Raw genomic sequence first — 144,179 nt, forward strand, 5'->3', positions numbered from 1 at the left:
CAGTTCCAACAAGGTAGTTGCAATTTTTTGAAGATATTGAGGGAGCCAGCAGATATGCTTGGGGTGCTGCAGCCCTTGCATTCCTCTATTGCTCAATTGGAAAAGCTTGTACTTTCAAATGAAGACATTTTAGTGGTTCAGCCACACTCATGCATGTAACTTTTTTTTTTCGTATATGACATAAACGTAATAGTTTAGATTGCTTTCCTAAAATTTTAAATATTTATCATATCTTAATTTATTGCAGTGCTGGTCGTATGAGCATATCATGCATATGAGGCCCATACCGCATAGTATCTCTCCAAATATGCCTAGGGCCAAAAGATGGGAGCCATAGAAGAATATTGATAACCTCCAACCTAATGAGGTTAGTATGTAATTCGATATTGATTACTTTCAAATGTATTTAAGTATTTTCTCTTATTTTTATTGACTGATTGCATATCATATAACGGGTAATATAGAATCCCTATTTCAAGCCTGATGAGGTCATTTCAAATGACAGGCATGAGGCATATCAATCTGCAATGTACATAACGACACTCACATTTGACGATATTGCCAAGCTGTACATACCAAATCGTGTACGCCAGTAATTTGGGACCAAACAGGGCATTCTTAAAAATCCCTTGGTTGTTAGAAAGAGGTCTAGCAGACAATGTGGACAACGAGATTGGTGAATTGTTAATGCAGACAAAATCCAACACTGGTTGACTCGCCATAATCGCATGATGCTTGATATTGAAGAAGATACTGACAATGGGTTGCCCTCAAAGGAGGACAAGGCCTAATACAACATAGTGTCTCATCCTATAATACGTAAAGTCGCTAACCTACCCAAAGACATATTGCAACCTCATAACCAGGAAAAAGAAGATGTGGTTCTTGCTCATGAACCACAATATATAATAAGACCTCGAGGTTATAAGGACCAGTTAATATGTTTATATTGACCTACAATTTTTTATAGTCTTGCACTTAGTTATTAGTTCCATTAAATTGTTTAAATATATTAATTATCTATCTTGTTTTTGCAAGTTAGTACAGTTCAAGCATATACAAACATGTTAGCAGATGCACTTACACTTAGACAGAAGTGGTATCTTGAAGTTTATAATCGCGTTAACAACACATTTGAAACGTTGTCTAAGTTTGTACCTGTGGATATGGATGACATCGACAGGATGGAAAATTTACTATGTCAATATAATGATGAAAGTGTACCTGACGAGGCCGGACATTATATAGTACGTGAAAGTAGTCAAGCAATAGAAGACTTAGCTCCATCCACAAAACCTGCAGTTGAGGAATGCAGACGCTATAATACACGAAAGAAACACTATCAGCTTAAGAGAAAGCGGTCAATGTAATGGGGTTTTGATGCTTGTAATGTATTGGAATACTTAATCATTATGACTGTTGTAATGTATTGGTCATTTTGACCCATCTAATTTGTTGAATGAATATTATTAAGTAGAATGTGCTTAAGTCTTTTTGCTTTCTTTTAAGTCTTTCTTGGCATGGTTCGCCTTCGTCTCAAGATCGGCGAAAGACTTTGTACTTTCGTTTAAGTCTTTTAAAATAAATTTTCATCTTTACTTATAAAATTTAATGCTTAAAAAATAGTGTAGATCGAGCAGATCTATGAAAACTTGAAAATCTTGAAAATTGACGGTTCAAAAATGCGTTATAAGATGCACTATTTAAAAAATATGAAATCCATTTTTTTCTCATGTCCATGCATCTTGATATCTAGATGATCAATTTGAGAATATGTAGACATCAAAACAACCTCTTCTAGTGTTATTTTTAAGGTAGGCTCTAATTTGATTTTTTTAGAGCCAAGGGCTCTATTCATTCTAATAATATACGTTTTTGGATGTCCAACATCCGAAAAATTGACATTTTCGGATGTTGCATATCTGAAAACGTCAGGTATTTTCGGATGTCCAACATCCAAAAATATAAAGTTTTCAGATGTGGGACATCATAAAATTATTTTGGACGTCCAACATTTGAAATATTGAAGCAAAAAAATGACATTTTGAAGCTAAAAATGTGAAACATTTTTAAGCCAAAAATGTGGGACATCCGAAAACGACATTTCGACGGAAATTACTTAAAAATAACTTAAACATTTTGAAGCAAAAAAATTACTTAAAAATAACTTAAAATAACATTCGAAAATATCAACTAGAGGGCTGATGTACAATTGTAAATGTGAAGCCAAAAATTGAACAAAGTCCATTCATCTTTTGATGTAATTACTTAAAATATTTAAGTTCCAAGGAGTCTTAAGTTTTTTTATTTTTTGAGAACACTAACTTATTGTTTAGCCCAATAGTTGTATGGCTACGAATACTTTGCATTTCTCATCTATATGCAACTTTTTCATTTTTGAATGAATCCTTTACAAATTAACATAGCCTATTTGCAATGTAAAATAGCTTTCAAAATGTCAAACTCATAATAGTTTCAGAAGGGGCTCCAAATTCTCCATTGGAAGATTTAGGACAACACAAAATTTCAATCGCAATAATACCAAGTACAACAACACAATATTGAGAATATCGAATTCACTTCATTCATTAATTCATGAAATTCATAATTTGATACAAAAACACATTATTGACAACAAGTAATTCACTTTATCGGTTCCTTGCATGTCCTCCTATTACCCATTGCGCCGCATCATTTGCACTTCAAAGGTCGGGTGATCGGCTGTTCAGTATCGGATATTCTTCGTTGCTTCTTTGGCCTTCCAAGAAGGCGTGTAGTCCTTGGTGGCAACATTATCCGGTTGAACATACCTTTCAACTCAATATCATGTGGGACAGGCCTCAAGGGAGTTTCAAAGGCCCTTTTAAAGTATTCTACTGTGAAATTAAGGGTAGTACGCAGTGGGATCCAAATGCATATGGTTAATAGTCGCAATGATATGAGCACACGGAATGCCACTGAGTTGCTATTTTCTACAACTGCACGTCCAATGCGTTAAATCGACATTATACTTCTTCCCAAAATAGTGGATCTCAAACTGCGTGTCCATGGCGGATATAACTATGTGCAAAAATCGAGCTTTCATCTTTCGTACATCGAGTAATTCTTGGGCCTTCGGTACTAGCATGCCACTCCAAGTATTACCTAACACCATCTTCTCTTCAAATCTAGTCATCAACTGTACCCTTATTTCTTCACACATTGTAATGATCAGCTTCTCTCGAGTAGATAAAATTCAAGCATCGAAAGACTCTGCAATGTTGAAGGTAAGATGACTGTATTTAGACTCTGAAAAATAGGCATCTGCCCAAAAATTGGGGGGAATATTCTTAATCCACTAATATGCTTCTGGGTCGGCACATTGTATATCAAACATGACTTTTTCAAACCCACCAATGGTCGCTCTACAGGCAGCCTTCCAAAACAGCATAAGCAATACTTTAGTATTTGCTGACCTCTTCATAAAGCCCTCAAAGTTTTCTCCCATATGTCGCATGCAGAATGATGAAAAACATGTCGGAAAGCATTTCTCTATTGCTTCTAAGAGGCTTTTCTGTCTATCTAATATAACTGTTAAGGCAGGCATATTAGAATACTCATTCTATAGCTCATTCAATATACTTAAGAACCAATACTAACTCTGGTAGTTCTCCTTTTTAACCGTTGTAAATGCTAATAGGAAGAGCCCATTATTTGCATCTAGCGCGATGACGCACAATAATATGCTTTGATATTTTCCTTCTAAGAATATCCCATCAATACCAATTAGTGGCCTGCATCTATTAACAAAACCCATAATGCATGGACGATAAGCAATAAATAATGATTTGAATCTGCCTTCATTTGTGTGGATGCGAATTTCGGTTCCCGGGTTGGTTCTTCATATCTTCTCCATGTACAGGGGGAGGTCATAGTATTGTTGTTCATGTGATCCATCTATCCTCTCTCTAGCGTCATCTTTTCCCTGTCAAACTTGCATGTAGGAAAGCCTGGCCATGTGATCACGTTGGATATCCTTTACGATGTCTTTTGCTTTAATTTTTTGTTGGTAAATAAAGTGGCCTTTAGTCTTTTTTGCCACCCAATCACTACAAGCTAGTGGCTGATGGACTCTTCCCATTGGACCACTACGTGTGTGCTCCTTAATCATAGACTTCATTTTAAAGTATGCGGTACTGCCAAATCGTAAGCACTTAACTTGCCATGTGCATCCCTCTGCCTTGCAACTTGCCCACACCCATCCTAAATCATTTTTGTCAAACTTTAGAACAAAATTACTGTGGATTGTAAGATCAATTAGATGATGCCGGCATTCATTAACATTTTCAAAAAATTACCCAACATTCCATTGAATCTCGTTGCCAACTCCTCTACATGGACTCTGTAGTGGTTCAATATCCGCCATATCACGCTCTAGTACAAGCTCAGGGTTGGGGGACCACTTGAATGTTTTGATCTTGATCAGGTAAAGCGTTACACCAACTGTTGACAAAAGATAGAGTGTAAGATGAAATAACAATTTTTGCACATATAAGATTAAAATAAAGCAATTTACAGATGAAAAAATAAATTGTAGATATACCTATTCCTTGAAGATGGGCCATTAGCAACATATTTCTGTTGTGGCTCTATTGTAGCGGCAATATATACTACAATTCTCGATGATTCCCCTCCCAACATAAAAGATACATCTATATCATTACTTACATCAATCAAATCAAGCCCACTAGATAGACTTGTGTTGTGATACATAATAGCTAATTTGTTTGGATCACACTTGGTTAGATTATAAAAATGACTTTTTAATTCTTCCTAGGAACTATTTCCAATTATAAGTGGTGACCTTCAATCTTCCCCCTTTATAAATAACACGTCTGTCATCTGCATTCGTCTTAAATGAACCCCCATATCGGAATACCAGTTGCACTCCCTCAGTAGCCATCGTCAATGCTAATGTATTAAATGAATAACAAAATTTGTGTTACCAAAATTCAATACAATAAGAAATAACAAAAATTTGGATACTTCTAACTACTTTGGGGTTCATAAAATATGAGTATTGCATAATAGATTGAAATAGTGTACTACTAAAAATGTGACTAGTAAACAATAAAAAAAAAAAAAAAAAACAAATACTCAAATAAACACAAAACAAACAACACATTTAATACAAACAAACAAGTTGAACAATATTTAGCGAAAACAAAGAATACAATATATCAACATAATACAAGCAACAAATAATTATGTAAAACAAACAACTTTATCAATATCAAACAAATTTTATTTATTAATCAATAATACACAACAAATATTAATGACAAAATATAATATCATATAAAATATCCGAAAATAAACATAAATTAATCAACAATATAAGACAAGAGTATGAACGGTACCAATCACGTCCAAATAGTAAGTCAATCTCTTTAACTTTACGGGTTACTGTATTAGGAGACAGTACAAGGGGTATGATGGGCAAAGATACTTATTAGGGAACAGTACAAGGGGTATGATGCGCGAAAGATTATGTATTTGTTAGTTTCCCCCCACTTTATAAAAAATAAAAATAAACTCTCCGCCATGAGCGGGAAAATTTAGTACAAAAATTTTTGGTTGTTGAACAACCGAATTAAACATATTTTCGGTTGTTCAACAACGGAAAATGAAAATATGAAATTTTTATCTCTCTGGCTATTTTCTGATATTCAACATCCGAAAATACCATAAATTCGGATGTTGAGCATCCGAAAGTACTAAATTGAATGTTTTAACTTGCGCCCATTTTCGGATGTTGAACATCTGAAAACCCACAAATTCGGATGTTCAACATTCGAAAAAGGGTAAAGTTGTCTTTTTTAAAAAATAGCGTATAAAAGATAAAAATCGGACACAACTGTAATAACAAAAACTATTTGGTATATCCGTAATAATGGAAAGTATATCAGATTTTTACGTAATTTTCTCTAATATTTACGTATATTTACATTATATTATATATATTTCATTATTTATAATGAGAAATGATCCTATAGGACCCTCCTCCACCCATGTGTGTAGGATCCCAAAGGATCTCCATTAAATCTATAGAAAAGTCAAGTCCCACACCCATGTGGTAATTTTTTTAGAGACCTGTGCCAACTTTAATGGTGTTCCTTTGGGGTCTTACACACATGGGTGAGAGAGGGTCTTATTGGATTATTACTCATTTATAAATATATAAATATCATATATTATAGTATATATTATATTATGAAAAATATTATATTATATTATATATTATATATATATCATATTATGTTATTAATAAAATATATTTACATTTATATTAGAGAAAATACATACATATCCGTTATACTTTACATTATTACGGATGTACCCAATAGTTTATGTTATTACATGTATGTCCGTTTTTTACCTTTTATAACGTAATGCTTTTAAAAATATGAGTTTACCCTTTTTTCGATGTTGAATAACTAAATTGGAGGGTTTTTCGGATGTTCAACATTCGAAAATAGACCGAAAGTTTAACGTTTATATTCCCATTTTTGGGTGTTGAACATCCGAATTGAAGGATTTTTCAGATGTTCAACATCCGAATTGAACGATTTTTCAGATGTTCAACATTCGAAAATAGTTTTGGATGTTGGACATCCGAAAATAGTTTTGGATGTTGGCATCCGAAAATATTATATTTTCGGATGTTCATCATCCAAAAATGATTGAGAAATTCCAGAGACTTTCTCGAAATTTAAAGTCATATTTTCGGATGTTAAACATTTGAAAATATGACATTTTCAGAAGTCCAACATCCGAAACCATTTTTACAAGGAATACAATGTATCGACATAACCCTTCAATTCAGATGTTCAATATCCGAAAATGAGATTGTGGACGTTAAACTTTTGGCCTATTTTTAAATGTTGAACATCCGAAAAACCCTCAAATTCGATTGTTCAATATTCGAAAAAGGGTAAAATCGTCTTTTTTAAAAAATTGTGTTATAAAAAATAAAAAATAGACATACATGTAATAACAGAAAGTATTTGATAAATCCGTAATAATGTAAAGTATAACAGATATTTATGTAATTTTCTCTTTATATTATTAATATATATTTGTTATGTTCCTAGAACTTCTTTTAACATTCCAAAAAGTTATCAAACGCATGTATTCAAACTTCTTAAAATTTTTCAAAAACTAACATTTCATTTACTAGAATTTTTTTTTTTTTTTTACCATATAAAAAAACTACTTTTTTTTAAAAAAATCGTTTATCTTTAAGCAAAACAAACGTGCCTTCAGACTACTCAGTGCACTAGCTTCTCCTGCAAGGTGAAAAAGCATGCAATAAAGCAACAAAGTCGAAGCAATGGTCCGATGTTTTGGACTTTGGTGGACTTGGAAGACCTTTTGGACTTTGGAGGGCGCCCAATGCCAAAGCCCGCTCCATGCGCTCCTTCCACTCGCCACTCTTGCGCACCCAAAATAGCACATCCTAAGAAACCCTTAGGCATTTAAATAATGCCAAAAATAGCCCCCTATTTGCCTCCATCCGATGTCATTTAGTAGTAAGATTCATGCCGAGAGATTGTGGTCCATGAAACCCTTTCACGTCATTCATGTAAGATCGGTATTTTGAGACTGTATGAGTTGATTTGAATTGGACCGATTCACGATTTAGATCGATAATTTAAAATCCATATCAATAGATTTTCTAAACACTGTATGATACCAAAAAGAGCGCCTCATTTGCCCTCAACCATAATTTTCGTGGCATTATTTATTACTAACACTTCATGCCTTTATGTTCTTATCGAAGTATTTCATGCACTCCCTTCATTAAAACTAATTTAGAAAAATGATTGAGATTCTAAATTTTGGGATGTGACCTTGTCAACCTCGTTGTCTACCTCGAAAACAAATATGCCAAAAGTTAATATACGAAAATTAGAAAATGTGCTTTACGAACGATTGCTTGATCCGTGACTCCGCCGACACACCTCGTAGCATGCAAGCTTAGGATATATACAATAACTTCTAGTTCATTCAAGTCATTTTAATATAAGCATTTATCCATGATCAATTATTTGATCGTCAGATCGAAACCTTTTCTCAGGATATATACATCAACTTCTAGTTCATTCAAGTCATTTTAATATGAACATTTATCCATGATCAATTATTTGATCGTCAGATCGAAACCTTACTCTTCAACTATTATCGCACTCTCAAATGGTTCAGATCAGAAAGGAAAAGTTAACTATTACCTCATCCTCAAATGATTCAGATCAGAAAGGAAAAGTTTAATATTTGAGAGAATGCAAAGAGAGGCCAAACTCGATGAAATCAATCCTGACCGTCCAGCCGAAGGTTTTCTACTGCGTCATGAGGGTGGCTTTGGAAAATAGGTAGATGTAATGGACAAACCACACATCAACGGTTTCTTAGTCTTGAAGTTCCTCGGCAGTCTGGCAACTATAAACACCAGTCTCTGCAACTTCCATTTCAGCTTCAGAAAATTTAGGACAGGATGCAAGCTTCTCAGAGTACCCCGAAAGACCCCCGCATCATTGCCAGAGAGTGAGAGAAAACCCTAATTCCACTGCTTCTTATTCTCCATTGCTGTGAATTTCGAGCATTTTCCGTTTGATTCTCCTGCATTTTGATTACTCCCTTTATCTCGAGTGGATGCCCCTTATTTTCCGTTGTTTTTGCTCCTCTTTTACTCCTCTCTATAGATTTTGTTGATTTTGATTTGGACATTTATCTGTGGTTGTTTGTTGATTACAATTTTTATGCATTTTTACTCGTGCTGTGTCAATCTTTCTCTAACCTTGAAGCCCGGGTTTGTAGGTACCAGAAGAAGCTTTGTAAGATAGCATTGGAGGAGAACACAATTGTGTACTTGGAAACTGGGTGTGGGAAGACACACATTGCAGTGCTTCTTATGTATGAACTTCGCCACTTGATTAGAAAGCCATCTAAGAGTATCTGTGTTTTTCTAGCACCCACCAATGCTCTGGTTCAGCAGGTACCTTCTGGATACTCTATTTGCTTGAATGGTTGTAGTTTGAAAGTAAAGAGAAACGGGCATTCAAACTGTTTACTTCTCCATGTGTGTATTCATTGCTAGAGGATTATATTGTCTGATACTCTTGATGAAATCGGCTTGATATTTGGTTTCACTTTTAACATCAAACACAGAAGCCGGTTGTTATGCTTAAGTTAATGATCTTTTATACAGGAAGGGTCTGTTGTGCTGGTTTAAAGCTAAGCTTTGTTAAATGGGTTTATAGAGGAATTTTTAGTGAATTGATTTAGAATGTTTTGCGGTTACTCATTGATAGATGGGATACAAGAGGTGGTTTCATGCAAAAAGTGCTTCCTTTTTTGTTCTTCTTCTTGCTTATTACTGTTATTATTTTTTGACAAAGGGGTTTCTTGCAGGAATGCCGTCACTATGACCAATGGCTGTTGCTCCATTTCGGTGGATTTTTTATATTATTTGATTTCTTTTACATATAAAGTTCCATCTGTATGGCAAGTCTGTTTTACAGTAAATTTGGGTTGTCATTCTTGAAACATAACCGGCTAATGAATGGAGTAAGATATTTGGAAGGTAAATCATATGTCGCTACTATGCAACAACAATTAGCCTTCATGAAGAACTTGGTATATCTCAATGATTGTTTAGCATTATAATATTTTTTCCTGATTTATTCCGTATGCTGCATGGGTTAGCGGGATTGTCCATTAATTGTCTCGTTTTTTGGTCATCCTGTACATGTGTGATGAAGTTGAGCAATTCTACAACTCGTTGCTCTGTCAATATACATACTGGTTATTGAACATCTTCCTTGAACTTATATTGACTTTTACATATTTTCTGCTCGAGTGTGCTGAGTTTTTTAAGAATTCTTATTGTTCAGATAAATCCCTGTCACCAGTTGATCATTTTCCTCAAATAAATATCCTTACCTTTGAATTCACATTATTTATTGTTCTAAGTTGGAAATATGAAACTGAATTTTGATTGAAAACTTTTAATTTTTAAAGCTGATCTACTTTTCTAAATCAAAGGAATACACACAACAGGTCAAGCTCAATGATCACGTAATTTTCAAAATTATTTTGAACAAAGGCATGGTTTATTGGTTTCAATTTCCTTATTTTAGTTCTTTTTGTTTTCATGAAGTTAAGCCTTAGATTGTTTTCCAATTCGTTGTGGTAGTTTGCATTCCATTTGCATTATTTCAAAGTTTATCATGTCAAAGAGCATGCTCCAAGTGAGGCTGGTTCAACATTATGAGGTTCTTGATTCATTAATTTGCATGGCGGTGTTTCGTGTAGCAAGCTGCAGTTATTGAGCACTCCACAGACTTTAAGGTTGGGAGATACTATGGAAATTATGGGAATTTTACAAGTCATCATGACTGGGAAGAAGAGATTCAAAAGTATGAGGTCAGGTTGCCTTGCTTCATTCCTTTGGTTAGCACTTTTCATGGTTTGTATTATTATGTTTGTTCAAATACACTTCTTTTTATCCTTAGTGGCCTCTTTTCCTAAATGCTTCCAAGACTGTTTTCTGGTTTTACAACTTTTTACTTGAAGCCACTGAACATTCACTCAAAGAGGGAAAACAAATTGAAGAGAAAAGAACATAACATTTGAAGCCAAACAACAGGACACACTGGACTTCTCATCTAGCTGCTAGTAGAAAAACACTTAATTGAATTTTGAAACTATTGTGTTACAGCTAATTTTTTGGATATGAAAATGCAACTTGGTGTTTCTGTTCCTAGGATTGCCAATTTGTATAATAACTTAGCATCTAGATCATAGTATAGCTTGCTTGATTATATTTCTACTTTTCATGTTTTCATAGCAAGCATGGGATGCAAACCTTCAACCTAGGGTGTCAAGATAAGAGATCCAAACTTTGAGGACATAATTAAAATATAGCTTATCACTAATTACTAATAGTTCATAGGCATTTTATGAGTTGAATTCGTTTGTTACTAATATCTAGCTTTAGGTTATCATAATAGAGATTTGTTTTTATTTCTATTGATTGGAGCAGCATACCATTATGTTTTCTATTTGAGAAAGGGTGACAATATGTGTATTTATTTAGTGTGTTCATACAAAAAACTAACGAGGAGTGAGGTATAAGGCAGCCCACATGACTGGTGCTCATGATACAAAGATCATCAAAAAGTTAAAGAGGCAACCCACGGGGTGGGCGCTCTAGATTGTGAAAGGCATCCAAGGGTATCAAAAGGTGTTTGAAGGTTGTAAGCAGCCCACATGCCGGTTGCTCTAAAATGAGTTAGGAGAAATGGGCTAGAAAAGAAGAAGAGGATAATAGATTCCATCAGAAGAGAAGAGCGATGTCTCAAAAAATGCTAGGCAGCCCTAGGTGGCTGGCCTGGCATCTAGCACCCAGCGCCTAAGGTGGTGCCCAGGACCTTGATTGCCTTAAGGTGAAAAGTTTTCAGATATATGTATATATGTGCTGTTCAAATGCACATATATACAGATATGTGTGTATTAGTCTCTAACTCTCCATACTCCTTTGTGGCATTCAGTCATCATACATACACATATAGACATAGTCACACATACTCCAGGTCTCCACTAAGAGTATAAGACTAAAATATAAAAATAAATGCTCCATTGTGGCGTGCAATCATCATACACAATTATACACAGATAGACATAATCACACAGACTCCAAGTCTCCACTAAGAGTATAAGACTAAATTTAATTCCAATGAGCAAACTTTGCAATTCTTTTTTGACTAAAAAACATTTTCAAAATCAATCAATTTGAGGTTTTTTTTTTTAGGTTTGAGTTTTTTCACTTTGGTGGTATATAGAATACCCCCAAACCACCCCTTTCACTCTATTTCGTGGGTCAAAAAGACTCAAATTGGCCTCAGGGGCCTTTTTTCTTCCTCATCAAAAGGGTGCGGCTTCTGGGCACCCACCTAGGACTGAGTGCTGGGCACTCACCTCGGCTGCCTGGGTGTGCCCCAAGGAACTGGCGCCTAGAGAGGCCGCCTAGGTCTAGGCGTGCGACCGAGGGCTCTTTGGGCTCTTAAGTGCCCGAATTGGCGTCGGACGACCTGCTTTTTGAAACACTACAGACGAGGGATAGTTTGGGCACGGAATGGGGTATGGAAAAAGAGAGAGAGAGAGAGAGAGAGAGAGAGAGAGAGAGAGAGAGAGAGAGAGAGAGAGAGAGAGTTGAATATGGGATGGAAGAGGGGGAAAAGGAAGGAGGACGAAAGAAAAGAAAGGGGTCTGAGAGATAGAAACGGAAGAACGAGATTGTTAGTGAAAGAGAGGTGTCTCTTGTTTAGCAGCCCTCCTCAATGGGCGCTTCACACTTTGTTACGATGGGTAGACAACGAGAGGAAAGCAGAAGAGGCAAAGAGAGAGAGACATAGAATAAGAGGTAGAGAGGGAAGGAGAGATTGGAAAAGAGATTAAGAAAAGGGTAGAGAGAGAAAGACTGGTACTAGTCTACTTGATGTGGTTTGTTGTGGCCCCCAGCTACTCGTTCTTTGCCAATCTATCTGCTGCCTGGTTAGTAGATGTGGTGGAAGGTCCCCATCAGTTCCTTGCAACTATAGTTCACATGGTAAAAAATAGGTAGAAGGCACTAAGGGCACATTGCCTTCAAAGATAGGTCTGTGATACCTATGAATTGTCATGAAGATTGGTTCCTAAGTAAACCCCTTGTACCACCCGGTTCCAGGTCGCCCAAAGAGCAACCACCTATGTTAAGCTTAAGCATATTCCTAAGTTTGGGAGAGTCCATGGGGTAGCAATGTTTGCCTAGGAGAAGTGAGTAGTAAGATATTCATCCAACTAGTAAGGAAGTTTGGGAGAGAAATATCCTTGAGCGCCCTATTGCTTTTAGCCCAAAAAATAGTTCCAGACTTGATGTGGTCTCCATACACTACGAAGGGAAGTACTAGATCCTTGGAAGGTGTGTCTATTCCTCTCTTTCCATACAGGCCTTATGATAGCCATCACCATGTCCCTCCATAGGAATGTTCCAACCTTGGGGCAGGGAGGGGAAAGGTAGGTTTGGAATAGTTGGGTGATGGACTTGGGGAAAGTCCATTGCCAAACAAATTCCTTAAGGAGTTTGGACCATGGACTAGAGCCAATGAAACAATGTAGAAGTAGATGGTCCAAGCTTTCTTCTTTTAACAACCACATGACATATCTATTTGCTAGTTAGATACCTCTATACTGAAGTTGATCTACCATTAGGGTTTTAGTTGGCATTGTGTGGCACTGCTATGGTCCACACTTTGTTGGAGAGTGGGGGCTTATTGATTTTGGAGGAAAGGACTTAAAAATGGAGGGTAAGGTGAAGGTTCCTGAGGTTGTTGGTGCTTCATAAATCCTATATGTTCCATTTAATGGGATAAGTTCCCCAGTTCTAGGAGCATTTCTGCCGGACTCTTCTATCCGTGTCATTAAGGGGTCTAGTGTTTGTCTCCCTAACCATAACTCTTTCCATAGACGGAGTCTTTCTCCATTCTTGGGTTTGGATATGACATGTCTTCTGAGACTTCCTTGGTGTGGACTACGCTCTTCCAGGCCTCCCGAAGCTTTAGTGGGGCATCTTGGAATCTAGCTTGAGCTCTCTTGGCCATACCTCTCAGTGATTACGTTCCTCCATAAGTGATCTTCCTTAATGGCAAATCTCCACCACCACTTCCCAAGTACGGCCAAGTTAGCATATTTTAGGCTTCTAATAACTTTTTGGGTTTGCACACGTTGCCCAATGCAATCAATGGAACTTATGTTTATCTTTTGCTCCAGACCAAAGGAACCTACGTATCCATTTTTCATGTCTCGAGGAGATGGAAGCTGGCATGTGAGACGAAGACATTTGAAAATGGGGATGTTGGATAGGGTGGCTTTAATTGGCATTATACAGCCCTCTAAGTAGAGCAAGTGACCCTTCCTTGACGCCAACCTTTGAGTGGAATCATTCTTTTATATGGTCCTATTGAGATTTCCTAGGTTTATTTAGAGTAGCAGATCCGAGTTTAGGCCACCGTGATTCCCTAACTCCCAAACAATTTGGTTCATAGACAACGGAGATAGTCAATAAGAATCCATCTGAGATCATAGAGAAAAGGCAAGTGATACTGAAGGAAGCAATAATTCTTTGCTATAGTGCATGAGTAGTTGGGTCTTAGATTGCCCTGACCCCTTTGAGGCCTCAAAGGCCACTTGAGTGACTCATTGACCAGGTCTTCTCATCTGACTTGTTGGATTTGGGAGAGGGTGGGGTTGGGCAGTTTTGTTTCAATTAAGCCAAATATATCAGGGTCGTGCATTTGAGCTAAAACTCAGAATGCTTTCTATTTATTTTGATGGCCTAAACCTTAATTTTCCAAATGGTGATCTTCATGGGGTAGTAGTTGTGGTTGGTGGAATTGTGGAGAGTCCCGCCAAAAGGGGACTACCAGTAGAGTCGAGGAGAGGTACTAGCCTGATCTTTTCACATTAATTTAGCAAGAAAGACTGACGAGTTCCCTATTGCCTTTAAACCTGTGTTTGTTATTTATGCGCAGAAATACCTACATTATCCCGAACAACGACATTCAGATCCATTGCTTGACCTTCATAGATGAAACCCATGGATCTTAACAGTTGTCAATGTTTGGTTCTCCTGTCTCCACTCTTGTAAGCTCCTTGGTGTCTGCTGAAAAGAAGGGCTATATGCCGGAGTTGATGTCCTTCTCCAGAATGTTTGGGGAAGTAGCTTTGAATGTCTACTTAATTTGGATTGATGTTGCCTTGAATTTGGGGGTGTACATTGTGAGCCTGTTGTGAATTCGGAAGGGTAGGAGAAGCAGGCAGCATGCTTTGGATAGGGTTTATGTGGGTAGGAAGAGCCCCACCTGTGAGGTGAAACGTGTTGAGAGCACACCTTAGTTTTGGTGGTTTATATTATTTTTAAATTACAATATTGTATTATCTTTCTTGTGTCTTATTTTGACTTATGTTGGATTTATAGCTACTGATGTTTCAATGTTTGTCACAGATTTTCGTGATGACCCCGGAAAGACTTCTACGTAATTTGCACCATTGTTTAATGAGGATGGAATTTATTGCACTGTTGATATTTGATGAATGTCATAATGCGCACAAGGGTCATCCATATGCACAAATCATGAAGGTCTTGTCTCTTGCTAAGTTTTTGTGTCTTTCATATTGTATTACTTATAAAATTTTGGAGCTGTTATTATTTCATATTTAATTAGTTCAATGTAGGTATTCCATAAGTTTCATATTTAGTTATTGCCATGTAGGAATTCTATAAAGCTAACACTGGGAAGAATCCCCGTATATTTGGAATGACTGCATCTCCAATCGTTGGAAAAGGTAATTGCATGAATTGCTTGTCCACTTGTTAAAATAGACAGTTCCACAAAAGTCTCATCTTATATCCAAGCACATATTACCATGAAAACCATAATGCAAAGCTAATACATTGATACATTCATTACATACCCTATTGTTTTATCTTTCTGGAAAAGAGAAACTCATACTTTGATATGGTAAGGTGGAATCCATGGGTTCTTAAATCATCCTTCTTTTGGGGAATACTTATTGGATTTAAGGGTGTATTGGATTTAAGGGTGCCTCTGTAACTTATATAGTTATTAGGGTTTTCACTCATAAGTATCATGCAAGATAGGATATCTTAAGATTAAGGAAATTTATCCCAAAAATGATGGAAAGAAAAGTTTTAACATTCCTACAGCATTTAGGCCATGTCTGCTGTAAAGTTTGTTGGTTTGGATTTGTCACACCCCAAGATTTATAAGACTGGAATCCCTGAGATGTAACAGTCTATATTTAACAAAATGAAAATTTTTTACTTCACCATTTATTGCACTAAAACAGATTTTTTTCCATTTCTAAGAGTCTGTACAAAGTCTACTCATAACTAGTATTAACATGAAGGTTTAGATATACATCTGTTGATAGGGCAAAATTTACAATAATGAATTTGAACAAAAGTCACAAAGAGAAAATTTCATCATAACTATGACTTCTTCCAAAGTTGGTCCTGTTGTGCCTTCAACTAGGGAGGTTGCAATTACCCTGAAAATTTTTTACCATAGTTTGATGAGTTTGGCTACTCAGTAAGTGATCATCATAGTCCTAAAAAATAGTCATAGTCGGAAGATGTAAGCATTTTCAAAAAGGGGGGTCTATTAGAAACAATACGAGCCAGAAAGCATTTATGGATAACAATTTCACTTTCAGAAATGCACAATTAAACATAATCCAAATGATTGAAATGCATATAAATATTTTAACAGCAATGCATAACTCAAAGGATTTCACAAAATACCATACTGGCGTCCCAAGTAGGTCACCTATATACCCCACCAGCGTCCTGGATGGGTCCAAACAATCCCTGCAGGTCCAAACATACCTCACCGGCTTCCCTGATGAGTCCAAATAGTCCCTACCGGCGTAACCAGATAAGTCCAAACAATCCATGCAGGTCCAAATATACCTCACCGACGTCTTGATGAGTCTAAATAGTCTCTAGCGGATAACCGGATAGGTCCAAACAATCACTTCAGGTCCAAACGTACCTCACTGGCGTACCGGATGAGTCCAAATAGTCCCTATCGGCGTCCCGGATAGGTCTCCACATACTTATATTATCTCAGAAACTCTTTAACATCAGAAAGCATCAACATCGTATATTCATAGTATCATTGAAATCATTAATAGGAATTCACTTGATGAAATTTAAACAATTACTTTCATTGAAATATTTGTAAGTAACCAATCAAACAATTTGGATAAAAATTGCAGAAAGGTAGCAGATCGAACAGGTATATTTGAAATGGAATCCAATAGGCAGTCGATTATCAATTTAAGAGATTTTATAGAAATCCAAGGTTAAACACATAAATATCACAATTTTATGGAATGTAATTTCATAATTAATTATTTTACAGGAATAGGTAAAACTTATAGTATCTAAAATTCATAGACAAACAAAAATACAATTAAATGCAGAAATGCATAAATCTCACACTATTGGCAGTATTATAATTAATTGCAGAAATATCAATTTTTCACATAATGATTTTACCAGAAATGACATCACTTACACATAAATTTTATAGTGTTTAAAAGTCATAATAATAGCCAGAAATTTTATTTTTAATAATTTACAATGTCTAAATTTCTAACAATAATAATTTTAACAGAAAAAAAATGATACCATATGCGCATAAAATTACGAGACAAAAATGGTGAACATACTATTTTTCAGGATAATGAGATCATTTACCTATAATATTTGGGAGGGAACTTTCAGTAAAATTCGGCTAGAGAGGAGTTCACTGCGTTCTTTAATTCACAAAGAGGGCTCAACGTTACTGAGAGGGAGGGGCTTAAGAGAGATTGTTTTTGCAGAGAGAGAATCCAACTCGTTCTCCTCTTTTTAAACACAAAAAAAAAATATTATTATAATATATTATTAACCCACCTCATACATCAGGTGTTTAGAAGTTGTTACATTAACACTTAAAGCCCACGTCCTTAGAGGACGTTGCACAAGAAACAAAAGGTGAAGGTAAAAAGAGCCAAAAAAAAAAAAATCATGGTCCCAAAGGAACAAATTATTTGTATGGACCAAAAAAGGTAAAAGGTTTTTTTTTTTTTTTTTTTTTAAGTTTAGGATTGTTACAGGATCTCTAGGAGAGAAGGGAAGGCAAGAGAGACAAATCGAGAGAAATCACGTTGGGAGTGAGAGGAAGGGAAGAGAAAGAAAGCACACGTAGAGAGACAGAGAGAGGCTAGGAGGCATGTTACTGGCTGAAAGCATGGCCTAAGGTTTGTGTGTTCTGTCCTTGTACACATAATAAGTTACAAAGGGAAACTTTGTCCTCTAGGATTTACAAAAGGACTAATCTGTCCTAAAGAATGAACCGTACATACAATGATAAAGAAAGATAAAATCCCACATGTATACAACTCTCTACAGTTCCCTGCATGTTGGTGCATATATTTCATTCATACCCGAATTGTTTATAATGGTATGCAGGTGGTCTCAACCCACTAGCTTGATAAAAATATCACCTAGATGATTATCAGTCCTTGTATATGGAGTGGATATGATTTTGGCTGCCACCTTTTTGCTATAAAATGTCAGTCAACCTGGCAGTGTTTTGTTATTTCATAGAAGTCGGGATTAGTCGCAATAGAAATAGCTGCTTGGTTGTCACAACGCATAGCTATAGATGATGTGATTTTGACTCCTGTATCACTTAGGAGCACTCGTAGCCGTAAGAGCACATGAATTGGTAATGCCATGGCTTATTATTCTACTTCTATATTGCCTTACAGAGCTACACTTTGGCTTTCACTGGGAGTGGTTTTCACTTCTCCAAGTGACCAAAATTTCCTCCCACCATGGTATAGTAGCCCATATTCAACTGATGACCTCAAGTCATCATGCCCCTTATGCCTTATGCAACACATGTGCTACAGGACAATTGGCCTAGTTAGCATCTCTATAGCTACATAAATAATAGAAGAATTGTGCCTGAATGAAATTGCCTTCCCAAGACTATTTTTGAGGTTTCGCAAAATATGTGTAACTTCCTCTAAATTGTGGAGCATGCTAAACTGGTTAACTCTTGTAATGATGAGATAATGAGCTGACGAAGCTGCCTCTGTTGCATTCCGACTTCACTCAGGACCTCGTTTGAAATTGCATCCATGATGCAGAGAACTTGCAGAAACAGTAGAAATTAGAGCACAAGTCGAAGAAACATATGGTTTCTTCTCCAAGGAACAAGGAACCAGCAAAACACATGCAAAATTTGGAGAAACCTAGGTTTCTCCCCTAACCCAGCTAGGGTTCCAAAAGTCAAGCTTGTCTTTCCCTTTCAATTATGAAATCCTGCGGCATTTCCCTCTCAAGGCCCACACACCTCTTGTATATTATAATTTGATGTTCAAATAAATTAAATGTCTATACAATAATTAAAATAACACAAAAAACCAAACTTAAAGACAAAATTTGTAATGAGAAATTTACCCCTGTAACAGTAACCCACAAATACTACCTATGAGCAGTACCTATAAAAATAACTAGTGAATAGTAAATAAAAACATAAAACAACCCTAGAATCGCTAGAGTAACCTAAAACCCTAAAAGTAAAATTAAAATATATATCCTTTGAAATTGAATAACAATTAACAATAACTATAATTTTTCCCTCCATCAATCCATCTTGATAATAGGATCAAGTGTACAAGTCAGAGGTTTAACTATTGTTTTCCTAGTTTCCTGTAAGAGATCAAGGGTTTACTTGTGTTGTGAAATGAATATCCCATGATTGGAAGTTGCAAACAATGACCTTAGGAAATATTTAAGATGCCTCAATTCCTTGATGTCAAATTCTTGGTGAATGTCTTTTTAGAGAGATATGCTATCCATACCTTCCTCTTTTATCACAATATCAGCAACATGAGTAAGGAAAATGGTAGTACCTTAAGATCTCCTCTTTACAAAAGGGGAGGAGTCTGAACAGCATCGAACCTTTCTCGTGGTGATTGCTTAAGGCCATAAAGAGTTTTTTGTACCCGACAAACTGATGCAAATTTGTACAAAAAAAACACAGATTTTGAAAAGAAACTGATTTATAGATTCAAATTTAAAGGAAGCTAGAAGCTAGCAAGTCTAGCTTCAATGGCTATGCAAAATTCACTAGGCTTCATGGGAAACTATGTTTCTAAACAATAACTCAAATCTCTCTTCTAGATTCTCTATGTAGACCCCCATTTATTAAAATTTTTTTTTACTTAAAACCCAATTCTAAAAAACTTTGCAATAAAACCCAAGAAAACCTAATTCTAATTGAAGTCCTAAATAAAACAAAATTCATAATGACATTTCTAATCAGTGTTTCAAAAAGCGCTAGGCGGCACCTAGGCGGTCAGGGGGGTCCAAGTGCCCAGAACCTGGGCGGCCCTGTAAAAAAATATACATTTGTGGGGTTCTCTCTCTAAATTGGCTCTAATGGGTTTTAGGTTTCAAATGAACCTAAAACCCACAATTTTGCCCATTTAGTATTAAAAAAAGACCCAAAAATACCCTCAAGGAGCCGCATTTCTGGCCCTGGGTGGGGTGCAGGCCCTGGGCTGCCGCCTCGGCGAGTTCAGGCGAGCGCCCAGAGATATCCGCCTAGGCGGCCGTCCAGGTGCTGGGCGGTCCACTTTTTGAAACAATGTTTCTAACCCTGATAAAATTCCATAAAGACGCTAATTACTTTTTCGAACAGCTCCTAAAAGTCCTAAAAAACTAAAAAAGCCCTAAAATCCATAAAAAACTTAAAAATTCTAATGTATACTACATCCTTTGAAGTTAAACAAACATAGAAAATACGAATGAGTTTGTCCTTCATCAAACTCCCTAGGTTGGAGAAAATTCACCCTTGAGTTTCGAAGTGGGTACATATGAATCCTTTGTTAAACCCATTGCTTTCTTCCACTTGAACATTGCACATTGATGTTGAGGCTTGATCCTGGGACTTGGTGGTTATGGGTAGTAGGGAAAAATCCTCTAAGAAAGGATCTTGATATATATATATATATATATATATATATATATATATATATATATATATATATATATATATATATATATATATATTAAAAAAAATGATACAAAATATATCAAATTTATCTATCTCGAAATTTAAGCATTAAACTTCTTTCTCACCTTTAACCTTTGTAATATTAGGAGTTCTTATCAATATGGAACACACATCGTTCATGACTTCTTCCACATAAGAATTAGAATTGCCCACGACCTCCAAGCCTAACCGTGGGAATTTGTCCACGTCTTCCACAATACATAGAGGCCACAAGGTTTTTTGTTTCACCTCAACATCTATGATTTCCTTGTTTATCTCACCATCTAGCATTTCCTCATCCTTTTCAAAATCTAATATCTCCTCACTATCCCCAGCAGAATGGGTCCCAATTTATTGAATATACCTTTGAAGGTTATTCATAAAAAATTGGCCACCTACAGTCAATCTCTTGTTTTGTTTTTTGGGGAACGACTTAGTGTAGTATTAAATAGCTTAGGGCCAGTTTGGATGTACCCAAAATTGGAATTTTTTTGATTGCAATCCAGAAATCTTGTGAAACAAACTTTGATCGTTTGGACAACTGCACGATTTTGCTAGATTTTTAGATTGAAAGAAAAAAAAATCCCGTCTCGAGGCAAAAATTACCATCCAAAAAAGTTCAAGTTAGACTTGAATTTTTTCAGATGAAAGTGCGGCCTTTTCCCTCGTCTCCTTCCGCGCCTCTTCTGTCCCTTCTCACCTCACTCTCTCTCAACCCTCTCTGCTCTCTAACTCCCTATCGTGTCTCTGCCATGCCCCTAACCTTGGCAAGAGGCTTTTCTCACTGGTTTGACTCACCAGAGGGGAAGAAGCGTCGTTGATTTTCCACACTTGTAAGCTACCTCCTCTGGTTAAGGCTCCATTGAAGAGATGGAGATTCACAGTAGGAGCAGAACAACTGGCTATGTTTTATCTCTCGTCTTCATCATCTTCATAGATTGAAGCTATGAGCTCGATTTGAAGGCAAGCAAGAGATTCTAGCCTTTGTTTCCACTCCAGTTTGTTGATGTAAGGGTGAAGATCAGAGAGAACCAGAGAGGCGAAGTGGAAGGTGATTTCTAGGGCTTAGAGTGAAGGTTTCAGAAGAGGCTCGCTCCTTCATTCAGAGAACTCTCTAGAGCAAGAAAGAGCCCATAAACGGCCAAGCTGAAGGTATTGTTCATAGGCTAAGCAATCTGACTGGTTCAACTTTAAAGGATCGACAAATTCCTCTGTAAAATTGTGATGAACAGGCAGAGAATCGCTTGCGACTGGTTTTATATGGTTTGTTGCAGAGTTCAGCTCTCGTTGCTCGGCCATCTGATTCTTCAAGTTCAATTCTACCGTGATTTTCTATTCTAGGAGAGAGAGAGAGAGAGAGAGAGAGAGAGAGAGAGAGAGAGAGAGAGAGAGAGAGAGAGAGAGAGAGAGAGAGAGATCAACAGAGAGAGATACAGAGATAGTATGGAATTATGGTCTCTGGTTCGAGAAAAGAGGGAATTTTGTTATCAGTTTGAAGAGAGAGAAACAACAGTTGGTGGAGGACAGAGAAACTCGAAGAAACGAGTGCTTATGTGTTCGACATTGAGGTGAAAATGGTGGAGTAGAATGGAAGGAGCTACCACATAGGGGTAGGTCTCTAATGATGACCAGAAGAAGGCCCTTCTCTTTCTCTTTCATCTCGCTTTCTTCTTCTTCTTCAAACTCTCTCACTTCTCCTTCTACCAAGAAAGAGCTCTGGACCCGTCTCTTGTCTTGGAAAATCCTTAGTAGGAGATGGGGTAGAGGGTTTTTTGACAATTCAATGAAATTAGACATCCAAACAGTTTATCAAGAAAATAAAATAAGACGAGAATGTTTTCCAATTGAGGTGGAAAAAACTTACATTTTTTTCGCTGTAAATATATATTTTTTTTGACATCCAAATTGGCCTGTAGTGTGATACAAAAAATATCCCTTGTAGGCGATTCACAAGCTTGGTTCCTCTGCTACACAATGGGGTAAAGAAAGAGAAAAAAGGGAAACCAAAAATGAAACTTTTTAAAAAAAGGGAAACCAAAAATGAAACTTTTGGCTATGAAATGTAGGCTGTTACATTAGACTTAAAGAAAAAGAGAAAAGAGAGGAGAGAAGAGTTGGAGAAATGAGAGAGAGAAATGAGGAAGAGATTCTAGGTTGTGAATTGTGCTTTTTGTGCCTATATGGAAGCTCTTTGTTTGCCCAAACTATAAGCTATGGTGTTGGCCTCCCTTGGAATAAGGTTGACTGAAATGTTTGAAAAACCGGATCAGTGGGGCTGATCTGCTGTTTGGAAAACTGGTCCGGATTGGTGGATTGGCGATCTGAATTGGTGTATCGGCCGGTTCGGGAAAAGGATTTGATCCCTATCTATTTGCGTCAATATTCAATGTTTTAAAATGCGGGATACGGCCGAAAGCGATGGGGGGGCCGATGCGGCTCAATGCGATCCGGATGCAGGTGCATAGTGGCGATGCGGTCAATAAATTGAAAAAACATCTAAAAAAATAGGTTAATGCATAAAAAAAAATGGAGGTGATATATAGGATAGTAGGTATTTAGTTTATTCATTAACTCCAAAAGTATTAGCTGTGGAAGATTCTGTATCCACTATCTGCTGATGGAAACTAGAAACTTGAAACTAGCTTCATAAAAAATTCAATAATCAACAACCATAAGCACAAATCTGCTATCACGAACTTTAAAGTTACAAAATACTACAAACTAAAAGTCCATGAAGATTAAAAAGTTTTAAAGTCAAGCTCAAGAAGAGTCAATACAATCTTCATCATTTCTCAAATCTTGCGGGTGAGATTCCAAATTTCAAATTTTCAAATACTAATCAGAGAAGTCATCTTGAGAGTCTTCATGTGTATTATCATCAATATCATCCTCGGTGGCCTCCATGTATTCTTCTTCCTCCGTCTCCTTTGAGTCAGCCTCCTACTTGACCTTTGGAGCTGATGTGCGACTAGACCTAGCTCTACTCCTTTGCGCTCTAGTGTTAGGTCGTTATTCTTCATTAGCCCCTGTAGCTAGCTTGACATCATGCCATGTAAGATCCTCACCCTCAAACACACACTCTAGTTGTGGGTCCGTGGTTCACTCACATGTGCAATCATTACCAACTTCATATAATTGTATAGGGTTGTGCTGCATGCACTTTTGATACTTCTCCCTAAGCCGCTTATTATACTGCACATAAACCAAATCATTCAACTTCTTATGCTCCAACCTATTTTTTTTTTTAGTATGGAGTTGTGGTAGAAAATTGAAATTAGACAAATTAGATTTTAGAAAATTACAAATTGAAATTGAAATCTAAGAAATAAGGATTAAAGAATAAGGAGTTACATGCTCAAATGCACTCTAATTGCGTTCATAACCAGATGAGTTACATGTGAGATTCATCACTGGAATAACGAGATGTTGTAAACTTGGTGCCTTGCTTCCATTTAATGCCCACCATGCAGTGTATAATATTTAGATTATAAATAAAATTAAGGGTAAACAATGGAATTATACATAAAGTCATAAACAAGTGAAGGTAGTTGTGAGCCTTTACCTGGATCTATAGTGTCCTTGTTTCGAGTGGCAATCTCTCTCCTAAAGTTTCCCAAGGCTAACTTGAACTTATTCAATTCTTGGCTCTGGATCTCACCTTGGATATCTTTGTCACGCACCAATCTCTCAAGCACATCTAAGGACCCACAATTTATTACACGATTTGACTCAATGTATGGGTGCTTGTAGTGAAGAGATGGATTTAGAAAGTAACCGGCCGAATGGAGGTGCTTATGAAGTTGGGTATCTCATCTCCTATTGATAATTCCAAGTATAGCCTTGGATTTATTTTCATCATCGTTTAAAATATTTTTTATCTCTGATCTTGCCCTAGTCATTGCCTCATCTATGTAGCTCATGGCAGGTTTCACATCACCGTCAACCAGTCAAAGCACTCTCACTAAAGGGCCAGCCACCTTCAATGAAAGAGTTATTTGATTATAAAAAGATGTATTCAAAATAATTTGTTCAACCCTTCTCCCATCTTGATGCTTTGACCATTTACTTTTATTCCATTGCTCTAAAGTAAACATAGTCCTCAAGGTACTTTTTTTGCTTGCCTAGGCTTCGAAAAATGAGAAATGATGTGGCAAATCTAGTGATACTCGGTTTCACTAATTCTCTCTTCTTTGTAGAAGTCCTCATCATGCTTAGGACTATGGTGTGATTGTAAATAAATCCAACAACAAACATAACTTTTAAAATCACCCCACTAAATAAAGATGTTGTACCCATTTTCTTTAGCATGAGATTAACACAATGAGCTGTGCAAGGAGTCTAAAACATATGCGTCCTCTTCAAAGTCAACAAATACCCAACTATAGCATAATTGATACCATTGTCCATGACAATTTGTACCACGTTTTTCTCTCCAACAAACTTTACAATCTCATCCATCAAGCCACATAAGTATATAAGATCATGTGACTTGTCTGATGCATCAACAGACTTAACAAAAAAGTACCTGTTGGACAGTTATGCAAAAAATTAATGAATGCCATTGACTTTCCATTGGACCAACCATCACACATAATAGTGACCCCATACTTCTCCCACCCTTTTATTTGAGAAATCAATTTTTTGTTAACATCAAATACAACTTCCTTCAATAAGGGCTCCCTAACCTCATGTAGTGAAAGAGGAATAAGTCCTGGGCCATATTGCCCAATTGCCTGGACAATACATGCGAAGCTATCGAGGGTTATAGTATTAAACAGAATGGCGGGCATATAAAACCACTTTACAATATACTTACGTACCGACTTCCTTTGTTCTTTCTTGTATCGATTGTCAATTGTGGTTTTTTTTTTTTCCCTCTTATGAACCACAATTTCAGGGTTAGGGGTGAAAAAAATATTCATTGGCCCCTTAGAGAGAGGTGTTTGTTTCCAACACTACCACCAATATTTATAACCCTCTCTCTTGAGATTGGAGTTGGAGTACACCTTTGCCTCATTGCAACTTCTGATATCATCATCAACATCAAATAATTGCATATCATCAAGTAATTATTTTCTTTTCATTTTTTTCTTCTCTTTTTCTTTTTGCAAGCTATCCATATATTCTCTAATCTCCCTTTTTATCTCTTTTTGCCGAAGTGTTCTTTTTGCTGAAAAATGTCACCATATAAGTATTTCTACAAAGCATATAAATCACACAATTTGGATCTTTCCGATATTTAAGTTTGGCATATTTCCAAGCCAGATCCTTATTATTAGAAGATTGAGAAGAAGACATTGCCTCAAAAAAAGTATTACTGTAGAATGAAAAAAAAGTTACCAGTTACTTGAAGCAAGTATCGATTTCTTCACGGCTCTTAAAACCCTCGATTTGTCGTCACAAGTTCGCCTCAAACTTCCTCAAATCAAACCCAAAAGTTACAAATCAAGAACCAAGTATCAACAAATGCGCAAATCCAAGAACTTCTACGAAGAAAATTTTCGCCCAAAATTTTCTTTTGATCCAATCAATCACAAAAAAGCCATGAATGTGGCTGAAAATTTTTGTTTGGGGGGTTTAATACCCCCCCAAACCCTTTTCCCCAAATTTAAATTTCAGAGGTCAAAAAGACCATTTTACCCATCCCCGAGGGGTATTGTTTTGAAAAATATTTGCGGAATTATGCAGCATGATGCGTTTTATGTGCTATGCGGCTTTGATGCAGAGAGATGCGGTGAATATATGAGCGCATCTCTCCAAACCGCATATATGGTCAATTTTGATGCGGTGCTCAATGCATAGCGCCTGATGCGGCCGCATTTTAAAACGTTGTCAATATTAAATACGTATATTGCAACATTGAACGATAAATCCATTTTCTTCTCTTTCGTCTCTAAGACGTAGAAGAAACCCATTTCCTATTTATTGGTAAGCTTTCTCCCCTTCTACTAAAGAAAAGAAGCCACTTTCTTGGTCAGTCGGTCATAAATAAGGGACCAATTTCCAAATAAAGGCGGCTGGCGTGAGGGATACGGCTTTAAAAGTTTTTTGAAAATTGTTAGAGTTTCTTAAAATATGGTTTCTTAGGTTTCTAAAATGATTGGGGTATTGCATTATGGTGTTAGCAGAGTGTATATATTTTTGGAGAGGGTGTATATATTTTAAGGGAGGGAATTTTGGGAGGGATGGAGAGAGAGAGAGAGAGATAGATGGAATATATATATATATATATATATATATATATATATATATATATATATATATATATATATATATATATATATATATATTCAGACCTTGATTTATCATCATGTTTTAAAAGAAATTTAAACAATAGCATCAACTATCCATCATCATGTTTCAAGAAATTTTGACAACCAAAATCCTCTACTTTTATGGAAATACATATATGATGATTTTAAAATGGATCCCAAATTATCAAATGCAAAAGCTTTCAAAGTATGCCATTTTCATGGGAAGTAAATCGATTTTTGCTCCCTAGCACGTGCCATCTATAAAATCTAGTGTCTATTTGTTGGTTCTTGACATATTTAATATCACTTTAATTCATTTGGGTTCCAATTGTAGCTCACACATTCAATAACAAGAAATAGTGTACACAATCAGCCACAAGAAAAAATAAAGATTATAAAAGAAGAGGATTTATTTAAGGACACGGTTTCTATGCGGCCAGCCCGCATATTGTAGAAATGCGGGCTTGGCAATAAATATATTTTTTAAATATAATTTGATCTTAATTTTAGAGAATATATAATCTTTAACATAGAGATCATGAATATGAAAACTTTTTTTGTTTGAAAACTAGAAATAATAATTATATTAAGAAAACATTTGGACCATTAGTTACACTTGTTTTTAAAAGGACCACCTATTTGCATCCATCTTTAAGATCGACACTTTATTCCTCTAGACCGCATATTGTAGAAATGCGGTCCAGCCCGCATGAAACAATTTTCCTTCATTTAAAATCATCAAGTAATACTAAAGATGAGCTTAATTTTAACTCATTTGGTTTCCAATAGTAGCTCACACAATCAATGGCATGAAATAGTGTACACAATCAGTGACGAGAAAAAATAAAGATTATAAAAGAAGAGGATTCATTTAAAATCATCAAGTTACACTAAAAATGAGCATATGCATGATAGTGGATAATTGTTCTTGCATATTTAGGGGTGGCATTGGACCCGGGCCCGGCCTAGGTCCGAGTACCAAATATTGGACCTGGAGGGTTGGGTCCGGGTCCAAATATTGGACCCGAACACTATTTGAGTTCGGGTCCTTCTAGTCCCGACCCGAATAGTGTTATTATTTAAGTAATATGTAATAAGTAATATTCTAATAGTATTTAATTAATATTTAAATAAATGTAATTATATATTTTTAGTTATAATATTTAAATAAATCATGTATATATGTAGCATAATATTTAAATATATATTTTTTTATTTTTTGTTCTGGTCCAATTGGGACCTAGACCCCACCCGACCTGTTGCCACCCCTATGCATGTTCTCTCTCTTACAAAATAAGAAAGATCCCCACATCGGGGAGTTGGGATAAATTTTGGGGAACAAGGGCCCATAAAATGGGGTCAAGTTATGGGTATTTTAAATTTGGTCGGAGGCTGCACCTATTAAGTGGGGCGGGGGAGGGACCGGCCGGTTTTGTTAGAGAACCGTCCGTTTGTCAGTAGTAACTGCCCGGTTCCCAATAGATTGAGGGACATCAGACTGGATTGGGCGATTTTGATCTGGATCGACGTTTTTTAAAACCCTGCTTAGATACGAACGATGTCCTCAACAAATAAAGTATATGTGATCTAAGTAATGAGCAAGCCTCGAAGGATGTTGAGTTTTCCTGGTCCAAGAGATGACATTGCTACTTTCTCCATGCACTAAAAGGGTTTTGATGTTATTGGTGAAGTTGATAACATGCTTTAGGCCCTCTATAATGGCTATAGTATTACTTGCTTTAGGCCCTCCATAACAGCTATAGTATCAGCTGTTGTGGAGTCTGTATGCCTTGTATAGCCTGAAAAAGACAGAATCTGACCTTCGTGGTCCTAGACACTGCCCCAATGTCCCGAGTGCCCTGTGTTTCCGAGAGAGAATCCATCAATATTTAGCTTCAAGTGCCCAGTGGAAGAGGGGCCAGCTGACCTGTGGAGGAGGGGACCTTGGACTAAATAGAAAATGTTGTTCCAATTGGAGAGGAAAAGTGAGGAAACCAAATTGCCACACATGGGCAGTCTATGAGACCAGAATATAGTGAGAGATTTGGTGCGGTCGAGGAGATAGAGAATGGTTGGCCTCAGGCTCAGAACTTTTGTACATTCCTTTCATTCCAAACAGTCCAAAGGAAGGCTAGAGTAGTCATCCTCTAAATTTTTCTGAGTGTTTTAGGGAGCGGCGGGGCAGGTTGGCCTCAAAGAGTTGCTTCACATTCTGTGGGTAGACCCATGGCAGGCCAAAGAGTTCTACAAGTTGGTCCCAAAGAGGAGAGATAACTGGGCATTGAAGAAGTATGTGGGCGGAAGTCGTCCTCACCCTGTTGGCACATAATGCACCAATTAGGTTGATTGAGACCCTCCTTTGTAGCTGGTCGGTGGTTCGGATTTTAGCATGTGCAATTAGAGGGAGACTAATTGATTTTACCAAGGAGTGGATTGGATGCCTGAAGTGGCTATAGAGATGAGAAGACGTTGACTGCCGAGAAGAGTCTGTTGTTGTAGGGCCCCATAAGAGTAGATTCTCCCCCTCTAGAGGAACAAAAAAGAGTTGAGTGAAGGTTGTAGGGCTGAGAAATCTAGAGTGTTAGTATGTGATAAACCCTTCTAAAAATTGGAGTCCACCCCACCCTGCCGCCTCTTTGGTCAGCATAATCCCTCACATGACCTGATTTGTCCAAGGCAAGAGTGAAGAGGATTGGCTGGCGGTTCAGCTAAGGTTAGGGTACCTATACACATGTCTGTCCAAAATCTTACCCTATCCCCTTGCCCTACTTTGAATCTCATCCTGGAAAGAAAGAGGGATATACTATTGGCTATGCTGGTCCATGCTCCTGATGCTCTATGCCGGGGGAATTTAGGGAACCATCCATTCCTGTCTCACCCACATACTTGCTGTAGTACAATACCTCCTTCCACAGTTGGGTATCACTTGTCACATATCTCGGGCACTTTTTCCCCAACCAGTGCGATATTTGCTTTTCTCCGCCTCCTTATTCCCCAGCCCCCAGATTTTTTTGGTGTACATAACTTGTCCCACGACACAAGGTTAAATTTATGTCGTATTTCGCATGAGAGACTCTAGCTTGTGTGCATGATATCCATAGGAGCTTGCGGGGGGCATAAGGACATGATGTGCTCTTGTATAAGGTTTTTTTGTGTCTCTAGCTCTTTGATGAAGTCTTTTTATTGCTGCCCTTGGGCATATATATTTGTCATTTTCCATGACTCACCATTCATTAATAGACCCAAGGATCATCTGGGCCTTTCATTCTTTTTCTAGTTATTGCAGTCTGAACACAGATATTTGTGCTGTGCTGTTTATGAAAGTTGGGTTAAGATATATAATAATTTATTTCCATATACTCTTGCCTAAAGTGACAATTAAAGCAAGAAAAAGAAGAAAAATATAAGTATTTCCTTGGGGATTTACTTATGTCTTTACTGTCTTATGTTAGTTGTCTTTTTTATTTTTTCCCCATCACTTTGTAAATTTATTTGTTGGCATCTGTTGCTTTGTCCAGGTGGGTCCAGTCAAACAAATTACTCTAAATCCATTAACACCCTCGAGCATTTGCTCGATGCGAAGGTGGGGGTTGAGGAGCATTACACAGCGAAAAATTTTGGCTTGGTTAATTTTCCTCAATTGGATATTTTATTGAATTTTGCTATTGTAGTCTTTGTTCATTCAACATTTTCTGCAATTAGTACAGGTACATTCTGTTGAAGACAAGGAGGAATTGGAAAGTCTCATTGCATCTCCGAATATTAAACTATACTACTATAATCCCAATGTAGATAATACTTGCAGCTCCTTTCTAACTTGTGGGCAGAAGCTTTGGCAACTTAAGGACAAGGTATATATTGGGAACAGCTTAACATTTCCTTGGATTTTCTACCTTTTGCAAGAAAGTGATCACTTGAGGGCTCTTTACTTGTATGACTGCAGTATTTATTGCTTCTGAGAGGGAATTCTGAAGAGCCCAAGGAGCTGCAGAAGAAGGCTAAATTACTTGCAAAACTCCACAAAAATCTGATGTTTTGTTTGGATGATATTGGCCTCTGGGGAGCAGCACAAGTGCGTATCTATTCAATAATTTAGGGGGAGATGTTTTCACATTATTTTAGGTTAAACTGTGTGATACTTTCAAAATGTTGTTTTCCTTGGAGATCCAAATTTCTGACATCTATATCACGGTATCATCTCTAGTTGTGGATGTGGATAAATTTGTCTTAAAACACATCGCATGCAATTACTCCAGGCATTTATATTTCCTATTTTGCATGCTTTCTTTCCGTAATTTTCTTTGCACTTGGTTTATGATTGGAATTTTCGTGTTTCTATTTGACAAGTGGACAAGTTTTTCATGAGTTAAATGGAACGACTTACAACACTTACGTCATCTAAGTATTCTCGAATATATGTTATGCTTTGAAACTAGTTATTTTCATTCATATTGCTGAGTTTGATATATACCTCTAAAATTGCTTTTTTGTGTCACTTTAAGGGCTGAAGATTTGTCCATTCAAAAATTCTGCGTAGTGTTATTAAGTGCCTAAACAAACTTCTTGAAGAGTATGCTATATAGAAGCTTGTCTTAGATGTCCCTTCTCATAATAGTTCCATAAACTAGCATCTTTTCTTGGTATGTACTTGATTAGGTTATAGTTGAAAACAAACTGTTGGGGTATGTGTCCTTTAAAGGCCTTGAGAGCATGTTAATAAAACTATTACTGCAGTGATATTGTCCTACTAGTGGGAGTGTGGTCCAGGTGGGACCAGATAGGCATATTTAGTTGTACATGTTGACTTGCCTGAGTTGCGTGATCTAGGCAAGGGAGATGAGTCCAAAAACCTTTTGCCCCTTGGCATAAGGCACAATCATGGAGACAAGGTGAACCTTTGTTGAGGCTGGAGAGATGCCCAAGGTGGTTAGTCAGGAGGTGGCCAGTCTCTTGTGTGCTGTAGGCTTGTGAAGGTAAGGGCAAAAATTCTCAACATTACGATCACACGGTATATACATATGATAGCTGTATTTATAGGAAGCAATTCATCGGGGAAATACATTTACATGTGCTGAAGAGAGGGCCCCTGCACCATTGGGATGGAGTGCACGTCTATGTGAGACATGACTTGTCCTTAGGATGAACATGTAATTCACGCATTAGATCCGTGTTCCCATTACTTATTGGCTAACTTTGATGGACCAAGGATGAGCCCCTGCCATTGAATGTGGGTCATGGGTTCCATTGGGTTAATTTAAAAATATAGCTTGTGGACCATGGGGGAGCTAGTGTAGGTGAAGTGCCTTAGTATTTTTGCATATTCCTGATCCGATGGATCTTATTCTCTTTTAATCATGTTTGTTTATGTTTTATAAAATTTGTTAGTTATAAAAATGAACTTTTAAAGAACATTACTTTTTATTTTTGCATCATAAATTTTAATAAAAATAAATGTAATTTCAGTAGTAAAAATTTACGAGTCATTTAAAAGTACTTAAGAGGGGATTAACAAATTCTTCTGGGCATTTAAAAATATTTATGACCTACGTGGGGCCCAATGACCAAGGATCCATATGTGGGGAGGTCCAGTTGATATGGGACGTAGGGCCCACTAGGGCTCCTAGGCCTACACTCCTTTCTCGATCTTTCCAATTCGATTGACCATGCAAAACTTTTTTATTTTTGGATAATGTTTGGAAGGCTAAGAAGGGTCCGTTATAAAAAAACATGTTGTGTGGGGAAAGAGATGGAATAAAGAGAGAGAGAAGAGAAAGGGGTATACATTGGGAGAGGAAATGTGAAAGCGCAAGAGGATAAATGATGATGGGTGTATATATATATATAGAGAGAGAGAGAGAAAGAGTTAGAGAGAGAGAGAGAGAGAGAGAGAGAGAGAGAGAGAGAGAGAGAGAAGGTGAGTTAAGTAGAGTTTGTGATGCCCTTTGCGGCCCCCTCTCTAGTCAAAACATTAGCTCCGAATTGGTGATCCCAAATTGGATCGATTATTTTGAGGCCTTCTAGGAGGGGATCGAGTCAGCCATTGTTGAGTCCGTCAAGCCGATGTAGGTTGAGAAAGTTAAGATGGTGGGATTTTGAAAATTTCCCAAATAAGTGCTTTGGCCTGGGTTTCCAAAGGAAGAGCTGTCGAAATTGAGCTTAAAGGTGCCCTAAATGGGTGGGAACCAAAGATTTGACCTTGGGATTCTATTAGGTCTTAACCTTATATTTTTGACCCAATTGAATTGATGTGGCTCGCCCTTTAAAATTGTCGGTGTAAAAAGATAGTCAATTCTCTTATATGATCGACAGAGAGCCTGATGCATCACACTTTTTCTTGAAAAGTTCTCTGTCCATGTGACCTAGAGTGTGGCTCGGACAAAAGCTCTTCGAAGGAAGACGATGGCAGTATGAATTGTTTCTTTTTTCTTTTTTTTGGTTTTTTTTTGTTTTGGGAGGGAGAGGGGGGGGGAGGTGGGGGGAAGGTGGAAAAGACTTGTCGGATTGTCTTTGGCGTTGCCTAATTCCATTGGAAATCTACCAACAGTTTTTTCCCATATGAAGGTTGCAAAAGTGCAATGAAGACAGAGGTTGTTGTGGATTTCCTCATCCTTGCATACAGTGCGTGGGTCAAGAAGGCTGAAACCTCATCTCTGTTGGTGCACTTGATATGACCAGCCAAGAGAAGGCTTGGACCTTTGGCGGGGTTTGGGTGGGCGACTTTTGATTGGATTCGTATGGTGGATGCGTTGGGGCTGGGGTTAAAAGCTAGGTAGAAGGAACAAACCGAGAGGTGACCTGAGTGCATTATAATCCAAATGATTTTGTATTGTCTATTTCCTTTGATGAACAAGGAGGTAAGGTCGCACATGGATGAAAGCTATTGAGTTTCTAGGTCTTTGAGCGCTCTTCTAAAGTTGGGGATCCATACTATGCATGCCTGGTAAAGTTCTAAATATCGGGCAATAATGGCTCTTGGGTTATTGGCAAATGCGAAAAAGTTTGGCCTGGAGTCTTTGAGAGCTTGGTGCCAATCTGGTGGTCGTTCTCTGAAAGAATGTTTTGACCGTTATTCATCTTGAGTCTCACATTGGACATGAGCGGATTGCGACGAACATTGATCCCTTCCCAAAAGTTGGAGGAGGCTACAATGGAAGTTCTTTTCGGAAACCATACTAGCTCGACCGTCCCATGTTTAAAGTGTATCATCTCACACCAAAGGAGGCTTGACTCCATAGTGAACCACCACCATTTTCTGAAGGGGATTGTCTACAAAGAGACCATGACATAGAGGTCACAATCATTCCCGCTCATTAGATGTCAAATTGGATGGCCTGGGTGAGTCACGATGTTCGAGAATTGTGTTTTGGAACTTTGTGTCTATTCAATGACACTTACAACCACCCATTTTGAAATTTAAGGGACAAAAATGATTGTGATCTCTATGTACAAAAGATAAATAGTCTCTTTGTAGACAATCCCTTTCCCATGTGTTTCTAAGTTGAAATTAAAGTAGAGAAGAAAGCAGTTTGGTAGGATCTAGAGAGAGAAAGAGAGGAAAGAATGTGAAGAGAGAGACAGAGATAGAGAGGTAGATGTGTGAGAGATAGAGAGGGAATGAGAGTGGCATGGAGGTCACATGTTACCCCTACCCCTCTTATAACATTAAGTAATGGGTGTGGTTTCTATAAGGTTGCAACCTTAAACAATCCAAATAAGGTGCACCTCCAAATTTTATCATAATATGTAATTTTAGTGTAAAATATTCTTAAGATTATCTCAAAATCTATTTTCATATCTAATTATAAAATTTTGAACTCCAAAAATAGTTAAAATCAAGTAGATCTATAAACATATGAAAATCTTGAAATTGGACGGTCTAGATAATGTGTTGCAAGGTGCATTGTTTCTGGGACTCAATCTTTTTTCTTTCATATTCAGACACCACGATGTTGAGATGATCAATTAGAAGGTTTTTCAACATTAAAACAACCTTTTTCGATGGATTTTTGATGTGCATCTGTGATTCTACATTTTAAGGTTGCAACCTTATATAAACTTTTTCCTTAAGCAATAACCCTAATTACAATTTATGCACAATATTGCCCATATTTAAAGACACCATACAAATAAGGACTTAACAAAAGATAAATGATAGTTCTATCCATCAAATACAATTATGCTCATTCCTTTTATTTCCAACACTTCCCCTCAAGCTTGTGCATAGATATCAATCATGCTCAGCTTGCTTGTGACATCATGTAATTTGTCCCATCCAACGGCTTTTGGTGAAGATATTTGCAAGTTGATCTTCAGACTTCACTTGAGGGGTCTGAATGATCTTGGCAGCAACCTTCTCGCTGATAAAGTGACAATCCATTTCTTTGTCCTTTTATGAAAAATAAGATTTTATGCCATATGAATAGCTGCTTTATTTTCACAATATAGAGTCATTGGAAGCTTAACTCCGACACCGAAATAAAAAGGAACACTTTTGATCCACATTACTTCACATGTACTATGAGCTATTGCTCTGTATTTTGCTTCAACACTTTATCTTGTCACCACATTTTGCTTCTTACTTTTCCAAGTAATCAGGTTTCCCAAAAGAAACGTACAATAGCCAGTTGTGGATCTTCTATTACTATTAGTTTGGCAACCAGTCCAATTGGCAGTGTAAACTGCAACATCATGATGCCCTTGATCTGAGAAAAATATCCCTTTCGTTGGTGCAGACTTGAGATATCTTAATATTTTGCACACAACAGGGGCGTGGGGTTTACCTGGTGCATGTATAAATTGGCTGTCCATGCTAACCGCATAAGAAATATTTGGTCGAGTGATTGTGAGTTATATGAGCTTGCCCACTATTCATTGATACTGATTAGGATCTTTCCTTTCTCCATGAAGTTTATGATTGACTTCTATAGGATTATCTGCAGGTCTAGATCCCAACATACTCGTTTGATGTAACAAATCCAATGCATATTTTCTCTGGGAGATGACTATCGTTTTTCTTTAATCTTGTCACTTCAATTCCCGAAAAATACTTAAGGGGGGTCCTTAATCTTTGATATCAAATACCTTGTGTAAATAAGATTTAAGATCCTCAATGCCCTTCACATTATCCCTTGTCACAACAATATCATCAACATACATGATAAGGGTAGTAATTCCAACAGTATCCTTCTTCACAAAGAGTGTATGAGCCACTTGACTCCTTTGAACTCAAATTTCAGCAATGCCTCACTGAATTTTTTAAACCATGCACTAGGAGATTGTTTGAGTCCATTTATCGCCTTTTTAACTTATAAACCTTTATTGTCTTCCCCTTAATCTAAATGGCTATATAGATTTCTTATTGGATGTTTGCATGTAAGAATGCATGCTTAATATCTAACTGATGGAGTGGCCATGATTTATTTGTAGCTAGTGAAAGAATGATTCTCATTGTGTTCAACTTGGCCACATGCGTGAAAGTCTTGGTAGTCCATGCTAGGAGTCTGGGTGAAACCTTTAGCAACCAATCTTGCTTTGTGCCTTTTAGTGGCACTATCAACTTTGTATTTTATAGCGAATATCCATCGGCATCCTACGACCTTCTTCAGGACGATTAGTGGTTTCCCATGTATTATTCCGTTCAAGTGCTCGCATCTTGTCACCCATGGAAGCTTTCCATTGAGGTTGTGAAAGTGCTTTTGTAACATTGGAAGGCATTCTACCAGAAGATAGACCAGCTATGAACACACAATGAGAGGGAGTCGGAAAATTGTAGAATATGAAGTTTCCAATTGGATGTTGAGTGCAAGAATGTGTACCCTTGCGAATGGCAATAAGTAAGTCCAAATTATGATTCTCTGAGAGGGTGAAAGAGTTACTTGGTTTCGGAACAATTTCTGATTTTGGTTCCGCATTCGAGCTATGGTTCCTTAGAACTTCGGGTTGCACCATTTCTTCCTCCTGGTGTACATCTTAAACTCCTTCTCTGAATGTGCACCATTCCTTTTAGATAAACCACTCACTTCAAATAAAGGTATTGTGGGAATACAATGCTTTAAAATGCGGGATGCGGCCAAAAGCGTTGGGGGGGCCGATGCGGCTCGATGCGGTCTGAATGTGGATGCATCGTTGCGATGCCCTCAATAAATATAAAAAATTCTAAAAAACTAAAAAATTGAAACTAGCTTCATAAAACATTCAATGATCAACTACCATAAGCATAAATCTGCAACCACAAAATTTAAAGTTACAAAATACTACAAAGTAAAAGTCCATGAAGATTAAAGAGTTTAAAAGTCAAGCTCAAGAAGAGTGAATACAATCAATCATCATTTCTCAAGTCTTGAGAGTGAGATTCTATATTTCAAATTTTTAAATACTCAGCAGAGAAGTCATCTTGAGAGTCTCCATGTGGATCATCATCAACATCATCCTCGGCGGCCACTACGTATTCTTCTTCCTCAGTCTCCTCTGAGTCAGCCTTCTCCTCCTCGACCTCTGGAGCTAATGTGCGACTAGACCCAACTCTACTCCTTTATGCTCTAGTGTTAGGCCGTTCTTCGTCATTGGTGGCTAGCTCGACATCAAGCCATGTAAGATCCTCACCGTTATACACAGCTCTAGTTGTGGATTCGTGGTCCACTCACTTATGCAATCACCATCAGCTTCATACAATTGAATAGGGTTGAGCTCCGTGCGCTTTTGGATAGAGTTGAGCTCTACAATGTCATCCTTCAAGCCACATAAGTATGTAGCATCATGTGACTTGTCTAATGCATCAACAGACTTAACAAAAAAGTACCTATTGGACAGTTAACCAAAAAAATAATGAATGCCCTCGACTTCCCATCGGACCAACCATCACACATAATAGTGGCCCCATACTTCTCCCACCATTCTCTTTATGAAATGAAAATTGTTTTGACATCAAATACATCATCCTTCAATAAAGGCTCCCTAATCTCATGTAGTGAAGGAGGAATAAGTCCTGGGCCTTATTGCCCAATTGCATGGACCATACCTGCAAAACTATTGAGGGTTATAGTATTAAAAGGAATGCCAGTCATGTAAAACCACTTGGCAATGTACTTACATATAGACTTCCTCTGTTCTTTCTTGTATTGATTTTCAATTCTGCTTTGTTTTGTTTTTTTCCTCCTCTCCCGAACCACTATGTCGGGGTTAGAGGTGAAAAAAACATCCATTGGCCCGTTAAAGAGAGGTGTTTTTTTCCAATACTACCACTAGTATCTCTCTTGAGGTTGGAGTATCCCTTTGCCTCATTGCAACTTCTGATATATCATCATCATCATCATCATTATCAAATAATTGCTTATGATCAAGTAATTATTTTCTTTTTTCAAACTAACTATCCATGTGTTCTCTAATCTCCCTTTTTATCTCTTCGGTAGCTTGTGGGTCGTACATTCCCAGAAATACCGGTTAAGTGTTTTTTTTGCCAAAAAATTCCCCCCATATAAGTATTTCCACAAAGCATATAAATCACACAATTTAGATCGTTTAGATTTTTAAGTTTGGCATATTTTCAAACCAGATCCTTATTACTAGAAGATTGGGAAGAAGACATTGCCCCAAAAGAAAAGTACTACTATAGTAGGAAAAAAAAGTTACCTGTTACTTGAAGCAAGTATTGATTTCTTCATGGCCCTTGAAACCCTCGATTTGTTGTCACAAGTTCGCCTAAACTTCCTCAAATCAACATCCAAAAGATACAAATCAACAACCAAACATCAACAAATGCACAAATCGAAGAACTTCAACAAATAAAATTTCCTCCCAATTTGTTTTTTTTTTTTGATTCAATCGATCCAATAAAAGTCTTTGATGTGGCTGAAAATTGATGTTTGGGGGCTTTAATACCCCCACAAACCCTTTCCCCTCATTTTCGAAGGGTCAAAATGACCTTATTACCCCTGCCAGAGGGGTTCAGTTTCCAAAAAAATGGCGGACATGTTATGCGGCCTGATGTGCTCGATGCGGGATGCGGTTGTGATGCGGCGTATATGCGGGCGCATCTCTCCAAACCGCATATGGGGGCATGTGCTATGCGCTGGGCAGCGCATAGCGCCTAATGCGGCCGTATTTTAAAACACTGTGGGAGTAGAAGGGGAACAGTTGATGTTCTCTCTACACGAAATTGTATCCGTATTCTCCCCCTGAAGGGAGCACTCATGACATGTAGAGGAGAAGTGTAGAACAAATTCAAAGAAAGTGACATCCATGGAGACATAACTGACCTCGGTGATAGGATCATAGCACTTTGTATCCCTTTCGGTGAGATGGATAACCCTGAAAAATACATTTGACCGCTTTAGCATCAAGCTTTTCCCTCTTTGGACCAAAGATGCAGATAATCATACACAACCAAATACCTTGGGATGTACAGGGAACATGGGTGAGTTGGGATGATCAATTTTAGTGGGAGATTTTCCCTCAAGAACACGAGAGGGCATGCGGTTTATTTAAAAGGCAGCAGCGAGAACTGCTTCAAAGCAAAAAAATTTTGGAACTTTCATTCCCAGTAAAACAGCTTGGGTGACTTCCAACAAGTGTTTGTTTTTCTCTCAGCTATACCATTCTGCTGAGGTGTCTATGGACATGTTATTTGAAACTCAATCCCTTGATCAAGAAGAGAATCTTTGAGTTTGTTTGACACATACTCAGCCCCATTGTAAGACCGCAAGACTTTCATTTGTGCATCATATTGAGTTTTGACCATTTTGTGATAGACTTGGAATTCAGTAGCAACTTTATCTTTGTGTTTCATTAGATAGACAACCATAAATGTAAAACAATCATCCACAAATGTAACAAAGAAACGAAATCGAAACGCAGATGCAATTGGTGAAGGGCCCCCATATCAGAGTGTATAAGAGAGAAAGGAACATACTCTTTTTATTGATACTAATAGGAAATGAAGTTCTGTAATGTTTTTACAACCCATAAAATGTCACATTGCGATTGAACTTGACCCGGAGACTCAAACAATTTAAGAACTGAAGAACGCAAAGTGAAATATTATGCAGGATCAAGTCGGGTGTGCCACAAATACACCCTTTCTTTATTAGCAATTGAAAATGTGGCTGGTGCAGTCAAGGCACGATCAGGAGTCTAAAAAAAAGTACTACTCTCAATTTTCATGACTATGTCCAAATGTCTTCCTCGTCATCAGTTCTTGGAATATACAATGAAAAGGGAAAAAGGTTATTCTGCAGTTTGGGGTGTTTGTGAGATTACTAATTGACAGGAGGTTACTAATATGATTGAGAGCATGCAAGGTGGATGATAAGTTAACAAAAGGAGTAACATGTATGGTTCTCTTTCCATTGATTGGAATAAGAGAACGATCTGCTATTTTAATTGATTCATGACTAGAATAAGGGATATAAGAGGAGAAAAAATCTGCCCCTACCAAGCATATGTTTAGTTGCTTAAGAATCAATAATCCAAGGGGTTTCAGAGCTATTTACAGAAATATGATGCGCTGATGCAGATATACTTGCTGCTTGAGATCCAGGAGCTCTTTAGGAATAGTCACCAACTCTTCTTGAGGTTCAAAGGAGACGGTGCCTTGCTGCCCTTGAGTAATTGGGGCAGTCATTTCACTGATTTTAACTGAATTTTCCCTTGGAAAGTTTTGCCTTGGGCATCCAACCAGATCCCAACATGTTTCCCTTGTGGTCAAGCCTTCCAACAATAGGTTCACTTTAACTTGTCGTGCACTTTAATTTGTCCTTCTCATCAGATGTGGGATTTCCACAATCACATCCACCGCCTTGATTACCACTAAAACTTGTGAATAGGGCGGATCTTTTAGTTTCACCCATAGACGCTACCATTGTCTTGCGCCTAGTTTCTTCGTGCTGAACAAGGGAAAAAATAATATCAAGTGATGGCAAAGTCTCCCACCGAAAACATTTGCCCTAATTGTTTCATACTCTCCATTAACTCCCTTTAAAAGATGGAAAATCTTCCTTTGTTCCAGTCTGTCTCTTTGCTCCTTTGCACAAAAAAAATACTGTATGGGCTGATGCTGACTTAATTCATCCCAAAGACCATGTAGATGAGCATAATAGTCTCCCAGTGATAAGTCACCTTTTTTAAAAAGCTCTAATTCATAAATCTTGCAATATTTTTCTTTTCGGAATAGGACTCAGATACAGCCTCCCACAATTCCTTAGAGGTAATGTGGTTCATAAAGGATAAACTCATATTTGCTCCATAGAAAATAATATTCAATTCATAATGGCCATATCTTCAGCCTCCCAGTCTGCATATTTAGCATCCTTCAGGTCAGGTTTTTCTACATGTCCATCAATGTATCCCAGTGTTTTCTTACAGCCAAAAATAGTTTAATCGACCTAGCCTATTCTAAATAGTTGGTTCCATCAAACTAGACTGTGGTGATTTGAGGTCTAGATGGCTCCATATTTGATGCCTGTAAGGACATTCTTTATATAGTTAATATCCAGCTACACCCTTAGATCCTAATCAGCAATTGAGATCAAGTTATACACTTCGATCTCTTCAAATAGAAGGTTTTACAGATGTGGTTACACCCTTAGATTTAATCAAACTCCTTTTTTTTCCAGAAAAGCCTAAAAAAAACAGCACTAGCAGTATTTCTTGGATTGGGGTATACAAACGTCTATCCAACATCTAGGTTTTTGAATAAATATTTGATTGAAATCCAGAATCATAAAAAAAGAACTCACCTCCATTAGCACAGTTACTGCTGGAAAAAAAAGTTAGGCTTGTAGGGCAATAATGATGTCATCTAACCAAAAAGATGATGTCAGCCGGACACAAGTTCCTATGAACCTTTTTGAAGCTCAACCCTCTCTTTTTTTTCTTTTTGCTCTGATACCATGTTGAAATGAAAGTAGAGGAGGAAACAATTTGGTAGGACCTAGAGAGAGAAAGAGAGGAAAGAAAATAAAGATGATGATAAAGGAGAGAGAGATGTGTGAGAGATAGAGATAGAGAGGGAAAGAGAGTGGCATGGAGGTCACATGTGACGTCTACCCCTTTTATAACATTATGTAATAATCCTAAACTTATGTACAATACTGCCCTTATTTAAAGACATAAGATAAAATGAGGACTAAACAAATGATAAATGGCAGTTCTGTCCATCAAATACAAAAAGCTTGTTCCTTTTATTTCCAACATTCTACCTCATCTTACAGAGTACCCCATCCAAGATTGAACAAGCGACATAATCATAAGCTTTTTTCCAATCTATTTTGAGGATGAGTTCAGATTGTTGATAGCGTGTGTACAGTGGATGGCTTCATGTGCCAAAGTTCCATCTAGGACTTGTCTATTCTCAAGAAATCCAAATCAGTGATCAAGACTTCGGAAAGGATTTTTAGGTTGAGTTTAGGATGCTAAGGGGTGGGAAGTCTTTGATTTCATCAACACCCTTGGATTTTGGGATGAGGACGATGAATGTGGTATTCATTTCCTTTCTAATGACACCTTTATGAAAGAATTTCTAAAAAGGCAACAAAACCAGGTTGGAAGGAATGGCAAAACTTGTGAAACACACCGATCGGGAAACCATCTGGACCCGGTGCTTTAGCTTTGCTAAGTTCATGGCCCTTTGAATTCTGTCAATTGCGCAAATGGTCGTGCAAGCCAGGTGGCTTTTTCAGGGGGGATGGAGAGGAAGGTCGGACATGCAGGCGTGGGCTGTATGTGCAGTGCATAGAGTTTGGAAGGAGACAATGGTTGAGGAAACTTCAAAGGATTCCTCAATTAGGCTTTGGTTCCCTCTCATGTGTAGCATTGTATTTACATTTTGCGATCATATGCAACAAAGTTATGTTTCTATCCCCACTCTGAGCCATTTAATTCTGTAAGGTGTGAGCGAGTTATTGGATACCAGAAGAATTACTTGATGGATTACCCCCAATGAGGTAAATCCAACGCCATATTCATTTGATACCAGGAACTGTCCTACCAAACCTACCTCACTACTGAATGAGTCCCAAGGAGCACGAGGAGCTCCAAAGCCTAGTATCTGAACTTCTAAAAATTACCTTATTCGAGACAGTCAAGCCCATGTGCTGTACCGCCTTATGCCAAAGAAGGATGGGTCCAGGAGGATGGTGTAGACATTAGGGCTGTAAACAAGATAACTATCATGTACAAATTTCCAATATCGAGGATAGACCATATGCTTGGCATGCTATCTAGTTCTTAAGTCTTTTCCAAAATAGAGTTAAATGGTGGGTATCATCTTATAAGGATTAGAGAAGGAGATGAGTGAAAGACAACTTTCATGACCAAGGAGGGGCTTTACAATTGGCTGGTTATGCTATTTGGACTCTCAAAAGCTCCTAGGACTTTTATGAGGTTTATGAATTGGGTATTGAAGCCATATGGTAGGAAGTTCATAGTTATCTAAGTTGACGATATTTTGGTTTATAGCAAGTCTTTTAGGACTCATGTTGAGCACTTGAGGGCTATCCTACAGCTTCAGAGGTAGAATTAACTTTACATAAACTTTAGAAACTGTGCCTCATGGTGGACAAGCTAGAATTCTTAGGTTGATCAGGCAAGGTTCAAGCTAGTACAAGTTGGGCAACCCCAAAGACCTTATCAAAGATTAGGAGTTTCCATCTGCTGGCCATATTTTACAGAAGATTCATTTAAAATTTTAGCACCATAATGACACCAATTACAAAATGTCTTTAAGGGTGGGAGCTACAGCTGGAACTCTAGGGCTGAGAGGAGTTCTCAAGATATTAATTGGAGTATTTAGAAGAACCAGTTCTAGCCTTACCGGATTCTGATAAGCTCTTTGAGTTCAATTGCGCTGCATCAAGAGTAGGTATTAGGGCTGTCATAAGCGAACAATCGCCTATTTCCTCAAAAAACTCAATGGGGCAGGACAAAATTACTCTACAATATCGAGTTCTATGCCATTGTCCAAGCTCTGCAGTTTTGGAGCCACTACTTGATTAAGAGGAGTTTATCTTGCATTCAGACCACAAAGCCTATGGCTTGTCAATGCTTAAAAGGAATTAAGTAGAAGAAATATAAAATGGAGTGTTCTTACAAATACTTTCGTACTTCAACACAGGGTGGTTTGGAAAACAAAGTAGTTGTTGCTCTAAGTAGGGGGTTTTATTTATTGAAGACCATGTTAGCTGATATCATTGGATTTTGAAGCGTTTAAAGAGCAATACAAGACGGACCGCTATTTTCGAGATATTTTTGAAAGTGTCAAACCGGAGTATGTGAAGTAATGCCTGAATTTATAATCAGCAATGGTTATCTGTTTAAAGGCCTTGAATTATGCATAACTGAAGTCATTGTGGAGTTCTTAATCGCTGAGAGCACAAAGGTGGCTTGGGAGGTCCTTTTGGCAAGAGGAAGACCATATGGTGTCAGAGAAGCATTTTGGGCCCAAGTTGCAGCAGCATTTTGGGCCCAAGTTGCAGCAGCACATCTATGAACACGTTGATAGGTGTCGCCACATGCCAAGTTTCGAAGGGACAACAGCAAAACATCGGCCTATTTACCTGCCTTCCAGTATCTGTGGCTCCTTGGGTTGATATTAGCATGTTGGCTTTACCACGGACAATATGGGATATAGATTCGGTATTTGCTGTTGTTGACTGCTTCTCCAAGCCATTTTATTGCATGCAAAAAGACCTTGGATGCCACCGACATGGCAAAACTATTCTTTTGAGAGGTGGTGAAACTTCATGGGGTCCTGAAGACTATCGCATCCAATTGGGATACAAAGTGCCTCAATCATTTTTGGGGGAATTTGTGGGGCGGCGCTTACCATCCACATACAGGTGGTCAAACAGAAGTGGTAAATCAGAGCTTGGGTAGTTTGTTGTGAAGCCTTGCATGGGACAATATTAGGCAGCAGGACTTGACCTTAGCACAAGTTGAATTTGCTTTAACAGTTGAGTGAACAGGTCCACTGGAAAGGGCCCTATTGACATCATTTTATGGGTGCGTCCCTAATTACGTTTTCGATCTCATACCCATGTTGGGACAGCCAGGTGATGCTGCTGTTGAATATGCTAAAAATCTCAAGAAAATCCAAGAACAGGTCCATCTGAAGTTGATGGAGATGACCAATAAAGTTGCTAGCGATTGGCATAGGAGATACAAGGAATGTCCAGTTGGAGATTGTGTCATGGTGGTCCTGCGGAAAGACAGCTTTCTTACTGCTAGCGATTGGTATATGAGATACAAAGAATGTCAAGCTGGAGATTGTGTCATGGTGTTCCTTCGGAAAGAATGGCTTCTTACTGGTACGTATCATAGATTGAAGAACAAGAAGTAGGTCCATACAAATTTGGAGAAAATGCGTATGGAGTTGAGCTTCCCCTAGACCTGGACATATCTCCCATCTTTAATGTTGCCGATCTTCATATTATCATGGAGTTCCTCGAATTAGAACTGCATGTTCAAATCCTGAGTAAACTGAAAGAGAAAATTGAAATCCTGATTAAAGTGAGGGAAATCAAAGCTCGAGCTGGCACTTTTTGCCAATACCTTGTCAAGTGGGTAGAGAAACCTGATTCTAAAACTCGTGGATAAATGAAGAGAAGTTCATGGAGATATATTATGAGAAAGGTCAAGCTGCAAAATTGAGAACTCGTATGGAGGCAAGTTCCTTTAAGGGTAGGAGTGATGCAAGGCCAAAAAATAAAAGTGCAGCAACTGTTATGGGCTCATTCAACTATTATGGGCTAATGAAAATGTATTAACAGCTGTAATTCCTATACATAATGGGCCTCATGAAGTAGCTGTTATGGTGTTATGAAATCATGCCCATTAAGACCTGCAACTCTTATGAATAATGGACCTCATGCCCATTAGAACCTGTAGTAACAACTATTGTAACTCCTGCTGTAATGGTTGTAATTCATTTTGCATTTTGACCTACCCATGATGTAATCCCCATAGCAATATGTATAGGGAAAAGTTTATATAAAGTTGATGCTCTAAACAATCAAATTTGAGCCTACCTCAAAAATTTCATTAGAAGAGGTTGTTTTGATGCCCAAATATCTTCAAATTGATCATCTCGACATCAAGATGCATGGACATGAGAAGAAAATGGATTTCAAGCTTTGGAAATAGTGCATTTGATAACGCATTTTTGGACCGTCAATTTTCAAGATTTCAAGTTTTAATTGATCTGTCGATCTGAACTATTTTTTAAGCTTTAAACTTTATAAATAAATATAAAAATATATTTTAAGGCTATCACAAAGATTTCCCGTATTAAAACCACATTTCTCGACACTATTTGAAGGTAGGCTCTAATTTGATTGTTTAGAGCCTAGGCTCTATATAAACCGCACCCATATGTATATAAGGGCACGCCTTTTTTTTTTTGAGGAAGTGTGTATATAGGGCACGTTGCCCTATGATTTGTAGATTGTGAAATTTACTTGTGCTTGAATATTACTCTCTATCTCTCTTTTCTCTCGCAAATATTAAAATGGTATCAGAGCAGGGCTTGAAACCCTACGAGATCCAGTACTTCTGGTAACCCTAGAATCATGATTTTTCTTCCTTCTTGGTCTTGAAGCTGTAGTGTATCAACAACCTCGTATTTCCGATAAGATCATCTCACTTTCTTTTATCAATAAGTTAGTCTTCATCCCAAACTCCTTTCTTTTTCAGCAACCACATATTTTCAACAACATCATATTTGTAGCAACCTCATATTTTCAACAATCTCACATTTCTAGCAATCTCACATTTCCAGCAATCTGACATTTCCTGCAACCTCACAATAACACCAAACTCCTTCCTTTTTCAGTAACCTCATATTTCAAGCAACCTTACATTTCTAGCAACCTCATGTTTGAAACTAAGGAATTAGTACCTCAAAAAAAAAAAAAAAGCTACTTAGAATTGTCTCAATCTGCCAAAATGTTCATAGGAAGCTGGAGGAAATCGGGTTATATCACTGGAAAAGTGAGAGAGCCTCCCACAAACGATCCATCCCATGATGAATGGAAATGTGAGAACCTGATAGTAATGGCATGACTCTTTAATTCCATGTAGTTAAGTATCAGCGGGGGCTGCTGTTTCTTAAGGCTGCAAAGGATATATGGGAGGCAGTAGCCAAGACATACTCATGATATGGCTCAGATTTACCACTTGCATCATGAAATAGCGAATAGAAGAGTACTTTGGGATGCTAAGGCATAAATGGGAAGAACTAGACCACTATCAGCCTATTAATCCCACATTTGATGACATTAAAAACCAGTCCAAGCAAAGAAGGATCTTTGAGTTCTTAGCAGGCCTGCATCCTGGCTTTGAACTTTAGAGAGTATAGGTTCTAGGAAAGGACAAATTGCCCTCTCTTGAATCTGTCTATAGTTATGTAAGGGGGGAGGCCAGTAGAAAAGCTATTGCAGAAGGACAAAACTCAAGCTTTCACCATACATGATCAGCCTTTGCAACAAGCTTCAAGCAAGGAAAAGTGGGTAGGAAAGGGCCAAATCGTGCTCCACTGTCTCCTGCTATAAAGGAGAAACTCAAATGCTCCCATTGTGGGAAGAGGAGCCACTCGCGAGAGCGTTGTTGGGACTTGCATCCACACTTAAGAGCAAAACCTAGTGCTTTGGGGAAGTTAAACTTGCTGATAGATCCATGATCAGTGCCTCTGTGAGTGGTATATAAACTTTCATCATCCTTTTCCTTATTCTCTATAATACATGTGCCTTCTTTCCCTTCCAATCTTCTTTATGTCAGCAACTTGACAAAACAACTAAATTGTAGTGCCACATTTTAACCGAGATTGTGTTTTTCAGGACCTGAAAATGCGAAAGACGATTGGTGGTGGTCGTGAAAACAATGGGCTTTACCTATTCAACACGGGATGCACTTCTACTGCTCTTAGCACTGAATCTCGTAGTCATGAGCAAGTCCTCTTGTGCTATACCCGCTTAGGCCACATGTCTATGAAATCTTTAAAGTTGTTGTTTCCAGATAAGTTTGTTTCTTTGAATGTTCCTACAATGTGAGACCTGTCAAATGTCTAAACATTGTAGAACCTCTTTTCCTTCTAGTAAAAATAAAAGTTCTAAGCCCTTCCATCTTGTTCATTCTAATGTTTGGGGGCCTGCTCTTGTTACTTCTGTTTATGGATATCGGTATTTTATCTCAGTCATCGATGACTACACTCATTTTACTTTATGAAAAGTAGAAATGAAGTACCTTCAATAGTAAAAGTATTTCATAAAATAGTTCATACCCAATTTGAGACCTAAATAAAAATTTTCCGTTCTCATAATGCAAGCGAGTATCTAAACAATGAATTAATGAATTATTTTCAAGAACATGGTATAGAAACTCAAACATCATGTTCTTATACACCACAACAGAATGGTATGGCAGAACGGAAAAATAGTTGTTAGAAGCGGTGAGAAGCATCTCAATAGGAATGAAGATTCCTAAGACATTGGGATAAATCAGTTATTACTGCTGCTTATATGATCTATAGAATACTTACACTTGTTCTTGATGGTTCTTATCCTTTCAAACTTCTCCACCATACACTTACTTTGTTTTCTCTTCCACTAAAATTTTTTGGTTGTGTTTGCTTTGTGCGCACATTTGGGCCAGCTAGGAATAAATTAAGACCTCAATCTACCAGATGTGTGTTCCTAGGATACTCGAACTCTCAGAAACGATGCAAGTGTTACTGTCTGGAAACTAAAAGAAAATATGTTTCAAAGGATGTATCCTTCCTTGGATTCTCGAACTCTCAGAAAGGATGCAAGTGTTACTTTATGGAAACTAACAGAAAATATGTTTCTAAGGATGTTACCTTCTTTGAGAATATACCTTATTTTTCTTCCCAAAGAGATTCGATATCCACTATGCCAACTGACAATCCTATTCCTCTTACAATGATCACAGGTAGTTCTAGTCATCTAACTAAGGAATAGGTGGAGTCTACTAAGAAACAACTGAAAGTGTACACCCATAAAAAGAACATGGGAAAGTCCGATGTAAACGATCAACTCCAACTTGTTGACTCGTTAGGTGCTTCTTGTCCTCCCGTCCCTATACCTTATGAATTCAATTTACCTATTGCCATAATAAAAGAAAAAAGGAAATGTACTTCTCATCTGATTAGTAAGTTTGTGTCTTTTCTTGTATGCCTTTGCTCTACTTCCTCTGTTTCTATTTCTGCCAAAGTTGCAAATGCATCGGGTCATCCACAGTGTAAAGCAACTATGATTGAGGAAGTGATTGCCTTAGAAAAGCAGTGAACGTGGGATGTAATTGATCGGAACATGTGGTAGGATGCAATTGGGAACATACCCTGAAGCGCAAACTAAATGGTTCGATTGAGAATACAAAGCTCGTCTAGTGGCTAAGGGCTTTACATAGTTATATGTGGTTGATTATAAGGAGACTTTTGCTCTTGTGGCAAAGTTGAAATCAGTACAAGTACTTTTATCTATTGCAGCAAATAAGAATGGCCACTTCGCCAACTAGATGTGAAGAATGCTTTTCTCTATGAAGATTTGCAAGAGGAAGTGTATATGGAATTACTATCTGGGTTTTATCCCCAAGGGGAGAAAGGGAAGGTTTGCTAGTTGAGGAAAGCTATATATGGATTGAAACAACCTTGGGCTTGGTTCAAAAAATGTAGTATGGGAATATGTCAAATCGGATTTCAAAGAAGTGTTTTTTATCATTCTATATTTGTTAAAAGAGAATCTAGTTCTCTGTTCTCTTCCTCAAGAGACGGGTGTTAATGTATCAACTCTTGTTCCTCTACATTGTGATAATCAAGTGGCAATTTATATGCCTCGAATCTAGTATTTCATGAAAGAACCAAGCATATAGAGGTCGTCTGCCATTTTGTCAAGGAAAAAGTTGCTTCGAAGGCAATATGTACCCCATTTGTTTGCTCCGAGAATCAATTGGCAGACATACTTACGAAGGCCTGTAATTGAGTTCGACTAAGGGATACTTTGGGAATGTTGGGCATCTATGATATATATGCTCTAGCTTGAGGGGGAGTGTTGCAACTATTATGGGCTCTTGAAAACATATGTAATAGTTCTAACTCCTATGCATAATCGGCCTCATGAAGTCGTTGTTATGGTGTTATGGAATCGTGCTTATTAAGACTTGCAAGTCTTATGAATAATGGACCTCATACCATAGTTGTTGGGTACGGGAACGAGAATGGTTCCGGGATCGGTGGCGGGATAGGTGGATCGAAGCTATACTGAAGATCTCTGTGTTAGGGATCGATTCCTGTACAACCTCAAAGGTCGTGATCGAGGTCCATGTGTGTTGGGGAGCGAGCTCCTTTATTACATAGGATCGAAAATTATTATATAAAGGTGCGTGATCTTATGCATAAGAAGCGAAGTTCCCAAAGGCATTTTTTTGAGTTTCTTAACTCAGGGAGCGCATTACTATAAGTGATCCGAAATATTATGGAAAGAGGAATAACTTTTATAGGAGCGAGCTCCATTTTCTTAAAACACGGGTTCCTCGTGTAGGTAATAAGTATCCATGGCTTTACAATGTAGCTTCTGGCGTCGTTAACCAATAACATGTAGATTTAATCATTCTATGAAATAAATAAGGAACTTTAAAACGATCCCATATTAGTGGGATCTGGATGCCATATATTGCGATGCTTGTGTTCTGTTATTTTGGAATCTAGATCCCAATGCACTCTGGAGCTTGAACCATAAGATAGGGAATTAGATTCTGTATTGTTCAGGTAAGGAACTCGTTCCCTTATAAGATGGAGTGAGATCCCGGAAACACTAAATTGAGTTTCAGATGAGTTCTGCTTTGGGATCGAGAGAATCGAGGTTCTGCAAGAGATCGCCAAGCAAGGGAGGAGATCTCAGTTACTATGCCTCATACCCATTCGAACTTGTAACAATTATTGTAACTTCTACTGTAATGGTTGTAATGTGTGTCATCTTGACCTACCCATAGTATAACCCCCACAGGAATACAGGCATATATAGGGCGCATTGCCCTATGATTTGTAGGGTGTGAAAAACATATGTATTTACTTGTGTTTGAATATTGCTCTCTATCTCTCTCTTCTCTCCCAATCTTAACAAAAAGCAAAAAGGAAAAAAAAAAAAAAACGTTCTGCTGAAACCACGAGAGGGCAGCCCCACGAGAGGGCAGCCCAACCTTCCTATGATCTACTTCTCTTTTATGATGGTTGGCATTTGGACTTTTGGTTTTGGAACATTACTTTGAGAGCAAAGCTCCCTTTTACCTATGTAATGAGAGATTGGCTATGAGAACATTGAAGCTTGAAGCTCTAGATCATCCCAATCACCCAATCGCGTTGGGTCACCATGCAAGGACTTGTCTTTTTCTTTGATCCCACTGCCATTCTCCTTTTTCTAGCAAGGATTTAGAGGTATTCAGTTAACTTGAAATTGAAAATTAAAGGATCTTTTTATTTTGAGAAATTGCTAAGTACACATACTGCAAGTTCTTGCATATTTTCATGTTTGTACTGCTCGTCTTCGATTCACATCAGTACTACAACAAACTACAGCATTTTCATCCCAAAACTACCATCCTTTATAGGTCATGGCACTTAACTCTCAGGATCTAGATAAGAAAGTATGCAGATTTTCTCTTTGTGTTACACATTCAAATTTATCAGATTCTTGTAATGGTTTTTATGCAATTGGGCTTTCAAATTTGTGATCTACAAAAATATTAACGGATGTACAAATATATTAACGTATGTAAGAAACTGGTTTTAAGTACTTACCATATTGAGAATAAGAAGATTCTTGAATAGTTGGTTTTGGATTAACTTACTTTAATTTCATATGCACATGATGGTGTATATGCGTTATTGACATCGTTGATGCCATCTATATGGAATATACAATTGCATAAACAATTTGTGTTTCCATTCCTTCTTTTCTCTCATGGTGTCTTTTATGCTTTTCGTTGATTTTGGATTCTGTTTTGTTGTACTATAATTGAGTGTTCTCCAAATGTAAGATTTGTGTTTTTTGTTTAGGCTGCTCACATCCTTCTAAGTGGAGATCATAGCGAACTTGCGGCAGCTCTTGACATGGACACCAGTACAGATGAAAACTGTGTGGCAAACCTGTATTTGAGGGAGGCATCCTTGGTATTAAACGATGCTCTTTGGAAAGGTATTTGTTTTACTAGTTATTTGGTTATAGTTAATACTAAAGTATGCTTTAGTGTATGGGTTTGTCACATCTAAAAGGCCAATTTTGCAGTTGGTGCTTTCGCCACTGATACAAGTGTCAGAAACGCCAACTCTAGAATTGGCCTTTTAGATGTAACACGCCCATAGATTTTTTAAAGGAGGGAGGAGTTGTGATTTAAAGTAAGTACTTTCCTAGTGACATTTGAACAAGAAAAAGTTAAATTGAAGTGTTTAAGTTTACGAAGGGTCCAATTGAAGTATCTAAGTTTATGAAGGGTCTGTGTTGTGTTGCGACGTGTTGACATGTGCCAAAAAACATTGACATACATCATGTTACATAGGCTATGGTCATATGACTATATTACATGTGGTTGTCGGGGTTATCACCATCCAACCATTGGGTTGGATGGTGATGGAGAGAGTAGGATGTACAATTGAAATAGTTATGTTTAGCACAAGCATGTTCTTCATTACTATCCAAACCCATGGATTGGTCGTTGATTTCACGTATTAGGACTATATTGCATATGGTTGTCAGGGTTATCACCATCCAATCATTGGGTTGGATGGTGTGGTTGGATGGTGATGGAGAAAGTAGGATGTACAATTGAAATAGTCATGTTTAGCACAAGCATGTTCTCTGTTACTAACCAAACCTATTGATTGGTCGTTGATTTTACCTATGGCCACATACTTCACATGGTGAAAGAAGAATTGGACATTTTGGCGCCCATGTCTCCAGGCTCCCACTTAGGCGGCCTAGACCCCTCAGTGCCTCGACGCCTCCTACCGGCTTCTCCAACATTGCCCATACCCATGTCCAGTTATTTCTGACACGGGTATGAAGCATGAAGTGAAGAATCCATGCTACAAAGCTTGTACATACGAGTTATATTCAGTATGACCTTTGATTCATAGTTGATTTAATTGATTATTGTGCAGTTGACCCTCGTACATATATTTCCTCGTAAGCCTAGACAAACAATCTAAGTTTGCAGCTACTGGCCCCAGGGTTCCACTAGTATTTCCCTTATATTACCTTTGCCTAGAATTCCTTCAACACTGACAATGTTCTTTTTACCTAGAGGGCCCATCTCCATGTCTATTTCATTAACAAACAAATATATAATGTGCAAGCATGTCCTTTGGATTTTGATTCATATGGATATGAATTTAAGTTCACATTCTTGACTACAACCTAAATAATGAAACATGCTAACTCAAAAGTATTTAGATGGAATAATTTTATGACTGGACATGCCTTTGCATCTATATTGTATTGAACTTTGTATGGGATGGTCATGCATTGCAAATTGGTGCTTAGATGATACTTACTGGCTCCCTTACCGATGTTAGAGTGGTAGTTTTTAGGATTGTCAAGGTCCAACCATACTTTCTCATGTTGACTTATCAGATGATACTAAATCTGGTGCATTTGTTCCTGAGGCTTTAGAAGAGCCATTTTTATCAAGGAAATTGCTGGTTCTCATTGGCATCCTTTCAAGTTACAGGTTTGTGTTTAATTATTTTATTTCCTGTATTATAGAGCATAAATGGCTATTTGTTATAATGTTGGTTCATCCTTTTTGAATTGTGTGATTGGGGACTTTACATTCCTATGACATGCCATTAGACCAAAGTAATAATCTTATGTTATGGTGGAACAATTTATGTTTGTTTTATTAAGTTGAAATTGTTTAAGAAAGTAAGCCTTTTCTAAGACAGGACATCATTACTGAAGGACCTTATGATTTGGTAATGTTCTCATCACTCATGGTAAGGAATCTATACATTTAGTTGAAATGGATTTGGGAACTATGATTTAAGGATGTAAAAATTCTTTTTCTCCATGGTATTTATAGTTACTGTTTTGGCGTGTTTTTGTTGTCTTTTCTTTTTGGATGTTATGTGCATAATTGTATTAAAGCTTGACGTTACTTGAATAGTTACATATGACATTAAAGGGTATGAAATTTCAAAAAAAAATTGTAGTTTAACGTTTTGAACCTAAAGAAAGAACCCTAGCATTCTTGCATAGTGTCTCGCCATGATATCGAAAGGGGATCTATGCATGGAGCATCAAGTGCAATAATATATACAAGATATGAAGTGATTCTTCACTTGCTTAGAGATGCAATAATCCATGATATGTAAAAACATGCCAGCATGAAAATATGTACTGCAAGCTGAGAGTTTAATCAAAACACTCATGTGGTTTTAGAATCTTTTCTCTTGAATAAGTTTACAATAAGATAAAAGAAGTCCCACACTTGATATGATTTAGGATTTCCTCTTGGAAGTTGAAGCGATTTTTCATTAGAACTTGAGAGGTTTTAAAGAAATCATTCTAGTTACCAGGATACATTTTTAATCCTTGCAAGATTATGGAGCTTGGGATTTCAATGGTTTTTATTTTCTATTGATAACAATAATTCCATAGAATGACATCAAAGGTAGATCTATTAGACGTTCATCAACTGTCGGCTTGACAAATGTCTTGATATTCTGAAGACATGATGAGTTGTTGTGTTCAAGAATCATTCATTTACAGACTTCTGGTTATTGAGGTGCAAGATATATATTTTATATGGTAAAACCCACTGCATTAGTAAAAGGTATTTACTTGTGCATAAAGGCGTGATTTGTTTCTCGGACTTTTATACTTCCTAAAGATTTTTCTGGGTAGGTGATACTTTCTAATGAAATTTGTCATTTTTCTTCTTTTCTCATCTTAGTTTCTTCCATAGACATGTGGAAGTATGTTTCCAGTAATTAGTACATCAATGATGATTCCAAAATGTATTTCTATAGTATTTTAAGTAATCTGATGTCCAATCGGTAATAATGACAATGCTGTATTCCTTTTTATATTCGTATTTGATGAATGCCTTGTATGAGTTGCATGTGCAGCTCTTGTCGTGATTTATTCTTTATGAAAACACTTCTACTCTCATTCTTTGGTTTCTTTTTGTGTAACAGGCTACGAGAAGATGTGAAATGTATAATTTTCGTTAAGCAGATCATCACTGCAAGATCCTTAGCCCATCTACTTGGGAATATAAAGTGTCTTGGCTTCTGGAAGTGTGAATATCTTGTGGGCTTTCGCTCTGGGCTGAAGACAATGTCGAGGAAAAAGATGAATAGCATAGTTGAGAACTTCCGTGTTGGTAAGGTAAAGTTTTATGTTGGAATGACTTGTTGCGCATCAACATTAAAAAAAAAAAAAAAAAAGGTATAAAAAAGGAGAAGGCTAGGAGGCGTCTTGCATCAATTAGAAACAAGTATCATATGGCATGCGTGGAACCAATCTGTATAGGGTTCTAGTTGAAGTTTTTTTAATATCCATACACCAGTCTTGTAAATGGGCCAATTATGATTTTTAGCGAAATCGACTAGAAAATTGCATTCTTGTGACATATTCTCACTGAAATCGGGTGATCTAGGCTCTCCTTGTTCTCGACCTCGGGTTATGTGGGGGCATGGCACAAATGTGGAATACTTTGGTTCTTTAATATTTCAACAAAATAGAGAAAACATTGAAGAAAATATGAAATGTAGAAAATTTTGAGAAAGACTAAAATTAAGGAATGAAAAATGATGCATTTCACATGCCATATAATTAGTTCGTAGAAATGAGGTATTTTTAACAAAAATCTGTTGGGGATGTGTGGCCATTTCAAGGCCTTACGAGAGCATGTACTGAAATTATTCGTATAGTGATATGATGGCTCTAGTGGGAGTGTGGTCTAGATGAACTGTGAGGCATCATTGATGTTGTGGCCCATCTGAGTTTCGACTGGCTAGGCTCGGGATGATGTCCAAAACCCGTAGCCCTGGGAATTTGTGCACAACCGATAGGGTTTCATTGTGGGTTCATCCTTGATGAGGTTGGAGTTGTGCCTAGGGTGGTTGACCAAGGGACTGGGTGTGACCCTTATGTGTGGTGGTTGGCTGGAGAGGACAAGGACTAAATCCTCATCATTACCATCGCACGGCATGTACACTAGATAGAATTCTGGGAAGCGGCCCTTTGGGAGAGGGTGTGTTGTCTACAGGTGCCGAAGTGATGTCTCCCTGCAATACTGGACTGTGTTGGAAGGAACCCATGAGGTATGTGCTAGAATGGGACCTGGACTTGTCTTCATGGAGGGACCTATAGTCCATGGACTAGGATCGTGTCTCTTTCCTTTATTGAGTAACTTTGATGGTCCAAGCATGAGCCCCTGTGATCGACTGTGGGTCATGGGAACTGTTGTGTTAGTTTGAGAAGATGATAGTGGGATGCAATTTCTAGAAGGGATTAATCCTCAGTATATTTGTGTTATTCCTGATCTACGGATCCAATTCCCAAAAATTTCATTTTAATATGTTTAGTTATATTTTATTTATATTTTAGATTATTAAAATGAGTTTTTTTGGATCTTTATGAGCATTTTATTTCAATAAAAAGGATTTTTAAATAGGCTAAAATCAATTTTCTGAATTTATTTATTTTAGAGAGAATATTTTTTGATTTCCTAAAATTTGTTTTATTAATCTAACATTAATTTGAGGTTGTGGGGGCCCATTGGAGATTTGGGCCCACCACAAGGAGGCCCACTAGGTGGGGGCGTGGGGTCCACATAGGTCCACACTAGGTGGCATGCCCCACCTTCTCTTTCTTCATTATGTGGCTTGTCAAGCAAGCCTTCTAGATGGTTGTGAAATAATAGTAAAGTGTTTCAAATAAGGATGATTATTTTAAGAGAGAAAAGTGTAGAGATTGTTGAAAATTAAATAAGTAAATATCTATTATTTTCTCTAAACAAAATATTTGATGAGAATGGAGTTATGAAAACTAAAGGATAATGGTCCTAGCTCATTCCTTCAATCATGATGGTTGATCTAAGGAATGAAGGGCTAAGATCTCTTCACCCAATAGGTCTCCAAGATCTACGGTCAAGATTAAATCTCATAATGATGGCACAACCCTATACCCCAAAACCCTAACCTTTTCTTTATAAATATTCTCTCTGGGGGTTCCATTCTCTGCACTTGTATGAAAGATTGGTTTGTCTCTCCCCATAGGCAGGTACGCCCCACTCTCTATCTCTCTCTCTTTCTCTCTCTTATTTCTCTTCTAATTTAGGGTTTTGAATTATATTGAGCCTAGAGAAACCCAAAGGGGCACGCCCTAGCCACAAAGGGTGGCATGCCCTAGTCTTTGAGTATTGCTTGAGCTCGTGTTTTATGCTTTGAGTTTTCTACCATCCCATCATGCTCTCAAGAGGTTTTGCCTAGGCTTCCTGAACTTTGAGACAAGATTAAGACCAAGATTCTTTGCACCATTGATGGAGGAAACCTGGTGTGGTGTATGAAGTTCTTGAGGGGTAACCTGACGCAAGGTATTCGTATTATCTTCTTCCATGTTTTCTTAAACTCATTGAAAGTTATTTGCAATTTTCAGATTCACGTATTGAATGAATTTTTGTTTGATGGCATGCAAGTGGGAGTTCTTGGCATAACTTTGGTATTTTCTTGAATCTAGAGTTGTATCTGGACACTTGTAAGTGATCCGGGCAGTGAAATAAAGAAAAGGAAAGAAGACTTTTAAACGGTATATTCTTTCTCGGGTCACATTGTCCTACTTTCAAAATCCATTGAGTTTATCTTCTCTTCTTTTGAAATGTCTGATGATATATATTCATAATAAGGTATTCTTACAGAAAACCATGAGGTTTACGTGTGGCAGCCACATTTGTCAGTTGCTTTTACAAGTCAAAAGAAAAAAACCTGTGTAGAAGAAAAATATAAAGGGATGATTAAAGGTAGCGAGGGGTTGCAGAAAGAAAGGTTTCAGTGGGATGGAGGAGAAGATAGTGGTAAGAGAGAGAGTAGTAAAAATGGGGGAGGGGGTGTGGAGGAGCGAGACGAAGAAGAAGTCTTTGTAGACAGAGGAAAGGTGTTAAAGAGGAGAGAAAACATCTTTATGTGGAGAGGAGAGGGAGCTTTGGGGGGCGTTCCACAGCTTGTGCTGCACTGTAAGTACATATATAAAAGGAAAAAGAAAAAGGAGAAGAGAAGAGAGAAAAAAGAAGAAAAAGAAAAGGTGTTCGGCATTAGGGGTTTGCTTGGGCCGAGGTGGATTGGTCCCCTTACTTTGCTAAGAGTTCAGCTCTTTTGTTCCTTTCCACTAGGGTCAGGGGTATCTGGAGAAACCTGGCTTTGATATGGTCCTTGGTTTTTAAACCCTCCAATTGATACTAGGTTTGAAGCAGGTGAGGCATGATTTCAATGTGGATTCATGATGTTGTGGTGTTGTGGAAAGCATTTAAGTTTCGATGCTTGAGAGGTATGCGTCATTCCAGACCCCAACCTTAAATGTTCTTCGGGCCAAAATAATGGTCAAACTTTGGCCCGAGAAGGTGAGAGGTATAGGGGTCCCTCTTCGATGTCTTTTAGAAGTTGTATGGGTTATTTGTAGTGTTTCAAAAAGCGGACTGCCTAGCCCTTAGGCGCCCGCCTGAACCCGCTTAGGCGGCCACCCAGGGGCAGAAATGCGGCTCTTTGAGAGTATATTTGGGTCATTATTTTAATACTAAAAGGGAAAAATTGTGGTTTTTAGGTTCATTTGAAGCCTAAAACCCATTAGAGGCTATTCTAGGGAGAGAAATCCCAAAAAAAAAAATCCCTACTGGGCCACCCAGGTTCTGGGCGCCTGCCTAAGCGTTGGGCGGCCTGGACCCCCCCCGGCCTCCTAGATGCCGCCTAGCACTTTTTGAAACACTAGTCATTTGCCAAGTCTTTTTTTTTATTTTGTTTTTTGTCATGCTTTCCTTTTATATTTAGCGGACAACCATAATTAATCCTTCGCGGTCTGCAGTAATGGTGCCTTTCATTTCCACTTTCCTCCCTTGTACTATAATCTTTATCTCATAGCTGAAACACTACGAGTGAATTAGGATGGGTTGCATGACATTAGCGGGACTAGAGGTTTTTATCAAAATAATCACTACTGGTACAAGATGGTTACCTAAAGATTTGCGATGGATGGCTAAAAACATTCCACTTACATGTGTGCATCTCCTTGAAGGTTTACTTTGTCTAGAGGTGGTCTAGAATAACTTCTACCATATCCAAAGCCTCTCCTTTTTTATGGTACCCAATATTTTAAAAAGCGCTAGGCGGCATCCAGGCAGACATGGGGCTCCAGGCCGCCCAACGCCTAGACGGGCGTCAAGAACCTGGGCAGCCTAGTTGAAAAAAAAAAAAAAAAAAATTGATGAGTGATGACTGATAATGATTAATCCATAAGAATTTTGATAATCCATAAGACCATAGTCCATAATAATTTTGATAATCTATAAAACCATAATCCCAAAGATAGAAGTTGAGAAGAGAATTTTGAGAATCCATAAGACCATAATCCATATTTTCATACAATGCTAAAACAGTAAAACCATACAAGCATACACTGATAATCTGATAAACTGTAGACGGTACACACAAAAGTTAGATAGTAGAACTAGAAACTAGAGAGTAGAAGTTAAAAATAAGAAAAAGAAGATATACAGAAATTTAGAAAATATACAGTCTAGGATACAATAGGCAACACTCAGCACAACAGTCAGCCGTCAACACTCAACACCAAGAGTCTTCAGTCATCATCATCATCAGAAAGAATAAGGTAAGCTTCATTATATGCATCGAAATCGATACCATCATCATCAGAGTCATCTCCCTCTTCAATATAACGTTCGTCCTCCTCTGTTTCTTCTGAATCTGCCTCTTCCTCATCTTCTTCTACCTCCCTCTTACTAGTATGTGCAGATGAGGCCCTAGGAGTCTTGGCTGCTCTACCCTTTTCTATCTTTTGTGCTTCCCTGAACTCACATATTGTATAATTTCCTCCCTGGTAGCCTCAGGAACATTATTACACTGGGCAACATCCCCTTTAATACCAGCAAGGTGTTTTTTAAACCAATAAATGCCTCCATTAGTATCCTTTCTGCAATAATTGCATTTAATACGATTTTTGTCATTCGGATTCGGGTTATAACCATACTTTCAACTCGGATCACTACTTCTAAAAGAACCTAGAGCAGATATTTTCGTAGAACAAGGCTCATTTTCATCATTTTATGGTTATTTTAAATTAAAAAATTGTCTAATCTCATCCTGAATAGCTTTAGGAACTTTTTTATAAGAAGCAATATTCCCTTTAATACCAGCAAGGTGTTTCTTGAATCGGTTAATACCCCATTGGTATCTTTTTCATAAAAATTACACCTTATACAATTTTTATCATTTCGTTTTGGGTTATAACTATATTTCCAACCCCGATCACTTCTTCTAGAAGTAGCAGAAATATATCTATTCAAATGACAAGGATTTTGTTCATGTTTTTGTTTTACAAAACTCATATATTGCTTAATTTTCTCTCTGATAGCTTCAGGAACATTTTTACAAAGGGCAACATCCCCCTTAATACCAGCAAGATGTTTCTTAAACCGGTTTATGCCCCCTTTCGTATCTTTTTCATAAAAAGTCATTTAGATTTGGGTTATATCCTTATTTCTACCCGGATCTCCACTTCGATTAGATCTTGAAGAAGTCATGTCAAAATAAAACAAGCAATTAAAAAATAAATCTTTGCACTTAATCTAAAAAATAAATTTTTGCACTTACTTTGATTGCTCGAACTCCAATCTCCCACCTCTGAGATGTTTTCTGGTGCTAAAATAATAAAAAAAACTCTAATAGGATTATAAAACTCCAAAACTAAATCAAATCTACCTGGGTGATGGTTGGATCTGTTTTTCGTAACTTTGAGAAACACTTCGATCCAACGACAGTCACAATTTTGTTTTCTTAAGGTTTCTTTCTCTCTAAAATGGGTTTTTGTGGGTTTAGGTTTCAAATGAACTTAGAACCCATCCTTAAAACCCTTTATGTTTAAAAAAAAAAGATCAAACGAAAAAAAATAAAAAAATTTCGTCCCTAGGCAGGGCGCAAGCCTTGGGCGGCTGCCCAGGGTTGGGCACTGTGTACTCTCCTAGGCGACCGCCCAGGGACTGCCGCCCAGTTTGGCCGCCTAGGCCCGGGCAATTTGCCCAGGTCTTCTGGACCGCTTAGCGTTGGGCGGTCCGCTTTTTTGAACATTGATGGTACCATGGCCTCTGACTATCTACCGAGGTGCATATGGCCTCATTTGAAGGATAAGTTTGTTGAGGCTAGAACTTTAAGAGTCTTTGCTATTGTTGCAGAGGAAATAAGATACTCATCTTTTCAAAGAGGCCTACAATGGAATGGTGAGGATTTGAGGGTGTTTTCCAACCATGTTTGCATGCTCCTTACTTCGTTTCTATGGGGTTTGAATGTCGCCACCGAGTTTTGAAGTGAGAATCACCAATCTTCGAGCTCTGGGTTTTGGCCAAGCCAGATCTGTGCTTGTTGGCCTCTGTATGTGATCCTGTCTTCCTGGTTGAGTCTGGCTTTGAGTGAATCCATGGGGTCGATTGTGAGATATTGGAGTCTTTGTTTGGTTTGGTAGAGATTTAGCCTGGGTACGTGTTTTTTAGTGGGAGTGGTGAAAGGAATTTTGGTACAGAGTGGAGAGGGGTAGTAGGTGAGGGTAGCGGTCCTGTCTCTGGAATGGGTTTCAATGACTGGCACCGTGGTATGGTTAACAAGAGTTAGTTTTGCTGGTGTAGGCGAAAATGAACAGTGATTTCACCTACCCTCATCTATATATATATATATATATATATATATATATATATATATATATATATATATATATATATATATATAAAACTCTTCCCAACGCCTATAGGCGAAAATGAACAGTGATTTCACCTACCCTCATTATCATCCAAATTTCATCGCATGGTCACAGTTATTCAGTAGTGTTTCAATTTTCATTTTTTTTTACAAATCCAAATTACATGAAATTTGGAGCGTGTGTACATCGTAGTGAGGCGCACCTAATTAAAATATAAAAAATAATAATTCGCAAAACATAAATTGACCAAAATACAGCCAAAAAATTTACGGGGGTATTTTGCTCAATTTATATTATATGAATTATTTTTTTCATATTTTTATTTGGTGAGCCTCACTAAGATGTACACCGCTCCAAATTTCAGATAATTCCGATTAGTAAAAAAAAATGAAAATTGAAACACTACTAGCCAACTGTTACTATGCAATGAAGTTTGGATGGTGATGAGGGTAGGTGAAATCACTGTTTATTTTAGCTTATAGGCGTTTTGTAGTATCTTCCTATATATATATATATATACCATAACTATTCATAACTACTGTGCGCAGTAATAAATAAAAACTTTAATAGTATTATAATTATCCAGTCTATATTAATGACATGCCAAGTTATACAGACTTTAAACTTAAACTGCATAAGGAAAGAAATAGAAAAGAAACACTTACATACAACACTTACAAAAACTAGAAAAAAGCTTCCACTCTTCTGGACAATAGCTGGGTAGTTGATCCCAGTGGCAGTCACACATATAGTCACACAACGCTCAAATACTCGAATCCTTCTCACTCAAACTTATAAGACACTATTCTTTAATCCTCTCTGACTCTAGATTCCTCTCCCTCTTTCTTTCGATGCCTCTGCTGAGGAACCTGCTCCTCCTTTTAAGCGTATGGCAGACTTCAAATTGTTATTTCAGGTCCGTTAAGCAAAAGCAAGTCTTCACGTGCTGAGGTGACTAAAGATGTCGGTGGTAGATGCTCTATGTGAAGATGTTGGTGAAAAAGGTATAAACAGTGCTTTGAGTTGACCGAAAGGTATGAATAGTAAAAGGAGGTTACTGTTTTGTCGGTAAACTATTCTGAAGACTCGTGTGTTATGTAGACTGTAGTCGATTTGTCCTCTATTATGTGTTGTCCTATTGTGAGATTCCATAGTCCATGTCCTCATTTTCCTGTTAATAAGTTTCTTCATTTTGGGTTGATGTTGACATGGCTTCTTCATCCTCATCTAATATTGGTGGTAGCAATTTTTTCTTGAGTTCTTCTTTGGTTGCTATGGGATATTGCTGACGAATTTTATTTAAGTAATCAGCCATATTCATACATGTATTGGGAGGTGGAGATGGTAGTTTCTTCATCTTTATCTTATCAGGATTTAAAGAATCATTCTCATAAACATCCCAACATTTTATATATATTTGTTTTCCTAATTCCGGGAGGTATTCCCAGTTATTTGTATAATCTTCAGATAAATGATATAACCATTTCATGATCCAAGGGATCTGGTATAAGGCCATTAGTACTTATAGAGATCTATTTTTGGACTGTTGTCATTATAGTCCATGAATTTTCTTTGAGAATCTTGCATATTGGGTGATAGTATATCCGTTCCGGAGCCCCATAATTGAAACCAATTTTTGAACTAGTTTGGGAATTCCCCTATTACTGGTATTTTAATTTGTAGAAACCATGTATGAGAATTCATATCATTTTGAAAGGCAAACACCTCATGCCATCCTTTGATATATTCAAAATATTGGTCGTATTTATTATTGAAACCTTCAGTTTGTAATTTCTTGGGTTTCAGGGGGTCAGAACCCCACTCTTTATATGAAATTATTTTTCGTATTTGGAATTTAGAATACACAATCGTATTAGTATTATTTTTATAGAAATGGACCAGAGTTATTGATCATGTTTCAATAAAAATGGTTTCATACCATTCTCTATTCTTTTCTCCATTATTAGGATGTAGATGATTTCTCAAGTATATTGTAGCTATTTCATCGGGATCTTTATCTTTGTGGTCATCTTCTATTATGATAATAGTTATGAAGGAGGTTTCTATAAATTTGCTCTTTTCGCCAGGTATATTTACGGCTAACGGTATTGGTTCTGGAGAAAAAGTTATTTCCTGAGCTTGTTTTTTGGTTAATTGTTTTGGGGTTATTGGTGATGATGATGATGTCAAGGCTTTACTTGGAACAGGGACTATCTCCATAATTCCCTTTTTTGATAGACTCCTCCTGCCCTACTTGCAAAAATTCTCGGGTCAAAAAGTCAGGAAGATAATTGGTAGTACCTTTGATTTGTTCAATGTCAAATTCAAAGGAGGAGAGAATACATTGCCATTGAGCAAAGATCTATTTTGAAACGAGATTTTTTACATCTTTGTGGAGTATTTATTTTGCAGCTTTACAGTCAGTACAAATTAAGAATTTTTGATTGAGTAGATCACTTTGAAATTTTTTCACACAGTGGACAATGGCTAGGATTTCCTTCTTAACAGTAGAATAATTTTGTTGGGTCGGATTTCAAGCTTTAGAAGTAAAACGAACCAACTGTTCTTTATTTGAATTATGTTGTTTTAAAATTCCTCCCAGTCCTTTTTCTGAAGCATCACAATCAATGATTTTAAAAGCAGTAGGATCGGAGAGTTTAAGGCAGGGTAATTCTTTTGCCTTTATTTTTATTTTTCGAACGCTGAAGTGTGCATATCCTTCCTTCTTTAACCTTTGGAATAATGACTTAGCATCAATGACCAAGTCTTTATAGAAATCAGCAATATAATTGAGGCAACCAAGAAATCTTTGGAGTTCAGTTTTATCCTTGATTATATTAGGGAATTTATTAGCAAAATCAATGGCTCTATCAATGGGGATTATTCCTCCTTGGAAAATGTTATGTCCCAGATATCTGATTTTTGTTTGGCAAAGGCTAATCTTTTTTGCAGAAACTACTAAGCTAGCCATCTTAATTGCTTTAATAAAAACATTTAGGTGTTTAAATTGTTGTTCTAGATTTTAAGAGAAAACTAGGACATCATCAATTTATACAATTATGAATTTAGTAATGGGAGTAAAAATATCATTCATATTATTATGAAACTCTGAAGGGGCATTTTTAGACCAAAGGGCATAACATTCCACTCATATTGCCCAAAGGGAACATTAAAAGCAGTTTTATATCGATCTTTTTCAGCAGTCTGGACCTGCCAATATCCAGACTTTAGATCGAATTTTGAGAAAATACAAGCAGTAACAAGTCTATCCAAAAGATCTCTCTTATTAAGAATGGGATGTCTTATCCATCTTAGAGCTTTATTGAGGAGCTTATAATTTATAACCAATCTAGGTGCACCCCGTTCTATTTCAGAGGTTTTTTCAACATAAAATGCTGAACAACTCCAAGGAGAAAAACTTTTTCTTAATAAGTCCTTTCTGAAGCAACTCAGCAATCTCTTTTTTACGAATTTCTACAAGTTTAGGATTCATTTGAATAGGCCTAGCATTTGTAGGAATTTTATCCTCATGAAAATCATCCTCATAGGGTTGATCAACAATATGTTTTCGTCTGTTCCAGAAAGCATTTGGGAGTTCAGCACATATTCCCTTTTCAATATTATTTCTAAGGCTTTCTATTGCTTTTTTATTTTCAGGAAGCAAGAGCTTGGTTTCTATTGTTTTATATTTTATTTATTCCTTGAGCTAATATAAGAATTTTTCTTTATTGGAGATTTTCTCTTTTATATTATTGATTTCTTGAATTTTGGGTTTTCAATAAAATTGAATTTTACATCATGTCCTTCAATATTAGCTTCAATTCCAATACTATCAATCTTTATTGGATAAGGCATATTTAAAAATGGAGTTCTTAGGATTACAGATTGGCTTAATCCTTTAACCATAATAAAAGGGAATTCAAAGCAGTTACGATTATTACAGACTGCGGCATCAAAAAGTTTATAATTTATTATCATTTTACTGCCATCTGCCGTATTTAAGACTTGTGTTGTCTTACTGAAATATTTAGTCGGGACAAGTCCTTCATTTATACAATTTAAATCTGCTCTTGAATCTCTTAGAGCAGTAGTTTGAAAGCTATATTCTTTTTGAACAACTATTTTTACTATGGTAAACCATTTTTGAGTGATTACTCTATCAAGAAGGCTAAACATAATTACAATCTTGTATTGCATTCATATCAGAAGATTCTGGTTCATTACCTTAGGAAGAGTATTTTTTGCCTCGGGGGGCAGAAGATTTTCATAAATTTTTATAATATCATTTAATTCTATTTCATCATCAGTATGTTCATTGATAGGGTTACCTTCTAAAGGGTTAGAAACTAATTCTATAATCTGGACTCTATTTTTTAAACTTATTAGTTCATTACGAACCTCATTTAACTCATGTCTTAGCTCAGAAAGAGAAGGCTCTTTATTTGAATCCTTTTTGTTTGTTTTCTACTCTTTTAAGGATATCAACGAAACGATAGTTTTCTCTAGTACGTACAAGAGGAGTAGAAGGTTTATTATTTGGACTAAAGCTTCTCGCTTAGTTTCAGGATCAGTTATTTTATCAATTAAGTCTATAATTAAATTCTCTTCCTTAGTGAAAGTATTACAAAAGCATGTAGTATCGGGATTATCATTATTATAATCAGGGTCGGAACTGCTAAAGATTAAATCTTCATCTCTAATTTCTCCTGTTAGCATTTCCATATAAAAAACAGAAGAACTTTTTGATGACTCCTCTTCAATTTGTAATATATTAAACAGTTGTTCTTTAATATTATTATCTAGCTGTAGGGAATTTATCTTTCTCTTGACTCTACATTTATTTTTATAATGTCCTACTTTGCCACAGTTATAGCAAACTGGAATCCTCCTTTTTCCCTTATTTCTAAAAGAGGCATTTTTAAGGGAAATTTTTTTAGAAAATTTCTCTTTGATAGAGGTTTTATTAGGTCCTGTCCTATGGGTATATTTTATATTTTTCCTAATAAGTCCCTTTTGAAGTAACTCATCAATCTCTTATTTACAAATTTCTAAAAGTCTAGGATTCATTTGAATAGGCCTAGCTTTCGTAGGAATTTTAGCCTCATGAAAATCATCCTCATAGGGTAGATCAACAATATGTTTTCGTCTGTTCTAGAAAGCATTTAGGATGTAAGAGCTTGGTTTCTATTGTTTTATATTTTATTTCTTCCTTGAGGTAATATAAGAATTTTTCTTGAGGTAATATAAGAATTTTTCTTTATTGGAGATTTTCTCATTTATATTATTGATTTCTCGAATTTTGGGTTTTTCAATAAAATTGAATTTTACATCATGTCCTTCAATATTAGCTTCAATTCCAGTACTATCAATCTTTATTGGATAAAGCATCTTTAAAAATTGAGTTTCTAGGATTACAGATTGGCTTAATCCTTTAACCATAATAAAAGGGAATTCAAAGCAGTTGCCATTATTACAGACTGCGGCATCAAAAAGTTTAAAATTTATAATCATTTTACTGCCATCTGCCGTATTGAAGACTTGTGTTGTCTTACTAAAATATTTAGTCGGGACAAGTCCTTCATTTATACAATTTAAATCTGCTCTTGAATCTCATAGAGCAGTAGTTTGAAAGCTATATTCTTTTTGAACAACTAGTTTTACTATGGTAAACCATTTTTGAGTGATTACTCTATCAAGAAGGCTAAACATAATTACAATCTTGTATTGCATTCATATCAGAAGATTCTGGTTCATTACCTTAGGAAGAGTATTTTTTGCCTCGGGGGGCAGAAGATTTTTATAAATTTTTATAATATCATTTAATTCTATTTCATCATCAGTATGTTCATTGATAGGGTTATCTTCTAAAGGGTTAGAAACTAATTCTATAATCTGGACTCTATTTTTTAAACTTATTAGTTCATTACGAACCTCATTTATCTCATGTCTTAGCTCAGAAAGAGAAGGCTCTTTATTATAATCCTTTTCGTTTTCTACTCTTTTAAGGATATCAGCAAAACTATAGTCTTCTCTAGTACGTATAAGAGGAGTAGAAGGTTTATTATTTGGACTAAAGCTTCTCACTTAGTTTCAGGATCAGTTATTTTATCAATTAAGTCTATAATTAAATTCTCTTCCTTAGTGAGGGTATTAGAAAAGCATGTAGTATCGGGATTATCATTATTATAAACAGAGTCGGAACTGTTAAAGATTAAATCTTCATCTCAAATTTCTCCTGTTAGCATTTCCATATCAGAATCAGAAGAACTTTCAGAAGACTCCTCATCAATTTGTAATATATTAAACAGTTGTTCTTTAATATTGTTATCTAGTTGTAGGGAATTTATCTTTCTCTTGAGTCTATATTTATTGTTATAATGTCCTACTTTGCCACAGTTATAGCAAACTGGAATCCTCTTTTTTTCCTTATTTATAAAAGAGGCATTTTTAGGGGAAATTTTTATAGAAAATTTCTCTTTGATAGAGGTTTTATTAGGTCCTGTCCGATTGGTATATTTTTTAATTTCATACCTTTTCTTGCCCTGGTCTTTGGAAGAAGGTAGGGTATTTTACCCAAATTGTTTACAAAAATCTCCTAATTCTCTTCTTCCAGTCATTCTTTGTTCTCCTAACGGTCTTTTTAATTTCAGATCTGTACAGTCTTCAGTACATATTTCTGCAGATAATTCCCCTAGAGTGTATAAGGAGTATGAAATAATTCCTCTATGTTTATTTTTTAGTCGCATCTTGACTTTTTCGGCAAAAAGATGAAGTAGACCGGCAATAAATTGTTCTTTCCAATGGTCTGATTTACTATCTTCTCTAGAAAGGAATCTAGAGAAAAACACGTCTTTATACCACTTGTAATGAGATAAAGTTGGGCATCTCAAATTAGAGAGCAAAGCAGTACTTTCTACAAAGTGGAGAGTAATCGTATATATAAGAGTATTAACAACATCACTGTCATTATTTATTATATCTTGACCAAATTCCCTGATATAATGTAATATATTAAACTTTCCATATCATTATAAGGATAAAGATCCCGGTGAAATAACCTTCTCCATAATTCCCTTTTTTGGTAGACTCCTCCTGCCCCTCCCTGCAAAAATTCTCGGGTCAAAAAGTCAGGAAGATAATTAGTAGTGCCTTTGATATGTTCAATGTCAAATTCAAAGGAGGAGAGAATACCTTGCCATCGAGCAAAGATCTGTTTTGAAACAAGATTTTTTACATCTTTGTAGAGTACATCGTTTGCAGCTTTATAGTCGGTACGAATTAGGAATTTTTGATTGAGTAGATCACTTTGAAATTTTGTCACACAGTGGACAATGGCTAGGATTTCCTTCTTAACAGTAGAATAATTTTGTTGGGTCGGATTCCAAGCTTTAGAAGTAAAACAAACCAATTGTTCTTTATTTGAATTCTGCTGTTTTAAAATTCCTCCCAATCCTTTTTTTGAAGCATCACATTCAAAGAATGGGGTGCACCTAGATTGGTTATAAATTATAAGCCCCTCAATAAAGCTCTAAGATGGATAAGATATCCTATTCCTAATAAGAGAGATCTTTTGGATAAACTTGTTAATGTTTGTATTTTCTCAAAATTCGATCTAAAGTCGGGATATTGGCAGGTCCAGATTGCTGAAAAAGATCGATATAAAACTGCTTTTAATGTCCCCTTTGGGCAATATGAGTGGAATGTTATGCCCTTTTGTCTAAAAAGTGCCCCTTCAGAGTTTCAAAATATTATGAATGATATTTTTAATCCCTATACTAAATTCATGATTTTTTGTTTTCCACTCTTTTAAGGAAAACTTTAGTCTTCTCTACTACGTACAAGAGGAGTAGAAGGTTTATTATTTGTCTTAGCCATATTTATATATTGGACTAAAGCTTCTCGCTTAGTTTCAGGATCAGTTATTTTATCAATCAAGTCTATAATTAAATTCTCTTCCTTAGTGAGGGTATTACAAAAGCATGTAGTATTGGGATTATGATTATTATAATCAGAGTTGGAACTGCTAAAGATTAAATCTTCATCTTTAATTTCTCCTGTTAGCATTTCCATATCAGAATCAGAAGAACTTTCAGAAGACTCCTCATCAATTTGTAATATATTAAACAGTTGTTCTTTGATATTATTATCTAGTTGTAGGGAATTTATCTTTCTCTTGACTCTACATTTATTTTTATAATGTCCTACTTTGCCACAGTTTAGCAAACTGGAATCCTCCTTTTTCCCTTATTTCTAAAAGAGGCATTTTTAGGGGAATTTTTTTTATAAAATTTCTCTTTGATAGAGGTTTTATTAGGTCCTGTCCTATTAGTATATTTTTTATTTTTATATAGAAACCTCCTTCATAACTACATAATATAAGATGACCACAAGGATAAAGATCCCGGTGAAATAGCTGCAATATACTTGAGAAATCATCTACATCCTAATAATGGAGAAAGGAATAGAGAATGGTATGAAACCATTCTTATTGAAACAGGATCAATAACTCTGGTCCATTTCTATAAAAATAATACTAATACGATTGCGTATTCTAAATTCCAAATACGAAAAATAATTTCATATAAAGAGTGGGGTTTTGACCCCCTGAAACCTAGGAAATTACAAACTGAAGGTTTCAATAATAAATACTACGTTTATTTTGAATATATCAAAGCATGGCATGAGGTGTTTGCCTTTCAAAATGATATGAATTCTCATAAATTGTTTCTACAAATTAAAATACCAATAATAGGGGAATTCCCAAACTGGTTCAAAAATTGGTTTCAATTATGGGGTTCCGGAACGGATATACTACCACCCAATATGCAAGCTTCTCAAAGAAAATGCATGGACTATAATGATAGCAGTTCAAAAATAGATCTCCATATGTACTTCATGGCCTTATACCAGATCCCTTCGATCATGAAATGGTCATATCATTTATCTGATGATTATACAAATATATATAAAATGGTGGGATGTTTATGAGAATGACTCTTTAAATCCTGATAAGATAAAGATGAAGAAAGTACCATCTCCACCTCCCAATACAGATATGGATATGGTTGATTACTTAAATAAAATTCGTCAGCAATATCCCAGAGCAACCAAAGAAGAACTCAAGAAAAAGTTGCTGCAAATATTCGATGAGGATGAATAAGCCATATCAACATCAACCCAAAATGAAGAAACTTATGTATGGGAAAATGAGGACATGGACTATGGAATCTCACAATAGGACAACACATAATAGAGGACGGATCGACTGCACTCTACATAGCACACGAGTCCTCAGAATAGTTTACCGACAAAACAGTAACCTCCTTTTACTATTCATTCCTTTTACTATTCATACATTTCGGTCAGCTCAAAGCACTATTTATACCTTTTTCACTGACATCTTCACATGGAGCATCTGCCACCGACATCTTTAGTCAAAAAGGGGTCAAAAACTTTAAGCCGTTGCGGGTCCGTTCAATAAAGTGGTGAAACACTGTAGCATTTCGCCTATAGGCATTTTTTAGGTTTTTCCTATATGGAAGCATCTACGCAACCCCTATGGACGAAAATGTACAGTATTTTCTCCCATAGGCTCATCACCATCTGAAAATTGGGCGATGTGTGTTTTTCGACTATGTCTGCAGCGGTACTGTCACGGACATACCATGCCTATGGCGGTCAAAAAAATTTCGCAGAACCGTAACGGACGGCTTGGCGCCATCCGTTGTGGGTCCGTTCAATAAACTGCCACAGGCATAGCAAATCCGTGGCGGTGGCGAAACATTGTAGCGTTTTGCTTATAGCCGTTTTTTAGGTTTTTCCTATATATATATATATTTATAGAGAGAGAGAGAGAGAGAGAGAGAGAGAGAGAATATCGTTAATTAGATAAAGTAGAACAATGGGGAAAAAAACAAAGAATAATAGGTCAAAATGGGTCATCATCATCATCAGTAGAACCTTATCTCAACTAATAGGTCAAAATAGGTTGAAAGTAAATATCAATAGGGAAAAATTGACATTCAAAAGGACACTTGTAACAAGAATAAGATGGGTCCTCTTTTCACTTAATATGTAAAATAGATATTTATCCATATGCTTGGAAGGACTTTATATATATTTGAAAACGGAAAACACATATTTGACGAAGGTTGACGGTTAATAGGTGCTTAATTATGTTAAGCATAAAAATTGATCTCTTTAATGTATGTTGTTTCTATGTCGCAAAGAATCAGAGATCACTTTCTTTATGAAGTTGTTGAAATGATATTTGCCTTCGGTTTTGTTAGATAAATCTGCTGATAGCAACCAATGTGGCTGAGGAGGGGCTTGATATTCAGACATGTTGTCTTGTTGTTCGCTATGATATGCCAGAAACTGTTGCCAGTTTTATACAGTCTAGAGGCCGTGCACGCATGCAACAATCGGAATATGCATTTTTGGTTGAGAGGTGTTGTTTGTACCAACTCATCTGTTCTATAATTTGCTTTCCTTTTGTAGCTTTTACTTGTAAATTGTACTTTATCATCTCTACTGTTTCAATCCACAGTGGAAATGATGCTCAGATGAACTTGATTAATCATTTCATTGCGGGCGAGGAGCATATGAACCAAGAAATAATAAAAAGATCATCAGAAGACGCTTTTGCCGATACTGAGGATACAACATTTAAAGTTGAAAGCACTGGTGCATCCATTAGTACCGCATGTAGTGTTTCTTTGATTTATCATTACTGTTCAAGACTATTGCACGACGAGTATGTTCTTTTAGTCTCTTTCATGTAATTCGCATGCAGTTTTACAAAAGCAGTTCAGTTTATGTGAAATGTATGGTAAAAGTTGAAGTTGGGGTTTGTCTTGTAGGTATTTCACTTCAGTACCGCACTTCTATTATAATGATGACAATAGGGGTGTCATTTGTCGAGTTGTCCTTCCTCCCAGTGCTCCCTGTCACTCTATAGATAGTGCACCCTGTCCATCGAGAGAAGATGCTAAGAGAGCAGCATGCCTGAAAGCATGCATTGAATTGCATAAAATGGGTGCTCTGACGGACTATCTTTTGCCACATCAACTGGATGAAGTAAAAGAAAGCTCATATCTTCAGACTTCTGGATTGAAGAACTCTGAAGGTTTCCTGTGGAGTCCTCTGTTTCTTCATTTTGTCAATTAGTTCATAGTTGTATATAAGTATCTGATATACACGCTAACTACATGAATCTTTCATCTATATCTGCTTAGCATCCATATCATGCAGTCACATTCTTTCCCTGTACAGATGAAATTTCTCGTGGTGAGCTTCATGAGATGTTAGTTCCGGCTGCACTTAGAACACCGTTGGTTAATGAACATCATGCTACTTTCAATTTCTATCTTGTACAGTTCGTTCCAGTCCCCGAAGATAGGGACTACAAAACATTTGGTCTTTTTGCACCTTTGCGCCTGCCTGAAGAAGCTGAGACTATGCAACTTGATCTACATCTTGCTCATGGAAGAATTGTAAAGGCTAGTCTTGTGCATTCAGGAGTAGTTGAATTTCATGAAAGACAGGTACCTCACTGGTTGAGATAGCAACTCATTTTGTCTCTTTCCATCAGGATACCCATTATATACATTATCTCTAACAGATCTACTCTTACAGATTATTGATGCAAGGAATTTCCAGGAAATGTATCTCAAGATTCTCCTGGACAGGACAGAGTTTATGCTTGATTATATTCCACTGGGAAAGAAAGATGAGCCCCCACTGACCTCATCAACCTTTTACCTACTGCTTCCTTTGGAGAAACTATTATCTGAGGACAGATTCACCATTGATTGGACGACAATAAGGGACTGTCTATCTTCACCAGCTTTCAGAGCTTCAAGGGATATCATTGAGAACACACAGCTTCATGTTGGAGAGACGCTAGAATTAATTGATGGACCTATTAATGTAAATTATATAACAAAGAGCTTAGTTTTTACTCCACGTACTAAATTGTTCTTCTTTGTTACTGAAATTCTTCATGGAGTGAGTGCAACCAGCCGAATGGAGAGTTACAAGGATATAACTTATGCTGAATACTACAAGGGAAAGTAAGTGAAAGTTTCCTTTGTTTCCTATTTATTGCAAAGTTTCGTGAAAGAGAACTGTTGTGAACATGTAGATAGTATATCATAAAATTATTTTTGTGCTAGGATCGATATGGAAAGGCTACTAAAAGAAAAATCAGCAACCAAAATGCGCTTTAAAATCTATCTAGATAGATTCACTTAGAAATTTCTATAAATAAGTGGCATGCATCTACTATTGGTACAATGAGTTTCCATATAATCCCACAAAGATATGCATCTCACTAAGAGATCCTCAGTTATTGAAATATCCAAACTTGCAAATCACAAGGGTGAACCACGAAGGTGCAATCACCCATAAATGCTTTCAGAACATCAGCCACACTACTGAATCACAAAGAAACCATTGTATCACTAAGATACCGTTGCATCACTAAGATGCTCATGCCACACAGCCATCATCGAGATAAAATCCGAAATGCCACACATGCATCATCAAGTCAAAGAATCAGAATGCCACGAAGGCAGGTAATAACACGATCGTTTAAGGGTTAATGCAGCCACAAAGGTTATCCATGATACTATATAAACAAATGAATTATATAACATCCACTAAAGCTCCAATATGCTACTCAAGCGTCAATATGCCACTAAGGTTAATACCATTGTGACTCATCTATCCGTCTGTGTCCCATGGCAAGTACACTTCTTGCAAATGGGTCCACATGAGTACCCTTCATTAGTGGATCAGCAATCGTCAATTTAGTAGGAAGATAACTATCTTCTACTTCTTTGTTTTCTATATGTTCTCTTATAGAGTGATACTTTTTTCTTAATATGTTTTGACTTGCAATGATACGTTGGGTGTTTAGAAATGGCTATTATTGCTTGATTATTACAATAAATTATTGTGGGTGCGTGATCAAACTTGACTAGTGGCATTTCACTAAGAAAGTGCCTTAAGAATATCACTTCTTTTGAAGCATTATATCCAGCAATATATTATGCTTCCATAGTGGAGTTTGAGTTACATTTTTGCTTTTTGCTTCCTCAAGATATACATGCCCCACCAAAGGCAAACACTTATCCTGATGTGGATCTATAATCATGAATCTCTCCTAAATTTGCAGCACTATAACCTTTTAGGATTAGATCCTTCGTCCCATAACGTATACCATAATTACGTATCCTCTTTAGATATCTAAATACCTTTTTTACCAATTTCCAATGTTCAATTGCAGGGTTAGCCATATATCGACTAATAACCCTCACTGCATAAGCTATACCGGGTCTAACACAATTCATAAAATAATTAAGAGAACTAACAGCTTGTGCATAAGGCTTTTTTTTCACCTTTAGGGCACATTTCTTTAGATACTTTACAATTTTTGTCAATCAGGGTGGCCAGAGGTTTAGAGTCCACCATACTAAATTTCTTTAATATTTTAAGAGTGTACTAATCTTGATTAAGAAGTAACATTATTTTATTTTTGTATCTAGTTACTCTAATTCCTAAGATATTATCAACATGTCCCATGTCTTTCATATCAAATTTGGAGGATAACCAATCTTTACTATCATGAATTGCTTTTGCATCACTCCCAGTTATAATTATATCATTCACATACAGGATCAAAATCAAATGTACACCCCCATTGTATCAAGTGTATACACAGTAATCAACAGTAATATTATTGGATCCATATTCTTTAAGTGTTTGAGTAAACGTTAAATACCATTGCCTTGAGACTGCTTCAAACCATATAAGGATTGTTAACTTATCTAGGGATTTAATTTATCGAAGGATTTAATTAATCTACATACTTTATGTTCTTGACCTTGAAATTCAAAGCCTTTAGGATGAGTCATGTAAATTTCTTCATCCAATTCCGCATTTAAAAATGCGGCTTCTACATCCATTTGATGAACATTAAAATCATAATGATTAGCTATTGCTATATTATTCTTATTAAGATTTTCTTGCAACAGGTGAAAAAGTTTCTTGGAAATCAATTCCTTCCTTTTGGCTAAACCCCCGAGCCATTAACCTAGCTTTATAATTCTCAATATTACCATTCGAGTTCAATTTCTTAGAATATACCCACTTGCAACCAATTGCCTTTCCATCTGAAGGTAAATCTACTATGTCGCATGTTTTATTGCTCATTAGGGACTCATATTCATCCGTCATAGCTTCCAGCCAACTACTTGCTTCATGTGAGCTAAGAGCTTCTTTAGAATTTCGAGATACTTCATTCAATACATTATAATAAACCTAATCATCTAAATAACTAGATTTTTAATTTCCCTAGTACTCCTACGAGGCTCATAAAACTTGAGAATCGGATCAGCCTTAGAAGAGCTTCTGATATAAGTTGTCCTAGGGTCTGATGATTCTTCTTGCTGACTTGCTTCTAGTAGTCATGCTTGCTTATCTATCAGTATTTGAAAGTCTTCAAAGAAGTGGGCTTCTCTACTATCCATAATTTCTGTAGTTTCTTCATTATAAAATATATATCCCTTGGAATTAGCTAAGTACCCAACAAATATACACTTGATAGTTTCAGGTCCTAGTTTCTATCTCTTTTCATGTAAGGATATGAACATGTGTTATAGTGCCCCATATTCTAATATAATTTAGACTAGATTTTCTTCCAAACCACGATTCAAAAGGTATTACATTAGTCGTTTTAGAAGGGACTCTATTTAATATATGTGTTGCTGCCATAATAGCTTCACCCCAAATTAATATTCTACATCGGCCTCTTGTATCATACAATTGACCACATCAATCAAGGTTCGGTTCTTTCTCTTGGCCCTGCCATTTTTTTAAGAGTATATGTTAAGGAAGTTTTCCTAATTATCCCATGCTCACTACAAAATTGATTAAACCCATCTGATATATACTGTCCTCCTCTTTGACTTCTAAGAATTTTTAATTTTTTTATTTAATTTACCATAAATATTAGTATGAATTATTTTAAGTAAGTTTTGAGCCATTTTACCCTTAGGAAATGATTGCCTATGCATTTTTCCTTTTAAGCAACTTTCACATTTGAATTTTCCCTTTTATAAATGAAGGATAATATTTCATTATTCTGTTTAATTTTGCATAACCAATGTGACTAAGCCTTCTATGCCAAATATTGAAATGCTCATTATAAGCAAATGGCCTCTTCATTTTATTATCAAGATCGAGCTTGTACATATTGCTAACCATTGTGGCTTTTACAACAAAAGCATCATTTTCTTAATAATTGTTCTTCCATCTTTTACGTAGACATTACCTCCACTCCTATCAATCCTAGACAGAGAAACTAAGTTCCTCCTCATATCTTGGGCATGCAATACATCAGTAAGAGTGAAAGTGCAAACTATTGGAAGTGGAAGACTAACAGTGCCCTCTCCAAGAATGTTGATGTTGGACGAGTTTCCCATGTAAAGCTTTCCAGCACTGTCACCCTTTTATTTTAAGTCTACCATATTGTTCTTGGTGTTGGAAATGTGTCGAGTACCTCTTGATTCCACCCACTCATCCGGGGAATTCACCATCAAGGATTCTTCAACCACAAAGGTAGAATCCTTAGTGCCACTCGCTTGTCCAACATTCGTCTTCTTGGGTTCCTTGTAATATTTGGCAATATGACCATATTTATTAAAATTATAGTATATCTTAAATTTCAAAGAAGTTTGTTTTTGAGGAGGCTTCTTAAATTTCTTTTTAGATTTGGCCTTCTCATTCTTGTTGGCCATTGCTAGATATGCTTGGTTTCTATCCCTATCATTCTTCAAATTAGCTCTATAATTTTCTTCCATCAAGTGTCCTCCTAGATTATCCAAGGTATGGACATCTTATTATGTCGCAAGTTCTTCTTTAAATACTTCCATGAGTTAGAGAGATTTTCTATAATCTTCATAATTTGTTGATGTTCACTTATAGGTTCACGAAAACCAGCTAGATGGTTAGCCATGATGCATATATCCTCAAAATATTCAAGCACCGATTGATTTTCCTTCACCTTAAACATGTTATATCAAAACCAGCTAGGAGGTTAGCCATGATGTACATATCCTCAAAATAGTCAAGCATCGATTGATTTTCCTCCATCTTATACATATTATATCTTTTATAGAATTTGTTGTCATAGTTATCATCGGTGTGTCTTGTTTCAATAGCAACCCACAAATCTTTAGCATGAGCATAACATTCAAGTACTTTATGTAGTCTATCACTAAGGCAATTAGAATGGTGCCTCTACATGTGAAATCATCTTTTTTCCACTTAGTAGACCTTTGCCTATCTCTAAGAGTTGTATCATCATCAGGTTTAGCTGGTTTTTCTTCATTAATCACATATAGCAATTCCATAGTATGGAGCAAGAAAAGCAGTTTATTTTTCCAAAGTGAAATGCTGGAGCCATCTAACTTCTCTATCTTCACCAAATCGGAAAGAATAGTCTTTGTAGTAGCCATTCAAAGTAACCAAAGCTCTGATACCAATACCACCTACTAGGATCGATATGGAAAGGCTACTAACTGAAAATTCAGCAACCAAAATGTGCTTTAAAAACTATGTAGATAGATGCACTTAGAAATTTCTACAAATAGATGGAATGCATCTATTGTTATGCAATTGATAGTAACAAACCAAGCATGCATCTATTTCTGCTGCCACCGCCATGAGAGATCTTATCTCTAAGTTTGAAAGGGGTACTGGTCAAGTTCTAAACTCTTCTAAAAGCAAGGTCTTTTTCTTTGGCACACCAAGGGGAGGTCGTGGGAGACTATTGCGGGAGTTAGAGTTCCTTGAAGGATCTCTACCAATGCGTTATTTGTGCCTTCCTTTGTTTCGTGGGCATCGTAGACACAATTATTGCCATGGTTTGGTGGGCAAGGTGTTCAGCAAGATTGGGTCATGGCAGCCTCTATGTCTATCCTATGCAGGTACACTTCAGTTGCTCAAATTAGTTCTCAGTGCCTCACCGATCTTTTGGCTATTGTCTTTTATTCTTCCGAAGAAGACCCGTAATATGATAGGGAGATTACAAAGAATCTTTTTGTGAGCACGCGAGGCAGAGAAAAAAGGTGTTCACCTGGTTAAATGGAGGACGGTATGTCTTACTCTAGCAGAAAGCGGGTTGGTAGTTCGGGATATGGCGGATTTCAATATCTCTGGTATGATGAAATTTTCTTGGAGGATCCGGTTCTTCAAACACTTAAGGAATGTTCAATATGGGAGGTCGAGGCAAAAAGAGGATGTTCTCATGCTTGAAAGGGGATACTACTTGGTTTATCTCATTTGAAAGACAATGTACAGTAGAATATTGGAAATGGTCAGATGGTGGATTTCTGAGTGGATCTATGGTTATCGGGTCGGTCGCTATCGGATTTGCATGGTGCTGCTCAGGAGGATTTGGGCGTTCTTGCTGGGAGTACGGTTTTTGACTTTATTGAAGGTTCTCCTCAGTCTTTGGTTTTGCCTACTCCCATATCTGATGCTTTGAGGACTATATGGAGGGAGGTTAAGTCTTGTACTCTTCCTTTACAAGCTAAAAATGACTTTTTGGTTTGGATCCCTTCTGCTGATGGGTTGTTTTCAGTCAGAGGAGCATGAGATTTTATGTGACAATGGAGTTTATCTCAGCCTATATTTCATGCACTGTGGTATTCTAAATTCCACCCACGGGCGAAATGGTCCTCATGGGTGGCCTTGCATAACCGGCTACTTACTTCCTCCCTACTACAACACCATGGCATGCAACGGGATTCTTTATTCCCATTCTGCAGCAATCACAATGATAGTATTCTTCACCTTCTGTTTTAGTGTGGTTTTGCACATGGAATATGACGATCTCTAGCTTGGAGATGTGGGAAGCGATTCGTCCTTGGTATCTCTGGCCCTGATATTTTTAGATGGTGGCTACTTTTTAGGTTCAAATCACATGGTGGCTAATATCTGGTTGTCTATTTTCTTCACCACTATTTGGTTTCTATGGGGGGAGCGGAACATGCGAGTATTTGAATTCAGATCCACCAGGAGAGAGCCGTTAGTGAATTGGATTATCTTACATGTTCAGGCACTTGCAAAGGCTAAAGGGTAGTCATTTCACTTATCTAAAAGGCCCATTATTGGGAACCTCCACATATGTTGGCGTCAGCAGAAATCAGCTTCTCCCATACCTGTGGCATGGTCCTTTCCTGAGGCTAGGCGTTACAAGCTCAATATTGATGGTGCCTCCTTGGGAAATCCAAGTTTAGCAGGTGGTGGTGGGATCATGCAGGACTCAATTGGAGGTTTCATTGCTGCCTTTTCCAAGCACTTTGGCTTTGCCTCTAATAATCACACAGAATTTTTGACCCTTGTAGAAGGCATTCATGAGGCTCATTAGAGAAATTGCTTCCCAATACAGATAGAAAATGATTCGGCCCTACTAGTGAATGACATTAGAACCGATGTCGGGCTCCTTGGCGGGCAGTTACATACGATCGCTGATAATTGGCGCACTAGACTTTCAACCCATCGATGGTCCATTGCGCATGTCTATCGTGAGGCAAATATGGTTGCTGATGCTCTAGCCAAGAGAGCAGCTGCTGGGCACGATGCTATTGTATGGTGCCACCGCCCACCAGACTTTATCACTCCTTTACTTTTCCATGATCTGGCGCAACTGCCCTATTTTAGCGTTGAATGATGAATGTAATTCCTTTTTATTCTAATTAATGAAAAATCGGGTAGGGGGCCTTTTCCCCCACTGACTTACCCACAAAAATAAAAAATAAAAAAATCAAGCATGCAAATAGCATCTAAATGAGCTCCTAAATTACAGCAGCATGCCCTAGTATATATGTATGCTTCTTCCTTGGAGTATTTTCCCCTAAACTTGTATCGATAACATGTATATAGAAAATGGAAAAGAAAGGAACTTTCTCACCAATATATCAACCACCAAAGAAGCATGAAAAATGGACATAACTTGCAAGAAAGCTTGCTGAAATCTGCCAAGTTTGATGCACAAAAAGTACTTCGAAGATCTTAGGCTAGAGAGAAAAACTAATGGATATTGGTGCATGGAATTAGGCCCAGTAGTGGCTTGTCTCAGGGTGACCTTGCAAAGCTATGGGGAGCTCCCTTGTGACCAAGACATTTTCGAAATTTGTAGAGAGAGATGAATCATGGGTAGTGAGAGGGAGACTAGAACATTATATAGGTTTCTGTCCCAACACTTGGCCAAAAAGGTACATGCAAAATACATTATAATAAGGCCACGAGTATTTTGGTCATAAAAAAAAGGTCTTTTAGGAAAATAAAAAATATGGAGAAAAGAAACTCACTCCAACATTCTGTACATGGTTGTGGCTGTGGAAATAATGTTTTTCCATAATTAATTACTAACAAATGCACTTTTTTATGATGCACATAGTTGAACATGTATTAATGTCCAGGGTTTACTGTTGTTGTCTCCATGGAATGGTTTTTAATTTAGCAGCAAGCGCCATTATTGAATATAGACTTTCTAGTTCATTTGATAGGTTGCTATTGACCATGTTTGCAACATAATATGTTACTTGTAGCAATTGTATGCTTCTCTTAGTATGTGCTTAAATCAGATGACTAATGAGCTTACTGGGTGGGTAACTTGTTATTTCACAATAGTATAGAAAGTCTAAAGTAATTTATTATGCATCAACTTCCTTCTGATTTGGGAATCTTCTGGAAATATCTTCGCTGTTTGTTGCCTTTTCTCTCAATTATTTGCGTCATTCTTTTTTTCCTTTTATATTTTCCTTATGGAAAGTTCTTGTTTGTTTTGCAAATTCAGGTTTGGCATCTCTCTCCAATATGAGCAACCCCTTTTGAAAGCAAAGCAGCTTTTTATTTGTCGCAACTTATTGCATAATCGATTGTTGGAAAATTCAGGTAGATTTTGATACTTAGAGTCAATGTATATGCATGTATATATGTATGTAGAATCCTTGGTTTTGCTACTTAAAATTCTGGAATGATAGTGCTTTGTTTATTTGTGTAGTTATATCTTCTTTATGCTTTACTTTATATTGCTTTTTGCTATTATGTGTGTCCTTAATGGTTTGAAGGAAGCTAATGATGGAATAAAAGCTAATATTTGAATCCTCAAAATTTTTGAAATGCATTCTATGCAATTCTTTGTATGGTTGAATTGCACATTTAGAAAGCTTCATGCTAACTGGGGCATTTGGTAATTGTCTTGGATTGGAAAATTGATCAGATCAACTATGCAATTTGGTACTACCAGATTTCTCCATCTGGTGATAACCTACTTGTAAATGGTGGAGATTGTGGCATGTTCGGTAGGCCACAGCATGGCCCACTACTTCGTACTTTTGAGTTGTTTCTGCTCTTTCATCTCTCTCTCTCTCTCTCTCTCTTTCACTCTCTCTCTCTATGTCATTCACGTCAACCAAATGGTTTCTGAAGAATCAAAATAGGAAACACTTACCTCAAATTATATAAAGTAGCGTCTGAATGTTTCAGATTGTTTGTGGACATGATTGGTCGGCTAAAGTTCTAAGTGCAAAAGGGAACACCTTATCCAATTCTCGGTGGTGGTGATTCTCAACCCACAAGAAACAACTTCGAAGGAATAGTGGAATGGGGCAGAAACTTCTGGTCAGCTGCTCATCCCTACGTCAGATTCCTTCACGAGGGATGCTTCCTTTACTCCTTCCCATCTTGGGAAGTAGCAAATAGAGCGCTGAACTTACCTTAACCTGTTCCTATCAGAAACCCCCCTTCGGCTGCAACAATGGCATCCATTGTCACTGGCTTTTAAAACCCAAATATCTGGGTCACAGCCTCAGGGATCCCCAATGACACTTGGTCCTTCAAAGTTTTCAAGGAGATAGAGAAGGCAAGCAGGGAGTTCATCCCTGTAAACTGAAAATCAGTTAGATTTTTTTCCATTGGAGTCTTGCAAATTCTGTTAGAAACTTTGGATTCAACCTCGATCGGAAATTCATCTCCTTAGTGCTTCAGCGATTCAACTACAAAGTCACATTAGCCCACAAAATGGAGACCTAGGGATCACTCCAAAGGATAATGACCACCAACAAGAGCAGTGGCATACTGTTTCTCACCAGAGAAATCGCAGGAGGGATCTCAGCTGGAATATGCAAGTCCTCAGCAATCGAGCGAGCACAAAGTTAAAGGTGGCAACGTTCCAAAAATGGCTACCTAGGGCCTAGGCGGTTAGTGGTCACCTGGACTGTGATCAGTTGCTCTTAGCTGGTGCTGAGCACAATATCTAGGGGCTCACGTAGGCAAAGCCTTCCCCGAGGGTGGAAAATGCCAATGGGAAAGGGCCAAAATGGACCATTTTCCCCCTCAAAGAGGGATAGAAAGGATGAAGGGGGATACTCTAAACCAACTCCTCCTCCCATCCAACCCACCCAAAAAGAGGGGAGAAACGAAAGTTGGATAGGGTGAACTAGCACGGAATATGTGGTTTAAAAATTTCTTTTGTCCACCAGCTAGAACACTTATAGAAGTCCAAATGATATAAACTAAACTCAAAATAAACCATGATGAACAACAAAAAAGATTCTCACTTGCTGCCACTTATAACTGATAGTGGATACAAAGACTAGAGTAAATTTTTAAGCCAAAAAACAAGCCAAAATGCACACCTTCAACAAGCCACTTGCTTAAAACCAAGCTAAGTGAATAAGTTACAATACTTTGAAATAACAATTACAACCATTTCTAGCCTAGTAAAACCGCTGTAAATAAAATCAAATACCAACCCCTTATGGGGCAATTACATATAAAGCAAGATTAGCTTATGAGTTACACTTTCATAGCACAAATTATATAAACTGTCCCAAAGCTTAAATACAACATACAACTAATCTAACAAAATTCTTAGGAATAAAATCAACTAAACAAAGAATTAGAATGCCGAATTAAAATTGGGAAGCCATGTTTCGAATCCCTTGTGCCACGGCCACGCAATAGGGCCCTGTAAGGACTTAATTTTGTCCCTTCGGATTGTATAAAAGTGGTTCAATCTCACATGAGTGTCTCATTCAAATGTGAAGCAATTACACACATTAAAATCACTTCTTAAGATCTCAACACACTGGCATTATCATCCAAAACAGAATGTAAAAAGATTGAATCGAATCGAATAAAGAGCAAGAGAGTTATAACCAAACTACACATGATGGTCCTTCGGATCACCAAAACAGTCATGTATGAAAAGATTATGAACCCCCATAGGTAAAAACGTGATGAAAAACTTTTGGAAATTCAGTAACACATTGAGACTAAAGTAGTTGATGGATTGGAAGCAAAGTAATCAATGGATACTATACATGATCATGGATTCTCATGTATATAAGTTATAACTCATGAAGGACTACACTATGAATAAGCATGATGAAGAAGATGATTAAATGGGACTTCTAAGATCAATGAAACTTTTGTAAATTCAAAACTCCAGCAACTATAGATGCCAAGAATATGAACTTATGAGAAAAAAAAATTCAATAGAACTCCAAAAGCCTTTTAAAAAAAAACAGAAAAAACGTGAGGTCTCTCTCTCTTCAATTTTCTCTCACAAAGCTCTAGAAAAAGAGGGGCACAAATTTTCCAAAATGGTTCAAGAGTTGAGATAGTTAGGGTTTGAGATCTCATGATGTGCTATTATAACATGGGTGTAACCTTGGACTCAATCAACACCCTTGATGCACTAATCCAAAGGAACATGAGAGGCTAATGTACCTAGCCACCCATCCCCATCCAACCACTAGGATGAAGGGATGAGATTTTACACCATTATCACTCACCCTAACCCTAACTTATGCCACTTTACCATTTTGTCCTTGACCCATATTTTTATTTTAACTGTGTCCAATATGCCATTACAAAAACACCCTTACTTTTTTAATAATGTATTAAAGTAGATAACCACCAAGGGTAAAAGGCAAAGAAGTAATTGGCAAAGCTCACACATGTGAAGATATTCTACTTTATCAAAGCCAATGACTTTGTAGAGTGAGGCATGGGGTGCCACGTGGCAGCCCTAGGTTAGGACTAAAGTGGAATTTGAGTCAAACAATTCGAAAACCTCATTTTTTTAGCAAATAAAATTCCTGAAAGTTCTCTAAAATTCACAATAAATATTTAAAGTATTTTCGAGCAATTATTAGGTTTTTTTCATCATTATAAAATCAGACAAAAGGTATAGTGAGATCTCAGGCTAATAACTGTAGGTATCGGAGTACTTCAGTGGGCTAGTCTTGAATGATGTTCCGTCGAATCTCAGATCGACCCAATAGACCTATGTTCCACAACGTAAAGCAGAGACACATAATTGACCATATCAAAGCCGCTGAGTCAGAACTTCCGATCATCCGGCTCTCAATGGATTACAAGTGTACCCCTGTAGGACATGATTTAACTCAATTACAGGGGTGACATGTGCACTGGCTCTTCCAAACTCGGATAATGCATTTCGAAGAGTGGCTTCATGTACGAAATGAAAATGCACATGCCATGTAATGGTCGCATGTCAGGATATGGACTTATGTCCCATAAATCTTGACTATTCCATATAGGCCGAATACTCAATAAGTACTCGGGTTCTATTTTTCTTGTTTGGATTCTCCAAGCCCTGGTCGATCGCAACTAAACATGAGGCTAACTTGTAAAATCCTGACTAGGAGATGACCCTCAAACCTCCTTGAGAAATTGCTTTTTCAACACGTGAACTCTCAATGCCTCATGCGTACCCGGGGTAAAAGAATCTGGGCTCCATTTTGCAAGGCACCAAGATTTCAATCTCTCAATCGCTCCCACTGAATGAGAGACTACTGTAATTTAGGCCTTGGTAGGCCATATTTCCAAAAAAAACAACTCTTTTATTTCAATAGCAAGTAAATTGTATTGGGAACAAAAAACAGAAAGTAAAGTGCCAAAAGATTACCTCAACTAGTCCAAAACTCCTGACATAGAATCAGCCATCCTTTCCTTTTTCCAGCCTTTACTCTGCCCCAGCGGTTCCCAGACCTAGAATGGGTGACTTGCAGTTCCTAACTGCTCCCGTCCATTGGGTCCAGTGGCTGCAAGGCCCCTTCTTTGAAATAGAGATTACGACAACAATCGAGGGCCTCGACAAAGACAAAGCCCTTGGCCTGGACGGATTCCCAATAGCCCCTTTTAAGATTTTTTTGGCATACTTTCAAGATCGACTTCCTAAGCTTCTTCAAAGAATTCTTCCACTGAGGTATCCTCCACAAAGCTATCAATGCCAACTTCATTGCTCTTGTCCCCAAAATCAAAGGGGCAAAGGAGCTGAAGGACTCAGACCAACAGCTTGGTCAACTCCACCTACAAGATATTATCCAAAGTTTTGGCCTCTAGGCTGAAAAGGTCCTCTCCTTCGTGATTTCTCCCTCTCGGAGTGACTTTATCAAAGATAGGCATCTCCTAAATGAGGTCCTGGTGGCGCACGAGTGCTTGCACTCTAGGCACCTCCTTAAAAAATCGGGATTGAGATTCAAGATAGATTGGGAAAAGGTGTACGATCTCCGAAGGGCTATTTTCCTTCCTCTAGGGGTCTCTGCTAAGGGGACCCCTTTCTCCCTTCCCTTTGCTATCTCAGCGGAGGTGTTCAGTCAATCCGTATCCCATTTATACTGTAATCTTGCTCCTCTTTGGTAGCCTATTTTTTGTCGAGAGGCCAGGCCTTTGGGCCCTCTCGATGGTATACTGTAATCTTTTCCTTTTTAATACAACAATTAACTTCTTCAAAACAAAAAAAAGATTACATCAACTGGATTTGATATATCCTACTTTGGGTCTCCTCCTCCGATGGCCCACGGGATCAAGGTCCTTCTCAGATCTTATAAGTATGGGAAGCCTAGGCTAGCCCTTCAATTTAAAGAGCAAAGTGGAACAAGATCTGCCCTCAAGCTCGTGTATGGGGTGTGCTTACTCTAGGCTCAGAGGGCTGGGGTGTGCCTCTCTTTCTTTCTCTAAATTTTTCTTACTTTTGAAGGAGGCTAGAGAGATGAGAGATTAGAGAGATAGAGAGAAGGTGGCATACCACCTTTGTGAGGGAGAAAGAGAGAGATGTAACTTGTGTAGAGAATGGGACCCCCATAGAGAATAGATCCAGATCATTGATCGTAGGAGACCTGTGGGGTGAGAGATCTTAGCCTTACAATCTTTAGATCAGGCATCATGATATAATGGAAGGTGCTAGAACCTTATCCTTCTGCTTCCTTAACCTAATCCCATCAAATATTTGTTATAGAGAAAATACATAACTCTTTCATTTTATTTTCTCCATTGTCTTACACATGCTGCTTTGAAAAGTCAAAATATCTTTCAATTACAAAATAGGAAGGTAAAGCACTATGTCGGGCGTACCACCCACGGAGCCCTAAGTAGGCCCTGCGCACCTCCCTACATGCAATATTATGGTGGGGACCATGGTGCTTCATGGGCCCCCATGTGCAGTAGTATTTAAGCAAATGATTTTTAGAATATATTTATTATTTTATTTTTCTCTCTGAATAACTAAATACTGAATATTCAGTTTTAGCCTATTCATAAATCTGTTTTGAGAAAATAAAATATCCAGAGACTTCTAAAAATTCATTTTATTAATCTAAAAATCATTTAAAGTCAAATTTATTAATTCTAAATTAATTTGATAGAATTTAGATCTAACTATGTTAAGGAAATAGGAAAATTACTGAAGCACTCCATCTTCTACTAGAGACCATGAACCACACCCACTTTCTTAAACTGAACCAGTAGTTCCCATGACCCACAGTCCATCACAGGGGTTCATGATTGAGCTACCAAAGTCAGCCAATAGGTGAGGAAACACAATCCTAGTCTATGGATTACAGGTTCCCCCGTAGGGACAAGTCGTAGGTCACATAAATCTGTACACACATATTGCATTTGGTGCATTTGAGGGTTATCTTTCACACATGTATACGCATCACCCTCAATGGTGCTTTGCTTCCCGATACGGCTACCATGTGTACATGCTGTGTGATGGTATAAGATGAGGCTTTGGCCCTTGCCTTTTTGGTCCCACCAACCACACACAAGGGTCTCACAGTCCCTTGGTGCACGACCCTGGGAATTTCCAACTTCATCAAGGGATAACCCTATCAACCCTTATCGGTTGTGCTCTATGCCTAGGTATTTAGGGTTTTGGTACTCGACTAGCCTAGCTTGCCAAGCCTAATCTGAGTCTCGGCAATGCCAACCTCAGTCCCTCTAGACCACACTCCTACTGGAGTTCTTTCTTCCACTATAACAAAATTGGTTATATGCTCTCATAAGGCCTTTAAATGGCCACAAAAGGCCAACAAGAAAGATGTATACTGCTTTCTCTGTAATTGTAAACCCATAATAAACTCATAGCTCCAGGGAAAACCCATGGACATTTGACCCCCTTTCCATTTCATTGTCCAAATTACAACATTTGTCCTTTCTCTTTCCTGATGACTCCATCTAAATGGAATTTGAGATGGTACATTTGACCTACTTGTGAGGTGAGAGAGAGATTCAAGGGAGGTTGAGAGAGTGTAAGAAAGAAATTCACTGGTGATGAAGAGAGAGGGGGGACTTTTCTGTGTTTTGGATGACGGATCATTGGAAAAAAGGAAAAAGGATAAGTTTCATCATTGGACTATGAAAAAGGTAGGGACAGGGTTACAAATCCTTTTCTTTTAACTTGATGGGGGTCCATGGGCTTTCTTTGGACTTGAGGATTTATTTGGGATAATTATAGGAAGGGGGGTATATGTCCTTTTTCCCCAGAAGTTCGTTTTTACCTCAAAATTTGAGGACCTAAATATAGATTTTAAGAAATTTTGCGAGATTGAAAGAAATTTGAGGTTTGGGAAATCATCCCAAATATCACTCTTGTATTATTGGAAGTATTTTGAAACATCAATTGGGGTTATAAAAGGACTTTTTTGGGTGATGTAGAGTTTGAAATCCATCCAAAATATCAAGGATCGAAGATCAGCAACAAAGAGTAGTGAAATGTCTCCATATTTGAGATTTCTTCCTTATTTTGAAATATCCTTTTTGGGTTCTAATAAGTGTGGGGTTTGGAATGATGCCCAGAAAAATGACAAGAACATAGTACGATGTCAAATTTTGTTGTAATGGTATAATTACGGGTATTATTAGGTTAAAGAAGCACCTAGCTGGTATTAGGAGGAGATGTTTCCCCATGTGAGGAAGTACCAATTGAAACTAGGAAGGAGATTCTTGGCTCATTGGATATCCTAAGAAGGCATCAAAGGAGACAAGCATGCCAGAGTTGAGGACTGGGGTAAATATTTTTGGTGATAGTGAAGAGGATAGAGATGGAAGGTAAATTAACGTTGTGGTTCCTCTCAAAGTTCTAAGGAAGAATTGTGTTTAAGAAGCCGCTTATTGATGCAGGAAAATAAATAAAGGTGGCAAAAACAATTCAATAAACCATCAAAACAGGTCAGATTTGAAGGGATCTAGCTTTCCTTGCACAAAGAGATGACTCCAAAACCCAAGATAGGGCTTGCTATTACCATTTGCACCCTGTTTTTAATATTCACGCCTTGAAAGTATTAGAAACCCTAAAACCCAGGCCTTTTTATTACATTACAAAAAAATCCAAGGCTACTACTACTTAAGTTAAAACATTATAAAAATCCGGCATGTCCCTTCACTAAAATTAAAACATAAAAGGTCCCTAAATGGACTCTAACTTTAATTAAACACTGGAAATCACTAAAAAACTGTAAAAAATAGCAATAAATTAAAAATAACCTCCTTCAAAAAATCGGCTTCCCCCTCCTTAAAAACAACAACAGACTAAATGATGCGTTTGATAGAGTGAGAGAGAGATAACCAAAACTTTCAGAAATGATGAGAGAATCTATGGTCCAATATGAGAGATATATATTAAAATGGGATATGGAACTTCATCGACCATTGCATGCAGCTCTATACCATTTGAACCTAAAATTCTTTTATGCTAACATGGATATTGAGTGGACAGATACAATTATGGAAGGTTTTAATCGTATCTTGAGAGGCTTGTCCACGATGAGGATATCTAGGATAGGATATTTGATAAGTTGATTTTATATAAATGTACATTAGATACATGTGCATTAAAATAATTTCTTTAAAGTTTCAAGTTTCAACTTTCATTATGTATATATGATCTTATGCAGTTATAGAGATAGAATTGATTAAAGAAATTGTAGACAATTTGCAGTGCTATGGTTGAGCCAAAATGGAAGCAGTGCTTGCTCGCCCTTTTTCATGTGTATGATTGTGTAACCCCTGGATATAAAAACGGATAAAGTAATAATATACAGAAAATGGCTTATGAACTTCAATTAAAATAAGTGTAAAGAGGAGACATGAAAATGGTTTGGATCCTCCCGAGCTCAATTAGGCAAGCTCTCTAAGACCGTAGGGCTTATATCATGCCAGGGGAAGCTCCTACACTTTTAATGGTTTAAAGTTTACAAATGCACTAAGTTTTTGAAATTTCTTCACAAAAAGTTGATTTTTACCTCTTCTATAGTTGCAATATGGTTTTTTCTACTTCCTCAAATGTCTCTATGCATAATTTCACTCGATCCATGACCTCGAGGGTGATATTTGACTATGAAAAGTAATATTCCCGTTAAATAAGAAACCTAGTCGGCAAAACATCGAGAGAACATGTCATGGTTAATTTTGAGCACCATCATTAGTAAAACATAAGAGATAGATGTTTGATGATCCAAATGTCTAAAGATCATTTAAATACATAGTGAATTAGCATAGCCAACTTAGTATGCTTGATGATCTCCACCATCGATTGTCAAAATAAGCAAGGTTAACAACACGTTACCTCTCTAAATATCTTCGTAGAGGTGCCCCATGGCAAACTTGTTATCAGCACGTACCAATTTTAACATTGCCACTATAGAATTTGTGTCAACCATTTTCTCCTGGCTTCTATCCTAGATTGTCTTGCTAGAAATTATGCCTTAAACTGGCTATGCAATTTGTGTCCTGGAGATTGTTGGGGTTTTGTGGCCTTTAAGGCCCATGACTGTAGAGTTTCATAGGTGCAGGATTCATGAAATAAAAAAATTACACATGACGGATGCATTCCCAGAAGCTGCAAAGGGATATGTATACATGTACATAGAGTCCCCCTTGCAATGTAGTGATATGTGAATATTACTTGCTTTTAAGAGGTAGTGATATGTGCATGTGACTTGCTTTTAAGGGGGAAACCTACAATCCACATCCCGGGACCATGGTTTTACTATTTATTGGCAAGTTTTGACGAGCTAATCATGAGCCACTGCATGAGACTGTGGGTCATGGGTTTCGTTTGGATGGTTTGAGAAGATAGTTGAGGATCATGCTTATCAGATCGGGTGGAGCACCTTGACAGTCACTTTTCTTGATGCATAGGGACTAATCTACTTTTAGAAATTGTGTTTCCTATTTTAGAAATGTGTGTGAATATTTTTGAAATTTTTTGGAATTTGTAAAATCATTGTCGGCAATAAAAACCTAAGAAAGGGCATTTTGATAATTTCTATTTGTTGTTGGGTGTGAGTGGGACTCACGTAGGGGCCCACAAGAAGTGGGCTGTGGGTCCCACTAGGGGCATGTGGCCCCATATGCTGATCACGTCCCCCTTTTATTTCAAAATTGTGTTGTTTTTTTTTTTTTTTTTTTAAAGAAGAGTTTTTATTAGAGGAAATCTTGAGAAAATCTTTGAGAAATATTTTGTGGCATATTTTGTGTTTCGAAAATATTCTTTTAGTCTTTGCATTTGATCAAATCTTTTTGAGTTTGAATTCCTACATTCTTTTGTGACACTAACGTGGCATGCCCTAAGAGTCCCAAACGGTTATAGAAAACCCTACATCTAGCCTTTGCTCTCTAAACCCCATATTTGAAAACGGTATGCTTCTCGACTCAGAGGATTCAGTGGAGCCATTAGATCAAAGTGTGTCATCAATCAGGTAATCTGATGTGAGGTGTATCAAGTCCTAAGGGGGTGACCCTAGGCAAAAGTCGAGCGAGTCTTCCTTGCTGTTCTCAGTTCATTTTCGGTCATTATTTTTTAATTTATTACAATTTCCATGAACATTATTTGTATTGGAATTCCACCTTGCCACTTCTTTCAGAGATAGGGACACTCAACAACTTGTCTAAGGTGACTACCCTCCTGAGCTCAGATTGCAAGTTCAAAATGGTGCAAAGTGGTGATCTCAGGGCTAATCAGGTCCTTCCATCAGTTTACTACCTCATCAAATGAAGGACGCTAGAGTGGTTTTATATGTACTCCGTGATCGTCGCCCCTGCTTCCGCGTTGTCTTTCACGTTCTTGAGCTTTTCAATGTCCTCTTAACATCAGGTCAGTCTAGTGGGCAATAAAGGGGGTTCATAGCAAATGCTTCCTCTTACTCGTCAACTTCTTCTATGCAGCTACATAGTTCTTTGCATCATCACTACTGACTTGAATGACATTCTACTCTCCCACTTCCTCTAACCTCTCTATCCAACAAAGTTGGCTGTAGATTCAAATTCTTAATTATTCTTGTGATCTGTGCACTGCTATGCTAGATTGTCCCATGTGAGCTATACACCAAGAAATGAAGATAATCCTTCTGATCCTTCAAGACCCTCCAACTCAGCATGATCGAGACTCATGTTCTCAACCACGTCTGCTTATACTCGTCAATAAATCGCTCCTCTATCACCTCATTTAAGCAAGGTCTATTGAGCTCATATGCATTGCGGCCTTGACTTAGGCGCTGCCCTCACAATGCTAAAGGCCATTGGTGCATAATACTCATTGTCGATTGAGTTAAAGGGAATCTTCGCATCTATAAGTGACTTAGAAATTGCCTTGAACATGCCCTTCCTCAATGTCTTGATGAAGCTGGTTTGATGTTCATGTGCTCATACAGGAGCTTAGAAAAGGTATTGCTTGATTCGACCCTAAGAAAGCTGCAAAGGATCAGTGGAGTGATTGGGTGGAAGAGGTCTACTTTGTGCTCCTTGTCCCCTCTCCATCAAACTCGTGCTCTTAAATGAAGTAGGAGTACGTCCACCAGATCTTCTTTACTAGAGGTAGCGCCTAAGTATCACCTACCCCAATAGTGCTAGCTGCTGAGGACCTGTCCCCTATCTCCCTTTACTCTATACCAATAATGTAGATCCTCCAAGCTTGCTCTCATTGCAAGCTCCATATCAACTTGAAACTGCTCATCGTCTTCCTCCCCTCTAAAGGTGGGAATAGGCCAGGTTAGGTCTAGGTCGACCCCAACCTAGACCATACCGGACTAGGTCTAAGTTAGACATGGACCCTACCCGCACCTGGTCAAGTCCAAGTCAATTAGACCCTAACCTGACCCATGGATTGGGGCGAGTCTGGGTCTATAAATAAGATTATATTAAACATTATAAATTATTTGACGTATTTTATACCACAAACAATTTGGTGTTATTTATATGTAATTTTTACTAATATATTCGGGAAGGGTTGGCCTCGACCTTGACCTAATACAACCCGATTCGACATGATAAGATCCTTGCTGGACCAAGAACCGGACCCCGTCAGGTTAAGTCAAGTGGACCCATACCCAACTTGGACCTAGTCAGGTCGAGCACTACTTATTTTTCATCGCTCTCTCTCTCTCACCATATATATATATATATATATATATCATTGTTTTGGTAATCGTGTGCTATAAATACCGAAGCTGTTTCCATAAGGATATTTTCATACCATTCCCTGCATCTTTCATTCATATTGGGATGCATATGCTACCTTAAATATATGGCAGCTATTTTAGTCGAGTTTTTCTATTGGTCGTCATTTTCTATAATCAACAAAGGAATATATGCTGTTTCCAAATATGTGGTTTTAATATTAGGAATTTGAGTACTTATTGGTGTTTGAAGGGGAGATATATCAATATCTTGTATTTTCCTTCTTATTAAAGCGTTTGATGTTGATGGTGATGCCAGGGTTTTCCCCAGGCCAGGGATTATTTCCATCGATCGCTTTTGTTGATTCCGTTTGCCCTCCCTGCAAAAATTCTCGTGTTAAAACGTCAGGCAAATAATTAGTATTACCATTAATATGTTCTATAGTAAATTCAAAAGCAGAGAGAATACCTTGCCATCTTGCAAAGATTTGTTTTGAAATGAGATTTTTTACATCTTTCTGAAGAATATCCCTAGCTGCTTTACAGTTAGTTTGTATAAGGAATGATTTGTTAAGCAGATCACTCTGGAATTTTGTGATAGCATGGACAATAGCAAGTATCGCCCTTTTCACTGTTGAATAATTTTGTTGGGCCGGGTTCCAGGTTTTAGAAGTAAACCGGACCAATTGCTCTTGATTATTGATTCTCTGTTTTAATACCGCACCAAGTCCCTGTCCTGAGGCGTCTGTTTCTACTATTTTAAACGCTGTAGGACTGGATAGGGCTAAACATGGTAATTCTATAGAAATCTGAAATATAATTTAAACATCCAAGGAATCTTTGTAATTCAGTTTTTCCCTTTATTACATCTGGAAATTTAGATGCGAATTCTATTGCTCTATCAATGGGAATGATTCTTCCTTGAAAAATATTGTATCTTAGAAATCTTATTTTTGTTTGGCATAGATTTATCTTTTTTGCTGAAACTACTAAGCCAGCATTCTTTATCGCTTTGATAATTGTACTTAAATGTTTCCAATGTTGATCAATAGATTCGGAGAAAACAAGTACATCATCAATATAAACAATCATAAATTTAGAATAGGGCTTTAAAATTTCATTCATGATATTTTGAAATTTTGATGGTGCATTTTTTAATCCAAAGGGCATGACATTCCATTCAAATTGTCCAAATGGGACATTAAAAGCAGTTTTGTATTTGTCATTTTCAGCAATCTAGATTTGCCAGTAACCTGATTTAAGATCAATTTTGAGAACATACAGGCGTTAGCTAGTCTATCCAGAAGGTCTCTTTTATTTGGGATCGGATATCTGATCCATCTAAGAACTTTGTTGAGTGATTTATAATTTATAACCAACCTAGGAGCTCCTCTTTCTATTTCTGAGGCCTTTTTAACATAAAAGGCTGAGCAACTCCAAGGTGATGAACTTTTTTTGATAAGCTTTTTGTCTAGTAATTCTTTTATTTCCTTTTTACAGATCTCAAGTAGCTCATTGTTCATTTGAATAGGCCTTGCTTTAGTAGGAATTTTTTCCTCTCGAAAATCTGGTTCATAAGGAAGTTCAACAATATGTTGTTTTTTATCCTAGAAAGCATTAGGGATATCGGCGCATATGTTCTTTTCAATATCTATTTTTAGAGATTTAATTTTATTTTGTATCTCAGGAAGTAGTAATTTTTCTTTTATATTTTTATATTTTATTTCTTCTTTTAGATGGTAAAGAAATTTTTCTTTAGAAGAAATCTTATCCCTGATATTATTAATCTCATGGATTCTAGGCTTGTCAATAAAAGTGAATTTAACTTTATATCCTTCAATATTAGCTTCTATCCCTGTGTCATCAATTTTAATTGGATAGAGCATGTTTAAAAAGGGGGTTCTTAGAATAACAGGTTGACTTAAACCTCTTACCATTATGAAGGGGAATCTGAAACAAGCACCATTATTGCATACTGCAGTATCTGATAACTTGTAATTAATAAGCGTTTTACTATCATCGGCAGTATTTAATACTTGGGTAGTTTTGCTAAAGTATTTGTTGGTACTAACCCTTCATTTATGCAAGTCAGGTCAGCTCCTGAGTCTATCAAGGCAGTAGTTTGAAAATTGTATTCCTTTTATACTAAAAATTTGATGTTAGTAAACCATTTTTGGGTTATTGTTTTGTCGACCAGGTTTACAAATTTGCAATTCTGCACGTTTTCTAACGTATTCATATTAGCTGCAGAGGTCCCAGATCCTTCCTTTGTTTTAAGAAGGGTATCCTCCACTTCGGGTGGTAAAGGAATATCATATTCAGTTACCAGATTATCGAATTCTAATTCTAGGTTTTCATCTTCAATTTCTTCTTTAGGAGGTTTCTGGGTTAATTCTAGGATTTGAACCCTTGTTCTTAGAGTTATTAACTCGTTTCTTACCTCATTTATCTCATGTTTTAATTCAGAGATTGAGGGTTCTCTTTCAACCTGGGTTTTGTTTTGCACTCTTTTAAGGATATCATGAAAACTATAATCTTCTTTTGTCGGAACAAGAGAAGATTTTGCTTTTTCAGATGGAATTTTGGACATGTTGATATATGGAACTAAGGCTTCTTTTGTAAGAGTGTTAATACTTAACCCATTCATATCAAGGACTGCCTTGTAAAAATTACATTGGCAATTTTCTTCGTTTGGATTATTTTCATCATCAGTGTCTGAATCAGAACTACTAATGATGATATCTTCTCATCATTGATTTCTCCAATTAACATTTCATTTTTTGAATCAGAAGAATCAGAAGTTTCTTCTTTTATTTGGAGTATCTCAAATAATTGGTTTTTAAGACTATTATCTATTTCTAGAGAGTTAATTTTCTTTTTAACTCTACATTTATTTTTGTAATGGCCTACTTTGCCACAATTATAACAAACAGGAATTTTTCTTTTTCCCCTACTTTTAAAGGATGGTTTGTCTTGTAAAAATTTATTGGAAAATTTTTCTCTTTTCTTTGAAGATTGTTTAAATTTTTTCTTTTTGAAATTTTCATGCTTTTCTTTACGAAAGGGTTTTGAAGGGGGCAGGGTATTGTAACCAAACTGCTCACAACAATCTCCTAGCTCTTTTCTCCCTGTTATTCTCTGTTTTTCCCATTGTCTTCGAAGCTTTAAGTTTGTACATAATGCTAGACCTTCAGCTCAGATTTCGGCTGATAGTTCTCCTAGGGTATACAGAGAATAAGGAATAATTCCACCATGCTTATTTTTAAGCCTTGTTTTTACCTTTTCTGCAAAAAAGTGTGGTAGTCCAGCTACAAACTTTTCTTTCCAATGGTCTGATTTACTATCCTCTCTTGATAGTAATCTTGAGAAAAATACATCTTTATACCATTTATAATGAGTGAGTGTAGGACATCTTAGATTTGATAACAAATCTTTAGATCTTGCTGCCAACAAAGCAGTGCTTCCTATGAAATGGAGGATGATTGTATATATTAGTGTATTGACTGCATCTCCTTCTTGGATTATATTGTCTTGGCCAATTTCATTCTTGACTAGCCATTGTTTTGAGGCCATTCAATATTTGATTTTTTGATTCTTCATCCATATGAAAATCCCACCAACCTCTTAACCATTCTATAAATCCACATATTATGGCCTTGGCTATCTCGTGGTCTTGATTTCCACTCACCTTGCAGGCAGTGGCATACATAGTCATGTGTTTCATAAGATCTAAGATTTGATTTTCAGCCATGTCGTTATATTTCAGTTTACTATGGATTTCCCTGAATAGAAGACCGAGGTAGAGATTAGGTCTTCTTCTATTTGAAGATCTACTGGGGTTGGTCTAGGATAATACATTCTGGTTTGAGATACTGGTCTAATTTTTCTCCCATAATCAATTCTATTAACTTTTAAGCTTTCTGTTTTGAAAGCTTTTTCTGTATCAGAAATTTCTTGGTCAGGTTCCTTTTGTAGGACTTAAATGTCTCCTTCATTGGCTTAGAAGACTGACCTTTCTCCCTTTCATCGATTTTCAATTTGTCTAATCTCTTAACCAATTCATCTACTAATACCCTATTGTCTTCTCTTTTCTTTATTCCTTATAAGCTAATCTTTCATGTCTCAATAGTTGGAGGAGGTTTAATCAGAGCAGTTTCTTTTTGGTTACCAATTTTTTTATCTTCTGCAATTGGTTTTAAATTATTAACTGCATTTTCTATTCTTGTAGCTTGCTTTCCTATTGTTTGGAGGAAAACATTTGTATAATTATTTCGTTCAATAATATGTGGTATTCCTTCAAACTTGGCCATATTATGGTCAGCTTCTTTAGGTCCTATTTTAAAGGGTGAGGCTTTAACTTCAATTTTCTCCTCGAACTTTTCTTCCTTTAGTTGTAAGCTAGTCTCAAGGGGATGAATAGACTCAATTGTCTCTCCTTTCGTGGTTTGAAAAGTCTGTAAAGCTTTTTCAACTGTATTTATTTCAAATTTTGGAATTTTTATTCCATAGTCTTTAGCTATGTATTTTAACCATTTAAAGAATTTGACATTTGCCTTATGTTTTATCATGAACCTGTTAAATTTTAAATGGAAGGCATCCCGAAGAGGTTCTTTAAACTCTTTGAAGAACCATTCTCTTATTTGTCTATTTTCTTCAGAGAGGAAATCCTTTTTGGTCTATTCTTTATCAATTTTGAATTCTTCTTCCTTCTGTACCACACATATTTCAAAATCAAGATCATAAGGTGTCGGTTCTCTTAATTCAGAAGATTCCGGAGTGTCTACTCTGTTGACTGGTTGTTGCACTTGGTTTGGAGTTCTATTGAGTCTTTCAATAATAGTTCTCCTAAGAGTGGATATTCTTTCATATTCAGATTGTGGAACTGAAGAGGTTGAACTTCTAGGAGGATCTCTAGTATTTGAATTATCAATCTTTAGTGTAGTCCTTCTTGAAGTGGATTTCTATTTCTCCGTCAGTGTATTTTATTATTTGTTCTGGATCTTTATATATATATATATATATATATATATATATATATATATATATATATATATATATATATATATATATATATATATATATAATCTTATATACCTCTAACTCTCAACAATAAAAAAAATAGTCAAAGAGAATAAAGAAAAGCTTCTACCTATAAGATAGTAGATTATATTAAAAGTTGTCATATATACAAAATATAATGAAATATATTATATAATATATTATATTATTATAATAAATAAATAGTACATCTAATAGGATCCAGACCCAGACCCAGACCCAAGTCGGGTCGACCCCTCGTGTTGGGGGCTCAACCTGACCCACCCACCCCTACTACCCTCCTCCCCCCAGTAGCTCCATAGAATGAGATGGCATTCTCCTTTTATAATCTATCATTTGGCAGCCATTTTTCTCTTATTAGTTTTAAGAATCGCCGAAATCTGCTCCCTCACATTCCCTGGCACCTATTTACATGGTTTAACCTTGCCCCTTGCCCCTAAACCCCTCTAAATACTATTTAAACTAGTTAACACCACACCTATTCATCATCTGACAATATTTGTGGATAATTTCTTTTCTCTCAACAACTGGAATCCCTCTTTTTGGTGTGCTATGAACCCATACTGCCTTGCAAATTCTTCTCTAGGTTGTGACATATTGAACCTACACACACAAACATATGCACACACACATAGATACTTGCTTGAAATTTAAGGAAAAAAATTCCCTAAAATAGGAATAATTCATGGAAATATGGAATAAATATGGGGCACTAATAATAACACAAAGATATCTCAAAAGAAATTGAAAAAGATATCACACAAAAGAAAGGATAAAAAATTAGCCAAAATGGAATAAAATGAACCAATTTCTATAGAAAATGGATCCAAATCGAGAAAGACTATAGCTAAATGGCATTGGCATATAGATGCTCCAAAGGGAAAAAATTAAAAAACTTGTTCTTCTAGTTTTCTCCATTCAGGGTATTTCACAAAGATTTGATATAGAAATGAGAAGATCCAAATGGTTTACAGAAATTGGATCCAAATTGAGAGAGAATGGGCCAAAATGGTAGATCTCTGCTCAGAAGAGGGGAAGATTCTTGAATGCTAATCCTTTGAATTTTTAATTTTGTATTTAGATTGAAAAAATCTTCCATACAGATGTGGTGGAGCAATGACAGACAAACAAGACGGTTCAAATTTTAGAAGAACATGGATAAAAAATGAGAGAATGGGTAGAGCCATGGATTAGGGATCAAAAAGGGTAAAAAGCCATATCATTGAGAACCTGAGAAATGCCCAAGTTCTAAAGACAGGCGATTCTAAGTGCTTAGGTTCACTATGGTGAACTAGGTGATCCCTCTAAAACAAGTCCGAGTCTCGATTCCATAGAGGGCTTGGATAAGCTACTTATCAATCTCAATTTGGCTTGGGCATTCCGAGCCATCATTATCATCATCATCAGAGCCTTTTTCCAACTATTTGGGATCGGCTATACTAATTCTTGTCCACCATTTTGCTCTATCAAGAACCATACCTTAGTGAGGCCAGAAGTCCCCATATATTATCTCACTACTTCCAATCATGTCCTTTTGTGCCTTCCCCTTGTCCTTTTTGAGCCTTCCACTGGAACCAACTCGTATTTCTTAATAGGGGCTCTACTGGGTTTGCATTGCAAGGTCGGCCCATCTAAGTCTACTTTCTCTCATCTTATCCTCTATTGGAGCCACAACTAAGTTCTCCCGAAGTTATTCAATTCAAACTCTATCCCTTCTTGTCTTGCCCACACACTCAAACACATATTTAGGGAAATGCTTAGCCCATTTTTTAGGTGTATCTAGATACAGCTACTTAAGAACTAAAAAAAATTGATATAATTTTGGGCATATCTAATTTTAGATCTCTGGTGCACCAATTTTCTCTCTAATGCTCGCACATGTGCCCCCCCCCCGGGTGCCACTTTTTCAAGGTGTGAGAGAGAGAGAGAGAACTTTAAATTTCTTTAACTTCCACAGTTCTAGTGAATTCCTGAGTTTTCTTGTGCTCTAATTTTCTCATATTTATGTTCTTGTTGCAAACAGAGGTTACTTCCACCCTTTTTGAGAATGGTCACTTGTCAATTGCAAAGTAATAGTGGAACTTTTTCCAAAGGAAAGCGATTATTTCTGCGCATTTCTCAATTACAAAATAATAATTGAACTTATTCCAAAGGAGGAGGTTATACCATGGAACATTGTTGTTGCATTCAGTTTTTTATTCTAAACACTTAACTATTCTTCTATCATGTTTTTTGTACTCTTTCCTATTGTTGACAGAGGCAAGAGGATTGAAAGAGCACTTTGTGGAATTACCTCCTGAACTTTGTTCCTTAAAGATTATAAACTTTTCAAAAGACATTGGGAGTTCATTGTCTCTATTACCATCACTAATGCACCGGCTTGAAGGTTTACTTGTGGCAGTTGAGCTCAAAGAAAAATTATCAGCCTCATTTTCTGAAGGATCCCAGATAACTGCCCATCGTGTAATGCACTTCTCTGTTGATGTTCTTCACGAAGAAAAATTATGCTTCTTCATATCTATTCCATCCTCATTATATTTCATGATGCTTTGATAGTAGTTGTATCATTACAAGATATGGCGCTGAGACTGTTATATATGTTGGATCAAATGCAGGTCCTAGAAGCCATTACCTCAGAGAAATGCATGGAACGATTTTCCCTAGAAAGACTTGAAATTCTTGGTGATGCTTACCTCAAGTATGCTGTCAGTAGACACCTTTTTCTTTCGTGTAGAGGTTTTGATGAAGGCCAATTGACTAAGAAACGCTCAAGTATTGTGAACAATGCTCACTTATACAATCTTGCTATAAGAAGTAATTTGCAGGTACTATAGTTTTCCTAAGGCATTCTTCAATTTGTACATTATCCGAACCAAATAGATGTCTTCTTTTTTAATATCTCCATCTTTTTATTTTTGTGCTGATTGTAGTAGAATGGAATATCTTAGAGACAAGCATCTGCATAGGTTTGATCCCATGATGTCTTTAATTATTTAACAAAGATGACTATCTTCTGCTGCTATCAATGACTGCAATCTTTGGGCCGTCATTGTCATTAAATGCAGATCCATCATGTATAGGTTCGTATCTATGGGAGTGGATCCATCATGTATAGATTCGTATGTATGGGAGTGGATCCATCATGTATAGATTCGTATCTATGGGAGAGTCTTATAGAAGTCTTTGAAATCTCATTTGAGAAGTTGGAGTCAGACAATTATACTAGATGTAATAAGCATTACTGTGAACATCACTGACAATACTCTCTAAATTTCCTGGAATATTGAGGTATCTAGCTGCATAAATATGGTGAATATATTCAAAGTTAACATCTACTTTCTAGCCTTGTATATTAATCTTGTGAGAGCCACATATAGAATAGTCATAAGATTCTACTCTCACACGAGAGCATTTTGGAGATTAACTCCCTCAAGAAAAACCCTATCAAGGAGCATTCTTAGGGCCCCAAAATTTGGGGTTGCAACCTCCTCAAACAAGCAGCCAACTTCCAAATAAATAAATAAATAAATAAAGAAAAATCATACGCATTCTTGAAGTGCCTGAAATAAAATAAAGTCATCATAGTGAACGGAGACCATCCAATTTTTGGATGGTCTGATCTATGTATTCAGGAACTCAAAAGTCCACGTTTGGAAATACTCATCTGGTGATTCCAACAAGTTGATCCGAAATTTTCACTGTAAAGAAAAAAATCTCCCTAAGTGGGTCCTTTACCTGAGGGAGTAAATGTATAGTATTTTCCCACGGGAGCATGGGGTACATGCTATATAGAATATTATGCATTTTATTTCATCAATTATTATTTGCTAGACAACATCGTAAATGGAGTACCTGATGGAGTATGTATGGCACCAAATCATGCTTTGTTATGTCTCATGTGTCTAATTTGCTTGCAAAAGCTTTGACTCAGCTATGTCATAGATTCCTGATTGAGAAACCATTGCTCGGGACTGTCCATGGTGAAAGTTTGGAGTCGAATTTCACAAGGGTATAAATTGTTCAATCAGTTATACTTGTGCTTCAGTATCAGCGTATTTATATTAGTAGTAGAAAGGCAATGTAGTTATTTTCTAATTATATGTAGCTATAAACAGCCTTAGATCTCAGGGAACATCTAGGAAGCAGTTCCTCATGCTTACTTGCATTCTTCTCCATTCTTCGTCAGGAAGTGCTTCTTGACCAATGACAAGTTGTGGAATTAGAGGCCAATCTATTTTATTCTTATGTTCTCTTAGTTTCTTAGTATATGGTCCTGTGTTGTATCTTTGATGCAGCTTGATGTATATGTACACCAATAAATTATAAGTATATAAACATAATAGAAAACAAAGAAAGAGGGTCTCTTTGGTAATAGTGGGAAATGTGTTTCGAGTTTCAGAGATGAGATACATTTTAGGATACCACTAGTAGAAACTTCAAACATGGCATATTAATTTGGATTTTGGATGGCTCCGGCCTAGAATCAATTTAAATGCCTACCATTCTGCTTTCAACTGCAGTTTGCAAGGGATTTTCGAGTCTCTACAGTATATCAATTGGTAATTCACACCTTCCCTAGGAGCCCTTGTTCATCATCTGTAACAATGTCATACAATTGACTTTCTTGTTTACGTACAGTGATATTTAGAAGTTATCTATGTTGTTTGAGTAAAATATTAAATAAGATATCTCTGCATGTGATTTTATCATTTGATCATGTAAAGATAAATTATGTGATGGATTCTTGAAAAATGAAACTCTTCTTCATTTTTAACTTACTATTTCCCTCAACCTGCATTTGTTTTCATTTATCAGGCATACATACGTGATGAATGCTTTGAGCCATCGAATTTTTTGGCCGTTGGTCGTCCTTGTACAAACATTTGCAATGAAGACACTATAAACCACATTCATTTTCCGCATGGAGAAGAAGTGAAAGCAGATGTAAATTTAATTGATGTTAAATGCAGCAAGTCCCATCATTGGTTGCATAGGAAGACTGTTGCTGATGTAGTAGAAGCTATGATTGGAGCCTTCCTTGTTGAATGTGGGTACAAAGGGGCATCATCATTTCTGAGATGGATAGGGATACCTGTGGACTCTGGATTTTCACATGTTTCTAATGCTTCCATTAGTACAAAAAGCAATGCAGTGGTCCCTGAGTCCTTTGATATTTCTGGAATAGAAAGTTCACTAGGATATAGGTTTCGGCATAAATATCTGCTTGTACAAGCTTTTGTACACCCTTCATACAATAAATATTCAGGAGGCTGCTATCAAGTGAGTATGTTGCATAATTATTTCATTAGGTATAATGCACAATACATGAATAGAATTTTGAAAGTAAGTATCAAATACTTCTTGATATGATGTGAGCATTTGGTTTCTGTTCTCATTTTTACAGAGACTTGAATTTCTTGGGGATGCTGTCCTGGATTACATGATCACGTCGTACCTATATTCAGCTTTTCCAGACTTGAAGCCAGGACAGTTGACTGACTTACGATCCATGATGGTAAATAATAACTCATTTGCTCGTATAGCGGTGCACCGGCAATTCCACTTATATCTTATTAGTGATTCTAAAAGCCTATCTGAGGATGTCAAGAAATTTGCAACTTATGTCAAGAGTCCTGCCACAGAAAGGGCCTTGTCGGATGAGCCAAAGTGTCCAAAGGTAGAATATGTGACAATTTTTTTATCTCATTTTGTTCGTCAATGGCAATTGTCAGTAGATATTATGTTTTCGATATTATCCTCCATTGTCTTGTTCAATGATTAGATTCCTCAGTGAATCATCCCAAGAATCAGTACAGTAGAAAGAATGTTGCACAACTGACATGTTCCACCGGCTATGTTTTCGACATGCTTGTCGTGGAATTATTTTGCCGTTTTTGTCTTCTATTTTGATTTTTATGATGGTGGCTAAAAAACTTTTTGGAACTTCTTTCATCTGCTTCGAGAGAAAGAAGTTGCCTCATTGGCATCTTTTATGTACATGGCTATATGCATATAGTCTTACAGACATTCATGTGTGTATATGCATATATACATAGCAAAATGCATACACATAACATATATTTTTATAATCATACATATAAATACTGAATAATCTGTGTCCCTCTCCCTATGTATCTATGTGTATGCTTATCCTTGTATTTTATGTAATGAGTGTAGCAAACATGCCATGCCATCTTTGTAATGAGTTGCAACAGCAAAGAAAGTTGAGGCATAATATATTTCCATCCACAAATGGCATGGTATGAAATTACTTAATAGCTTTAAACATTTTTCTGCATTCTTAGAACTAAATTTATACATACACAAGAAACAAATTAAAATTATTGTAAAGGCACTCATATACATAGCATATAATTTCTCAACAGAACACGCACAAATTGGGCATTAGTTTTCCTAGTTTAATGAATAACTGAGTATGGTCAAGAATTCCTCCTCTCAATTCATTTCCATCTCTATCTCATCGCGAATGTATGCATGCTGACTTGTTTTGGCAAGAAAATATACATGTTGATCTTCGTCTAGGATTGTATGTTGTTATCATTTCTACGAACATGCTCAAATATATGCATGATGTTACTTATGATATCACAGATACATTCACTGAGTAAAATTTTGGAAGGTGATGAATATAAGATTCTAATATAACTTCAGGTTGAAGAATTGTGAATTTCATGAGAATGTGAATTATGTATGTATGGCCTTTCAAGTCCACATCCAATAGTTTTTCTAGGTTCCCATGGGAAAATTCTTGAAGTTCAAAATCAGACTTGTCTCCATATAGTTCGTTCTCTTCCATAGGCCGTCTTCTTGTAGGAAATTATGATAAACACATCAGAACATTAGTAGCCCCTATGATTTCTTCTTTAGAAATTATGATAATCCCATGGCTCTCTCTATTTAGAAAATCTCACGTGTTTTTTTCCCTGGAGGCCTAGGTTTCTTCCTTGGAGCTCTGATCTTTTTGGAATTATAAATTGCAATGCAAAATAAGGTTGCCATTGGGTGCTTTAATGGAAAATGATTTGTAGGATCAACTTCCAAAAGTTTTCCTCTTAAATTAGTCTTGGATGACGAAAATATAACAAACAGTATGTGTAAAAGCAGGTCGCTATTGAGAATCTATTTTTGCTCACGTGTTTGACTTCCTCAGAAATCAAAAGCAGTTCTTACTGTCTTCTAAGAGTATGAAGAAAAACATTTTGTTCAAGAATGCCTTTAAAGCCTGTTATACATATTTCTCGAATATTCCTACTTTAGAAATATTTCTTTGAAAAATACCTTGGAATGTTAAAAAAACTCTCCCTGCAAGTTTGTAAGTCTCCAACATAAGAGACTTGTACTAACAAATCCACATTAGTATTTCTCGGTCATTCCTATGTTCTTAACACTTTTCTGTGAACAAACATGAATAGTTAGTCCAAAAACATACGGTGATCCCCTCTGGCCCACAGTAACAAAACTAATATGGATGACATGGCTCAGCCCTTAGTTACAGTACAAAGAAATCATAAAGAACAAAGGAAGTGTGCCTTTATTTTGAACATGGTTCTTACACAAGCCATCATCTTATTCTTTCCCTTGGGCAGGCAATTCTATATATTTTGGGGAAACACTGCAATTCTATATTGCAATATAACTTGACATAGATACTTTTTATGTGCTCGATCACTGGAGGCAAAGCAATTGCCACTACACACCCCATTTACTGGTTTATAGTCATCAGTTTTTATACTAAATTGTATCATTTGAACTCTGAAGAAAGACTCTCAAAACGAATAGGTTTAGTTTTCCCCTATCAAATGTGCTCCTTTAGTGTTCTTTGGACTTTATTTCAGAACTGACTCTAAAATGTTTCTTCTTGACACCATGTTGCATCATTATTCCCACAATGATTTTCTGATGGTGAATTGAGGTTTTTCCATTTCAGGTTCTTGGGGACTTGGTAGAGTCCTGTTTTGGTGCTATACTTCTAGATTGTGGATTTGATTTGGCGCAAGTTTGGAAGTTGATGTTATCTTTCCTTGATCCTATCGTGAGCTTATCCAGCTTGCAGCTCAGTCCTATCAGAGAACTTCAAGAACTTTGCCAAACAGAAAGTTTCAACCTGAGTTTCCATAGTACAAAGGAGAACAAAATTTACACGGTTGAAGCAAAAGTTCTTTCCAGTGATAGATGTTTTATTGGTCAAGGGGTAAACCCGAGTCAAAGAATTGCTAAAAGAAGTGCCGCTGAAAATGCTTTATTGAAATTGAAGGTAGTGTGTGACAAAGGTTAAGACTTTAATATATATCTTTTGGCCTGATTCTTTTTTTTTTAATGATGATTAATAATTTCCTTTCGGTGTTTATGATTTATAGTTTTTCATTTGTACTTCTTTTATATTATTTGTACTTTCAGATGGCATTTTTCTTAACATCTTTTGTGTTTCGTGGAAACTTCTGACTTTGTTAGGTCAAACTGCTTCTCATTAGTTAGTAACATAACCAGGCAAATTAATTGTCTTCGGTCTACTCTATTTTAATCTGCCATGCTTGACTTATGTTCCTCTTTTAGTCCTTAAGCTAGCTTGCACATTTCTTCATTACTAGCATAGTTTTCATTCGTAGCTTGTTGTTAAGAGGGAATTCCATCTTGCTTGTTGCTAATTTTGTTTATTCCACCTACATTGTTTCTGTGGTGCCAACCATGCATAGAGAGATGAAATCCAGCAAGTAAATGAAGAGAACAAGAGTACAAGTGACAAAAAAAGAGCTATGGCTCTGCAATTTCTTGAAGGAAAGTTTTTACAATTAGAACTATATTTTTGTCTCCACCTTTAATGTCCCTAAATAGACCTCACAACACAGACTGCAAATTACATTTAACTTCAATTTTCCTTTGTTCAAGACTGATTTTACTCATTGATCCCTTAATACCTATCCAAACTTTACTTGTAAATATCATACATAAAATCCCAAGTATTGAAAAATTCCCAAAGCATTAAAAATCTACGAAGACCAACTGAATTTTAATGACACCCAAAAACTTGCTGAGAAAACAAATAAAAAAACCACTAACATGTCCAAAATATTCCAAACCTGATTTTCATCCACAGCCATGTGTCATCCCTGATTCGTGTTTTTTTTCTCCTTTTCCTCCCCCCTTTTGGAGCTGGCTTCAGTTTGGGCTGCATAGTTTCTGGACTCTTTGCATTATTTTGCAGCCCCAAGGGAACCAGGATAACAACCACCTTATGGGGGACATATATGAATTATTGGTGGGAATTAAGATATTTCTTTACCATTGAAAGAAGCATTTGTGATTGAGGCATTATAATTTCAGGAACTATGCTGACAATAAAGATTTTGTAAGTGATTTATTGTATTTTGTTTACTGTGTATTATATGGGATTGTATACTATGAGACGACTTATTGTTGGTACAAGGAGGTCAAAATCATTTTTAGTCATTAGATGTGCAATCAAATAGATGTAAGTGTCACAATATTTGAGATATTTTATTTTGGAATTTGTGCCCAAACAATGACACATCCTCAAATACTCGATTTCAAATCTAATGGTCAATGATGATTGTGACCGCCTTATATCAAAAGTAAATGGTCTCATTGCATACATTTCTGTATTATATTGAATAGTTTGCCTTTGCACTCTTTTGGATGTTTTCTGCTTGTAACAAGAATTGGTTAGGAAGTTGATGTTCCCCACTGAAAAAGATTGACTTGGAGAATGAACTTTCCATTTGAACGATGCAAGTTGAAGCAATTCATTGTGTTCACCACAATCTGAGCTAGGAGCCAAGGGAGCCAGCTGGGGGAGGCTTTTCCTCCACTTTATTCTTCCTAAGCCCATCTCATCCGCCACCCCAAACCTTCCCTCCCCCTCAAGCTTCCCTGCCCCCTCGAGCCTCTCCTCCTCCCCCTCCCAATAGCCTCTTGAGGGCATTCCTACTTCGTCAGTCGCCAGAGTTCCCCCTAACCAGGTGCTTCCGCCATCCTGGTTGCTCAGCTCATGCGAACTAGCGCTCTCATCTAAAATTTCGGCGGCCCTGATTGGTTCCTTCTCCCCTCACCATGATGATCTTTGAGGGGTCAAGAGATGAGCCAAAGGCCTATGGGGTATTCTTGACCTCATCTGTAGGAGGCTCCTGGCTGGCAATACCCTCTTCCTTCTCCTGTTGTCAACCAGCGATGCCATGGGAAAGACCCGTGCAGCAAAATTCAAAGGCATGACCCCCTCTTTCCCCGTGGTCACCAAAAATTGGTGCCTTCAAACCCCAAAGGTTGTCGGTCAGATTTTTTGGCATCCCACAGCATGCCTGGACAGCGGACACCTTTCGGAGCCTAAGCGTTGTGTATGGGAGTCTTGTGGCTATTCACTGGAAATCGATGGAGTACCTTCCCATGGGTGCCATGCAAGTACTCGTGGAAGTCCTCGAATCCTCTTTGGTCCCTCTGTCGCTCTGGCTGGAAGCTAGGGGCCGGTTCTACAGGGTGCTATGTGCGTGGCTGCAAGCATCGCTGCCTTCAGTAGCCGACTACTCATATCATGACTCGTACCCTTATCACCCCACCCACCTAGCTATCCCTTTCCTGCAGCAGACGCGTGTCCACCTAAGCCTGCACTGCAGCCAGAACAGCCCTTTTGGCCAACTGGCAGGCACGCATCTGCTCAACAGCCTTCGGCTTCTTCGTCCCTCATCCCGTGTGGCATGCGTCCCTTGGTTACCGCTGAGGATGGCCTTCTGCTCACCTTTTCTCCTAAAGCTCCTTCCACTCCCCACGTGGAGTCCCCTTGGCCGTCGAATGGTTTGATTCTTAATACCTCGGCTAAGGCAAGACTTCCTTGGTTGTCCTCACGACCAATCCTCTGCTTCCCTTTTCAGGATCGAAGCCACCAGTCAACGCCAGTGGGCCTTTACCTGTAAATCCTGGCAATCTAGCCGTGTCGCTTCTCGTGGAGCTTTTGTTTGTTGTGGCACTTGCTTTCGCCAGCTTCTGCCATAGGAACGGCCAGGCTTCACTAGATCTTTCAACCCGGGTTGCGATCACCCTTCTTCCTGCAACGATCATCCCCTCCTTATCCTTGCCCTTGTCTCCGGACTGTGATTCTCTTCCCCTGGGCTCGTCTGCTTCAACCCGCCTCTCCCTATCCATCCATGCCCCTCCCTGCCAGCTAGCTCCCTAGTCCCCTCGCGCCAGCTTCCAGCCCAGAAGCTATCCCTCATTTGAACCCCCCACTCGGCCCCTCCCCAGTGCCGAGGTCCCCAGTGCTTTCAACCAATGGTGGCGCAGTCCTACCCCGTCCCCTCTGCCTGGCTGGCAACTCCCTCCCCCCCCCCGTCGGCACAAAGTTGTCACCCTCGCCTCCAACCAGTCTGCCTCACCCTCTGATCCCGCTGGTCGTATGGGGCCTCCTTCTCCTCCTGCCCCCCTCCCATCTTAGTTGACCCCCTGCCGCTCTCCCTCTCCCCTCTCATCCTTACTCCCATCTATGTCCTCCCCCTTCGTTCCCTCTGTTTCCGCTACTCCCATTCCTGTGGTGTTTCCGTCATCCTCCCCTTCCTCTTATTATTCCCGCTCTTTCTCGGCTTCCCCCTAGTCAGCGAATTCCTATCTTATGGATGCCTTAGATTTAGCCCAAGGCAATATCCACCAGATTATGCGAGTTGGCAAATCTGGCAGTAGGTACCACATCTGACATCAATGCTGAGCCCGACCCGTCTTTCTCCCCACTGGCTCCGGGGTTAAGACACTCCTGAGTCTCCCCCCCCCACCCCACCCCACCCAGGGCAATGCAATGTCTCTCTTGGAATGTTCATGGCCTGGGCAGCCCTGCCAAATGCTCGGCAATTCGTGACATCTCGAACCTGTACTCCCAGCTCTTTTGGCTCTCTCTGAAGTGAAACATCCAGCCCCCTTGTTAGCCCAAGAGCCATTGCCTGTATAGTGTTTGTCTGGATTCCCTCTTGGGTTATTCTCTCTTGTTTTGATTATAGTTGTTGGAAACGTCTGTTATTCCAAATCGTTTCTGGAATCGGAATCGAATGTATCGGAAGTTTCGAAATCTAGGAATCGTTGTCCGTACGATTCGGATGTGAGAAAAATGATTCTCACTATTTCGGAATCACGATTCAAAAAATTAGGAATCGTGTTTCCTATTTGCAAGAATCGATGCCCCTTCATGTTGGAATCGTGTTTCATTCACACATGACCCCACTTGTTTCGGTGGTTGCTGAAATCGTGATTCCTAAAACTATGGACTCGTGATTCCTAAAAATAAGGAATCATGATTCTTAAAATTCTAGAATCGTTGTCCTCATCAACTTGGAATCAACATTCTCACCCTTCCAAAATCATGATTCTCCCCATATTGGAATCGAGATTCTCCCCTTATTAGAACTACGAAGCAATTCCCTCTAGTATATGAGAGAAGTATTCAAAAAATATATAAATTTACCCATTACTATAAGATCGAATTTTGGTCTGCATATACTCAATCAAAAACTCCAAGTATTAATGTCAACCTTTATGATATTTTTGTGGACAATCTCATACAATGGACTCAGTCTACCGATAACCCTATTATGCTTACAACGTCTGGAGCTAGTCTACGGCATACAAGGAGTGAGAACAAGGGTAAGCTCCCTTTATCTCCTTTCCTTGAATTATAAAATAAATACATGACACGGTAATTCTTCTTTATTAAATGTAGTTTTGAGTCCTTTGACTTTTGAAAATTGAGTTATTCAATTTTTAGTCAATTTTTCTGATATTTAATGAATAATTTAACCTAAAACACCACACAGGGCACTTCGTTCATATCCTTATTATCTTCTTATTTTACTTAAAGAAAAGCATTTTTATCCTCTTATTCAACTTGAAGAAATGAGAATGTCGATCATATATTAAACATTATTACATTAGTAGTTTAGTACCCACACCATTTACCAAACATTATTAAATTTAAAGTAACATATTTTTTTAGTATTATTTATTCTTGGTAAGAGTTCTTAAAAAGTAACATGGAATGAAAGATGGAAATTAGTAAATAAGAAAATAAAAAATGTAACCTATTACTTATAATTTAAATTTTGATTTTATTACCGTGTGCAACAACTTCAAATTCTCTCACGCTCTCATATATGTCGGCGCTCACTCATGATTGAGCACACATCAAAGGGTTTCTGCTCTCCCTATCTTAACATATTACTCATATTTTAAATTTTGATTTTATTGCCGTGTACAAGAACTTCAAATTCTCTCACGCTCTCATATATGTCGTGCTCACTCATGATTGAGCACACATCTAAGGGTTTCTGCTCTCCCTATGCTCACGTTGCTTCCTGACAATATGGATTTGCAATTCTTTAATACTTTGAATCAACGTTTAGCATAAGTAGATTCGCATTGTTGTGTAGCAAGGAATCACGATGTCTGCAATATAGAAACTTTATTCCAAACAACATGGATTCGCAATTCCAAAAAATTTGGAATCGACATTTCTCACAAGCAGAATCGCATTCTTGTTTAGCTAAAAATCATAAAGTCCTCGATATGAAATCTTGATTCCGGCAATCAAGGAATCGAGAGATTCCTAAACTAGGTGGAATCGCGTTTCACAAAAAATGGAAACGTGATTTCATTCTTTGAGAATTGACTTTCGCCGTCGGAAACGCCAAATCGAGATTCTGAAACGAAATCGCTACCCTCATAGGCGATTTGGGTAGCTATAGTTGTGATTGTATCTGGCCCCTAGTTGGGGGTTCGTCTCTTGTATCTTTAATGATTATTATAGTAATAAAAAGTTAAATATGCTAAAACAAAAAAAACAAGAATCGAATGTGGCTGTATGATGCAATATTCATGGAATATGCCCAAAGGAATCCATTTAGAAGCGATTAGTACAACCCTACATGTAGGGCTGGCAATGGATCCGGACCAGACCTGGGACCCGGTGGGTATACCTGGCCTCGGGTACGAGTCTGGGTACTAGTGGACCCACCCCATACCCGACCAGAAACTTGTAACTTAATAAATTTTTTATGTAAATTATATGTTTAAGTTACATATTTAACCTAACTAGAACCAACTTTTTAACTAAAATATAACCTAACAGTTATGGTTTCCCATCGTTTTAACATTATTTTCGCCCAAACCCTAAAGCCCCAAATGCCATTACACTCCTCTGCTGCTCAGCCTACTCTACAACTGTGTCTCTGCCTCCATTCTCTGCATCGTCTAGGGCTCCTCCACTGGCTTGCCTACAAGGAGGAAGACTGTGGCTGCCATGGATGACTTACACAGAGCACGCAAGGAGGAGGACTGTGACTGCCATGGATGTGGTCTATGCCCTCAAGAGGCAGGGGAGAACTCTCTCTCATCTTGCTCTTTCTCTCTCTCACCATATCATTTTCTCTTACTATGTCTTGCAAATGTTAATGGTGGCTTTGTTGTTTCTCATGAATGCCCTTGCAATGGAGGCTGGATCTTTTGTTAATCTAGGGTTTCTTCTATTACTTCTTGTCTTTGATTTTTGGTGGGATGTAAATGATGTTGAAGAAAAGGGAGGGATATGGAATGAATGAATGAATATCTCTGTGTTCTGTGTTTCGAAAAAAAAAAAAAAAAGATCTTTGTGTTCTTTCGAAGAAAAGGGAGGGATTTCGCCCATCTTTGTCTCTCTAATGTTTGCAAGATGTGTTATTCAAGCTGCCTGGTCTTCACCTACAAATTTGATGGTTTTCGCTCATCTTTCTCTCTATAGGGTTTGATTTTCTTCCTTTCCAGCATTCTCTGCATCTTCTAGGGCTTCCTTCACTCTCTTGCCTGCATTTTCTCCCTTTCGCTCATGTTTCTCTCTCTAGGGTTTGGAATGGGTCGGTTCTCCACAGTAGGATTTTGCTAGAGTACAGGTCCAGGTCCCGGGTCCAAAATCTTCAATGGGGTATGGGTACGGGTAGAACCATTTTGGATCCGTCTGGTATGGGTACGGTCTGGGTATACAAGGCTATGTCGGGCCCAAGTACAAGTTCAACGGGACTCGACCCATACCCGACCCGTTGCCAGCCCTACCTATATGAGTTCTTTTCAGCAAATAAAAACTTGTTTCCTGTATGAAAAACTTGTCTGAGCCAACTTAGACTCATTTCCGAGTTTTTTTATATATAGTTTTCTATGTTAATTTGACAGATATCTCTGCTAGTGTGGCAGTATTGTGATACAACATAGGTGAGGAGAGATTTTTTTTTATATGTAGGTTTCTATTTAAAGTTGTCTACAAGATCATCTCTGCCAATGTGGCACTATTGTGATATGACAGGTGAAGACATTGGATGTGGCTGTATGATGCAATATTCATGGAATTTACCCAAAGGGATCCATTTAGAAGCCATTACTACAGCCCTATATGAGTTATTTTGAGCAAATAAAAACTTGTTTCACATATGAAAAACTCGTCTAAGCCAACGTGACTCATTTCTGAGTTTTCTTTATATATAGTTTTCTATGTTAATTTGACAGATATCTCTGCCAGTGTGGCAATATTGCGGTATGACATAGGTGAAGAGCTATTTTTCTTAATATGTAGGTTTCTGTTTTAATTTGCCTAAAAGAACATCTCTGCCAATGTGGCAGTCTGGTTATATGACAGGTGAAGACAGCTGGGTTCAGTTCCCGCTACAAAGTATGTCTATTTCCTCTTATTTTCTTTTTTTCAAGTTTTCTCAAAACATTTGAAAAACTTGCCGAGTTTTTCTGAGTTAACTATTCAACTTGGCGAGTTCACTTGGTTTGACGGTGACTGGGTCGGTTACTGAGTAAATACTGGTTCTCTCGCTCTAAACCCTGAAGTGAGTGAACTGCATTTGTCTTGATGGCGTCAAAGTAGTTTGTCTCTCAACATTGAAGAATTCCTCACTGGCAAAACAAGGGCTCATAGTTCAATTGGTCAAATTCTAAAAACCTCTCAATGGAACATTATACTTGTATGAGAACTTTATTTGAACCTGAAGGCCTGGGTCACTAACATGCCCAGAATGGATACAGCTAAGGACCACTGATGCAGGAAGCTGGGATGGGACTCGGCATTTCCCAAAATCCTAGATACATGTATTGATATGAGTACCAGATTTGACATATTATTCATATATGGTGTAAAGAACACTGTTCATAGTGTATAGAATGAGATATATCATATAGTTTTTTATATTATTGTATTGATTTTGTATTTTGGCTGTATCATACTACTTGTTCTTGAAATTTGTCATGAATTGTGGTGGTACGTAGTGGTTAGCGCTTAGGAGTGGATTCGAATCACTGACACAAGGACTTTCAATCCTTTGCTCTAACCAGCTGAGCTACCTGAACCACTTTCCTAAAGTGTGTTTTCTTCATCGAATAGCACCCGACCACCCGAGGAGCTTACATGTTCTCGAAATTTGTCATGAATTTTTTCTTTGATATATCACAGTATTGTGCTTATACTCTTAATGAGGTTCCTCTTTTGATGCCTTGAAAATTTGAATTAAAGAAAAACCAACTAAATGGAGAGTACTAGGACATCCTTTTCATAGTACAACTATAACAACTGATAATGAGGATTATATCCTTGGTGATGCAAATTGCATTGAAGACATTTGAGATGTTGACTGAATTGTATTTATTTTATTCATTCACCCAAAGATACCCCTGCCGCACCCAAAACACGGCATGCTGAGCCACCTCATTAGTGCCCAAATTCTGCTTCAAGTTTAATAATGGGAGCTACTTGAGGATGTTGGTCAGATGTGTTATTCTTGTGATTATTTATGTTATTATTTGTATGCTATCATTTCGAGATATTTCCTTAGTTCTAATTGACTGAAGAGAAAATCCCATTTCGAACTCTCAACTTCTAAAAATAATCAAGAACAAGCAACAAAAACACCGAATGGGTGACCTACTGAAGATTAGTTCCCATAACTTATATTTTTACTTGTCTTTTCTTTTTATTGGGTTTCGCACGGACATAGTTTGTAATCATCAGCACTTCAACCAGTCAAGCCAAAGCCCGATTGTCGCACATCTGTACTTCTAATATTTCCATGGTTTTCCTTTTAACATTTGTGGTTCAAGCTGCACCCTAGGTGCCATGACTGTGCAACTTTAGATCTTGTGTTGTGAAATGGTCCACCTTTGTGTAACATTTTAGACAATATGTTGAAGCATCTTATTTTACATTGTGATGTCTGAAATTCCAATTGATTGGCAGAGTTAAGGTGGATTGTCCTAATTTTATTGGTGAGAGTTGTTTTATGGTGCCACTGAAACCATTGACAACATGTAGGCAGAAGGTTTCCTGCATAAAGCAAAATCCATGGGGGAAATTCTGCGTACATGTCGAAAACAAGAACCTGATCTTATCGGCCATGATGGAACACTGGCATTTGCAGATGAATCCATTATCCCACCAGAAGACAGAGAGAGCAATGAAGAACAAGAAGCATATGCATACCTTGAGGCTGTGAATTGGAGCACAAGTTACTCATTAAATGAATTGGATGCATCTTCATCTGAAAGCAATGACATTCTCTGCAGAAATCTGAAGCTTCCTCTTTATTCAAGTTTTGATCAAACTAGTTATGATGAAGTATCTGAAGAAAGTAGCTCCCATAGTGAAAACTCGCTAACAGGTATGTATAAAAATAAGTAGATAGGCACATCTTTGTTTTTCCAGAAAATAAATTGTTTTAAATGTGAAATATGTCATTGTTCTACGTTCAAATTTCTTAGTGGAATTCTTATTGGGGGCTTTGAAATACGTAAAAAAGAGCCCAATTGTTTGTATTACTATTGGCAGTGATCTCACTTATTTCACTTCACATCCCCAGATTATAAGTCTACCAGTTCAGCAATCTCCCAATTGTATGAGATCTGCACTATGAACTTTTGGAACCCTCCCTCGTTCACTTGCTGTAAAGATGAGGGACCTGATCACATGAAAATGTAAGTTTGGAATTGAACCTACTTTACAAGCAGTTATGTAGCCATAATGAAATTTGTTTTGCATTTTTTTTGGACCCTTCCTATGTGTTCATTATCTGGATGTTATCTGGATCATTGATCATCACTTGGTTTGACTTCTACAGGTTCACTTACAAAGTGGAGTTTAAAGTGGAAGGATCTCTAACTTCAATTGTAGAATGTTTTGGACAGCCTAGGAGAACGAAGAAAGCGGCAGCAGAGGATTCAGCACAAGGTGCAATTTGGTTGCTCCGACATCAAGGTTATATAGTTTCCGGAGGCTCTGTTGGGATTGCTTAACAACTCTACAAAAGGAACGCGAGTTGTTTATAAACAAGGGAAAAACAGATATAATCCCTTGCAAACGTTGTGACAATTTGGCAGGAAAGAATAAAGGCAAAATTTTGCCTGTCCAAACAGCTCTCTCTCTCTCTCTCTCTCTCTCTCTCTCTCAGTTGACTGCTCGGTGCAAGAATGCCAGCAACCACAGCAATTCAATTGTCAATTTATATATGTGGAGACATTGGGGATATGGACGTAAACATGTATTCATGAAAGATATAAGGGAAAACGTAAATTTCCATTTATTTTTCTAATATTAAAAAATGTCTCGTAATTTTTCAATTTTATGTGCACGTCTCTGTCTTTTTTTTTTCTTTTTTTCTGCAGAATGCCATCTATTTCAAACTTCCAAGTTTCGAACCACATTTTTAACCAAAAGACATTTTGGAACTTGGATTTCGGAACTCTTTTGTTAAAATATAAGTTTGGAACTTGGGAGTACCAAATTGTGTTTTTGTTAAAGCGTAAGTTCAGAACTTCTAGTTTGTGATCATTTGTTAATGGAGTTTTAGCAACCTTTGATGTTCATCTATAAAGATTTTCAGTAGCTCTGGTCCATCCCATTGTCAATTATCTCTATTGTTTGTGTGTTTCTAGATGTATGAACTATGAAGCTCTAAGGAGTGGTTTGGAACTCCAAGTTCCTCAGCCAATTGTAGTTGCGTCGGTTTAGCTTGACATGGAGCCCCTCTGCAATCCTTCCCAATAGGGAGTCGATGAAGATGTGATACTCGGACTGCCTAATCATGCTGCTTATGATAGGGTTTGCCACCAAAATCAACCTTAGGATCTTTTAGGCATCATAAAGAGTTTGGGCATCCTCTCTCCGATATCAACAAAGAAGTGAATGGTGTTCTTCTCCCTGCACTACCTCTCTACAGTGGTATCAATCTGCTTGTGTCGTATCTTAGATGACCGAATGTATGTGGTGAGCACTCTTGCTCTTCATTCAGATGCACCTATCGAGCAACTGTCTCATTAATGCAGGAAGATCTATCCTGAAATCCAAGAGTAGATCTATCCTGAAATCCACCTCATATACAAACTTTCAAAAAACAGGAACCAGAGTGTATTTCAATTTTAAAAAAAGAAATAAAAACAAAAATAAATACATATAGCCCTTTGGACAATACATAACAAAATAACAACAGATCCATGGAACACTATATTCTCCCAAATGCATGCATTAAAATACATAAAATATCCAGCTTATATTAATTTGAAGAGGTTTAAAATATATACGCAGCTTTCCCTCCCAAATGATTTTGGTGGCATATTCCCCTTCCAAATGATTTTGGTGACATGGTTTTTCTGGTCATACAAAATGTTTCCATTGGGCCCTCTTGGAAAGGCCAGTTGAGCCGTCATAACCAACCCATTTGTATAAAACAAAAGTCATATTTCGGTTGTTTAATTAATGAAAAATGGTAAATAAGAACAAGTAAAAGATATATTGGTCAAAGAACCCGATTGAGCAAGCCAAAATACACAAACTAATATATATATATATATATATATATATATATATATATATATATATATGAAAAGTCTTTGCAACACCTCTAGGCGAGAATCTATAGTGATTGCCCCACCCAATCGATACTCTGTTCAAAAAAATTGAAATGAAGGATCCTGATTAGCTGAAAACACTCCACGTGTGAAGCGTCCCTGATTGGCTCAAAAAGCTTCAAACCTCAAAATATTTCCTTTTACCCTTCTTTCCCGTTTCCTCGCCTCTGCAACCTCCCTCTCCCTCTCTAAGACGTCCCTCTCTCTCTCCTCTGCTATGTGAAGTGAAGAGCTATTCTTTCTCGTTCATCTCCTTCTCTCTCTGCGAAGCTCTGAACACGGTCATCTTTGTTGTCCTCTCCTCTCGCTGAGAAGCTTCGGGTCTGCCACAGACACCGCACACTTCTCTTCTGTTAGGAAAAGTCTTTGCAATGCCTCTAGGCGAGAATCTATAGTGATTTTGCCCCCACCCAATGGACAGTCCGTTCAAAACAATTGAAATGAAGGCTCTTGATTAGCTGAGAACACTCCACCCACGGAACGCCCCTGATTTGCTCAAAAAGCTTCAAACCTCAAAATATTTCCTTTTACCCTTCTTTCCCATTTCCTCTCCTCTGCGACCTCCCTCTCTCTCTAAGGCGTCCCTCTCTCTACGAGGCTCCCCTCTTGGCTTGTCCTCTTCTCTCCTCTGTTGTATGAAGTGAAGAGCTATTCTTTCTGGTTCATCTCCTCCCCTCTCCGCGAAGCCCGAACGCGGTCATCTTCATCGTCCTCTCCTCTCGTTGAGAAGCTTCGGTTCTACCACAGACGCTGCACACTCCTCCTCTGTTTAGGGGATCAATTGAGTGAGTGATTATCTTTCTCTTTTTTGCTCGAGCCCAAGCCACAATCTAACCCTACTTCATAAAATTTGTTTACAGTGGGTAAAATCTCTCTATTGCTCTTATAAAAAAACCCAATTTTTTTCCAAAAACCTACCCAAAGCTCTACGTTTTTTTCCTAATACCCTACTTTTTTTTCCCCAAAACCCATCTTTTTAATGTTTCATTTCAACGGTTAAATGGATCCTACCTTTTCCCTCTCCTGTGCTAACTCAATCAAAGTATGTGTCCTGTCTAGGCCCTTTTATCCAATTTTCTTCAAAATTAAATCATAAAAACAAAGAAAACTGAGTTACATTGTTTTAATGGGTTTCACTACACAATTTTAATTATTTGGATCTATAACTTGAAGAAGTTGCAATGAATACAGCCAAATGTCCTAATAGAAAAAAAAAAAAAGGCCTAACTTTCAATTGAAATTTTAATAAATTATTTGGTTTTATGTTATTCTTTTATTTTCTATTTCACAAATACGTAATTTTCAATTAAATTTTATGATTGAAATACCTAATTTTAAATAGTCATTCAGAAGGAATATAGTTTTCAAACTACTGCTCTAATAGGTTCAGGAGCAGATTTAAATTGTATAAATGAAGGGCTTGTCCCTACTAAATATTTTAGTAAGACGACACAAGTCTTAAATACAACAGATGACAGTAAAATGATTATAAACTATAAACTTTCTGATGCTGCAGTATATAATAATGGAAACTGCTTTGAATTCCCTTCATTATGGTGAATGGATTAAGCCAATCCGTAATCCTAGGAACTCCATTTTTAAATATTCTTTATCCAATAAAAATTGATAGCACTGGAATTGAAGCTAATATTGAAGGGCATGATGTAAAATTCAATTTCATTGAAAAACCCAAAATTCGAGAAATCAATAATATAAAAGAAAAAATCTCTAATAAAGAAAATTTTTTATATTACCTCAAGGACGAAATAAAATATAAAACAGTAGAAACCAAACTCTTGATTCGTGAAAATAAAAGAACAATAGAAAGCCTTAAAAATAATATTGAAAAAGAAATATGTGCTGAACTCCCAAATGCTTTTTGGGATAGACAAAAACATATTGTTAATTTACCATATGAAGCTGATTTTCATTATGATAAAATTCCTACCAAAGCTAGGTCTATTCAAATGAATCTTAGACTTTTAGAAATCTGTAAAAAGAAGATTGTTGAGTTACTTCAAAAGAGACTTACTAGAGAAATACATTAACAACTCTTGAAGTGAATATTTTTCTATCACGCAAAGACGTAAAACAAAAGCAAAAATAACTAAAGAGTTCTCGCATGTTCATTAAGAAGGTTTCTCGCATGTGAAAGACTCAACTAAGCTCCTATTTACTAAATATATTAGTGAAGAACTGTCAAGAGTGTATCAATATTGCCACATTTCAAAAAAGAGTATATAAAATATTTTCTAATTAATCAAACAAACATATTGGGAGCAACAAATGGTACATGCAACAAGAATATTGCAAAAATTGCAACAAAGGGTGCATTTTTTAGGTGTGCCTTAATTTGATTGTTTAGGACCTCACCCTCAAGTAAACTTTTTGCCCCCCTTCAAGCCACGATACAATTAGTAATAAACAGATCTTGGTGGTGGAAATTATATTATAAACGGATTGTGTGTAGCATAGAGAGAGAGGGATAGAGAAGAACTGTGTGTGTGGCATAGATAGAGAGGGCAAGGAAGAACTCACTTGGTTTGTTGAAGAACTGTATACATGGCTTTGGCAATAAGAAACAAGAAGCAAGAAGCAAGAGCACTTTAGAGCAAAAAGAACAAGAATTTTTAGTAATCAACCATGTAATCATAATTATTTAATTGAAAGCTAGGTATATATATACAAATAATATATATACCAATTAACAAACAATTAACAGACAATTAACAGATACCAATTTCTGAACCAGTTTGGGAATTCCCTTATTACTAGTATTTTTATTTGTAGAAACCATATAAGAGAATTCATATCATTTTGAAAAGCAAACACTTCATGCCATGCTTTAATATATTCAAAATATTGGTAGTATTTATTATTGAAACCTTCAGCTTGTATTCTTCTAGGTTTCAGTGGGTCAACACCCCATTCTTTATATGAAATTATTTTGCGTATTTGGAATTTGGAATATGCAATCATATTAGTATTTTTTTTATAAAAATGGACCATAGTTATTGATCTTGTTTCAAGAATGATGGTTTCATACCATTCTCTATTCTTTTCTCCATTATTAGGATGTAGATGATTTCTCACATATATTGCAGCTATTTCACTGGGATATTTATCCTTGTGATCATCTTCTATCATGATAATCGTTATAAAAGAAGTTTCTATAAATTTGCTTTTTTTCTCCGGGTGTATTTGCAGTTATTGGTTTAGGCTCAAGAGAAAATGTTATTTCTTGAGCTTGTTTTCTAATTAATTGTTTTGGGGTTATTGGTGATGATGATGATGCCAAGGTTTTACTTGGAACCGGGACTATCTCCATATTTTCCTTTTTTGGTAGATTCCTCCTGCCCTCCCTGCAAAAATTCTCGGGTCAAAAAGTTAGGATAATTAGTATTACCTTTGATATGTTCAATGTCAAATTCAAAGGAAGAGAGAATACCTTGCCATCTCGCAAAGATCTGTTTTGAAACGAGATTTTTTCACATATTTGTGAAGTATATCTTTTGCAGCTTTACAATCGGTACGAATCAAGAATTTTTTATTGAGGAGATCACTCTGAAATTTTGTTACACAGTGGACAATGACTAGAATTTCCTTTTTAACCGTGGAATAATTTTGTTGGGTTGGATTCCAAGCTCTAGAAGTAAAACGGACCAACTGTTCTTTATTTAAAATCCATTGTTTTAAGATTCCTCCCAATCCTTTATCTGAAGCATCACATTCAATGATTTTAAAAGCAGTAGGATCGGAGAGTGTAAGACAGAGTAATTCTTTTGCCTTTATTTTTATTTTACGAACCGTTGAAGTATGTACATCCGTCCAATCAGGAGGATTCTTTTTTAACCGTTGGAATAATGGTTTAGCATCAATAGCTTAATAAAAATCAGCGATATAATTGAGACAACCAAGAAATCTTTGGAGTTCAATTTTATCTTTGATTATATCAGGGAATTTATTAGCAAAATCAATGGCTCTATCTATGGGGATTATTCTTCTTTGGAAAATATTATGTCCCAAAAATCTAATATTTATTTGGCAAACACTAATCTTTTTGGTTGAAACAACTAGGCCGGCCATTTTTATTGCTTTAATAAAAACATTTAGGTGTTTAAAATGTTGTTCTAGATTCTCAGAGAAAACTAGGACATCATCAATATATACAATCATGAATTTAGTATAGGGATTAAAATGTCATTCATAATATTTTGAAATTTTGAAGGGGCATTCTTTAGGCCAAAGGGCATAACATTCCACTCATATTGCCCAAAGGGAACATTAAAGGCAGTTCTTATAATGATCATTTTCAGCAATCTGGATTTGCCAATATCCAGACTTTAAATTGAATTTTGAGAAAATACAAGCATTAACAAGTCTATCCAAGAGATCTCTTTTATTACGAATGAGATCTCTTATCCATCTTAAGGCTTTATTGAGGGGCATATAATTTATTACTAATCAAGGTGCACCCCGTTCTATTTCAAAGGCCTTTTCAACATAGAATGCGGAACAACTCCAAAAAGAAGAGCTTTTTCTAATAAGTCTCTTTTGAAGTAACTCAGCAATCTCCTTTTTACAGATTTCTAAAAGTCTAGGATTCATTTGAATAGGCCTGTGGTAGGAATTTTATCCTCATGAAAATCAGCTTCATATGGTAAATTAACAATATGTTTTTTTCTATCCCAAAAAGCATTTGGGAGTTCAGCACATATTTCTTTTTCAATATTATTTTTAAGGCTTTCTATTGTTCTTTTATTTTCACGAATCAAGAGTTTGGTTTCTATTGTTTTATATTTTATTTCGTCCTTGAGGTAATATAAAAAATTTCTTTATTAGAGATTTTTTTCTTCTATATTATTGATTTCTCGAATTTTGGGTTTTTCAATGAAATTGAATTTTACATCATATCCTTCAATATTAGCTTCAATTCCAGTGCTATCAATTTTTATTGGATAAAGCATATTTAAAAATGGGGTTCCTAGGATTACGGATTGGCTTAATCCTTTCACCATAATTGAGGGAATTCAAAGCAGTTACCATTATTATATACTACAGCATCAGAAAGTTTATAGTTTATAATCATTTTACTGTCATCTGCCGTATTTAAGACTTGTGTCGTCTTACTAAAATATTTAGTAGGGACAAGCCCTTCATTTATACAATTTAAATCTGCTCCTGAATCTATTAGAACAATAGTTTGAAAACTATAATCCTTCTGAACGACTATTTTTATTACGGTAAACCATTTTTGAGTGATTACTCTATCAAGAAGGCTAACAAAATTACAATCTTGTATTATATTCATATCATGAGATTCTGGTTCATTAATTACCTTAGGAAGAGTATTTTCTGTCTCGGGTAGTAGGTTTTTATAATTTTTTATAATATTATTGAATTCTATTTCATCATCAGTAGGTTCATTAATATGGCTTTCTTCCAAAGGGTTAGTAACTAATTCTATAATCTAGACTCTATTTTTCAAATTTATTAGTTCATTACGAACCTCATTTATTTCATGTCTTAGTTCAGAAAGAGAAGGCTCTTTATTATAATAGTTTTTGCTTTCTACTCTTCTGACAATGTCAGCAAAACTATAGTCTTCTCTAGTACGTACTAGAGGAGTAGAAGGTTTATTATTTGTTTTAGCTATATTTATATATTGGACTAAAGCTTCTCGCTTAGCTTCAGGATTAGTTATTTTATCAATTAAATCTATAATTAGATTTTCTTCCTTAGTGAGCGTATTACAAAAGCATGGGGTATCAGGATTATCACTATTATAATCAGAGTCAGAACTGCTAAAGATTAAATATTCATCTCTTATTTCTCTAGTTAGCATTTCCATATCAGAATCAGAATAACTTTCAGAGACTCCCCATCAATTGTAATATGTCAAGCAGTTGTTTTTTAATATTATTTTCTAGTTGTAGGGAATTTATCTTTTTCTTTATTTTACATTTATTTTTATAATGTCTTACTTTGCCACAATTATACAAACGTGTATCTTATTGAATTTTTTATGTAGGGCATCTAATAATTCCTGAGGAAATTTTGCTAGATATATATAAATGTAGTTTCTATAAGGTCGCAACCTTAAACAGTCCAATTAAGGCGCACCTCCAAATTTTATCATAGAGCTAGAAAACGTTAGGGAAAATATGTAAAAATAGTTAATTCCAAAATGGGGGTTTACACATAGTTTATTGTAATAAGACTACTTATAAGTAATCTTTGCCAAAAAAAATAAATAAATAAAAGAAAAGGGATAAAAGAGAAGAAAAATAATAAAATATATACCTTGACAAGATCACATTAGTCTTTCTTTCATTGGTATCAGAGCAATAATTATTTGTTGTCATTAAGAGTCTTTTCTCTTTATTGAGTCTAGATCTATCTTGGGAATAAAGATATGGCTACCCGTACCTTCATTTCAGATATCCTAAAAACCGAAAAGTTTTATGGGACTAATTATGCCTCTTGGAAAAGAAAGATTGAGTATGTCCTTTATAATTAACACTTGCATGAGATGCTTTATGAGTATCGTCCCCATCGTCTAAGTGTCGACTCATCTCAAGCAATTAAAGATGAGTATGCTACTTGAAAACGTAAAAACTTGAGATGTAAGTACATCCTTTTGTGCACTATGACCGACTCGTATGTTTCCGAGTCTAAGTGTCGACTCATCTCAAGTATTCAAAGATGAGCATGTTACTTGAAAACATAAAAACTTGATACGTAAGCACATCCTTTTGTGCTCTATGATCGACTCGTATGCTTTCGAATAAAAATGTCAGCTCATCTCAAACAATAAAAAATGAATATGCTACTTGAAAACGCAAAAACTTGAGATGTAAGCACATCCTTTTACACGCTATCACCGACTCGTATGCTTCCGAGCAATGGTTTAAAATCACCGACTCGTATGCTTCCCAGTAGCTGTTTAAAACTGACCAAGTCGATATAAAATCGGCCCCATAAAAATCACCGACTCGTATGCTTCCAAGCAGCGGTTTAAAAATGACCAAATTCAGCCCGAAAATCGATCATCTGTCTCGTCACTAATGTGATTCATAGTGATCACTCGGTAAGTTCAACCGGTTCTCACGATTTTTACTTTTAAGATATTTTACTTCCTCGTATCATTAAAACGTTCCAAGAGCCATGTCATCACTTCCCAACCATAACTTGGTAAGTTCAACCGGTTTTCACGATTTTTATTTTCAAGATATTTTACTTCCTCATATAATTAAAACGTTCCAAGAGCCATGTCATCACTTCCCATCCTCACCATTGAAGCGTATCAACAAAACTTAGGAGCCACGTCATCAATTCCCACATTACAACCTCAAAATGCTTTTCCATCTTTGAAATTAACATGGAATATCTTACTTTGTAAAATATTATGATAGATGATATGTAATTTAAATTTTTTCTTTTTATTATTTTTTCATAATTTTGACATTGTTAGGTTCTATTTTTAGGTGAAATTTGTTTCTTGAATATTTTTGTAATGTCATAACATTGAAATTTATAAGGGAATTTATTTTTATTTTTATTTTTATCGCATGATATGGAAGTGTTTTTTAATATAGTTTTTAATCATAGTTGTTATAATATTATAAATAATAATTATACATTGATAATCAAATCTTTTATTTTATTTATTAATTTATTTGTTATAAAGTATATAATGTATTATTTTTGTTATAGTAATAAATTAATTTATTTGTATTATTAATTTATTGTGGTCCATGTATAATTATATATTTCATCCATGATAATTCTATGTTTTTTCTTTTGTGTGATGTAAATTTAATAGTTAACAATAGTTCACATAGGGAAAGAACATCTCAATATTCGCATATTGATGAAAAAAAATGAAAATTATTAATGTAATACCCCTCATTTCTTATTGGAATCCTAAAAAACAACATTTATAATGAGTTTTAATAATTCTTTTGAATTTTTTTTAAGGCCAAATCCAACCGATTCGGCTGATTCCCAATCCAAAACGTCGATTCACCGATCCATATGGGTTTTTGGGGTGCCCGACATGGGGCACCGATCTATTTTTTAAACCACTGCTACCGAGTATGAGTCAATTTTCACTGTAAGTAGAATCTATGGTAGACTTGAGAGGGAGCATGCAAACCCTTCTCTCGTGAACAAGTCATGGCTATGAAGAAGTACAATGAGTTAAATACGATGGAGGGAACTAAATTCTCGGATTATGTGTATACCTTTCGTGCACTAGTTTGAGAGATGGAAGACACTGGCACAAAACCTATTGAACTCATGCAAGTGATTCATCTCATGAGTTCACTTCCTAACTCATGTGAAACATTTGTGTCTTCTCTCTCCGCTCAACAAAAGACCGCAAAATTGGAGGAGCTCATCACGACTATCAAAGGAGAAGAAGAAAGAAGGAAATCAAAACATGCATCGACATCGACACCAACTTAAAGGGATGCCATACACTTGGTAAAATCTCAACCCTTTTTTAAACCAAAGAAAGCAAAGGGAAGAAACAATTTTAGAAAGAGAGGGGATGACAAGAATAGAGATTTTGGAATAAAGGTACAAAGAGAGAGACTATGACTTACTTTATTTGCAAGAAGGTGGGCTACATAGCCAAGTATTATCAGTCCAACAAATTTGGTGGGACCAACAAGGAACTTGCTTGTGTGATCTTTTAGACGTTGCTAGCCGTCCCCAAGGGAGCTTCTTGGTGACTTGACTCGGGAGCTATAACTCATGTCACGAACACCAAAGATGGATTCCGCTCTTTTACTCCCATGGAGCTGGGTGAGCAACACATCTATATGGGAGGTAACCAAAAGACTGACGTACTTGGAGTCAGGGATTTTGAGCATAAATTGAAAAGTGTGAGCATCTTGATCCTAAAGTAAACACTTTATGCTCATAATATGATAAAATGTTTCATTTCAATTCCCAAGATGGCTCGGGCGGGTTTTATGACCATTTTCGTTGGAGAGAAGGTGGTAGTCAAGAAGAGCGATAATGTTATTATGATTTAACGTCTTGTGGATGGTTTATTTACTATTGAAATAAAAGAGAACATTGCTTATGTTTCATCCCCTAATAGTTTGGATGCTACCGGTTATAACACAGTAATTACAAAATAATAGAAAGATTGAAAAAGAAGGGTATTCTTCATAATCATAAGGGAGATTTATCGAACGTGTGTGAATTTGTGTGTAATGAAAAATAATAAGGAAAAATCCCACTAGGGCAAAAAGAACTACTAACGTTTTAGAAATCATTCATAATGACATATGTAGTTCTATGAATGTGGCTACCAAACGATGGCTAAAATAAGAAATGTGTCAGTGATATATAAAATTTCAAGAGACCATAACCCTTGGGGGATTCTCTATGAATGATAAGGACTATGTATCTATCAAAGTATCAGTGGGAGTAATGGTGTTTATTTCTTTATATATGGATGATATGTTAATTGTTAGTAACTCGATTGCCCGAGTAGTAGGGACGAAAACATTCTTTGCACAACACTTCAATATGAAGGATCTTGGAGAAGCTTCATAGGTGTTGGGCATCAAGATAATAAAAAACAAAAAAGAGAGAACTATCCAAAAAAGTTTAATATGGATAAGTGTAAGCTCATGTCCACCCCGATAGACAAAAAGACGAAGCTCAGTAATAATATGTGTCATAGTAAAGATAATGATATAAAAGCCATGGAGAGCGTGCCATATAGAATTGTGGTTGGGTCCTTTATGTACGCCATGACGGGAACAAGATCTGACTTGTCTTTTATCATGAGCATGGTTAGCCGATTCTAATGTAATCTTAAAGATGAGCATTGGAAGGCGGTTAAGAGAATCCTCAGATATTTAAAAGGAACTGTGAATTACGTGGTTACATATTGGAGGAGTGACTGAAATTATAATTGAGAGATATTCAAATTCAAACTATCTCACGGATCTAGATGATGCGAAGTCCACATTTAAATATGTGTTCAGGGACGCAGTTTCTTGAAAATCAAATAAACATGATGTTGTGACATTGTCCACCATGGAGGCAGAGTATATGGCTTGCTGTTTGGCCATTAAGGAGGCCGTATGAATTAAAAAATTTATTAATCAACTTGACTTTAATCCCATGTATTGTTAGGCAATAAAGATTTTCTGCGACAATACGACGGCGATTTGCGTGTCAAATGAGACATAATTTCATATGAACTCTAAGTATATAAAACCATATTTCTAGTACATGAGGAATGATGTTAGATTGAGAGAGATCGATATTAGCTATATATCAACAGATATGAATTGCAGATCATCTGACAAAGGGGGTTGCCCTTATTGTTTTTGTAAAACATGTGAAAGAGATGGGGATGAGAGAAAGTAACAAAGAGATATTGTAAGGCCCTCAAAGACCAACTGGGAGATATTTGATATATGTGACTATTAAAGCCCTTATGAGTGCTTGTAATAAACATTTTGATATAATGGAACATGAACTCAATAGGAGTATCATCCTTCATGAACCACACTACACAAATAATATTTGCTGATACCAAACTAAGCATTACGAACTAGGTCAGTCAGTTGGTAAAAACCTATGTTACCTAGTTATAGAAAACTATTCGATAATAATTTTAATAGGTCATCCCTTACTAAGGTCGGAGTATGCCCGGATGAGTGAGCCGAGAGATTGTGTGACCTTGTGTATGATGGTGGCCTTCAAAGACGGAGGCCAATGCCTCATCTGCGTGCCATCACACGATGTTGCATATATGATAGTCATTTCGAGAAAGCGAACCACCTTTCAAGGTGAAGCTTATGCATGTGCAAGAGATATCGTTCATGTCTAGTTGACCTTGGTACGTCTCTAGGAAGAACTTGAAATCCACAAACTGGGATACGACCCCTTGCCCATTGGTTAGACTTTGGTAACCCACTAATGGGCCCCTGTATAGACTGTAGATCATGGATAACATTGGATCGGTTTGACAAAGCAAGCATGGACCGTAGTCCATAGTTGAAGGTGGAGTACCCTAATATTTATTTATTTGATTCTTAAATCATATAGATTTTTTTCCCAACTAATGAATTTAGTTATGTTTGGTTTCATGATATATAATTTTTAGAATTGTTATTTGAATTTTTCTAGATCTCTGGATATTTTATTTATCAAAATTGAATTTATAAAAACAGAAATATTGATTTTAGAATGATTTAATTATTTAAATTGAATTTATAAAAAAAGAAATATTTGATTTTAGAATGATTTAATTATTTAAATTGAGTTTTATGAATTTTTAACAATTATATAATATTTTAATTAAATTTATTATTGCATGAGATGCCCAATAAGCTATATGGGCCCACCATTGCAATTTGGATGGGGCCCATGAAGCTCCACTCCAAGGAGCTTTCCAATTTTGTTGGATCAAGCTTTGGTTTGAAGAAAAAGTTATGCAATGTTTTAGAAGGCTTTTAACTTGAGAATGCTTTGAATGGATATTTGGAAAGCATGATAAGGCTTGTGCATAATTTTTGGTAAGCACAATATTATGCTTGAAAAAATTTTATTAATGAGAAAATGGTTTAAAAAATAGGGGATAAATGTTGTAACACCTTCCATATGATGTTGATGTCTCATCTATGGAATTGATGACTCAATTCTCTCACCCCGTAAGTTACCCAAGATCAATGGTGCATATTCAATATCAAAAGAAGCAGCAAGCTATAGAAAACCCTAATCCTATTTTTACGCTATAACAGGAAGACCCCATGCCCATAAATCTCTCCTCTCTCTAATATTCTATCTCTGTCTATAATGCCAAAATGGGGGCACACCCCACTTAGGAAAGAAAGCTCTCTCTCTCTCTCTCTTGTGGAAAACTAGGCGGTATGCCCCAATTAGATGGAACTCTCTCTCTCATCTTGCTTAGTGATGATCTAAGTGTTTGGTTGTACTAAGTAGATGTTATCTCTCTTAACCTATGTTTTATGGGTTATACCTAAGTTTGAGATTTGTGATGAAGATGAGTTCATAGTTATATTGGAGGGTTTAACCTAAACTTGTTTTTCCGGTTGAGATTGAAGGTTAATCACTGATCCCGTACCATCGGATGGTGGTGACTCGATGTGGGGTGTAATAAGCCCAATTGAAGTAATCTTCGGCACTCTCTTTTGTTACTTGTCATATTTAATTATATTGTCTCTACATTTCTAAGCATAAGAATTGTGATTAGTCTTTGTATAAAGAAAACTGGTTTCGTGGCATCAAGGTTTTATGATATTAGATTTGCTAGTTGTATTTTCTTTGAAGCAAAAGTTTATATGGGAAAAGTTTATGTTAACCAACTCGCACACCCCTTTCCCAAACGCCAACAGACTGGATCAGCTTGAAGTTCGATGGGCGGTCTTCAAAGATTTTACGTAACGCGGCCTTTTCCATTCAAAATAAATAATTTTATAATGTACTCTGACTTTCGTACTGACTCAAAATCAGGTATCTCTTTCTCTCTCTTCTGGACAACCTCTCTCTCTTCCTCTTTTCTCTCTCGTTTCATTTACCCAAAAAAAGGGCTTTTCTCTCATCCTCTTCCCTGTGCCAAGCCTCTCCTCCCTGGTATTCCCTTTTCCAACTTTCCGCTTTCTTTCTTTTTTTTTTCCTTTTTTTTTTTTCTTTTTTTTTTTTTTTTTTTTTTTTTTTTTTTTTTTTCAGTTAGCCGTTGAGTTTTTAATTTTCTAGCGAGTTAGGGAATATTTTATTTTTATTTATCTTCTTGTTCTTGATTAGGTGGAGGGATGGCGGTTATTGCAACTCGGTTGAGGCCTCTGGTCTGATTTTGGTTAGTATTTTGAGCTTGGTCAATCTTTTCCGACTACTGTTCATTCATTTTTCATACTGCATCTTGTTTTCCGGCTATCGTATGTTTATTTTTCAGGATAATAGTATTGTTTTAATCTGTGTATTTAGTTTATTTATGCGAATATTGTCATTCATCCTGTTGATTTTTTGTAAAAATTTGATGTTGTTATTGTTGATTTTCTGGTGATTAGCATAGTGTTATAGCTGTGATTCGTTTTTTTAATATAATTGTTTTGTTCTTGATTGATTAGGGTTTATGTTCTATCTAGGGCGGGGATTTTATCTAAAACAGTTCTACATAGTTGATTTCACAATCAAAATTGGCGCTTCGTGTTACCCAAAATTGTAGTTCAATTTTAGCGGGTATTTTCACTTTTATCTTACTTTCCCACTTCATTTATCAAAGAGTTCAATCTCCGTTACTTTCAAAGTTAATAGTTTATATATTTGTACAGATCCTCTATCTCTCTCTATGACAATGTTTTTTGAGCATGGTTCACATATCTATCTCTCTCGAAAATTTTTAGTGAATAATTTTTTCTCTTTTGTAGAATCGATTTGGGGGGAGTTTGAGCATGGTTTCATAAATTTTCCTCTCTCTCTCTATCTCAAACATATACTCGTTGAAATTCTTAAAAATTGCATCCTCTGAGTTCTCAATTTCCATCATCGATTTGGGGTAAGTTTGGGCTTTTTAGTAGAATCCCAAACAATTTTGGTGGAATCCACCAAAATGTTTTTTCTCTCTTTACCTTTGATGATTTTTGGAGCATATTTGTACAGAACATCTATCTCTCTCTATCACAATGTATTTTGGGCATGGTTTCATTGGGCATGGTTTCACATATCTATCTCTCTACCTCGAAAAATTTTAGGCCATGATTTTTGCTCTTTTGTAGAATCGATTTGGGAGGAGTTTGGGCATGGTTTCACCAATTTTCCTCTATCTATTTCTATCTCAAATATATACTCGTTGAAATTTTTAAAAATTACAATCTCTGAGTTCTCAATTTCCATCATCGATTTGGGTGGAATCCACCAAGATTTTTTTTCTCTCTTTATCTCTGATGAGTTTTAGGCATATTTGTACAAATCATCTATCTCTCTTTATCTCAATATTTTTTGGGCTTGGTTTCACATATCTACCTCTCTACCTCGAAAAGTTTTAGGGCATGATTTTGTTTCTTTTGTAGAATCGATTTGGGGCGAGTTTGGGCATGGTTTCAGCAATTTTCCTCTATCTCTCTCTCTCTCAAACATATACTCGTTGAAATTCTTAGAAATTACAATATCTGAGTTCTCAATTTCCATCATCGATTTGGGGGGAGTTTGGGTTTTTTAGTGGAATCCAAAACAATTTTGGTGGAATCCACCAAAATTTTTTTTCTTGCTTTACCTCTGATGATTTTGGGGGGCATATGTGTACAGATCCTCTATCTGTCTCTATCACAATGTTTTTTGGGCATGGTTTCAGATATCTATCTCTCTACCTCAAAAATTTTTAGGCCATGATTTTTTCTCTTTTGTAGAATCGATTTGGGGGGAGTTTTGGCATGGTTTCATAAATTTTCCTCTCTCTTTCTATCTCAAACATATACTCGTTGAAATTCTTAGAAATTGCATCCTCTGAGTTCTCAATTTCCATCATCGATTTGGGGGGAGTTTGGGTTTTTTAGTGGAATCCAAAACAATTTTGGTGGAATCCACCAAAATTTCTTTTCTTGCTTTACCTCTGATGATTTTGGGGGCCATATATGTACAGATCCTCTATCTGTCTCTATCACAATGTTTTTTGGGCATGGTTCACATATCTATCTCTCTCGAAAAATTTTAGTGAATGATTTTTTCTCTTTTGTAGAATCGATTTGGGGGGAGTTTGAGCATGGTTTCATAAATTTTCCTCTCTCTCTCTATCTCAAACATATACTCGTTGAAATTCTTAAAAATTGCATCATCTGAGTTCTCAATTTCCATCATCAATTTGGGGTAAGTTTGGGCTTTTTAGTAGAATCCCAAACAATTTTGGTGGAATCCACCAAAATGTTTTTTCTCTCTTTACCTTTGATGATTTTTGGAGCATATTTGTACAGAACATCTATCTCTCTCTATCACAATGTATTTTGGGCATGGTTTCATTGGGCATGGTTTCACATATCTATCTCTCTACCTCGAAAAATTTTAGGCCATGATTTTTGCTCGTTTGTAGAATCGATTTGGGAGGAGTTTGGGCATGGTTTCACCAATTTTCCTCTATCTATTTCTATCTCAAATATATACTCGTTGAAATTCTTAGAAATTACAATCTTTGAGTTCTCAATTTCCATCATCGATTTGGGTGGAATCCACCAAGATTTTTTTTCTCTCTTTACCTCTGATGATTTTTAGGGCATATTTGTACAGATCATCTATCTCTCTCTATCTCAATATTTTTTAGGCATGGTTTCACATATCTACCTCTCTACCTCGAAAAGTTTTAGAGCATGATTTTTTTTCTTTTGTAGAATTGATTTGGGGCGAGTTTGGGCATGGTTTCAGCAATTTTCCTCTATCTCTCTCTCTCTCAAACATATACTCGTGGAAATTCTTAGAAATTATAATTTCTGAGTTCTCAATTTCCATCATCAATTTGGGGGGAGTTTGGGTTTTTTAGTGGAATCCAAAACAATTTTGGTGGAATCCACCAAGATTTTTTTTCTCTCTTTACCTCTGATGATTTTTAGGGCATATTTGTACAAATCCTCTATCTCTCTCTATCCCAATGTTTTTTGGGCATAGTTTCACATATCTACCTCTCTACCTCGAAAATTTTTAGGGCATGATTTTTTCTCTTTTGTAGAATTGATTTGGGGGGAGTTTGGGTATGGTTTTACCAATTTTCCTCTTCTCTCTCTATCTCAAATATATACTCGTTGAAATTCTTAGAAATTACAATCTCTGAGTTCTCAATTTCCATCATCGATTTGGGTGGAATCCACCAAGGGTTTTTTTCTCTCTTTACCGCTGATGATATTTAAGGCATATTTGTACAGATCCTCTATCTCTCTCTCTATCTCAATGTTTTTTGGGCATGGTTTCACATATCTACCTCTCTACCTCGAAAAGTTTTAAGGCATGATTTTATATTTGCATCGAAACAAAATTTATCGGTTGAGGTTTTGCCATTATATAAATGGGTTAGTCTGTTAAAGTGGCTCTCAATTTCTGAAGCCTAGGCTTTGTAGTTGATGATATTTGTTTCCTTCATGAGAGTGAATTATAGGAGGAGTGAGGCCATAACAAAGCTACTTATTATACCTATTATGGAGAAGATTGTGTTATATTTTGCATACACAAACACAATGAATTGGTGTGATTGTATATTTGTGAGTGCAGGGCAGGTAATTTGGTTAGATATTGTGTAATTAAATTGTTTCTTTCTCAGTTTGTAAATCTCTTGCATAGACCACTTCTTTCAATAGTGCTTTTGTTTTTCATGCATTTGATACATTTGTTATTGTTGAAATACGAAAAGGTTAACAAAAAGCATTGTGTTTGGGAAAGTCCAACATGTGCTCCACGATATGGAGAAAAAAACAGGTTGGATTCAATTGCGAGTTTTTTTTATGGGGTTTGAAAGGGTACTTGCGTTTATGAAATTTACAAAAACAAGAAAAGTGATTTCAGTGTCAATATCTGACTATTGATTGTTATGTTTGAGTCGAACTTGTTGAGTTCAACAAACCATTGACGGGGTCACTTCTATGCGCCTTGTTATGATAAGCCTTGTTTTTTATTTTCCTCATTGCTGTTATTATAGTGCTTTTGTTTTTCATGCATTTGATATATTTGTTATTGTTGAAATACAAAAAAGTTAACAAAAAGCATTGTGTTTGGGAAAGTCCAACATGTGCTCCACAATATGGAGAAAGAAACAAGTTGGATTCAATTGTGAGTTTTTTTTATGGGGTTTGAAAGGGAACTTGCATTTATGAAATTTACAGAAACAACAAAAGCGATTTCAGTGACAATTTCTAATGTAACTATTGATTGTTATGTCTGACTCGAACTTGTTCAGTTCAACAAACCATTGACGGGGTAACTTCTATGCGCCTTGTTTTTTATTTTCCTCATTACTGTTATTATAGATTGAGCATGCTTTATGTTTCCTTATTACTGTTATTATAGACTGAGCATGCTTTATGTTTCAGTCCCTATGGTTGTTGACCCAAAAAAGAAAGAGATATTCATGATGATGAATAAATTGGATGTTAAGTTTAAGGAATTTGGTTTATGTATCTATTAAGAACTATGTCCTAAGTAAGATAGATTTCAAATTTCTTGAGCTCTGTTATGTTTATTTTTATATATTTTGATATATCATATATTGTGTCCAAATCCAATATCTTCATGTGGCATCTCATGCACCATATAGTAAATCACTTAATCTTAGAAATTAGAATACCACTGTTGTAAAAATTTATTTATTTTTACAATTGTATATTTCTCCCCATTTTTTTTCCCTTTTTGCTTTTTTGCTGTATTTTTTTTTCACATGGGTTTTTTCACCGCTGCTGCATTGAGTTTATATTACAAGTATGTAGTATCTATTTGTTACAATTTTTGCATGTGGTAAGGTGGGTTGAGAAAAATATAATTGTTATTCTTAACATGAAGGTTTGAATACATCTATTTTTGTAGTTTTCAATTTCACGTTGGGTAAGTCAAAAAACTGAGATGGATCCCACGAATTCAGTCAGTGTGACATCTAGCACATGCCCAAATGTAGCCAGTATTAAAGAAATCCCAGATGATGGTTGTGGCTCACTAAAGATAAGCCAAGAAATAGAAGAACCATGTGTAGGAATGATGTTTGGATCAGAGGATGATGCATATGAGTTCTATAAGTCTTATGCATTGACCAAAGGTTTTGGTATTCGTAGGGGGACTACTCATAACAAGGAAGGTAAACAGATCGATAGGGTTTATGTGTGCTCGAAGGAAGGGGTTAAACAAGATAGACCTAATAAAAGTGGAAAGGTTTACCCTGAATTAAAGTGTGGGTGCAAAGTTAGGATGTGCATAAGTTCTGAAAAAGACGGCGAGTGGAAAGTGACTAGTGTTGTTAATGATCATAATCATGTTCTAGTTAGTCCAAGAAAAGCTCGTCTAATTCGTACGCATCGATCATTGTCGAGTGCTACAAAGTCATTGATACACTCAATGAGCTCGGCAATGGTTAAGCCTATACATATTTATAGAGCAGGCTGGAGGGATAGACAATGTCCCTTGTACACAAAAGGATATTCAAAATGAAATAGAAAACACTAAAAGAAAACCTAGAGGAGAAGATGGCAATTTAATTTTGCAATGGCTCTATAAAGAGTAGCAATCGAACCCATCATTTTTCTATAAATTGAGATTAGATGATGAAGACCACATTCGCAATATTTTATGGGTAGATTCTACATCTAGACTTTCCTACCAATGCTTTTCTGATGTGGTTACCTTTGATACCACATACAAGACAAATGTGTTTGGTATGCCCTTTGCACTTATGCTTGGTGTAAATCACCATTTTAGTACAACTTTCTTTGGATTTGCAGTCATATTTGACGAGAAGATAGAATCATTTATATGGGTATTTGAAAACTGGTTTGAAGCCATGGGTGGACGACAACCAGGCGTTATTCTCACTGATCAAGATTCTGCAATTTTATATGCAGTGAGGCAAGTACTTTACCAAAGTAAGTATCATTATTGTAAGTGATACATATTTACAAAAATCAAAGAAAAAATGTGTCATGTCTTGCGTATGCATCCTTCTTATTCAGATACCTTTCGAAAGTGTGTGGCTAGCCCAACTATTGAAGAATTTGAATTGGTTTGGAAATCAATGATTGATAATTATATAACCTGGAAGACAATGAATGGCTCAGTAGGCTTTATGGTTGTCGCATGCAGTGGGTTGACGCATTCTTGGTCGGCATGTTCACTGCTGGTATGACTTCTACTCAAAGGAGTGAAGGGATGAATTGTCACTTCAAGACGTACTTGTCACCCACAACAAGGTTGCACACATTATTAGAAGTAGTTGCAAAAGTCAAAGATAAGAAGGTGCGAAAAGAGAGGGAAAATTACTTGAAAGATATTCAAACTACTCCAGTATTGCAAACAACTACTTTCATTGAATTACATACATCAAAAAACTATACTCAAAAGATTTTAAAGATATTTGGTGAAGAGGTGGGTAATTGCTTTAATTTTACGAGGGAGATAGTTGAAGATAATGGACAGCTTGCTACCTTTAAGGTGGCTATCTTGAGGACCGGATCTAGATCATACTTAGTGAAATTCAATTGTCATGACAATTCCATTTCTTCCAGTTGTCACTTCTTTGATAGAATGGGCATTTTTTGCAGGCATGTACTGAATATTTTTATGGTAAAAGATGTGTTTGAAATCCCTCCACAATATATAATGAAGCGTTGGACCAAGAATGTAAAGAAGAGAGTTTTTCTTGATGACATTGAGGAACAAATTCAAGTAACATCTAAACTACCAAGCTCCATGAGATATAATGAGATTATGTAGGCAAGTTGATCCTTTGCTGAGCGTGCTTCACATAGTACAGAGGGCTATGAGTTTGTAATGTCCATAATACAAAATTGAATTCGTCAGTTTAATAAAAAGTTTGTGTGCAATAGAGGTCCATAGGATAATGCAATAAGCCATGTCAATGAAGATGACAATTATTCTAGTAGTAGTAACACACCAAGTGGAAGTAACCATTTCCACAACGTCCTTAAACCTACACGAGCACTGACAAAGGGACGACCCGCCACTAAAAGACTGAAAGCCTGTTCTGAGGGATGGAAGTCGAAGGCAAAACAAAGGAAATGTGCAGTTTGCAATGGTAATGGTCATGACAAAAGGAATTGTTTATCGTTTGTTTGTGATAAGTACAACTGCATACTTTTACAAGGCTAAGGATAACTACTTCAATTGAAATGCTAACATATGAATTTATCTTCTTCTTACAGGGCTAAGGGCAAAATACATCGTAATCTTTTGACCCATAAGAAGGCAGTAGATGTGCTACAATGGTAAGTTCATCTTTTTAAATTCAATTGGAAACATTTTTATATGCAAGTAAGTTCTTATTTGTAATTTTATTCGGAACACTATTGTCACTCATAATGCATTTTATGCCTCTGACAGAGAAGACAAATTCATATGGAAGTACTTCAAAGGAGGGGGCTATGTTGCTACAGGGATACAAATTTTATGTCTCAGACATTGTATGTGTATATAAAATTCTAGTAGAGATACATTTCTCTCTCTCTCTCTCTCTCTCTATATATATATATATATATATATATATATATATATATATATATATATATATACACACACACATTTATATATCATTTGGCATAACGGTCATTGCGTTATTGATGTCTTTATTCTGATAAATGGAAGAAACAAATGGTTTTTGGTAAACTAGGGGATTAATGAATCATAATTCTAGTAGTCATTGCAGTGAATCGTGTCAATGAAACATAATTGTATCAGTCATTGCAGTGGAACTGAAATAATATTTCATTCTTGGCAACTTAGGGGATTAATATTGTATTTTATGAGTATTTCCATGATGTCTGAATAATTATCAGTTTTTTTGCTAAGCAAATTGATTGGGCAAACTTTTACAATGTGAGATGCTCAAAATTACCTTAATGTTTTTACTTTTCTAGCTGCTTATGGTAACATAACTCTCTCTCTCTCTCTCTCTCTCTCTCTCTCAATTTTTCCATTTGTCTAATCTTGTTTGACCTTTTTCACAAGGCAGAATACATTAACATATAATCATGAAACATTCTATTTGACTGTAAGCATGATGTGGGTTATTAAACAGGTTCAAAAGTTGGTGAAGATGGGGTTTCCAGAGAGCAAGGTGCGAACTGCATTAGAAAACTGTGGAGGAGATGAAAACTTGGCTCTAGAAAAGTTCTGCTGAAATGGAAAGCTTCTAAATGTATTATGGGAACATGTGAAAAGTTGCTCGAACTTTCTTATATATGAAGATGCTTTAAATGTTATTAGTTGTTTTGAAATTATGTAGAATAGCTTTTGTTTATCCCCACCTAGATTGCAACTCCACCGCAAAATTGAGTGGCATATGATAAGATACTCTAAATGTTATTGGTTATTTTCAATATATTGGAGAGAATGTTATTGATGTTCAAATTATTTGCCTTGAAAAACATTTTGTGCGCATTCATCACTTGGTACCTTTGTAACCAACATTGTTTTTCTGGTTGAATTATAACTGAGGATGTGTGTGTGAGAGTGAAAGCCTTATACATATGCTTTTTATGTTATTTTATTTTTTCTTTTTTGTGTACAATTTGGATAATTTGGAGTGCTTTTTCAGTCTTATACACATGCTATAATCACAAAAGTTGTGAACCCACATGCACTCGCTTGAATTATACTTTTGAGAGAACATCACTCTTACTGTTAAGCTAGGGCTTAAAAGTGTGTTTGTGTGGACAATTTGGAGTGAGCATTTTTCCACCCCAATTGCCTGATCAATACATTTGTAATATAATGTTTTAGAAGAAGCAGTACTCCACTAGCTGAGATCTTGCCTAGAATCTCTCTCTCGCCCTCACTCTCTATCTCTCGCTCTCAAAAGTTTGTACATGAACTCAGGCCCGAACAGTTGTGACAATCCCAAACTCTATACCTCACCAAAGCTACAAATAAATAATGAAAACAGGTATTCCAAAAAACAACAATAAGCAAATCATGGAAGTAAGGGATATGTAAATGATGGCAGCAGTATACACTCATCGCTATTGAAGTAAATCTTTTGTGGGAACGCCCAACCTTGTTTGAAAGTGAATGTTTGTTTAATCTGGGACTCCTTGGTTCTCACTAGGGAGACTTGAAGTTAATGAAAAGGGACCAGGTAATTTGTTACTTGAAGCCATGTCATTGCTTGTGTGGTATCACCAAATACTGTTTCTTGTCACTTTGTAGGTCTATCTGGCGTTTTCACCATTCAAACCACTTAAGAATATATGATTTGTGTGTGTGTGAGAGAGAGAGAGAGAGAGAGATTCAAACCACTTAAGAATATATGATACTTGAAAAGAGAGATTCAAACCATTTAAAAATATCTGAATTGAACATTAATATACAAATAAACTAAATTGAACATTGTTCTTTCATAAAAAATAGAGAACGATAAGTGTATACAATTATAAATATATAGATACCATAAAGCATATACCCATTCTTTTTACAAAAAATAGGAGAGCAAACATAAATATCATAAATAAAATTACACATATGAGAATAATTTTTTGAAGGTCTGCTTTCTCATGGACCATAGCAACAGATTTGCACTTCTCTTTTTCAGATAAAGATGCATTTACTCCATCAGCAACACAAGCATCTGACTTCTGAGACACGAACCTTTGAACCACAGGTTTCCTATCTTCACCTAGAATTTCATCACACCATTCTAGATAGCCGCATCCAGTATCATTCTGGTGATTAATATGATAAGATAAATGAGTGTTAGATATATGCTTACAAATGAATACCAATATACTTCTACATTATATCAACGAATAAATCACATACCTTCCAATTAGACCATTTATAAAAATGCCTATTGTAGTTATCATGTGTCTTTGCTATAAACACACGCATCCGACCATATCCTGGTTTGCGTTTACAAATCCTTGGAGCGAATTGGTTGTCGAGATCCATTCTATAAAGAAGTCATAATGAATATATTAAAAAAATCATCACAAACATTCTTAATCCATTTATCTAAGATGGTTAACAATGGGTAACGAACTTAATAGATATAATTAAATTCATCAGGAAGAAGGAAAGACTAAGAAAATGAGTGTAAGACACGAAATAAAAACAAACCTCGAAATTAATGAATAAGGGTTCCACAGTGCCTCAATTGGTTCTCGAAGAATATCAACGAGTATATGTTATGCCTATCTCCAAACCATTAAATTTTCTAGAAAGTAAACAATAAATAACAACATTCACACAGATGTTCTCCATAAAAAACCACAATCAATACAAAAATATTGATAAAAGTAAAACTTTTGGTGTTTTTTGTGGGACTTCTTACCTTTAGTTGTTATAAAAACAGCTATTGTTAGGGAGACAAAGGGGACTAGAAGATAGTAAGAAGAATCAAATAGGATGAGGTGAATTCAAGCAAACACGAAATGTCCCAAAATCTAAATGTTGGTACAATGTAGGAGATATGGTGTCAATAAAAGAAGAACAACAGCCTTGTTCAGTAGGCCAATATCTTCCTGTTGTCTTGATGGAGGTGGAAGCTATCAGCTTATCAGAAACTGTGGCTTGGAAGATTGCTTACAGCACAAAATCGGGAAACTCTGATGATTATTGCCATTTTCAACTTTCAACTGCATTCCTTAAGGTACCACATGAGAATGATACAATACGAGTCAAGAAATGGGGGGTTTCTCTTTCCCTGAAAAAAGGAAATTCTTTTGGAATGATGGCTGGGCGGAAAATTCCTGGATTAGGAATTTTTGTGGGTTGGTCTCTGGCAACCTGCAAAGCCATGTAAAAGGTTAATAGAAATGAATGGGGCATCAGAGGGTAACTCTTCTAATTTCACACACGCTTAACTGCGTGATCACCCTCATAGTCAGTGCCTATGAATGTGAGAGTGGAGCAGTAGAACTTCAGAATATCTGCCCTTTACTCTTGTGTGGTTCATTAATTTTGAAACCCCCTAAATGTAATGAGTCAGAATATCTTGTAGAGCAATTCATATTTGAATTCTCTTTTGAAATATGGGCTACCTGATCAGATTAGAATCAGACATAACAATCAATAGTCAGATTTGAAATTGTCACTGAAGTCGCTTTTGTTGTTTCTGTAAATTTCACAAACGCAAGTACCCTTTCAAACCCCATAAAAAAAACTCACAATTGAATCCAACCTGTTTGTTTCTCCATATTGTGGAGCACATGTGTAACTTTCCCAAACACAATGCTTTTTGCTAACTTTTTCGTATTTCAATAATATCAAATATGTCAAATGCATGAAAAACAAAAGCACTATAATAACAGTAATGAGGAAAATAAAAAACAAGGCTTATCATAACAAGGCTCATAGAAGTGACCCCGTCAATGGTTTGTTGAACTCAACAAGTTTGACTCAGACATAACAATCAATAGTCATATTAGAAATTGACACTGAAATCACTTTTCTTGTTTTTGTAAATTTCATAAACGCAAGTACCCTTTCAAACCCCAAAAAAAATTCATAATTGAATCCAACCTGTTTCTTTCTCCATATCGTGGAGCACATGTTGGACTTTTCCAAACACAATGCTTTTTGTTAACCTTTTCGTATTTCAACAATAACAAATATATCAAATGCATGAAAAACAAAAGCACTATTGAAAAAAGTGGTCTATGCAAGAGATTTACAAACTGAGAAAGAAAAAATTTAATTATACAATATCTAACCAAGTTACTTGCCCTGCACTCACAAATATACAATCACACCAATTCATTGTGCTTGTGTATGCTAAATATAACACAACCTTCTCCATAATAGGTATATAATAGGTATAATAAGTCGCTTTGTTATAGATCTACTCGATCTACACTATTTTTTAATTTTAAAATTTATAATGAGGGTGAATATGGATTATCAAGGCCTCATATGGTTCCGATACCATAACTATATCTTTTGGCTTTATAATGAGGGCTGAATATGGATTTTCAAGCTCTTGTATGGTTTTTGACACCATAACTATATCTTTTGGCAAAATTAAGATGTACGCTATGCTTTTATAGATATGCTAGATTTGCATTATTTTTTAATTTAAAATTTTATAATGAGGGTTGAATATGGATTTTAAGCTCTCATATGGTTTCTGACACCATAACTATATCTTTTGGTTGTATAATGAGGGCTGAGCATGGACTTTCAAACCCTTATACGGTTTCCAAAACCAAACTATATCTGGTGACAAAATTTAGAGGTACGCTATACTTTTATAGAAATATATCTTGTGACAAAATTTAGAGATACACTATAATTTTAGAGGATAAGGTGGGCACTGTACACAAACATTTTTTTTTGAGTAATTCAATGTGGAGGACAGGCTTTACCCACAACGTGTAATTGAAGTATAAAGTGTGCTACCACCACGACCTCAATCCCTTTCCTGCACTATGTACAATCCCACCCATAAAATATTGCATATATCTTGTAAAGAACAAAAAAACTATGTTTTTTGAAAATTTTGAAAGAATTTCATTGACAATCAAGGGTGAAATCAACAAAATATTTAGCCAATCAATGAATTAGGGTGGAGAAAGGGTGGAAATTAGATAGAAAATCTCGCCCTAAAATGATCTAATCATGAAATTTATCATTCAGAACGAGGTTAATACAGCAAAAAATCGAATCAAAACAATAGAAAAAGGACAGAAAAAGAAAAGTCATAAATTGCAGCATGAACAATGAATCGTCTAAATCTAGGAGGGACTTGGATCGATTACCATCAGATCCCAAAATTTC

General features: G+C 36.6%; 1 protein-coding gene across 10 annotated transcripts; it reads left to right on the forward strand.

The window, feature by feature from the left end:
• The first annotated feature begins 8,188 nt into the window (after positions 1-8,188).
• Positions 8,189-117,434, forward strand: DCL4 (dicer-like 4). Of its 10 annotated transcripts, none has more exons than XR_016045708.1 (25): positions 8,189-8,583; positions 8,857-9,034; positions 10,354-10,464; positions 15,083-15,217; positions 15,351-15,423; positions 30,490-30,554; positions 30,679-30,822; positions 30,915-31,043; positions 52,029-52,167; positions 53,602-53,698; positions 55,167-55,359; positions 72,240-72,400; positions 72,500-72,706; positions 72,813-73,078; positions 73,225-73,496; positions 73,588-74,024; positions 81,821-81,918; positions 101,050-101,255; positions 101,408-101,617; positions 103,608-104,072; positions 104,197-104,469; positions 106,741-107,067; positions 116,059-116,479; positions 116,678-116,792; positions 116,936-117,434. XR_016045708.1 is itself a non-coding variant. In XM_011626763.3 (25 exons), exons 1-25 carry the CDS (start codon positions 8,534-8,536, stop codon positions 117,108-117,110), a joined length of 4,872 nt encoding a protein of 1,623 aa, XP_011625065.1. In that variant the 5' UTR covers positions 8,189-8,533; the 3' UTR covers positions 117,111-117,434. The 10 variants fall into 10 exon arrangements, 7 of the variants coding, with proteins under 7 accessions (XP_011625065.1, XP_088709639.1, XP_088709640.1 ...); XR_002281705.2 differs by having other exon boundaries at positions 116,240-116,479; XM_011626763.3 differs by having other exon boundaries at positions 116,134-116,479.
• Positions 117,435-144,179: the final 26,745 nt, after the last annotated feature.

The sequence above is a fragment of the Amborella trichopoda genome, chromosome 12 (genome assembly GCF_054954075.1).
Source record: "Amborella trichopoda isolate Santa Cruz 75 chromosome 12, AtrichopodaSantaCruz75HAP2 v2.0, whole genome shotgun sequence".
Lineage (NCBI taxonomy): Eukaryota > Viridiplantae > Streptophyta > Magnoliopsida > Amborellales > Amborellaceae > Amborella > Amborella trichopoda.

What these genes read in the sequence shown, in the direction of transcription:
- DCL4 (XM_011626763.3), top strand. Translation starts at nt 8,534, where the DNA reads ATGCAAGCTTCTCAGAGTACCCCGAAAGACCCCCGCATCATTGCCAGA. An exon ending in TTGAATTTCATGAAAGACAG is followed by an intron (nt 73,497 to 73,587) that starts GTACCTCACTGG and finishes CTACTCTTACAG; the next exon opens with ATTATTGATGCAAGGAATTT. An exon ending in ATGAGCCAAAGTGTCCAAAG is followed by an intron (nt 104,470 to 106,740) that starts GTAGAATATGTG and finishes TTTCCATTTCAG; the next exon opens with GTTCTTGGGGACTTGGTAGA.